This window comes from Scyliorhinus canicula, chromosome 10, assembly GCF_902713615.1.
Source record: "Scyliorhinus canicula chromosome 10, sScyCan1.1, whole genome shotgun sequence".
Taxonomy (NCBI): Eukaryota; Metazoa; Chordata; class Chondrichthyes; order Carcharhiniformes; family Scyliorhinidae; genus Scyliorhinus; species Scyliorhinus canicula.
In genome coordinates this window covers 171,269,011-171,389,810 of record NC_052155.1, presented here as the reverse complement: position 1 = coordinate 171,389,810, position 120,800 = coordinate 171,269,011, and the positions used below count along the sequence as shown (strand labels likewise).

Below are 120,800 nucleotides of genomic sequence, written 5' to 3'. Positions count from 1 at the left end.
CATTGAGGACCCGCCCTGTCTGAGGACCCCCCTCTGGTCAGCTAAGCTCAGGTACAGCACGCCCTACCCGGGGATTCCACTCAAATCTTACCCGTCGCGGCCCATACACAACTCATTCGGATATCTTATTTCTAAAGTTTGGTTTCATTTGTTTTGTTTGAGGTAGCCCTTCGGCTGCCACTCCGTATGCTATTTACATCCAGGAACATTGGGATGGTAAATCGCAAAACCTGCGAGACGGCTCGCAGTGGCACAGTTGTTACATGTCGTCTGGTCCTAAATTCGCTTTTGACAAAAAAAATGAGGGGAGTCACAGGGAGTGACTTGGCCATTCATTTAAGGGACAATTGGAATAAGAGGACAGATACACTAGCATTAAAGGTATTAAACGAATCATTGACAGATACTATGCTTGATCCCATAGCTTTCGGATGTTCAAAGGAGGGATCGGAGCAAGATCAGCAATACACGGGGACAGACGGAAGAGAAGAAAGAAGACGGCGATGAAGACCTATATGTTTTTAATTATTGTTTTTGTATTTTTGCGCCCGAACGCGAACCTTTTTTCCCCTATGACCCCCACCATTAATGTTTCCCAAACACCAACTACTCAAAGCCCAGTAATGAACGGCGATGACCAGACCTGGTGCACAAAATTTATGAATTGGTACTCCCTATCATATGTTATAGAATCACTTTTGGCGATAGCAGTTCTCTGCATCCTAGTACAGACACTTAGGTTAAGAAAATGGAGAAGGAGAGCCTCCCGCTCTCGCGCCTCGACCATATACAGAGTACAATCCACTATTTTCCGCTTCCACCAGTCCCCCCAACCCCTTGATGTGTAATGAATGATTTAATTTTTGAATTGATGTATTGTAATATTCTGAGCTCGACTGCCGAGCCAGAAATGGAATGTAACGATAATGTTTTAAGGATAGGAAGTTAGAATGTTTAAATGTGTAAGGGAGTGTAGTTTATAAAGGATAGTTAGAGGTTCCCTAGTAATGCATGTCCCCTTTGACATAGCGCCAACCAGAGACTGTTAGATAAAAATTTTGTGCCATAATTGAGGAAAGTGTAGAGGCCATGGGACTCGCTGAGATCAGGGAACACAAAGACACCGAACTTGGGTGATCCTTCATGATTTCTCATGAGGATCACAAGGAGGGAGTGTAGCCACCTGGGGTGGCCACTGCCCAACACAAAATGGAAGGTTACAAAGAATGCAGGGAAAATGGACATGTTGCAAAACTAATGAGGCGATACCGGGCGATTCCCAGGTACAATGGAGACAAGTTAACTCAAATCGATACATTGAATAGAAGGCCAGATTTCTCGGCGCCAAGAGAAGTCCAAAACAATAAGTCCCAAGAACCACCCAGTGATCGAGGGACTGCCCCGTTATTGGGGAATTCAAATAAATCGATTGGGAAGAGACCCAATCGATTGCAAGTGTACAGAGGGTCCACCCAGGTGGGCGCGAGACCCTGGGAGAGGTATAAGACAGAGACCCCCGACCCCAGCTCTCTCTCTCTGCCAGCCTCTCCTTGACCAGCCAGCCCTCCCAGCAGAACACCGTTGCAGCAGAAGAACCTTGAGAAGGAGAGGCCTGGACAGCAGCCGCCATCACGTAAGTGTCATACAACGCACGCTACGAGAGTAGACACTCCTGACCCCCTTTAGTCCATAACTACTGGAAGCCTGCGGACCCAGGACAAAGCTAGAGGCCGTTCCCTTATCCGGCAGTCCCCTTATCCAGATAAGTATTGGCCTGTTAGTGGTAGGATTAGCCTAGTCTTATAGTTTTATATGCATGATTAGTAGATTACTGTATTATAATAAACGTGGCTTGTTTGAACTTACTAACTGATGTATGGAGTTATTGGTCTGAACTTGAACTTGAAACTTGTGGCGGTATCTTGACGATACCTGGCGACTCCACAGCTAAGGAATGAAACAGAGCCAAATTGAGTGTAAAGCACACTCGCCCAGAACGAGCAACACCTGCCCCTGAAGTTATGGATTGATCATGAGTGGAAGAGGCATCCTGTTGGCCTCTGCAAATAAGGCAGCTGTAGGACATGTTCAAATCCCATATCACTGCTGAGATCTGAGGGGTCGGCAAAGAAATAATACCCAAATTGCAATTATGCCAGTGGTGTTGACATCCATAGTTCAACCTGCAGATGTGAGCCTCAGCAAGCCATTCCAGAATCATGTTCACACTAAATGGAGTAGGTGGATGGGTGATGAAGAAAAAAACCTTCACAGAGTGGAAATATGCTTGTGTGGTTTTGTCATCAAGTTATGGGATGCTATTGATGCACAAACTATCAGATCATTCAGAAAATGAGGAATATCCAGCTCCGCAGATGTAGAGAAAGATGAGATGTTGTGGAGGGATCGAAAGTGCCACGTCCGATCCAGAGTGACGCCCTTATGCTGACACCACAGCCAAAGTTACCCAGAATGAATTTGACAAACGCTTTGCATCGGACGCTGAAAGCAATGATTCGGACGGTTTTTTAAAGGTTTCGATTATGGTTGGAGGTATGATTGCAGAATTAATTAATTCAATAAAATGTGTCACATTGATTTAATTTGAATTACCAGTGTTAGTGTCTCACATTTCAAAATGGTGTGCGTCTGCGCCTACACCTACGGTTCATATTATATATTCAACGTATATGTTGACCCCAATTTTGGAAGGGTTTTCAGGATTCAATGGTTGACTTCTACATCACAGTCTCTGGTGTTGCCTATATGCCAGTCAGTCAGAGGTCACTTTTGGGTGGAGGCTGTATATCCATAAAATAATATGAAGATACCACAAAATATAAAAGTGCCCTTACAGCACATGCTAGTTCATGGCATAAAGCTGAGACAACACAGTCTTGACCAATAAGAAATTAGGTATTAATAGCTGACGTTCCTGAAGTGTTAGTTATAAACAGTGCCTCCATGTGCTTCAATAGTGATGCCATAACCGTGGTGATTTTATGCGCTTTTTACTTTTCATTTTGAAGTGTATAATCTTATAAAATCAATAAAGTAAGCAAAAACGACACGGGCGAGAGCCCTTGGGGGGGCACTGCAACTGAAACAAAATGTCAAAGTAAACTTAACTAACTAAACCAAAATATTATTCCTGGGGGTGATGATGCACCTCAGTTACCATTTTTTTTTCTTTTAATTTAGATTACCCAATTATTTTTTCCAATTAAGGGGCAATTTAGAGTGGCCAATCTACCTATCCTGCACATCTTTGGGTTGTGGGGGTGAAACCCACACGGGGAGAATGTGCAAACTCCACATGGACAGTGACCCAGAGCCGGGATCGAACCTGGGACCTCAGTGCCGTGAGGCAGCTGTGCTAACCACTAGGCCACCGTGCTGCCCTGCACTTCAGCTACCATGGCACACATCGGTCGCGGAAGGCCTGAAGTGTGCCAGTGGACACCCTCTTTCTCGCCAACGACACCCAAACACAAATGTAGCCGCGGTGGAAGGGCAGTCGGGCCAAGCCTCCTTCGTGCAGGCTTTTTCTGTTGTAAACTATTAAATATAGGTTGTCAAAACGTTTTGTTTCACAACGCTGCCGAACAAAGGAAAAAGAAAAGTACAGCACAGGAACAGGCCCTCCAAGCCTCTGCCGATCATGATGCCCGAACTAAAAAAAAGCCTTTTGCCCTTACTCGGTTCATATCCCTCAAAACAAAAAGTGCCCTCGCCCCTATTGCTAACCTCTGTGCTTCACTCGTGCCAATTTAACTGGTGTCTACCTTTCTACCTACGTTTTTCGTCCCGGCTACTTTGCTGTGCTCCTACCCTTTGTGTTCCTGGATTCAGTTTAAAAAATATGGGTCACCCTAGTTTATATCTAACCTGCTCCATACTCTTATAATTTGAAATATGTATTATATCACACTCTGTCCTCATGTAAACAGGCCAAATAGTACTTGGTCGAGGGTGTATAATACGAATGACCTCCTTCGCCAACACGGCTCCAACTGTAGCATCAGGGCCACCTCCTGAACCTGTACCCAGATGTATAGGTAGCTCCACCCCTTCAGATTGGCATTGAACAGTAGCAGCCAGCGCCTACGCCCAATTCTCTCATTTGGGTGGCACTTTGATTTTGCATTCGACTAAGTTGGAGGGCATCAGTGTTACATTTGTGAAGTACGAATCCAAACACCTATTAATATATTTTGAACACTATTTCTCCTTCGTGCAGGCTTTTACTGTTGTAAAGTTTGGATTTTCCTTAGATATTCTCTATAGTGGTGCGAATCACTCCAATAAGCAGAGTTATGTCCGTTGAGATGTGTGCCAGCATTGGCAAATATTTATCTCATAGATGATGTGAAAGAATAGAACTCCCTCAATCCTAATGTGCACTTCTCCAATCTTTCCAAAAGTGAAAAAGACTGGAGGCAAGGCCAGATATGAACCAGCAAATTACTGTATTTCAGACAGCGAGTGAACATACAGACAAAACAAATTCTGCTTTGGCAACTTGCATTGCATTTCTTCCCTTCCTGACTCACTTGCCTTTGCATTAAACTTCGATTTTTAAAATTTTTTTAAAATAAATTTAGAGTACCCAATTAATTTTTTCCAATTTAGCATGGCCAATCTACCTATCCTGCACATCTTTGGGTTGGGGGGCGAAACCCACGCAAACACGGGGAGAATGTGCAAACTCCACACGGACAGTGACCCAGAGCCAGGATCGAATCTGGGAACACGGCGCCGAAGGCAGCAGGGCTAATCCACTGCGCCACCCTGCTGCCATGCATTAAACTTTGATGAGAGCGAATTTGATTTTCTTCCAGCTCTAAGGTTATGACTCACACCTCAAAGTTTCCAATTTAAAACATGACTGTACCTCAGCATAATCTTTCTCTTGGTTTTATTAATGTTGACCACACAGAACAATGGCCCTCATGAACAGAACTGTCCTCGTCGCAAATTGCATGAATAGCTGGTGACCGTCTGAGATAACAATTTTCTTATCATCCAGGTTATTTTGGCTGTTGGACCTGGGATAATGTGAAAGAGCCTGCAAAAAACAGTCAGGGAACAGCCATTCTGGTCCATCAAACTTGTGTCTTGAAGCAGCAGGATCAGGTACCCTCTACCTAGCAGCAGCATGTGATATCCAGCAACAGGCCCAGAAATGATAAAAGCCCAAGGCTAATTGGAGGAAATGTGGAAAGTTCCACTCCAAGCTTTGGATGTTTGAGACCTAGTTCAGAGTCCCACACTTGCAACGCTTAAATTACCACAAGCTGCTGAGATCTCTGCTGGCGTTGGCACCAGTTAACCACAGCCTGGCTCCGAAGTGCTTTGGACTGGGCAAGCAGACATTCTATCACCTTGGAGAATCTCAGGGAGAAAGACAAGCAAGATAAGCCACAGGATTTTCAGGATAGAATACTTTCTAAACAGAATGAGATGCAGATATATTGGACGGGATTCTCTCAGCCCAGGACGGGTGCGAATTGCGCAACGCCGCCCTGACGCCAGTCCGCCGATTCTCTGGAGAGCGGAGGATCGGCGCCATTGGCACCGGGGCGGCCCCTCCCCCTGGCAGTTCTCCGCCCGGAATGGCCGTAGGAAAAATCCGAGTCCCGCCGGTGCCGTCCACGTATGGTCTTACCCAGCGAGACCTCGGCATCCATCCATCCAGGGTCAGCCTGGTGGAGGGGGGGGAGGGTGGGTCCAACCCCAGGGGGGGGCCTCCGCTGTGACTTGGCCCAAGACTGGGCCTACCAATCGGCCGGCCGGCTTCTCGGGCTGGGGGTCTCTTTTGTTCCAGGCCGGCCCCCGTAGGCCTACGTCACGTTGCATCGGGGCCAGAGCGGAGAAGGGAGCCACTGCTCTTGCTCGCAATCGCATTGGTCCCACTGCGCATGCGCACATTGGTGCCGTTCGCACAGCGCATGTGCAGACCCACGGCACCCATTTGACACCGACATCAGCAGCTGGAGTGCCGTGGGTCGCTCCAGTGCCCTACTAGCCCCCTGTAGGGGGCAGCATGGTAGCACAAGTGATTAGCACTGTGGCTTCACAGTGTTCGATTCCCAGGGTCCCAGGTTCGATTCCCCGCTGGGTCACTGTCTGTGTGGAGTCTGCATGGTCTCCCCGTGTCTGCGTGGGTTTCCTCCAGGTGCTCCAGTTTCCTCCCACAGTCCAAAGACATGCAGGTTAGGTGGATTGGCCATGATCAATTGCCCTTAGTGTCCAAAAAGTTTAGGAGGGGTTATTGGGTTACGGGGATAGGGTGGAAGTGAGGGTTTAAGTGGGTTGGTGCAGACTCGATGGGTCAAATAGCCTCCTTCTGCACTCTATGTTCTATGTTCTAGAATCGCTGCTCCTGGGGGCACGTTGATGCTGTCGGGAAACGCGACGGCGTTTACGACAGCGTCAACACTTAGCCTCAGGATCAAAGAATCCCGCCTATTGTGTGCAAAATGTGCCCCAGCGATACTGAGCCAACCAAGTTAGCAAAGGGAATATTGAGGTTAATACTCAAACATTAAATGTAGCTTTGTAAAGGACATTAATAGTGTACCGCATAGACTATCTAAAGTAATGCATGGAAGGGAACTAGTTATGGAGGAAGGGCTTGAGACACTATTTACAATGGAGCAGAGAAGGCCAAGAGATTTAATGATGCAGGGTCATTGATTTTAAATTACCAGCAAGAGAACTTGAGAGGTAATGGGAATTTTCTGTACACAAAATAATGAATGGCTCAAAAAGAGGCCATTACATCTTTTCATGGAAAACCAGGTAGATATTTGAGGCAAAGGAAGATACAAGGCCAGAGGGAGATTCGGGAGCAAAGTCCTGAGCACGAGAGGCTGAATGTCTTTCTTCCTTGTCTTATGGTTCTGCAGATTTCTAGCAATGCAGTAACAGCTTATATCAAAGCTCTCCACTTCTTCAACAAACTCAGGTGAAAGTTCCAAGCTCTTATTCTTTATAAAACGGGTGTTTTTGCAGTATTGGCAGATTCCCTGCTGGTGCATTCACTCAAGGTGATTGGCAGCCACCTTTGTCCCAAAGCACATGCAATATGTTAGAAATTAGCAGAGAGCCCTACAATCAGAGCCCAGCCCTCCTGACGTTATGTACTTCAACCTTCAAGTATGTCCATTCTGGTGTCAGTACAACTGCAAGTTGTTTGTTCGACAAAGTGCAATAAAAGTGTATAGAGAAGGGAAACTGTTGTTTCTGTGTTCTCCTGAGGGTATTGCAAGTCATACTTCTGTTTCTGACCATTTACTAAGTGATAATACGTGTAACAATGGAGACACGTACTTTGACTTATCTGATAAACAAAATAGCTTCTTCCTCGTTTTTTATCAGATCTGGCTGACTGCATTAACTCTATGCACCACCTATATACAGGCCCCACAGGATATCAAGTCATCCACAGTAAATGGGGATATTTACCCACACACCTGCTTTCCAAGCTTTTTTTTTCTTATAACTCCTTGCGGTTTTCTGTAGTGGTTGCTAAACTTCAAATGTTCCAAAACCTCCCTTCCACTTAAATGGTAAACAACTCATTTTAAGGAAGCATGACCACCAGATTTCCCATCCTTTACCCAGTCTGGCTGGCTGGGCTTTCTCCATCCATTTTTCGCGTGCAAACAGCCGACTGGAAAGAAAAAGAGTGCCTTGCAAAATTGAGAAGTTTACAATTTAGTTAAATGGAAGTTTGTAACTTGGAAAGAGGCCGCTAGCAAATGTTGCATTTTCCAGCTCTCGGATAAAACAATGCAAAATTAATTAAAATGCCTTTCTCTCTCGCTTTCCACTACACCGATTTAGCAAAAGGGAATGATGGAATCCCAAACAGTTTGCAGACGTTCTCAATTACTGTATCTTATTTTGGGGCTGCTGCAATGATAGATGCTCCAGTGGATCTGGCAGTCCAACTTAATTAATTAATTACCTGGGTTCGGTGAATACCCCAGCTCCATTGATCATTGTATAATCAGATTTGAAAAGCATAAAATACAAAAAAATATATGGATGCTGGATATCCAAAATAAAAAGAGAAAGTGTTGGTGCTAACTCACATCATCAGCATCGTTGGAGAGGAGCCAAATTTTATGGACAAGAGGGAGGCCGAATCTAAACAACACTAATTTATCTTCTCACTACCTATCCATAAACAGAAAGATGTTTAATGTGTTTCCCCCTTTACAAGTGGTGGTGTATTTCCTCAACCTCCTTGGTTCTGGGGAGATCAAATTTCTATTAGCCCCACAGCAAACTCGAGATAGGGTGAACTCAAAGGGTTGGTTTATTTTCACATGGTCAATACATGGGAGGAGGGTCATACAGTAAAAGGGTGATCGAGAAAATAAAGATTTACAGGGCAGAGGCCACAGAGAAAATAAATATTTTTTCACATGGGTTCCAGAGTCCAGAATCAAAGTCCAATGAGGTGCTCCTTCACGGAAATCGGCGAGCTGAAAAACCGATCCTGAATAATTCCATGATGAGATGGGCATGCAAAGATGGGTCATTTTTGTCAGCAATGCTACAGTATCTCCAGCAGAAGCAGTGGAGATGGGGCCAGGTGTCCAACTTGGGCGAAAGCCCCTTGCCAGTGAGGCTGATAGTCAGGTGGTTAAAAAAGGAGATTGAGACTCTGCAGTTCAGCAAGACAATATTATTGGTTCCACGAAAGGCCCCTGTCACATGGCTCCCACCTCTCCCTACTGTCTTCGGCAAGGGATGTATATCCATCATCGAGGTCCCTGAGATTGTTGAATATTTCAACCATTAAGAATTGAAACGAAGATTGCGGGGCTCTATGTCTTAGCAGATGAACCGACTCCTGTTGGACCGCTGGCATTATGAAATGCAGATAGCTTTTGCATAGCTCTCTTTCAATTCGGTCTGTGCAGTCCATAATTAGTGACTCTTCAGGGATAACAGGGTGAGAGCTTCTCAAATACCACCAGGTAGCTTCTTTTGTTCAGGGTCATAGACAGACGTCCATTCTGCCATTTTAGGTCTTTGTCCAGTTTGAAATTTTCAGAGATAGCAATGAGCATAGCACTATATGTTTTATTTACAAGTTATATAGGGTGAGGACTTAGTACCTCGCACAAGATTACTTTTTGGGGACAAATGGTGTGCATTTGAAATGTTAATGTTTCTGTTCTCTCCACAGATGCTGACTAACCTGCTGAGTGTTTCCAGCTTTTTTTGTTTTCATCCCAACTAACACCAAGCAAAAAACCTAAAAGCTCCCAAAACAGAGACAGACTGTCGTTACTTTGACTTTGAAACTTTATCTTGGCCCCAGGAAAATATTAACAATGTGATATATTAAGGGTGACAAACAAGTACTCACATGTGACATTCAAAGACATTTTTCAAACCCTCGGCTTTCCAACTCTTTACCACAAATTCAGAGAATGGGGCTTGTTTTCTTCAAATGGCAGCAACAAAGGGGTCGAGCCTATTGAGAATTAAGTGGAAAGTGAAATTAGGAAATATAACTGAAGTAAGATGGATTTTAAAAGCTGCTTTAAGAAATGTGAAAATAACTTTTAATGATGTATAAGGAAGGGAGAGACATACCAAAACTAAGTTCTCAGCAGTTGAATAAGGAAGGCGGAAATAATTTAAAGAAATATACATTGAAGCCGGCCTCTTGGTGATTACTGATTAAGGATGTAAGTCTATTGGGGCAGCAGGGTGGCACAGTAATTAGCACTGCTGTCTCATGGCGCTGAGGGCCCGGGTTCGATCCTGGCCCTGGGTCACTCTCCGTGTTGCGTTTGCACATTCTCCCCATGTCTGCGTGGGTCTCACCCCCACAGCCCAAAATGTGCAGGGTAGGTGGATTGACCACGCTAAATTGCCCCCAAATTGGAAAAAAAAACATTTGGGTACTCTTAAAAAAAAAAGGGTGCAAGTATGAGAGCAAATTACTGCGGATGCTGGATTCAGAAACCAAAAGAGAAAATGCTGGAAAATCTCAGCAGGTCTGGTAGCATCTGTAAGAAGAGAAAAGAGCTAATGTTTCGAGTCCAGATGACCCTTTGTCAAAGGGAGTGAGTACCTGAGCTATGAAGAATAGAAGTCTTGTAGGGTCTGTTCTGAATGGGGTGGTGTTAAGAGAAATTTAATTGGCTTCAATGGCCAAATTTAGGGAGATCATCATTTAGGGTTGCACCATCTCATCATTATCCAGCAATGCCGACTACAATTGCATTTTGTGAACAGCAGGTGAGACTGGAATTGGGCTAGCTGTGAACAATCACCCTTTAGGTTAATGCACGGAAATAGCTACTTAGGTGCGGTAACAGAGATACCACTTAAGGAACTGTATCCCAGCAATGAATTTAAGATAGAGCAGAAAACTGTCAAGAAAAGGGAAAATAAAGCAAGGAAACCAAAATGAACACTTGAAGCCACACTATAGTTAACTGATAGCAGCAAATAGGAAGTTTAGAATCAGCAGGACTTACAAACAAATAAAACTGCATAGAAATCAGTCAGAAGTGTAAAGTGAACGCCAGAGTTCTGATAAAGGGAATTGAAAACAAGGATGAGGATTTTAATGGAGGCATTGGAGGTCAGGGAACACAGGAGTGATGGGTGAATGGGACTTGTTATGAGTTAGGATCCGAGCAGCAGGGCTGTTTGAGCTCAAGCATACAAAAGTGGGGAGTGCGGTTTCAGGTCTGACTGCATGAAAACATTGGAATAGGGGAGGCAGCTTCATTATAAAAGTGGAAGCTCTAATGGATGAAAAACAGACATAAATATGCCAATAGAAAGTAATAAACACTTTTAGATTTTTAATAAAGGGCAGCACGGTAGCACAGTGGTTAGCACTGTCGCTTCACAGCTCCAGGGTCCCAGGTTCGATTCCTGGCTTGGGTCGCTGTCTGTGTGGTCTGCACGTTCTCCCTGTGTCTGCGTGGGTTTCCTCCGGGTGCTCCGGTTTCCTCCCACAAGTCCCGAAAGACATGCTGTTAGGTAAATTGGACATTCTGAATTCTCCCTCAAAGTACCCGAACAGGCGCCGGAATGTGGCGACTTGGGGCTTTTCACAGTAACTTCATTGCAGTGTTAATGTCAGCCTACTTGTGACAATAAAGATTATTATTATTATTATGTAAGTATTTTATAAAAGTTACTGTTTTACAAACACACACGTATGTCTGGTAGGATAAAGCCTCCCTTTTCCTCACAATCAGGTCCTTTCCACTTTTTCCAGATCAATACTATTCACTCTACCTCGGTACACGTGACAATAAATCAAATCCAACCTGATTCAGATCCAGCAAATTAACTTGCAAAACAATTGGATTTTGGAATACTAAAGGCAGCAATATTCTGAACTAGATGATTTCCTTTGTGTGCAATATCAAACATTCCATTGCAATGTTATAACCACTATCGCAGTTTTTTTAAATGCTGGGTGCTCCGTTAATAACTCGGACCAGCCAAGGATTTTGGTACATGCTTTACATACACCATCATGTTCAGTTCATTGCTAGCTAAATTTAGCACAATGCACAAACTAATCTGAGGTGGGAGTTTGTTGTCATGATCAATTATTAGAGTCTGAGTCACACTGTAACCATTGTGCTGTGCAATAACATTTTGAAAAGGTAGCGGCTTTCAGAAGAGGGGGTCATTAATATTAACTATTCTACTCACTTTTACAAAATGAAATGAAAGCTATGGGCCACTGTATGTAGGTGGCTCTGGAGAAGGATCCATGCATTTTACATTGAAATATGAGAGCACATTGAAATTGAGCTTCAGTCATTGCCCTTAACTACGCAAATGCACATAAATATGCTTCGTCAGAAGCCACAAAATCAATTTTTAAAAATTAACCCTGACAAGTGTGAGGTTGTCCATTTTGGAAAGACAAATCTGAATGCGGAATACAGGGTTAATGGTAGGGTTCTTGGCAATGTGGAGGAGCAGAGAGATCTTGGGGTCTATGTTCATAGTTCTTTGAAAGTTGCCACTCAAGTGGATAGAGCTGTGAAGAAGGCCTATGGTGTGCTAGCGTTCATTAGCAGAGGGATTGAATTTAAGAGCCGTGAGGTGATGATGCAGCTGTACAAAACCTTGGTCAGGCCACATTTGGAGTACTGTGTGCAGTTCTGGTCACCTCATTTTAGGAAGGATGTGGAAGCTTTGGAAAAGGTGCAAAGGAGATTTACCAGGATGTTGCCTGGAATGGAGAGTAGGTCATACGAGGAAAGGTTGAGGGTGCTAGGCCTTTTCTCATTAGAACGGAGAAGGATGAGGGGCGACTTGATAGAGGTTTATAAGATGATCAGGGGAATAGATAGAGTAGACAGTCAGAGACTTTTTCCCCGGGTGGAACACACCATTACAAGGGGACATAAATTTAAGATAAATGGTGGAAGATATAGAGGGGATGTCAGAGGTAGGTTCTTTACCCAGAGAGTAGTGGGGGCATGGAATGCACTGCCTGTGGTAGTAGTTGAGTCGGAAAATTTATGGACCTTCAAGCGGCTATTGGATAGGTACTTGGATTAGGGTAGAATAAGGGAGTGTAGGTTAACTTCTTAAGGGCAGCACGGTAGCATTGTGGATAGCACAATTGCTTCACAGCTCCAGGGTCCCAAGTTCGATTTCGACTTGGGTCACTGTCTGTGTGGAGTCTGCACATCCTCCCCGTGACTGCGTGGGTTTCCTCCGGGTACTCCGGTTTCCTCCCACAGTCCAAAGATGTGCAGGTTGGGTGGATTGGCCATGAAAAATTGTCCAAAATTCTATGATTAACCTAGGACAAAAGTTCGGCGCAACATCGTGGGCCGAAGGGCCTGTTCTGTGCTGTATTTCTCTAATCTCTAATATTTAATTCCAAACACTATCAGTAACACACAACAACCAAATATAAACATGATTCTGATAGTTTGTCAATTTTCCCCCTTTTCTCCCCTAAACTACCCCAACACCCCTTTCCTCTCCAACTCCACTTCCCAATCCACTGAGGAAAAATAGATCTCCTCAAATAAGGACAGAAAGAGTCTCCATCTGACATAAAAACCCCTTTCCCGACCCCCTGAGAGTGTACTTGATCTTCTTCAATCTTAAAAATGCATACAATTCCCCCAGCCATGCTGAGACCCCTGGTAGCACTGCAGATCTCCAATTCAGGAAGGTTCACTGCCAGGCAACCAGAGAGGCAAAGGTCATGACAATGGCCCCCTTTCCCTCCAGTTGCTCTGGCAGATCTGAAACACCAAAAATCGCCACCAAACAGCACAGCAACATCCTCAGACAGAGTCTCGAAGTCGTCTGCCCAGAAACCCCTCCAACTTGGTGCACCCTTAAAACATATGAGCGTGGTTCGCTGGCCCCCTCCCACATCTCTCGCATACATCCTCCACTTCCGGGAAAAACCCACTCATACCGGCCCGAGTCATATGAGCCCTATGCACCACCTTGAACTGCACAAGGTTCATCCTTGCACAGGATGAGGTTGAATTCATCCAGTGCATTATTTCAATCCAGGTCCCCCCCACCCAAGCTTAATCCCCAGTTCCTCCTCCCATTCCCGATTTAACCCCTTCTCCGTCTTCACAAACCACCTATAAATATCCCCAATCCTCCATCCCCCCACCCCTCCACCTATAAATATCCCCAATCCTCCATCCCCCCACCCCTCCCACGAGCTCATCAGAGAGAATTTATCAATTTATTGAACAGCATATGCTTTGGCAGCTGAGGGAACGAGGGCAGATCCTTACGTGCAAAATCTCAGACTTGAAAATATCTAAATTCGCTCCCCCTTGGCAACTTGAACTTCTGCAATTCCTCTAGCCTCGCGAACTTTCCCTCTACCAATAGGCCCCCAACCTGCTCCAACCCTTCCCGATACCAACTCTTGTACATTGCATCCAACACTCCTGGTATTAACCTGTGGTTCCCACATATTGGGGTCAAAACGTCCTGGCTCAAAGAGCCGCCTCAACTGATTCCAAATGCTGAGAGATGAGACTGCTCGTGTACCCACCCGGAGAAAACAGGAGCGGGGCCATCGCCAGGGCCCCCACACCTCAGGCCTCTCCATCTGCACCCATTCTGACCACCTCCCCCCCACCAGCGTCTCACCTTCACGTTTGCCACCCAATAATAGTACAACAGGTTTGGGAGCGCCGACTACCACTCCCGCCGCCCTCTCTGCAAAAATGGTCCTCCGAAACATTGGCGCCTTGTCTGCCCAAACAAATTCCGAAATTAATTTATCCACCCTCTGGAAAAACACCATAGGTAGGAATATTGGAAGAGGCTGGAAAATAAATAAAAACCTCCACAAAATGTTCATCTTCGTGGTCTGTACCCTCCCCACTAGAGACAGCGGCAAGGCATCCCATCTCTTCAAATCCCCTTTGACCCCTCTACCAGATTGGTCAGGTTCCATTTATGCATTGTGGCCCAATCATGAGCCACTTGAATACCCAGATACCAAAACCGTATCCCGGCCACCTTGAATGGCAGGGCTCCCAGATTCGCACTCCTCGCCTGGGCATTCACCGGAAGTACCTCACTTTTCGCCACGTTCAATTTATACCCAGAAAGTGCACCAAACTTTCCAGAAAGCCCATTATTTTCCCCATGCACGTCAGCGGGTTTGAAACGTATAACAATAAATTATCCACATACAATGGCACCCTATGCTCCCTACCTCCCCTCGCAATATCCTTTCACTCTCTTGAAGCCCGCAATGCAATCGCCAAGGGTTCAATAGCCAACAACGAGCAACCGTGCCTTATTCCCCTATGCAACCTAAAATACCCTAAATTTCCACATTTGTCCCCACGCTCACTCTGGGGAATGTAAACAGCAACTGCACCCATGAAATAAACATCGGTCCAAATCCAACCCTTGTCAGGATCATGAACAGTTACCTCCATTCCACCCGGTCAAAGACCTTCTCCATATCCATTGATATGGCACTTTACCCCTTGACAGGGTCATTACCACATTCAACAGTCTCCGGATGTTGCTCGACAACTACATCCCTTAACAAAGGCCCATTTTCCACCTCCGGAAACACCAACACATCCAAAAACTGCCCCATATCTACGTCCTCCCCCCAGGGCTCAGATCTATACAGCCCCCGATAGAAGGAATCAAATATCTCATTGATTTTTTTTTCAGGCATAGTCACCAACCCTCCTCCTGCCTCTCTCACCTATGCAATCTCCCGTACAGCTGCCTGCCGCATCAACTGATGGACTAATAGTCAACAAGCTTTCTCCCCATATCCATACTGAACCCCCCTTGAGCGGCAAAGCTGACCCACCACTTTCCCTGTTGTAAACAGGTCAAATTACCCCTGAAGTTTCTTTCTTTCCGCCAACAGCTCCTTAGTCGGGGCCACCGAGTACCTCCAATTTACCTTTACAAAATTATCCACCAACCTCTGACTCTCCTCCCTCTCAACTTTATCCCTGTTGCCTTATAAGAAATAACCTCCCACTAGACCACTGCCTTCAATGCCTCCCAGAATGTGGAGGCGGAAAGCTCCCTGTTCTGATAAGGCTCCACATCGTTCTTTATCGCCAATGCCGCATTCTCACAGAATATTTTAATCTGCCAGGAGTGCTAAATCAAACCTCCACCCTGGTCTCTGCGCCCAGCCCATTTTGAACCCCACGTCCACATAATACTGCGCATGGTCCAAAATTACTATCCCCGCGTATGCTGTCCCCATGACCCCCGACAGCACCGACGCCCCCACACAAAAAATCAATATGGGAGTAACCCCGATTGTACATGGGAGAAGGAATGCTCCCTCTCTCCCGGATGTCTAAATCTCCATGGATCCACCCGCTCCACTCTGATCCATAACTACCCCAGCTCCTTTGCCATCCCCGACTTAACCATTGACTTGGGGCTAGACCTATCCACCCTAGGGTCCAAAAATTAAATTCCCCCCCCCCACCCCCATGATCAGCTGATGTGAATCCAAGTCCAGGATGGACGCTAATAGCTTCTTAACAAAGTCCACGTAATCCCAATTTTGCACATATACATTAACTAAGCCAACTGACGCCCCCGCCAGGACCCCACTGAGCATCACAACCCCCCCCCCCCCCCCCGGTCAAGTCCCGCACATCCCTGGCCACCACAAATGCCACTGTTTTACTAAACAGTATCGCAAACCCCCTCGACTTAGAGTCAAACCCTGAATGGGATGTCTGCCCTACCCATCCCTTGCTTAACCACGTCTGGTCCTTCACTCGCTGATATGTCCCCTGAAGGAAAAGCACCTCTGCCCTTAAACGTTTGAAGTGCGCTAACACCCACGACTGTTTAACTGGACTATTCAGATCTGTATCCTTACCAGGGGAACCAAACCCCCATCCACCCTACCCCAACATAAAACCAAGATTTGCAAAAGAGAAAAAAACAACATATCAATTACAAAACTTGTATATACATAAAAAGTCACAAAACAAAAAACAAATTCCCAACGGGCCTCACGGTAGCATGGTGGTTAGCATCAATGCTTCACAGCTCCAGGGTCCCAGGTTCGATTCCCGGCTGGGTCACTGTTTGTGTGGAGTCTGCACGTCCTCCCTGTGTGTACGTGGGTTTCCTCCGGGTGCTCCGGTTTCCTCCCACAGTCCAAAGATGTGCGGGTTAGGTGGATTGGCCATTCTAAATTGCCCGTAGTGTAAGGTTAATGGGGGGATTGTTGGAATACGGGTTACGTGGGTTTAAGTAGGGTGATCATTGCTCGGCACAACATCGAGGGCCGAAGGGCCTGTTCTGTGCTGTACTGTTCTATATCTATAACATTATCCCTCCCCCAACCCATGCTCCTTGAAATGATCTGCCTCCTCTGGCGTTGTAAAGTTACATTCCCTGCCCTTGAAAGTCACCCAACGTTTGGCAGGGTACAACATTCCAAACCGGGCCTTGCTCCGAAAGGGCGCCGCCTTGGCCTCCATTTGGCCAGGTCAGCACCAATGTCTTGGTAAATCCAGATCCGATTCCCCTCCCAGCTATAGTCTCGAGTTGCCTTCGCCCACCCCAAAATCTTCTCCCTCTCCTCAAATTGGGCATCCCCACAATCAGCACCCCTGGCTGATCCCCAGCTCTCGGCCTCTGTCGTAGCGGCTGATGGGCACAATCCGCCTCTGTGGCCTTCTCAAAGACTCGATCAGCTGCTCGAAAATCTCCAAAACGTAGCCTATGGCACTTAATCCCCCCCCCCCCCCCCCCCCATCCTCCAACATTTGTACATTCTGCTGCCTAGACCGATTCCCCTTGTCACCCACCTTCGCCCTCAGCATCGCCATCTCAGCCTCCAACAACATGATCCGGTCGCCATGGTCTGACACCGCCCTTTCCATCTCTTGTCATACTTTGTGCCTCCAGACACTTCTCCACCTGACCCAAAGTCCCATGAGGAGGGGCTACTGCTCCCTCAATCACCCTGGACTAGCTCTCCTACATCTCTTTACACTGTTGCCGAAACTCCCCCTTGATAAAGTCTATCAACTGCTCCACCAGCAATGTGGCAGACGATGATGACCCTTCCCCCTCCTCCATTTTCTCCATTAGTGCTGCCCCACGCGTGTGCTCCAACTCCTGAGCTAGGGTTATTACTGACTCTTGTCAAGTGTGATAACCCTCCAACATTCCACACTGCTGGAGAAACACCCTCCTCTCACTTCACACCTTCTGCACAAAAAACACCCATTAACTGGATAGAAAGAGCGAAAACCAACTCCACCAAGCAGGAGCCACCTTGTGTGTGACTGATCAGCTCATGGCCGCCACCGGAAGTGAAGCTATAATATCATAAATTACGCAAATAAAATTCCAAACGGACAACATGGCACAGAGAGGGAAACGCAGACCGAGGAGTGGATACACAAATGGGAAGAGGAGTTAGGAGGAGAGGTAGGGGATGGTCTCTGGGCGGATGCGTTGAGTAGAGTCAATGTGTCCACATCATTTGCCAGGCTCATCCTGATATAATTTAAGGTCGTTCACCGGGCTCACATGACAGTGGCCCGGATGAGCAGGTTCTTTAGGGTGGAAGACAGGTGTGCAAGGTGTGCGGGAGGCTCAGCGAACCATGTCCATATGTTCTGGGCATGCCTGAAGCTTCGGGGATTCTAGGATTAGGGGTTTGCGGATGTCATATCCAAGGTGTTAAAAACAAGGGTGGCACTGTGTCCAGAGGTGTCAATTTTCGGAGTGTCGGAAGACCCGGGAATCCAGGAGGAGAAAGACAGACATTCTGGCCTTTGCTTCCCTAGTAGCCTGGAGACGGATACTATTAGCTTGGAGGGACTCAAAGCCCCCGAAGTCAGAGACCTGGCTATCGGACATGGCTAGCTTTCTCTGTCAGGAGAAAATCAAGTTCACCTTGAGAGGGTCAATGTTAGGTTCACCCGGAGATGGCAACCGTTTACCGACTTCTGTCGAGAACATTAACTGTCAGCAAGGGTTGGGGGGGGGGGGGGGGGGGGGTGGTTAGTTAGATTAGTGTGTAAGAAAGATGGGACCTGTGAGGGAGGAAGACGGCTTTTGCACTATGTTTATATTTGTATGGACACTGTTTCTTCTGTTATTGTTACAAAATCACAAATACCTCAATAAAATGTTTTATAAAATAAACATGGCACGGAAAGAGTTTGCATTTTATTGGTAATGTGACAAATCAGTAAACAAACCATCATCTGAAGTTAAGCAACTCATCCTTTAAAGTGACGTTCTATAACAAAAAGTCAGATTATATTTAAAACACAATGTAAAAGGTAAAGTCGCCTTATTCCTAGATGACCATTGGCTGCTTTCCCCTTTGAGGGGCAAGAGCTGACTGGTGATGATTTAACCTGAGGATCACCACACTGCCTGCAAGGGGCAAGGTTGAGAAGGCGGGGCCTTTGTGAATAACATCAGCTGGTAGGGCCTCGCTTTGCATCACGAACCAACTGAGCTAAACCAGCCCCCACAAAAAACAAAATGTAGCAACTATTTTACATGTTGTAGTTACACTGGAGCAAACAGGGTGTTAAGGGTTTGTGTTACAGTCAAATTATAATTCAGTTATGTTAGTACTGCAGAGGCACACCTTTATTCATTTTTAAAAAAAATAATTTTTATTGAAAAATTTTGAATTTATACAACAATAATGCACCATAGTAAAATACCAAAAATAACAATAATATTAACAATCATAAACATTCGCCCCACCTCCATGAACAACACAGCATTTTAACATCAACGCAAATTAACACAATATAAAGTTACAGAATAGACACTACAATAAGGAACACCCCCCCCCCCCCCCCCCCCCCCCCGGGTTGCTGCTGCTATTGACCCAGTTACCTATCTTTGAGCCAGGAAGTCCAGAAAAGGCTGCCATCGTTTATAGAACCCTTGTATTGATCCTCTCAGGGCAAATTTGACCCGTTCCAATTTTATAAATCCCGCCATGTCACTGATCCAGGTCTCCACACTTGGGGGCCTTGCATCCTTCCACTGTAGCAGAATCCTTCGTCGGGCTACTAGGGATGCAAAGGCCAGGACACCGGCCTCTTTCGCCTCCTGCACTCCCGGCTCTACCGCAACTCCAAAAATCGCGAGTCCCCACCCTGGTTTGACCCTGGATCCAACCACCCTCGACACCGTCCCCGCCACCCCCTTCCAGAATTCTTCCAGTGCCGGGCATGCCCAGAACATATGGGCGTGGTTCGCTGGACTCCCCGAACATCTGGTGCACCTGTCCTCACCCCCAAAGAACCTACTCATCCTAGTCCCGGACACGTGGGCCCGGTGCAGCACCTTAAATTGGATGAGACTAAGCCTCGCACATGAGGAGGAAGAGTTGACTCTCTCCAAGGCATCCGCCCAAGTCCCGTCCTCTATCTGCTCCCCAAGTTCCTCCTCCCATTTAGCCTTCAGCTCCTCCACTGACGACTCCTCCACCTCCTGCATTACCTTATAGATGTCAGACACCTTCCCCTCTCTGACCCACACCCCCGAAAGCACTCTGTCCATCGTCCCCCGTGACGGCAGCAGAGGGAATCCCTCTACCTGTCGCCTAGCAAACGCCTTTACCTGCAAGTATCTGAACATGTTCCCTTGGGGAAGGCCAAATTTATCTTCCAGTTCCCACAGGCCCGCAAACCTCCCGCCAATAAACAGGTCCCTCAATTTGCTGATTCCCGCCCTTTGCCACCCCCTAAATCCCTCATCCTTGTTCCCCGGGATGAACCGATGGTTGCCACCCAGTGGAGCCTCCATCGAGCCCCCTGTTTCCCCCCGATGCCGTCTCCACTGTCCCCAGATTCTTAGGGTCACCGCCACCACCGGGCTCGTGGTAAACCTCTTAGAGGAGAGCGGCAACGGTGCCGTTACCATGGCACCCAGGCTCGTACCTCTACATGACGCCATCTCCATTCTTTTCCACGCCGCCCCTCCCCCCTCCATCACCCATTTACGCGCCATTGACACATTGGCTGCCCAATAGTACCCCAGAAGGTTGGGCAGCGCCAGCCCACCTCTATCCCTCCCTCGCTCCAGGAACACCCTCTTCACTCTCGGAGTCCCATGTGCCCACACAAAGCTCAAAATACTGCTAGTCACTCTCCTAAAGAAGGACCTGGGGATAAAGATGGGCAGGCACTGAAAGAGGAACAAGAACCTCGGAAGCACCGTCATTTTGACGGACTGTACCCTCCCCGCCAATGATAATGGCAGCATGTCCCACCTCTTGAACTCTTCCTCCATCTGATCTACAAGTCTGGTGAAGTTATGCTTGTGAAGAGTCCCCCAGTCTCTGGCCACCTGCACCCCCAGGTACCTAAAGCTCTCCCCTGCCCGCCTAAGCGGGAGCCTACCAATTCCTTCCTCCTGGTCTCCAGGGTGCACCACAAACACCTCGCTCTTGCCTAAATTTAATTTATAACCTGAAAAGATCCCAAACTCAGCTAGCAACTCCATCACTCCCGGCATCCCTCCCACCGGGTCCGCCACATACAGTAACAGATCATCGGCATACAACGACACCCTATATTCCTCTCCACCTCGCACCAAGCCTCTCCACCTCTCTGAACTCCTCAACACCATCGCCAGCGGCTCGATTGCCAGTGCAAACAACAAGGGGGACAGGGGGCAACCCTGCCTGGTCCCCCGGTAAAGCCGGAAGTACTCCGACCTCCTTCTATTCATGGCCACGCACGCCATTGGGGCCTCATATAGCAGCCTTACCCATCTAATGAACCCTTCACCAAATCCAAACCTCCCCAACACCTCCCATAGGTACCCCCACTCCACTCTATCGAAGGTCTTCTCCGCATCCAGTATCACTATCTATGCCTCCCCCTCAATCGCCGGCATCATGATGACATTCAACAATCTCCGCACATTCGTGTTCAGCTGCCTTCCCTTCACGAAACCTGTTTGGTCCTCGTGCACAACCCCTGGCACACAGTCCTCTATCCTGGTGGCCAGGATTTTTGCCAGGACCTTAGCATCCACGTTGAGGAGGGATATGGGCCTGTATGAACCACACTGCTGGGGGTCCTTGTCCCTCTTTAAAATTAACGAGATCAGCGCCCGCGACATCGTCGGGGGCAAAGTCCCCCCTTCCCACGCTTCGTTGAGTGTCCGCACCAGCAAGGAGCCCACTAGGTCCACAAACTTTTTATAAAATTCCACCGGGAACCCATCCGGCCCCAGTGCCTTCCCTGACTGCATCTGCCCGATCCCCTTAACTAGCTCCTCCAGCTCAATTGGCGCACCCAACCCCGCCACCTTCTCCTCCTGCACCTTCGGGAAAGAAAGCCCGTCAAGGAACCTCTCCATTCCCCTACTCACCCCCGTTGGCTCCGACCGGTACAGTTCCCCGTAAAAGTCCTTGAAGACCTCATTCACCTCTACCCCCTTCCGCACCACATTCCCACTCTTGTCTCTCACTCCAGCAATTTCCTTAGCCGCATCCTGCTTGCGGAGCTGATGAGCCAGCATCCTACTCACCTTTTCATCATGTTCGTACACTGCCCCTTGTGCCTTCCTCCATTGTGCCTCCGCCTTTCTAGTGGTCAGCAAATCAAATTCAGCCTGCAGGCTGCGCCTCTCCCCCAACAGTCCCTCCTCTGGTGACTCTGCATACCTCCTGTCCACCTCCAGCATCTTTCCCACCAGTCTATCCCTCTCACTCCTCTCGCTCCTCTCCCTGTGTGCCCGGATGGATATCAGCTCCCCATGAATCACTGCCTTCAGGGCTTCCCAGACCATCCCCACCTGAACCTCCCCCGTATCATTCACCTCGAGGTACCCCTCAATACTTGCCCGGACCCTCCTACACACCTCCTCCTCCGCCAACAACCCCACATCCAACCGCCACAACGGACGTTGGTCCCGCACCTCCCCCATCTCCAACTCTATCCAATGCGGAGCGTGGTCGGAGATTGCAATGGCCGAATACTCGGCCTCCTCCACTCTCGGAATCAGTCCCCTACTCACCACGAAGAAATCTATCCGAGAGTAGACCCTATGTACGTGGGAGAAGAAAGAGTACTCGCGTGCCCTCGGCCTCACAAACCTCCATGGATCCACCCCACCCATCTGATCCATAAACCCTCTCAGTACCTTGGCCGCCGCCGGCCTCCTACCCATCCTAGAGCTGGACCGATCCAGTGAAGGGTCCAACACCGTATTAAAGTCCCCCCCCATGATCAGACCTCCCGCCTCCAGATCCGGGACCCGTCCCAACATACGCCTCAAAAAGCCCGCATCGTCCCAATTTGGGGCATACACACTAGCCAGTACCACCTTCTCTCCTTGTAGCCTGCCCCTAACCATAACATACCTACCCCCCTTCTCCGCCACCACCTCCGATGCCTCAAACAACACATTTTTCCCCACCAGAATCGCCACTCCCCGGTTCTTCACATTCAACCCAGAGTGGAAAACCTGCCCCACCCATCCCTTCCTCAGGCAGACCTGGTCCGTCACCTTCAGGTGGGTCTCCTGAAGCATTGCCACATCTGCCCCTCCAGGTGAGCCAGTACCCTCGACCGCTTCACCGGCCCATTCAACCCTCTCGCATTCCAGGTGACCAACCGGATCAGAGGGCGTCCCGCCCCCCTCCCCCGTTGACTAGCCATAGCCCGTCGACTGCCCGCCCAATGGCCAGCACCCCCTGCCCGACCCAGTCCCCACAGCGACAACACCTCTCCTCTGTCCCCCCAGCCCCCACCAGCTCCTTCCTGACCCTACCAGCAGCAACCCGGTATTCCCCTTTCCCCCCCTCCCTTCCCCCCCAGGCTAGGAACCCTCCCAGCCGCGAACCGTCTCCATTGTACTTCCGTGGGTCAGTTAACTTCTGCTGACCCCGGAAACTCCCGCCAATAACCCGATCCCTCCCAAAGTGGGATCATCCCCCAATCTATCCCTCCTCCAGGCACCGCTCCAGCGCGGGGAAGAACCAGTTAAGGCCCCGCCTCCCCCGTCACCGTCTCCGCCCCCCAGCGCGGTAAACCAGAGGAAAGCCCGCCCTTTTGCACTGCCCCACCGCACCTTTCTGACGCAGCTCCCAAATAACAGCCCCATTCCATACCCCCACTCCGACATAGAATACAACAAACCCCCCCGACCCTCCCCGCAAGATACACAACTCAACCAATGCCCCACAGCAGAAAAAAACATAGCAGAACAACACCCCCATAAATAACCATATCAAAATTGCAAAAGTACAAAAAAAAACATAGCAACAGCAGAATCCAGCGCTAAGATATTACAACCGACCCCGCAACCCCAAACCCCTAGTTCAAGTCTAGTTTCTCCATCCGCACGAAGGCCCACGCCTCCTCCGGGGAATCGAAATAATAATGCCGGTCCGAATAAGTTACCCACAGGCGCGCGGGCTGCAACATTCCGAACTTTATCTTTTGCCTGTAAAGCACCTCCTTCGTCCGTTTAAATCCGGACCGCCGCTTAGCCACCTCCGCACTCCAATCCTGGTAGATCCGTACTACCCCATTCTCCCACTTCCTGCTCTTCACCTTCTTGGCCCATCGCAGCACACACTCCCGATCACTGAACCGGTGGAACCTCACCAGCACCGCACGCGGGGGTTCATTGTCCTTAGGCCTCCTGGCCAGTACTCTGTGTGATCCCTCCAGCTCCAAGGGCAGATGGAAAGACCCGGCCCCCACTAGCGAGTTCAGCATTATAGCCACATAGGTTGTCAGGTCCGACCCCTCCAGCCCCTCTGCAAGGCCCAAGATCCGCAGGTTTTTCCGCCTCATGCGGTGATCAAGCTCCTCGAAGCGTTCCTGCCACTTCTGTGGAGTGCCTTGTGCCCCTCTACCTTACTCACGAGGACCACGGCCTCCTCCTCTCGTTCAGTGGCCTGCGTCTGCAACTCCTTGATGGCAGCACCCTGGGTGGTCTGAATCTCCGACAGCCTTCTGTTTGTTTCCTGCAGAGAGCTCAGTACCTCAGCCTTGAAGTCTGTGAAGCAGCGCAGGAGAGCAGCTAGTTGCTCCTGGGCCCACTGCTTCCACTCCTCTGGAGCTCTGCCGGCGGCCATCTTGGATCCCTTCCCCCATTTTTTCTGGGGAGCTGCTGCTGCTTTTTCCCCCTTTCCACTCCGAGTTCGAGTCATGGACTGCGGGGAAAGTCGTTCAGCACACCTTCCCCCACCGGGAGACGTCGAAAAAATTCCGTTTTGGGCTCTAAAAAGAGCCGAAAAGTCCGTTTAAAACGGGAGCTCCCAAATGTGTGGCTTCCTACTTCATCACAGCCACCGGAAGTCGGCACACCTTTATTCATGACCTTTTGGGACACTTTGTACTCATTGATGCAAGTCAGTGCTCTGGTTATTTGATCCTCTTTTCAATTTCTCAGATCCTGTATTGTGTCTCGTGCCTCCAAGTCCAGTATTGCATGAATGAGACATTTGTCATAGCTCATCCTAAATTCTTCCACTAAACCCAACTTCAGAAAGAACTCTCCAGTGCATCAGTCCCTTTTGCCTTTTCCATTACTTTTCCCAGTTGATATTGCTAATTTACAGCCGATGAATGTTGTAAACTCTCATGAGATACTGAGGGCTGGAATCAGAATTCCTTCCAGCTGTTAGAATGTTTTTCCTCCCATCGGTATAGGTTGGATTAGAAAATTAGGTTCCAGAGATTAAAGTCCAGTGCTCTAACCCAGTTCACATTCCAGTTTTCTCTCACCTCGGCCTCTAATCACAAGCAGACCGTGCACAGTCCCATTACACAACATTACAACTGTTTTCTGTTGATAGATCAAACATCAAACCCCAGAAGGATAAGGATAAATATACAACATGTACTAATCTAAGATTAACAATTTGAAATACAAAACCAAAATTTTACTATACAACATCTTGAAAAGGATTCCTACTGAATAGTGTTCTTTTAATGGGTCAACTTTAAAACATTCACAAGTATTGAATACGGAAGCCTTCCATACATAAAGAACAAGGGAACAAGTCGAGATAGGATTGAGGCTCAAATTGCGTGTGCAGACATCATAACACTACTGTACAACACTTAGCTCCAGGTTCTAGGAAATACTGTTCAAATTAGTAACAGTATTTGAGTGAACACAATAAATACTGATGGTAAATATACTATCCTGGAAATCATTCAGAGATCAGGTCAATTGAGCATGTTAAAAAGAAAGAAGCCAGCTGATGCGTTGGGCAAGCTGGGTCTATGTGGACTGCGTTTGATGCAGTGCAGAGAGAGACAGGCTTCCAACACTTGAAGAGATGCAACATGATTTTATTGAACATCTAACCATAATAAATGCTTAACTGTGGGTTGACAGTATGCTGACTTGACTGGAGACCTGAGGCTAACCTGACCAGACTATCTTACTACCACATGGTGTTTGTACTAGCTGCTGCTCACGAGCTCTGACTGTCTCAGAGGCTGGATCCCGGGAGAGCGGGAAAACTGGTGCCCTCTGGCTTTATAGTGGTCGTGTCCTGTCTGGTGATTGGCTGCTGTGTTCTGTGTGTTCACTGGTCATCCTGTGTGTCAATCACTGCCTGTCTGTGCACCATCATATACCTGGATGCATATTATGACACCAGCCAACACTAAGAAACTGTTCTATACTTAATGGCACTTGTGTTTGTGATGTTTTTAGAATCAGTTAATGGTAGCTACTCTCAAAGTCCTCATAGATTAAATTTAGGACATTATATCCGTGATAAGAAGATTTACATTGATAAAGTATTAGTTGACATATTTCTGAGTTTGATCACATTTTTGATCATCCTGGCAAGAAGTTAAAGATCTCCTTCAATTATCCAAGGAGCCCTTGCTCTGGGTTAATGAAACTGTTAATGTATTTTGAAACTGATAATGTAACAAAGAAGCAAGCTAACTCCCAGATAGCTTATAAGCGTTGGAGCTGAATGGGATATCAACAGTCCAATTCTCTATTGTGGAACTGAAATGAGGAGGTTAAAGATTCATCTGATGCCCTTTAACTCACATTCTTTATATAGTTTCCTGCTTTCTTAAATACTATACCCATGATGCACAATTTCACTGCACAACTCATAGCTCCAGATTTATATCAGACACAAATCAAATTAAACAGTACATGAAGTTGCTGCAGTACAAAGCAGGAAATTATACCAGGTTTTAGTTTCCCACAGGTCCCTTTTTCCTTTCTGGGTCACCTTAACCGAATAGTAAGCTTTGTGGATGGCTCCACACCCTCAGATTTACAAGCACACAATTTATTATATCATCATGGTGCAAGTGTGGAGTCTTTCTATAGCTACTTTGGTAGCGACAGATACAGTCAATTTTGGGGGAAGTAGAAGTTCTCAGAATGAGAGCAAAAATTTTTAATATTGTCTTTTCTGAAATGTCAACTGTTCTGTCAGCTAGCTAATACCAATCTTCTTCCAGTGACACACACTGTTACTGCAAACAGATCTTTCCCAATGCCTTCAGTAATCAGACACTATGTTCTCCAAGCTGATTGCAACATTCTTCCTCATGGGGAGCACCAGAAAGGCAATGTGCCTGAGCCAGCATCCAGCTCTCAGTTTACGTGTTCTGCATGCCTCCTACTCTAAAGTAATTTTCACAATCAATCAAGACAGGGTGTTTTATCCCACCCATCCAGAAGAATAAAGAATGACACACCTGCATCTGTCCTAGTGTCTTCCCACAGGGTGCAATCTTAATCTGCTCTTTTAAGTAGATGAGTGGAAAGTCTGCTGGAGGTGGTTTTTCATCATATATGGACATAAGGCTCCAATGGTGTCATTAGGTCCCGACTATAGTCGTAGGCACTGAAGGTGTCACCCAGGCCAATTATATGGCTATATGAACTGGGAACAAAAGGTGTTCAGAAAGAGCGGTGTTTTGTTTTCCTCCATGTGTTTCAGGGGAGGACGAAGAAAACTTTGGGCCTCCTCTACTCCAGGCTTCCCTCCTCTGATATTGATATTCATCCGACTCCCATACCGTTCATTTACTGAAATGGGAGTCTGTTCCTTCGCATCCCTGCTGGTACCTGCTGCTGCACAAAATATCACTCCTGGCCACCAGGCAGCTAATAGTTTATTTGGATGGAACATTGATTGGGCCGGTGCAGATGCAGCCCAGGAAACTCCAGACTTTGTGCAGTTAGCTATCTGCTTTGACCCCAATCTGGACACCAGCTAAAGCAATGTGACTTGGAATCACACTTTTCTTGGCTTTAATTTCCCACATAAAGAAATTGGGTTCCACCACTTACATCTCATTACCATGATGTTTTTCTTCGTTCTTAAACCACTGCAGTTCATGTAGTGAAGGAGCTAACATGTTATTGCATATGGACCGCTAGGATTTTGACATAAAGGCAATAATCTGTCTCAGCGTGAAGTATTGTTCTGTTTACCTCCATCCTTTTCTAAAGATGTTCCTTGTAGTCTTCCGTCCAAGTGTCCTTCCATCAGCAACCTTACTTGGCATATTTAGAGAAAGGAATAGGGAGCTGTGTAACTACATTTTCAGTTCAATGGCACAGTAAAAGGTGTAGACGGGAGCAGTTATTTGTAAAGGGTCATTGTTAGATTATGTAAGTGGGTAAAACAAAGGCAGATTGAGTTTAATGTGGGGCCATGAAAGGTACTCCACTTTGGACCGACCAAAAGTAGATCAGAGTGTTTTCTAAAAAAAAAAATGAGAAGCTAAAAACTGTTCTAACATTGATGCCATAGCTGAACCCAAAATGGCTTTCCAATTACATAACTGCACCATCACTAAGACTATCCCCTTGCACCTTTGGAATACCTTCTGATTCCACCCCAACACCTTCATTGGAAAACAGGTCAAGCGGCATCTCAATATCAATGTTCCTGTCTTGTTTTCAAGTTGATTTGTAGCCTTGCCCCATCTCTATCTCTGTAATCTCTTTCAGCCCTACACTCCCGACTGAGCCCAGATATTTGAGCTCCACAAATTCTGGTCTATTCAGCATTCCTGACTTTAATAACACCATCTTTGGCATCCATGTCTTCAGCTTCTAGGCCTGAGTTGGTGTAACTCTTTTCCTAAAGCTCTCTACCTCTCTTCCTTCTTTAACTTGCTCCTTAAAACCTATCTCTTTGGCCCCCTGGGTTACTATCTCATTATGGACTGGTTTAGCTCACTGGGCTAAATCGCTGGCTTTTAAAGCAGACCAAGCAGGCCAGCAGCACGGTTCGATTCCCGTACCAGCCTCCCGGACAGGCGCCGGAATGTGGCGACTAGGGGCTTTTCACAGTAACTTAATTGAAGCCTACTCGTGACAATGAGCGATTTTCATTTTCATGTGGCTTGTTGTCGAATTTTGCTCCAAAATGCTTCTCAGGTGCAGGAAAATACAAGCTGCCAATTTGCACGTATCTTGGATAACAATCCAGAGATTACTAACTGTAACGTTCTGCATTTTAATTTTGACCCCATCTCAACTCTCCTAGCATAACCTCATTCCTAGTTCTACCTAGGAGTTTGTTCCTACATGAAGCATGACAATTAGATCCTCCCCCACCTACTCCAAGTTCTTGTTCCGCTGCAAAGGGATACCTTTAACTCTGGCAGGACGCAACACAACCTTTGGAACCCTTGGTCATGATTGCGGAGAACAGTATCTATCCTGAATATACTGTCCCCTACAACATACTGTTTTGCTCCCCCAACTTGAATGGCCCCCTGTATCTAGTGCCATGGTCAATTTGCTTATCTACCAGCAGTCACGGCTCTCATCACACAGGGAACGATAACCATGAATGTGTTGGATAGGGACAAAGGTACATCTTAACACCAACCATTTTACCAAGCTTTCAGTCATCGTCCTATTTTCTTATGTGGCCTGAGGTCAAATTTTGTCTGATAATACTCCTGTAAAGGGTTTTGGAGGGTGATTTTATACATTAAAAGCACTATATAGCCACAAACTGTTGAAAATCAAAATACTACGAATGCTGGAAAAGTGAAATCAAAACAAAAAATGCTGTAAATACTTAGGCACATTTGTAGAGAGGAAAATAGTTTACATTTCAGGTGGATGACCTTTTGTTGGAAATGGAAAAACTTCGAGAGAATAACAGGTTTTAAGCAAACAGAGTGGTGGAAGTCAGGGAGGCGAGAACAAACAAAAGGGAAGGTGTGTGATAGAATGGAAGGCAGGTGAGATTAAATGACAAAAGGGATGTTTTTGGCAAAAGGTGATGTCGCGAAACAGAAAGATTTAAGATTCAAGTGCAAATTCACAAACAGCTAGTGGTCAAAAATAATTAAAACAGCTAACAAAAGGGATGACACGTGGCACAATGGTTAGCATTGCTGCTTATGGCGCTGAGGACCCGGGTTTGAATCCCGGCCCTGGGTCACTGTCCGAGTGGAGTTTGCACATTCTTCCTGTGTCTGCGTGGGTTTCGCTCCCACAACCCAAAGATGTGCAGGTTAGGTGGATTGGCCATGCTAAATTGCCCCTTAATTGGAAAAAAAATAATTGGGCACTCTAAATTTAAAAAAAAAAATAGCTAACAAAATATTCACCTTTACCTCAAGAGGATTGGAGCACATGTTGGTGGAAGTTGTGCTACTATCATGCAGAGTTCCAGTAAGACCCAGTCTGGAGTACTGTATTCAGTTCTGGACACCGCATGTCAGGAAGGATATACCGACCTTGGAAGGGATGCAGCCCAGATTCACCAAAATTATAAAGGGGTTAAGTTTATAGGGACAGTTTGCATGGCTAGCCTTGTATTTCCATTAACATTAAGGGGTGATTTCATAGGCTCGACAGAAATAAATTATTTCCTCCAGCGGGACAGGCCAGACAGGGTAGCATAATCTTAAATCCATGCTATTCAGGCATGAGATCACGAAGGACCATTTCACACAAAGAGTAATGGAAAGTTGGAATTTTCTTCTCCAAAACGTTGTTGAGGCGTGATCCATTAAAAATTTCAAAACTGACATTGAATATCTTTACCTCACAAAATCTATCAGTGTTTCAGAATTAAGTTATGTACATGGAATTGAGATACAAACCATCCATGATTTAACTCAGGGGGGTCCCAAATTGGGTTCCCCGGAAGCCTCCCAGGGATTCAGGGCCAGTATGAGTTTTGTGCTGTTTGAGCGGGAAACTGAATGAAACTTCAACTGTATCTATCAGGGTGACAGCAGAGCAAAGGTGAGAGCAGAGCCTGCGGGGGTGGGGGAGGTGACAGAGCCTTCAAGTGGTGGGGGAGTCTGCAGGGGTAGGGGGGATTCGAGCCTCGGAGTGTGAAATTAGTGTGTCTCTGTGTGAGAGAGATGAGTGTGTCTTTGTGAGAGTTGAGTAAGTGTGCATGAGAGAGAAATGAGTGTGTATCTGTGTATGAGATGTTGAGTGTGGGTGTGAGAGATGAATATGTGTGAGAGATATGTGTGAGCAAGAGAGATGAGTGGAGTGTATGTGAAAGACGAGTGTACATGTGGATGTGAGAGATGAGTTACATGTGCGTATGAGAGATGAGTGTGTGAGAGATGAGTGTGAGTAAGATGGTGTTGACTGTGTGTATGTGAGAGAGGTGAGTGTGTATATGTGGGAGGTGAGTGTGTTTGAGTGTGAGTGAGAGTGTTGTGTGTGTATGTAAGAGAGTTGTGAGTGTATATGTGAGAGATAGAGAGATGAGTGTGTGTGAAAATCCAGCATTCCAGCAGCACTCTCTCCATTTGATCCAACGGAGCAGAAACACTATTAAAAATGACAGAGATAAGACCCAAATATGTTTGTTTTAATAAGAGAACATTTTAATTATAGTAAATGTATGCATATAAGAAATAAAAATAACACATAAATTCATTTTTTGGTTTGGCTCTTCAAAACAATAAGAATGTTTCTCAGGAGTTCCTTCTGTACTCTTGGGAGGTCAAAATAGTTGCACGGCTAGAAAAGTTTGGGAAAGACTGATATAATTGAATGGTAGAACAGGCTTGAGGAGTGTTAAACTCTACTTCTATGGCTATGTTCCTTCCTATGGTTACACTGAACAGACTAGATCTGTACAAGTGTTATATTCTAAACTTAAATTAAGTAGTTGTGATTAGAAACTGTGTCCCACTTTATTCTCTTGAATATGAATCAATATGGCAGCATTAATTCTTCAAGCAATGCCCATTGCTTCCAATAACTTGGAGAAAATGTGCTGAAAGTAGAATCTCTTCAGTAAGTGGAGTAATACTTTTCTTTGTTTTATAGGTGGAAAGGGTGCCTACAGTAAACCTCAAAAGCCTTAGACAAATTTAAAATAAATTTACCTGATAAATCGGGATACTGGTGGCCAACCAGGTCCAGACAGGACACAGCCTGTGGGGCAGGTCACACTTGTTCCCCACATTACTTCTACGGCTTCGTCCACACCCTTGAGAAGAAACACGATGTGTCCATCAGTTCTGCATTGTGTATAGAATCATAGAATTCACAATGCAGATGGCCATTCGGCCCATCGAGTCTGAACCGGCCCTTTGAAAGAGCACCCCACTTACGTCCACACCTCCAGCCTATCCCCGTAACCCAACCTAATCCTTTTGGAAACTAAGGGCAATTTACCATGGCCAATCCACCTAACCTGCCCATCTTTGGACTGTGGGAGGAAACCGGGACACCTGGAGGAAACCCACACAGACACGAAAGAACATGCAGACTCTGCACAGGCAGTGACCAAAGCCAGGAATCGAACCTGGTACCCTGGAGCTGTGAAGCAACAGTGCTAACCATTGTGTTACTGTGCTACCCATGTAGTGGATACAGGGAATAAGATTATTTACATTGCTAAATTAGGGCAGCATGGTAGCACAGTGGTTAGCATAATTGCTTCATAGCTCCAGGGTCCCAGGTTCGATTCTTGGCTTGGGTCACTGTCTGTGTGGAGTCTGCATGTTCTCCCTGTGTGTGCGTGGGTTTCCTCCGGGTGCTCTGGTTTCCTCCCACAGTCCAAAGATGTGCAGGTTAGGTGGATTGGCTATGCTAAATTGTCCTTAGTATTGGGTGGGGTTACTGGGTTATAGGGTGGAGGTGTGGTGCTCTTTCGAAGAGCTGGTGCAGACTCGATGGACCGAATGTCTTTCCCTTTTTAAAATAGGGGCTACTTTTATTAGATGTATTTTATTTGGATTAGTGACATTTGTCCTTAAGGGTTAACAGAAAAGGCATGTCACTTAAATTGTTTCAAAAACTATCAAACTTCAGTGCCCTTATTCAGGAGTATTCATTATTAGGCAAAACGTGCTTTGAAAAGCCCTTTATTAAAATCCAAGTTCGCAGATTTCACATAGGGCAAGCCGACAACAAAAAACCTGAGTGGTACTGGTCATCTGGACTTTGAGAGTAGGGCTACCAGGTCTTGAGGTTCCTAAGCAGCAACATCGATAATATACTGAACCACACAAAAGCAGTCTGCAATATCTACAAGTGGAGATCCCCTCGTGTTCTCTCAACTCTCCATACCTCGCGCACATCCAGCCATTCACGAAGATGCACAGATAGACGGGGCGACCCAGTTTGGAGACAGAGGAATTATAGCAGTCTTAAACATTAAGGCAGCAGTCAGCTGTCGAAGAAAAAAAAGTGCTGTTAAACCATTGCTTCCCAAGGCGCTGTTTGGTCGCGCGAATTGGGCCGGTGTGCATAAATATAGAAAGTTGTGTTGAGGGCCAAATCCAAATAAAATAGTAGCAAATGTCAATTATAATGATTGATTGTAAATGGCTGAAGTTTTAAAAGTGGCGACCCACATACAAAAATTACCCCAAGGGTCGTTTAATCTAACTCGGTATTCTGCATAGAATTATTAACCCAAGAACTAGTTGGGAAACTAAACAGAATCCCCCCCATAGATTTGGAGAAGACATGTTTGGAGTTCACCCTGCTCAACCCCCCCCCCAACAAAAAAAGTTGAGGACAACGGGGCTCAGGCGCGGCCCGGCCTTCCAGCGGTTGTTGTGGTAACCAGGACCTGGAGGATGGGGGGGGCGGGGCGGAGGGGGCGGGGCCATCAGCATCCGGGTCCCGAACCGAAGCTATAAAAGCGCGCGCCGGCCGGACGACTGCTCCTTTTTCTGTACTGTCTGCTGCTGGAGCTGGATCTTATGTGAATCGCGGCTTCCACTTTCGAACGGGACCAGTTTTTTATGGCCAAGAGCGGCCGTCGTCTTTCTCTTACACGTCCCCCTATTACTTTTTAAAAATTCCGCCTAAAAAGAAAAGACGCTTTACCAAATCCTTTGGGCCGTTATCTCACGTGAGTGCATTTTATTATTTCTTCCTCTCGGCGGGCGTCGAGTTGCTGGGAGGGGGGGGTGCCATGATGTTGCTGTAAACCGCCCATTCAATCAGACGGACGCTAGTTGTGATTAGAAACGCCTCGCGTTGCGAACAGATGAACCCGCGAGTGGGTTCGACGCCCAAGAGGGTGTTTGAGGGGCGATCAGGCGGTGTTGTTTGGGGAAGATTCGCGCGTGTGTATGTGTAGACAGCTGGTGGTGCTGGTCCGGCCTTCTCTTCCCCCCCCTCAGCTGGAAGGCGGACTCGGGCTATCCCACCGGGCCCCGCGGCGAAGCCCGGTCCCTCCCCCGCCGCCCTCCGATTGGCGGAATGGGCAGCGGTCGTCTCGCTTCTGTGTGGTCGGGGCGGCTGTCAATCAATCGACGTCGTGCCGTAGTGACGTCTGACCCAATGTTGAATGGAAGTGACGGTTGAGGACGGGCGTTTATTCAAAATTTTGCCCAAAAAAAAAGCACTGTGGTGGGGTGGGGGTGTTTGGAAAATGTATGTATGTTTGGCGGCGCAACGCTCACAACATTGACCCAGTACACCGGATTAGAAGCAATGGCGCATTCCCCCGCCCTGTTGGAACTCTTAAACATGGGGCGCTTTTGGATCGGGGGGAACGTCCCGTTCAAAATGGGGGCCCCCTGCCCGTCTTTTCGCCTTTCTATTCACCCTATCATCCAGCGGCGCTGTCAGCAAAGGTGCTCGGCGATGGCCGCCGGTAGCTGTGACGGCACCTGTTCGCCCGACTTGGGGGGGAAAGGAGGCCATTGAGAGTCTGGACGGCTCCACTCTCTCTCCCAGCGCCTCAGCGAGAGTGGAGCCGCCAGGCTTATTGAAGACCAGGCCAGATAATAAAAAATGGGAGGACATCTGGGGAATGGGCAAGGAAGAGAAACCAGTAACATGTGGAAGCGGATTGGATTCGAGAGCCGTGTGACGCCCGTTTCTCTCCGCCCCCCCCCCCCCCCCGCTGAGCTTGCCCACCACTTTGTGTGTGTTTTATTACAGAATCCATCCTTGCAATCCCCCCCCCCCCCCCCAATAAAAGAAACCCCCAATAACTGGAAACTTTGACGTGCTTCCAAAATGAATGGTGGAAAGTTGGAGGCGTGATTGCCCTCTCTCTCTCTGATATCTTTCCTACTCCGGTTTTGTTTGTTTTGGCCACAAGAAACTTTCCAAGGATCGCCGCCAGCTTTCATCTGGTTGGTTGGGGGGGGGGGGGGGGCAGCAGTTCATTTCCACCTCCGCCGCCTGTCAACTTTTGAATTCCCAATTTTTCCATCCATATATATATATTTGGAAGTCAAACTTGTTCACCCAGCCGGTCCCTGGCTTTCACTCCGCGGGTGGTATCAAACGCAACAGCCGCACTCCCGTTAAACAGCCCCTTCCTAGAAATAAAAATAACTTTCGGCTCCAGTGAGCCGAAACAAAAACCACATTCAGCAGCTTAATTGTGTTTTGTTTGGATTGCTCCTCTCCGCCCATCCGTTTCTTACTTTTTTTCGAATAAAAAAGGCGCGCCGGGCCGAGGAGAAAGTGGAAGGTGTGCTTTTTGGTGGTGGTGGGGGGGTTGCCGGCTAGTATTGTTTTTAAATAGTCGGTGGTGGCAATGTTCCGGTTGGGGCCGGCACCGGCCGGATTGATGCTATTGTTGCGTGTGTACAATAGCGCCGGCTGCGCCTGTGGTAATAAATGGAGAGTGAAGCGGGGGGGGAAAGAGAGACAGCTGGACCCGGGCATGCAGGAGTGTGCAGACAGCAATTCAGACCATCCAATTACTGCTGATTTTACACATTGTTAAGGAGTGAAGTCGGTCAGAGATTTCGTAAATGTTTCAGGTAGCCTTGTGTGCTCTTGTTTGAAGGTCGAGAGATGTAACTTTTTCTGCTGCATTGATTGGGGGGGGGGGGGGCGTCATGTTTGTTTACAAACCACCCTCTTGAAATTTCTACAGTTAGAACCCTTCGGGGTAGAATGGATTGACTCTGGTCACTGTTAATAATAATCCTTATTATTGTCACAAGTAGGCTTACATTAACTTTGCAATGCCGTTACTGTGAAAAGCCCCTAGCCGCCACACTCCGGCGCCTGTTCGGGTACACTGAGGGAGAATCCAGAATGCCCAATTCACCCAACAAGCGTGTCTTCTGGGACTTGTGCGAGGAAACAGACACAGGGAGAACATGCAGACTCTGCACAGACACTGACCCAAGCCGGGAATCAAACCAGGGTCCCTGGTGCTGTGAAGCAACAGTTCTAACCGCTGCTGTCGTATCCCCTATAATAAAACCTGCAGAAGTTACAATAAATGTCCATTTCCCCTCCATTTTGCATGGAAGATGTCAGTTGGATTTGATTTGGGTTTATTGTCACATGTACTGAAGTACGGTGTAAAGTATTGTTCTGTGTACAGTTCAGACAGATTGTTCTATACATGAAAAACATAGGACATATGATAGATACACAATGTAAATACACAGACACAGTCATTGGGTGAAGCATTCGGAGTGTAGAGCAGATGTGTGGAGACATCAGTTCAGTCCATAAGAGTTATTCCGGATTCTAGTAACAGCAAGGAAGAAGCTGTTTTTGAATCGGTTAGTGAGTGTTCTCAGACTTTTGTATCTCCTTCCCAATTGAAGAGAAAATAACCTGGGTGGGAGGTGTCTTTTATTATGCTGCCCGCTTTCCCAACACAGCGGGAGGTGTAGACTAAGTCAATGGATGGGTTTGTGTGATGAACTGGGCTGTGTTCACAAATTACCTTCAGTAGTGTGTTTAGTATGAATAAGTAACAAGTGAAGAGGTTTAGTCAAGATTGTTGCAATATGTACTCATTTCACAACTATTTAATTCGCGTAATTAAACCTACTTTGTAGGTTTGTGATTATTCAACCAAGTTACCAACAGCGATAAAGTTGAACCTTTCCATCTGGTGAAATTGTAGATATCCTGGGTCACCAACACCTAACCTGAGACACGAGGAGCAGCTCAAAAAAAGACAAACCTCTAAATCCTGCTCAGAAAGTTTCTCTGCAGCATGCTTTATCCTTGAGTGAATTTTGTGGTGCAGCAAATAGGCATGAACTGTGCTTCGAAGTGCACATTTAGAGTGGTACAGTGTTTAGCACTGCTGCCTCACAGTGCCAGGGATCTGAGTTCAATTCCAACCTTGGGTGAGTCTGTGTGGAGTTTGCACATTCTCCCCTTGTCTGCGTGGGTTTCCTCTGGGTGCTCCGGTTCCCTTCCACAGTCCAAAGATGTGAAGGTTCGGTGATTGGCAATACTAGATCAATAGATGTGCAAATTACATGGGATTACAGGGAAAATACAAGGGTCGGGGGCTCACTCATGTGCTGTTTCAGATAGTCAGTGCAAACTCAGTGGGCCAAAGGGCCTCCTGCACTTTAGGAATTCTGTGGTTCTATAATGTCCACCCTGATGTTCCAGGTGATTGGAAGCACTGACTCCCTCTTGTCCTGTTTACATATAATTGCAAACAGCTCAGAGAAAGGCTGATAATTGGGGTTTTATTACCTTGACTGTATAATATTTGGATTGTTTTGAATTATTTTCTCTACTTTATCACTGGGAATGTATGTGGGCACAGCAAATAAACCTTTAAAAGAGATTTCTCGTGCTTAGGAGCCTGATATTTCGAAACCTGGCTTTTCATTTAAAATTAAGCTTACTCTAAAATGGTCTGGTCCAAGTGCTGGCAATGGTAATTCAATAAATGTCATCTGGTGAGCAAATTAAATATTCTGAAAATGTCCTTGGAACTGTGATAATACTCAAAGCTGTACATATTGGCTGTGCAATATGTGGAGAAGTTTTTGTGCTATCTAATACAATAACCGCTGCTTAAGTAGCATGTTTATACAGACAAACCGGTGGTTGCATGAGCCAATTTTTACCTTTTTATGGACTCGAGAGTTTCCACTTGATCCAACAGTCAACTGCATTATTAGAATGGCTAAGTGTTGCATCTGAATGGAACAAAGGCCAGGGTGTGCTGGAGGGTTGCCCAACAGCATAGTCAGTTGTGATACTCCCTTGATTGTTGTCCATAACTGTTCATGGCATATAGCATTTCAGTCAGCAGTGAGATTCAGCTGTTTACTGACACAAAAATAGATGCCTGTCTTTTGCTTGACACTAATTTTAGTTTTCCCCTGCCATCATGCCTCCTTTCATTGTTCCCCTTCTTGGGCACTCTGCCGGCTCCACATCTAAATCCCCACCTCAATACTTCTCGTTGAGCTTCCTGTTCTTGCACTGCTGTCTCAGGTTTGATGATCTTGCGTGGTTCCACAATTCATCTGAGTGTCACCATCCTTCAAAGGACCTGGCGAGGCACTCGTTATGCTCTCCTCAGACAAAGCATCCCAACTTCTCTTTTTGACCTACCTCTCACTGCGGGTGAGTGAACAGAGACATATGGAAGTACAGAGGGGCCAGTCAGTGCATGGCCTGTGCGTGGGCTTCCAGCCCATCACAACCTTGTTGCAGATGATTATATCAACAGCATAGCCTGGATACAACCTTTGTAATGCCACCTTCCCTTTTTATTGAATCCTTGCTGCCTGGCTGTAGCTTCCACAACTTTGTCATTCTACAGTGGTGACTGTATAATCTCCATCAACAAATCTCATCGAGTTCTCTGCCCGTACTCACCTTCGCCACCATTGGAATTCTCGCCACTTGTTGTGAAATTTAAAAAAAAAATTAGTGTACCCAATTCATTTTTTTTACAATTAAGGGCAATTTAACATGGCCAATTCACATACCCTGCTCATCTTTGGGTTGTATGGGGTGAGAGCCACGCAGACGCGTGGAGAATGCGTGAACTCTGCGGCCGGAATCGAACCCAGGACCTTGGCGCCTTGAGGCAGCAGTGATAGCCACTGTGTTGCCTTCAGTACTCTTTTCAGAGTGATCATCACTGCTTTCCTCTGTGCCTCAACACTATTTGACCCATCACGTTAACCATCTTCCTTTTTAATCATTGTCCTTTCTTTATCTATCCCTAATAAGCTTCCGCACGGTTGTTTGGTAAAACATCTGGAGTTGTGAATGGCTGTACATGCCCAAACCATGATTTGCAAATGATGGTGTTTCGATGTACCTTTGCCCTTGTTCTTTCCAGGTTGTAGAGGTCAAGGTTTTGGGAGGTGTTGCTGAAGATAACTTGGTGAGTTTCTGCAGTCTATTCCATAAAAAGGATACACTGCAGCCTGAGGCTTTCATTAACACTGCAATGAAGTTACTGTGTAAATCCCCTAGTCGTCCCACTCCAGCACCCGTTTGGATACACTGAAGGAGATTCCAGAATGCCCATTTCACCTAACAAGCACGTCTTTCGGGACTTCTGGGAGGAAAACGGAGCACCCGGTGGAAACCCACGCAGACACTGGGAGCACATGCAGACTCCGCACAGCCAGCGACCCAAGCCGGGAGTAAAACCCGGGTCCCTGGCACTATGAAGCAACAGCGCTAACAACTGTGCTACTGTGCCGCCCCTAATGAATAATGGAATGGGCTTGTGAGGCTGAATTGCCTAATCCTACTCTTGGTTCTTATGTTCTTATGCTGTTGTAGAGGATGGACTTGATCAAGTGAACTGCTGTGCATTGGATGATGTTTGTTTTCTTGAGTGTTATTGCAGCTGTCAGGGTATTCTGCCACAATTCTGACCTTGCAGCCTCTGAACTGATCTAGTAGCCACCACATTTGTGATTTTCTTTTTTGTGTGGTCAGTAACAGCTGCCAAGATGAAGTTGGTGGAAGATTTTGTGGTCATGCCATTGAATGCCATGGCAAAGTAATTGGGAATGCCACTGTGAACCTCATTATTATTTAGGATTTCTCTATACATACATGGACTGTTTCATTATCTGAGGAACAAATAGATCTGAGCACTGGAATTATCAGTAAACAATTCTCACTTAACTGCAACGATACCCAAAAACTGAGGTGATTTGCCTCCAACAACCACTGCCAATCATCCTTTATGCTAAATATCACGCCAGCCACCAATACTCCCTTATCACCATTGATTAAAGTATTTGTGACTGGCGCAGTGGCCTCACTTTTGAATTTAAGTCTTGCCAATATTTAGATTAAGGCTGTAATGGTATCTAAACTGAATAGTCCTGACAGGACCGAAAGTGAGTTGATAGCAGCACTGATGACCCCTTCCACCATTTTGAGAGTAGGCTCATGGAATGTAGGGATTACAATTGACCAATTAACCTTGGGAGAATGTTATGCTCGAAACAGTAATGGTCTAGCTTTTCATGGTGGATCATATATGAACCATTTTATATATTATTGAGTAGATGTCAATATTGTTGGTGTACTGGAACAGCATAGGTCTTCAGGACTGTAATCAGAATGTTATTGGGACCTGTAGCCTTGGCTGTCGCACAGGGTGAATCGAATTGGCTGAAGACTGCCATCTTTGATGGCGAGGACATCAGGAGGATGTTGAGAAAGAATATTCGTTAAGCTCGGCACTTTTAGCTGAAGATGGTGGCAAGCACTCCACTTTGTTGCACAGATGTGCTGAACCTTGGCATCATTGCGGATGGGAATGTTCATTTAGTCTCCACCAGGCAGTTGATTTATTTACGCACCATCGGGTTAGCACCTCATTTTCAGGCATACCTAATCCTGCTCCTGGTGTGCTCTTATACACTTCTCATTGAACCAGAATTTGTCATTTTGTTTGGCGATGGAAGAGTGAGGGGCCATGAGATGACATTGTAATTTAATAAAGTACTGTTAAAGGCCCTCTGCCTCAGATGTGCAGTTTTGACTGGTACATTTGTTCTTAATCTGTAGTATTTAACAAAAAGATTGAATCTTACAAGATAGGAGAAGATGATACTGCCTGCTGTCTGTGCCAGTTCTTTGAAAAAAAGTTATTCAGTTTGATTCCTTGCTCCAAACTTTGCCTATAATCCTCCAAATTAACCCACTTCAAGTATACTTTCCGTTGCCTTTTGAAAATTCCTCAGGAAAATTATTGCACTTCATTTTCAGGTAGTGTGTTAAAGATTTTCTTTAACCCTCTGGAAACATAATTCTCATTTTCCCTCTTGTTTTGCCAAGGAAACTATTTTTCCTTATTCTAACAAAACCCTTCAAAATTTTCGTACTTCCTTAGTAGCCCCTTAACATTCTCTGTCTAAAATGAATAATCCCAGTTTCTCAATCTCTTCACATAGCTGAGGTGCTTCATTTGTATATCACCCCACTAAATCATTGGTATTCAATAGCCTGTATACAAAATCAAGTATCTCATTTGCTTTCAAAACTGGCATGTCAACTTGCTCAGTCAGCTTCAAAGATTTGTGAATATGTATCTCATCCCTGCCTCAACCTCTCTGGCTGTGCACCCCTTTGAGAATAGTTCAATTTAAGATTATTCCTTTAGATTATTCCATATTCCTTCCAGGACATATCACGCCACATTGATCTGGATTAAGTTGCATCTACCATGTGTGCTCATTTCACTAGTCTGTGTCTTCCATGAAATTTGCTATTCTGTTTGTTTATTCCATTGCCAATTTTTGTATCATCTGTAAACTTTGAAATTGTCAACTTTATACCCAGACCCAGGTTATTTATTTCAATTTTTGTTCTTGTACTGCCCCTTGTATCAATCTGAGGGATTTCACTGAATGTTTTTTTCCCAATTTGAAAACTATCACTAAACACTACTCGCTACTTCTATCCCGTGGCCAATTGTGTTTCCTTAGGTGGGGGGGGTGTCCTGATTGCTGATGAGACTTGCGTTGGTTACAGTCAACAGATTTTATTGTCTGTCTTCAGGCTCTGAGATTAGCTCTTGGAACCTGTACATTGAACTCCACTACATGGGAAACACAAACCTGTACCGATCCAAATGTAGGAATCACTGTCATCAAGTAATCTCAACATTTAAGGAAGGAAGGTGGTCAGGTCTAGACAGGAGAGATGAGCAGGCTGCAAACCTGTGCCTTCACTCTAACCCTAACCCTCCAATGGTGACTTCAGGTGTAAATATTTGCAATCTAATCTGACTGAATTTGACTTTGCGAACTGCTGTGGTGGTATTTAAATTGTCTGGATTATTGGACAAGGCTTCTGCATTACTAATCCAGTCGCATGACCACAACGCTAACGAAAGATACCAAATTGATAATTTAGTGAATAAACCATAAGCCTTTAATAGATAATAAAGAAATGTCTGATTTGTTTATCGTAGAATTTACAGTGCAGAAGGAGGCCATTCAGTCCATCAAGTCTGCACTGGCCCTTGGAAAGAGCACCTCCACCCTATCCCCACAACCCAGTAACCCCACCTAACCTTTTGAACACTGGGGCAATTTAGCATGATCAATCAATCCACGCAGACAAGGGTGAGAAAATGCAAATTCCACACAGACAGTAACCCGAGGCCAGAATTGAATCCCGGTCCCTGGAGCTGTGACGCAGCAGTGCTAACCACTCTGCCACCGTGCTGCACTTTTAAATGATGATTTTGTATCTCCGTTCATTGTTGAGGAAGAGGACAAGATAGCACGGGTACAAAGGAACCTAAAAAGTAGCAACGATTTTGGTAATAGTAATTGAGAGAATAATAGGACTCAGGATTCCTTCCCCTGGTTTTTAAGAAAAAGTAGACCAAGAAGTTGCAGATTAGTTTTTAAAATCAATTTAGAGTACTCAATTCATTTTTTCCAATAAGGGGAAAATTAGTGTGGGCGAAACCCACGCAAACACTGGGAGAATGTGCAAACTCCACACGGACAGTGAGCTGGCGCCAGGAGGAAGCAGTGCTAACCACTGTGCTGCCCTGCAGATTTGTTTGTCAGCATTTTACGAAGTGTTCTAGATTATGGGATAGTTCCTTTTGATTGGAAACCTCAAATTACATAGAAAATAAGAGCAGTAAGTCATTCAGCTCTTTGAGCTTGCTCAGTTATTCAATATGATCATAGTAAACTGTTCCTGCTTTCCCCACCATATCCTTTGATCCATTTAGCCCGAAGAGCTATATCTAACTCCTTGAACCCATGCAATCTTTTGGCCTCAACTGCATCCTGTGGTGCTGAATTCCACAGGCGTACCACTTCCTGGGTGAAGAAATTTCTCCTAATCTTAGTTCTAAAAGGTTTACCCTGTATCCTTATGACCCCTGGTTTTGGATACCTCTACCATCGGGAACATCCTCCCTGAATCTACTCTGTCTAGTCCTGTTGGAATTTGAGATTTCTGTGAGATCCCCCTGAACTCCAACGAATATAATCCTAACCAATTCAATCTCTCCTCTCACATCAGTCCCGCCATCCCAGGAATCAGTCTGGCATACCACCTCTGCACTCCGTGTATATCAAGAACACCCTTTCTCAGAAAAGGAGACCAAAACTTTGCAAAGTAGTCCAGGTGCAGCCTCCCCAAGGCCCAATATATTTGCAGTAAGATATTTCTGCTTGAATCCTCTCTCGATGAAGGCCATTTGTCTTTATTATCAACTGCATGCTTTCCTTCAGCGATTGTGGTACGAGGAGACTCTGGTCTCGAGGTACATTCCCCTTGATTGATCACCATTCAGATAATCTGCCTTCCTGTTTTTACTTCCAGAATGTATACCCACATTATTCTGCCATGCATTTGGCCGCTCACTCAGCTTGTCCAAATCACACTGAAGTGGCTCTGCATCCTTCTCACAGCTTGCCCTCCCAAGCCAGCTTTGAGCTTTGTATCATCTGCAAATTTGGAGGCATTACATTGTTTCCTCATCTAAATCATTAATATATATTGTGAATAGCTGGGGTCCCAGCACCAATCACTGCAGGGCCCCACTAGTCATTGCCTGCCATTTGGAAAAAGAACATGACCTAGGAGCAGAAGCAGGCAATTCAGCCCCTTGAGCCTTCTCCACCATTCAATACGATCATGGCTGATCTCTCTTTTGACCTCAATTCCTCTTTCTTGCCTGTTCTTCATAACTCTTCAACTCATTACTAATTTTTAAAATGTCTATCTCCTCAATTTGCTCAATGTCCTGCCATTCACTGCACTCTGGCATAGTGAATTCCACAGATTCACAACTATTTGCGAGAGGTAATTTCTCCTCATCTGTTTTATTAAATCTTCTACCCCTTATCCTAAAACTATGACTTTTTGGTCCAGATTGCCCCCACAAGAGGAAGCATCTGCTCTACATCTACTTTGTCAATACCTTTTATCAATTTGTATTTCTCAATTAGATCTCTCATTCTTCTAAACTCTAGATTAAACTGCTCAATCACTCTCTTCATAAGACAGACCCCATATCTCTGGAATCAATCTAGTGAACCGCCTCTTAACTGCCTCCAATGCAACCACATCACTTCTCAAATATGGGTGCCAAAACTGTACACAGTACTCCAGGTGCGCTCTCACTAATGCCTTGTGCAGTTACAGCAGGTAATATGGAAGACAAATGGAATTTTGGCCTTTATACCTAAAAGAATAGAGTATAAAAGTAGAGAAGTGCTGCTGCAACTGCATACTAATTTTTCGTGATTCATGCCCAAGGGCACCCAGACCCCTCTACATTAAAGCACTCTGAGGTTTCCCTCCGTTTAGATAATTAAGTTGCATTTCCATTTCTCCAAGCACAATGGATAACCTCACAATTGTCCACATTGAATTCCTTTTGCAAAAATTTTGCCCACTGACCTAACCTATCTATATCCATTTGTAAATTTCTAATTCCCTCATTGCAATTTACTGTCTCACCTATAGAATAGAACAGTACAGCACAGAACAGGCCCTTCAGCCCTCAATGTTGTGCCGAGCCATGATCACCCTACTCAAACCCACGTATCCACCCTATACCCGTAACCCAACAAACCCCCCCCCCCCCCCCCCCCCCCCCCCCCCCCCACCTTTTATTAGGACACTACGGGCAATTTAGCATGGCCAATCCACCTAACCTGCACATCTTTGGACTGTGGGAGGAAACCGGAGCACCCAGAAGAAACCCACGCACACAGGGGAGGACGTGCAGACTCCACACAGACAGTGACCCAGCTGGGAATCGAACCTGGGACCCTGGAGCTGTGAAGCATTTATGCTAACCACCATGCTACCCTGCTGCCCTTATTCTTAGTGTAATCTGCAATTTGGCTCTAGTACGTTATATCCCTATGTCCAAGTCATTAATATATATTGTAAATAGTTGGTACCCGAGGACCGAATCATGTGGCACCACATTATTTACATCTTGCCTATTGCATCACAGCCCCGAGGACCCGGGTTCGATCCCAGCCCCAGGTCACTGTCCGTGTGGAATTTATATACTCTCCCCGTGTCTGCGTTTGTCTCACCCCAAAACACCCAAGATGTGCAGGGTAGGTGAATTGGCCATGCTAAATTGTCCCGTAATTGGAAATAAAGTTGGCATTTAAATTTATTTCTAAAAAGTTGCATTTTGCCAAGCAGAAAATGACGCCCGGCTCTGTTGATTAGCCAGTCTTCTATCCAAGCTAATAAATTACCTCTAATCCCATGTGTATTAGCTTTCTGTGTGGCACCTTATCAAATGCCTTCTGGAAGTCCAGATATACTACATCTACAGGATCCCCATTTTCCAATTGGCTTGTTACATCTTTGAAGAACTCCAGCAAATTGTCAATGACTTCATGAGCAGCACAGTGGTTAGCACTTGCCAGGAACCAGGGTTTGATTCCCACTTGGGTCACTGCGGAGTCTGCACGTTTTCCCCGTGACTGCGTGGGTTTCTCTGGGTGCTCTGGATTCCTCTAGCAAGTCCCGAAAGATGTGCTTGTTGGGTGAATTGGACATTCTGAATTCTCACTCCATGTACCCGAACAGGCGCTGGAATGTGGTGACTAGGGGATTTTCAGAGTAAATTAATTGCATTGTTAATGTAAGCCTACTTGTGACAGTAATAAAGATTATTATTATTTGCCCTTCATAAAACCATGCTGACTGACTCTGATGGATTACGTTTTGACTTTCTAGATGAACTGTTATTAATTCGGGTTTGAACAGTTTCCCAATAAGATCAAGAGTTTAATAGGCCATTCAGCCTATCGAGTCTCCTCCGCCATTCAATCATGGCTGATATATTTCTCATCCCATTCTCCTATCTTCTCCCCATAATCCCTGATTCCCCCTATTAATCAAGAACCTATATATCTGTCTTAAAGACACTCAGTGATTTGGCCTCCACAGTCTTCTGCGGCAAAGCGTTCCACAGATTCACCACCCTCCGGCTGAAGAAATTCCTCCTCATCTCAGTTTTAAAGGATCGTCCCTTCAGTCTGAGGCTGTTCCCTCTGGTTCTAGTTTTTCCGAGAACATCCTCCGCGTCTACTCTATCTAGACCTCTCGGTATCCTGTAAGTTTCAATAAGATTCCCCCCCCCCACCACCCTTCTAAACTCCATCGAGTGCAGACCCAGAGTCCTCAACCGTTCCTCGTATGACATGCTCTTCATTCCCAGGATCATTCTTGTGAACCTCTGCTGGATCCTTTCCAAGACCAGCACATCCTTAGATATGGAGCCCAAACTGTTCTTAATACTTCAAATGGGGTCTGGCCAGAAGTGCATACAGCCTCAGAAGTACACCCCTGCTCTTGTATTCCAGCCCGCTTGACATGAATGCTAACATTGCTTTTGCCTTCCTAACTGCTGACTGAACCTGCACATTAACCGTAAGAGAATCTTGAACTAGGCTGCTAGGCCCTTTGTGCTTCTGATTTCTTAAGCCTTTTCCAATTTAGAATGTCTATGTCTGCATTCTTCCTATCAAAGTGCATAACCCCACACTTTTCCACATTGTATTCCATCTCCCACTTCTTTACCCACTCTCCTAACCTGTCTAAGTCCATCTCAGCCCCCTTGCTTTCCTCACTGCTGCCTGTCCCCCTGCATATCTTTGTACCATCTGCTAACTTAGCAACAGTACCCTCAGTTCCTTCTTCCAGATCATTAACACACATTGTGAAAAGTGGTGGTCTAAACACCGACCCCTGAGGCACACCACTGGCACTGGCTGCCATCCTGAAAAAGGCCTTTTTATCCCCACACTCTGCCTTTTGCTAGCCAGCCAATCCTCTCTCCATGCCTGTATTTAACAGCCTCCTATACGAAACCTTGTCAAAGGCCTGGAAATCTAAATAGATCTTGTCCACTGGTCCTCCTTTGTCTAAATTCCTTGTTACCACCTCAAAGAATTCCAAAGATTTGTCAGACATGGCCTCCCCTTGATGAAGTCGTGCTGACTCAGTCCTATTTTCTCATGTACTTCCAAGTACTCCACAGTCTCATCTTTAATAATGGACTCAAAAATGTTACCAATAAGAAGTCAGGCTAACCAGCTATAATTTCCCATCTTCTGCCTCCCTCCCTTAAACAGGGGTGTTACATTAGCCACTTTCCAGTCCTTTGGGACCCTTCCTGCCTCCAGTGATTCCTGAAAGATCACCACTAATGCCTCCACAATCTCCTCCGCTAATCTCCTTTAGAACCCTGGTCCTTTCAGTTTCCCCAGAACCTTCTCCTTCGTGATGGCCACTAGACTCACCTTTGCCCTCTGATTCTTCTGAAGTTCTGGTATCCTACTGGTGTCTTCCACCATGAAGACTGATGCAAAGTAACTATTCAGTTCTTCTGCCATTTCTTTGTTTCCTATTACTACCTCTCCAGCCTCATTTTCCAGTGGTCTATTGTCTATTCTTGCCTCTCTATGCTATCTTTTATATTACTAGCTAGCTTACACTCTTTCATCTTCTCCCCCTCTTAATGCTTTCTTAGTTATCCTCTGCTCACTTTTAAAGGCTTCCCACTAATCCTCGCCACCTTGTATTCTTTTTCTTTTATGTTGTCGTTGAGTTCCCTTGTCAGCCATGAATGCCTGGTCATCCCCTTAGCACAGTGTTCTTCAAACTTTTTTTCCGGGGACCCATTTTTACCAACCTTTGCGACCCACGCCGGCCGACCTGGGCGACCCACCATTTTCACTTGCCTTGTTTGCTGCTGACAAAAATGGAGGAAATGGTTTTGGGTCCCTTTGGCCCTCGTACACGCTCCTCCAATGGAACCTGTTGGATGAAGGTGAAGCCTTCTGGTGTCGGAAAGTAGGGAGTCTCCATCTGTCCATAGTTCTGAATTTTTCTCCTGTAAAGTTTCATCAAATAACCCCCCCCCCCCCCCCCCCCCCCCCCGGAATTTGTTAAATAAATAAATAAATAAAATAAATGAATAAAGCCCCCCAACTTGTAAAAAAAATAAAAAAAATAAATTTTTAAACCCCCCCCCCCCCCCCCCCCCCCCCCCCCCCAAATTTGTAACCAAAAAAAAAGAATAAAAACCACTACAGAACTTGGAAAACAAAAAGCTGCAACCGTTTTTTAAAAAATATAGCGGTTGCACTGCACATGCGTGCCTGATTTGCGCATGTGCACCGATCATCGTGCGTGCGCACTGCGGCCAAATTTTTTTTACATGTTCATGGAATGCGTATGCGGGCCGATTGTCGTGCACGCATGTGCAATGCAGCCAAATTTTTTTTTGACATGTTCCTGGCCGCCTGCAGCTGGCGTTATGAAAAGCCAGCTGCTGTGCAGGGACTTGCGCGATCGGGAGCACGCGGATAGCGGCTCGGCGACCCTCCAGACACCCACCGGGTTGCGCCCCCGACTTTGAAGAACACCTCCGTATCATGTTTCTTCCTCCTTGGGATGTATTTCTGTTGTGATTCCTGAATAACTGCCAAAAACCCCTGCCATTGATGCTCCACTGCCTTCCCTCCTTTACAGTAAACTCCCGCCAGCTCCTTCCTCGTGTCATTGTTGTTACCTTTATTTAATTGTAATACCATTACATCTGATTCTATTTCTTAGACATCGCACAAATTCCTTTTCTTGGGATCCACTACCAACCTGATTTTCCCAGTCCATCTGCATATATTATTGTAATAGTGCCTTTCCTATAATCCTTTTCTACCTCCTGATTTATTTTCTGCCCCACATTCTGGCTACTGCTATGGGGGCTGTACATAGCTCCCATCAGGGTCTTTTTTCCTTTGCGATTCCTCAACTCTACCCACACAGATTCTATGCCCTCTGATCCTATATTGCTTCTTGCTATCGATTTAATTTCAATCCTCACAAAAAATGCAACACCGCTCCTTCTGCCCATCTGTCATTTTGCTCGAGACATATACGTGGGTATTTGGATCTCAGCCATGATCCCCTTGCAGCCAAATCTCTTGTGATGCCCTCAACGTCATACTGGCCAGTTTCATTGTGCATAACAAAACTCATTTACTTTGTTCTGTATACTGTGTACGTTTAGGTACAATGACCTCAGTTCTGCATTGACCACCTCTTCTCCCTTTCTCTCTCTCTCTCTCTCTCTCTCTCTCTCTCTCTCTCTCTCTCTCTCTCTCTCTCTCTCTCTCTCTCTCTCTCTCTCTCTCTCTCTCTCTCTCTGTCTCTCTCTCTGTGTCTGTCTCTCTCTCTCTCTCTCTGTCTGTCTCTCTCTCTCTCTCTCTGTGTCTGTCTCTCTCTCTCTCTCTCTCTGTGTCTGTCTCTCTCTCTCTCTCTCTCTGTGTCTCTCTCTCTCTCTCTCTCTCTGTGTCTCTCTCTCTCTCTCTCTCTCTGTGTCTCTCTCTCTCTCTCTCTCTCTGTGTCTCTCTCTCTCTCTGTGTCTGTCTCTCTCACACACTCTTCTCCTCTCTCTCTCTCTCTCTCTCTCTCTCCTTCCCCCCCACCCCCACACACACACACAAACATACGCACACACACACACACACACACACACACACAGCCTTAGTTAAGCAATTCACCAGGACTCTGGTCCCAGCATGAGTCAAGTGAAGATTATCATGTTGGTTCCCCAGTACTGGTGCCAATGTCCCATGATTTCAAACCCATTTAACTCCTTAATCTTATTGATCCTATGCCAATTAGCTCATGGCTCGTAGTAATGCAGAGATTATTACCTTTTGGCTCTTTTCTATTTTAGCTCCTAACTGTTCATATTCCCTTTGGCAGAACTGATGGATGTTAAACTAATGGGTCTATAGTTTCCTACTTTCTGCCTCCCTCACTTTTTGAACAAGGGTGTTACATTAGCATTTTTGTAATCCCCTAGAATTGTTCCCACATCCACAGAATTTTGGAATATTAGAACAGATTGATCCATTGAGAGCATCACAAGGGGCTGGTTTAGCACTGTGCTAAATTGCTGGCTATGAAAGCAGGCCAGCAGCACGGTTCAATTCCCATACCAGCCTCCCCAAACAGGCACTGGAATGTGGCGACTAGGGGCTTTTCACAGTAACTTCATTTGAAGCCTACTTGTGACGATAAGCGATTTTCATTTTCATTTCATTCTCTCCACTGCCACTTCCTTTAAGTGAAAATGCTGCCGTTGGACTGGGGTGGGTGTAGTAAGAAGTCTTACAACACCAGGTTAAAGTCGCAACAGGTTTTTTCGAATCACTAGCTTTCGGAGCACAGCTCCTTCATCAGGTGTGTGAAGAGGTGGGTTCCACAAACACATAGAGACAAAATCAATGATGCAAGGAGATGCTTTGAATGCGAGTTTTTGCAGGAAATTAAGTCTTTACAGGTTCAGATGATTCGACCGGAGAGAGGAATAATCACAGGTTAAAGACGTGTGAATTGTCTCAAACCAGGACAATTGGTAGGATTTTGCAAGCCCTGGTCAGATGGTGGGGTTGAATGTAATGAGACATGAATTCAAGGCCCCGGTTGAGGCCGTACTCATGAGTGCGGAACTCGGCTATCAGTTTTTGCTTGGCAATTCAGTGTTGTCGCGCGTCCTGAAGGCCGCCATGGAGAACCCTTGCCCGATGATCAGAGGCTGAATGCTCTTGACTGCTGAAGTGTTCCCCAACTGGAAGGGAACATTCCTGTCTGGTGATTGTCGTGTGATGTCAGTTTATATGTTGTTGCAGCGTCTGCGTGGTCTCGCCAATGTACCTTTAAGACCCTGGGATGTAGGTCATCAGACCCCGAGGACTTGTCGACCTTCAATCCCAATAGTTTGTTCATACTTTTCCCCCTATTCCCTTTCTATTAACCTCTGCATTACCTGTTCCTATTGGGATGGTATTAGTGTCCTGCACCCAAGCAAAATATTGATTTAGTACCTCTGGTATCTAATCCAAAGCGCTTTTAATTTTATATGCTAATCTCTTATGTAGGACTTTGTCGAAAGCCTTCTGAAAGTCCAGATAAACCACATCCACTGGTTCCTGCTCATCAACTCTACTTGTTAGATTCTCAATGTATTCCAGTAGATTTGTCGAGTGTGATTTCCCTTTTGTAAGCCCGCACTGCCTCACTATTCAAAAAGGGAGAGAGAAATTGGGTAACTACAGACCTGTCGTTCTAACCACAATTGTGAGGAAGTTAAAAGGAATCCATCATCGGAGGCAGTGACTGTACATCTGGATAAGCAATAACTGATCACAATCAGCAGAGATTAGTGAAGCATAGGTCATGTCTGATTAATCTGGTTGAATTTCTTTTTAGATTATTTGCATGGTGAATAGCTGAGTCTCTGGATATTGTCGATATTTCCAGATGTTATTTGCACAATGTAGCACAAAAGATGATTGGAAAATGTGTGTGGAATTAAGAGGCAAAGAAACAGAAGGGAACCTTCTAGGGTCAGGCGTGATTGGTCATGTTCTCCAGTGATTCCTATGGGACCTGAGCTTCTGACCTTGTATATATTAATTACTTGTTTGTAGGAAGAAGAGGGCCTTATGTCCATGTTTGGGCATTACAAAGGTTCCCCTCCTACTGATATGGCTTGCATTTACAGTATATTCTGATTCCAATTCTCTTTTATGACTCAGCTGGATGATGCTATGCTGACGTTAAGATTGTAGGTGTATGACAGGGTGTGGCAAATAGTGCAGTTAGGTTATCTCAATGAAAGAAGCACCTATAATAAACTTGGCATCACAAATGTTGAAATATCTTGTTTCAAGTATTTTAATTTTTAATAGAATATCAAGCATCTGATTGAGTAGTTAGTTTGCTGAGTTTTTGTTGCTGATACATGCATAATAATTTAGATAACCTGTTTTTCATAAAATTCGTTATTTTTGCGCCATTCTAAAATGATTAATAACTGAGCTAAGAACAGCATAGCCCTAAACAGTTGTGTATTTAGCCATTGGAGATAGGAATGCAATTTTAATCGTGTGGATATTGCCTCCTGCAGATTCAAATCAAAGGAACATTGTGTCTCCAGTGTAGCAAAGAAATAAATCAGTTCATAAAGAAATTGTTTGATTTTGCTAACAGTGAAACTTTCTGATTGTTCCCTTTTATTCCTTCAGGGGATGAATGTGCTGCTACAAGGCCAGCGCTTATTGCCCATTCCTAATTGCCCTTCAAAAACTAGTGAGCTGCCTTTTAAAGTGCTGTTGTCCATGTAATGTAAGTGTATGCGTGGAGTTCAAGGATTATTACCCAGCAACAGTGAAGGAAATGGCTGTATAGTTCCAAGACATGGTGTGTGACTTGGAGAAGAATTGCAGGTGATGGTGTTCCCATGACCTTTTGCCTTTGCCCTTCTCTAGGATCAGGGTTTGGGTGACCCTGTTGATGAAATCTTGGTGATTGCTGAAGTGTACCTTGTGACTGATATACACTGCAACCACATTGTGATGGTGGAAGAAATAAATGTTTGGTGGTGGATCGGGTGTCAGTCAAGCAAGCTGCTTTGTCCTGGATGGTGTCGAGCTTCTTGAATGTTTTGGGCAAGTGGAGAGTATTCTGGCAATTGGAGAGTATTCCATCAGACGTCTGATTTTAGAACTTGCATTTGGTGGGAAGGTTTTGTGGAGGCAGGCAATGCACATAAGAGCATAAGAAATAGGAGCCCACAAGGCCACTCAGCCCCTTCAGTCTGTTCTGCAATTCAATAAGATGATGGCTGATCTACCTTTGTTACACCGTCTTATATCCCATGATCCCTTGAGTATGCAAAATCTGTTGCTCTGTCCAAATACTGGTGGAGAATTAGAAAGGTTTATAAAAAATGTTTTAATATAAATTTACAGTACCCAATTATTATTATTTTTTTCCAATTAAGGGGCAATGTAGCATGACCAGTCCACCTAACCTGCACATCTTTTGGGTTGTGGGGGAACAAAGGTTTATAAATCTTTAAGTGACGTATGTTTAAATGAAATCACCTCTTATTTTTCTAAACTCTAGGGAGCATATACCTCGTGTACTGAACATCTTTCATCCATAGCATAATTCCCCCTTTCCGGGAATCAGTCTCGTCAGTTGTGATGAGTGTAGGAATTTCTGATATATTGAATTATATGTATTTGGCGCAGTCCGGGATTAAATGCCTGGGTTATTGTGTGTGTGATTGCTGCAGTCATCTTTTTTAAAATCATGGGTTGCAAGACAGTTAGGCTTTTTGAGCCAGAGGTGCAATTAAAGCATTGTGAAAGTTTAGACTAATGGACTTTTTTCTTAATTAAGAAGGTTCCCTGCGGAGTAGTTAATTAGAACCATTATGTTCAGTTTAGTAAGATAATGTAGTTAATGGAAGGAGTCCGGGGTTGAAGCAGTCAGGTGTTGAGGTTCAGTTTTACTTTTTGGCTGGCAAGTAAGCTGAGAAGGTTTCTGAAGAAATACAGACAGACGATCTGCATTATTCTGACAGGATGTCAGGCGTGTTCTTTAAGCAGTCTCAAAAGATCTCTCTTTCTTAAAGTGGAGTATTCAAGACATCTCTATAGAGCAGGTTTTCTGGAGTGCTAACTATTTAAAAGTCGATTGGGACTGAGATGATTTTGGTGTTTGAGTGGTAATTAAGATGGAAGTTAAGGGTTATTGTGTCACTGTTCTTAATAATTTTTTATTAGTATATCATAATCCCTATTTTGTGTGAAATCACTTCTTTCCTCATAGTCTTACAGAATTAAAATAAAATATTGGGGTTTCTGTCAAGTATCCTAGCCACTGTTTGGGTCTGGTCCGCGATTGAAATCTTTGTTGCATCCGTTCTAAAACCAGGAGAGTAAATCCAGTTATGGTCACAGCATGGCCATACACCAGTTGCAGTAAGACTGCTTTATGATTGCACTCCAATCCCTTTTTAATAATGGCTTTCCAAATTGCTTGCTGTGCCTCATGTTAACTGCTTGTGATTTACATACAAGAATATCAAGGTTGTTCTGAATACTAACCTTTCCCAGCCTATTGTGAATGAAAAATTTCTGATTTTCCTACTGAAGTGAATACTTTTTATTCCATCTTTCATGCTTATGCTGCTCATTTAACTTATCTAAATCCTTTTGCAGCCTTTGAGTCTTCCACACAGTCTATGTCCCCATCAAACTTTAGATTGGCAGCAAACTAGAGTATTTCATACTCCATCCTCTTGTTGTTGTGGATTTAAAATAAAATAAATGTACCCAATTATTTTTTTCCAATTAAGGGGCAATTTAGTGTGGCCAATCCACCTACCCTGCGCATCCTTTGGATTGTGGGGGTGAAACCCACGCAAACACGGGGAGAATGCGCAAACTCCACACTGACAGTGACCCAGAGCTGGGATCGAACCTGGTACCTCGGTGCCGTGAGACAGCAGTGCTAACCACTGCGCCACCATGCTGCCCGTTTTTTGTAGATTATAAATAGCTGATGTCCAAGCACTTGGTCCCTCCAGCACCCCAATAGTTAACAGTCTGCATCTTGAAAATGACCTGTTTATTCCTCCTCTATTTTCTGTTCATTCACCAATCCTCAGTCCATGCTAATATTCCTGGAGGCCCAATTTTACAGAAGAATCTCTTGGGTGGAATCTTATTGAATGCTTCTTGAAAATCAAATTCACTACATCCATTGGTGCACCCTTATCTGGTTACAACTGCAAAAGTGATTTCCCTTTCATAAATCATATTATGATTTTCTTGGTGCCTTGTTATTATGTTCCTAATAGATTTAATATTGTGGACACAGTCAGTATTTATGTGGCTTGACTAGTTAAGTTTGTGGTCAATGTTGATGCCCAGGATGGTGGAGAATTCGACAATGGAAATATTTTTAAAAGTCATGGGGAGATTGTCAGACTGTCTTTTGTCATTTGCTGGAACCTGTGTGGCACAAGTTTCTTTCCACTTGTTATCCCAAGCTTGATGTTGTCCAGATTGGCTGCTTCTGAAGGAAACCGCTTGCGCTTAAGTAGCACCTTTCAAGATGTCTGTATAGAAACCAGAATTACCCTTTTTTAAAAGAGTGCTTTTCAGGCTATTTTATGTCCACCTGAACAAATGGGCCCTCTGTTTAATGTCTGACCAATAAAAGAGTTGCCTCCAATGGTGCAGCATTCCCACTATGATGCCTGGATTGTGGGCTCATGTCTCTACAGTAGCATTTGAACTTAACCTTACGACTGAGACAAGAGTGCTACCACTGACACATCATAGCTGACACATGTGGTTAGTGTGAATTCCTGTGCAGCTAAAATTTGCATTTGAGTTTCAATCTCACCAATTTGGATGGAATAAAAACAGATGCTAGAAATGCGCAGCTGGTTCATAAAATTATGTAAAGTATAAAAACACGTTTTGTTTCAAAAACGTTTGTTTCAATATAAATCGTTTGTCAGCAGTTTCCAACAACATTTTCTGATATTTCAATTTTTTTATTTCTCGAGTTCAAATGGACACATGGCTTCAGTGGAAATTATGCTTTTATCAACAAGAATCTCAATTCCCTATCTAAAATTTAGAATTGAGGGTTTTAACATGAGGGTTGTTTTATGAATGTCATCGTTTAGATCAGACTGAACACTTGAGACCAAACTTGGGTCATTAAAATATGCAGACTGCCAACATTGAAGGCTCTTAATTTCCAGTCATTTTGTAATCAATCAGTCATAGACTCTTTCTCGTGATGTGTGTCACTTGGTGTTTGCTGAATTGCTTTTCATTTTAATTGTAAATACTTAATTTAGCATGTACAAATTATGGTCTTGATTTTGAAGAGTTATATTAAAGCACAAGACTACATCTGATTTAGGAGGCAGATAGTTTCACATAGGCTAATTATGAATACCACAGACACGCAGATTCTAGAAAAGATAGTTTGCTGGTCACAGGACACAACTGGGCATAGTACAGTACTGTTACGTGGATTGCAGTAAAACTGTTACTTGAGAGGAATTGTGTAATCGTCCAAAATTGTAATAATGTGACACAAATATAATTAAGCTTCAGTGGTCTTTGTGATGGGAATGATTTTTCATTTGGTTAAGAGGATTGCGACATAACACGGTACAAGTAAGTATGTAAGCATGCTGTTCAATCAGCTAATGCATGGTAGAAGTGGTTTGGTTTCTAGTAAAATGCGTTTTTGTACTTTAGGCATTTTTGTGCGTGCGCTTGCAGTCGTGTAACCACAATATTTTCCACAAGTGTTCAGGATCAGAAGGAAGATACTTCCTTAATCTTGAAAGTTGATTGTTCTTGCAGACAGATAACACAAACTTCTAAACATTTTTCAATTGCTTAACATTTTATTAACCAAAGATTAACTTGGACTTTTATCATGGTAAAAACTTCATCCTAAAATGAATCAATTATTTGGAAGAGTTGCCCAGCTGAGCAAAGTGACAGGCCGTCAGCAGTAAAATGGGGAAAATAACTAAATGATAGGCAGTGAGAAGCCTGATCAGTACGATTACTTGCAAACTAATTGGTTAACTTATCTTGTACACTGCTATCCCGGTCAAATGAAAAGTAAAGCTTGCAGTTCTGTTATAGTGGTAGATCTATAAGTAGTGTCTGTTGCTGAATGTTCAGTAATAAATGGTGCACATGGCAAGCACAAAACATTAGTTATTTTATCCAGAACTTCAAGCATCAAATTAGCTAGTATCTTTTATTTTTTAATCCAATTAATAACGTGTTGAATGGTTACGATAGCTTTGTACTGTAATTTTAACTTCTGATCTGTTTTGTTAAACTTGTGTGTAGTGTCATTTTTCAACGCAATTTGAATACACATTTAGGAGTCTCTTTTGCAATCGGCATGAGTGATTCATACAATTGAGCATGGCTGATTCATTTATAGTAATATAGGAGAGTAGAGTGAGGATGAAGGGTAATTTTAAGAAGCATGCCATATTTATACCCAATTATTCCCAGGAAAGATGAAGCATTTGTTGAAAGTAAAGTTTTCTGTACTTAATAGTAGCAACTGTATGAAATTTTCTGCCATTTTTATGCTCCTTCTCAAATAAAACTTTCAGTATATAACTTATATTGTGTCGCCAAACATATTCAGATTGGGCTGAGACTACCTCAGTTAATTTTGTTCCAAGATGAAAAGGAGACAGTCTCTTGACTGCCCAAGGACGAATGGGCAATGAGTTAAACCACAATGCCACAAGAAACACCGAATAAGCCATTTTCAACGGTTTAACAAATTCTTCTGGAGCCAATCCATCTTTCTTTCTGTGTGAATTCAATGTTAAATTTTTAATATAAATTTGGCCTGACTCTATAGAATTCCACTGTGCAGCATAATGAATACAACAAGGAAATTAGTTGTTAGTTAATGACAAAGCAATGTGTCATTAGAAATAGGAGTAGGTCATTCAGATTTTTGAGCTTGATGGATCCAAGCTGCATCGCCGCTTATCATCCTTACTTCATTTGCCCTGGTACCCTTGCCTAACAAAAATCTTTTGATATTGGCCCAGCAGACACAGTTTTGCCCGCTGTGTGCCTCACTCTTGTTTGCTTAATTTTCTGCTCCCTTCTACATTACGATGGTACTTTTTAACGTCATATTATCTGCAAATATGCAAGTCTATCATTTCATCCAAGTCATTAATATAATGAACAATTCAGGCTTAAGTTCAAATGCCTGGAGAGACACCACTGGTCACATGACTGTCAGTAAGGTCAATATTCTGTAGTTTACGTTGCGGGTGTCAGCATCTGAATTTTCAAACTTTGCGAATAACACCAGGTAAGTAATCGGGAAGATAACTGCTTTCTTTTGCCAAAGCTGATTGAGCAAAAATTAGTGCCATTAGAATTAACGATCAGCCTAGTGACAGAGATACTTGTTTCCCAATTTGGCCAACCAACCAAAAATGAATCCGGGAGAAAAAAATTAAATATGAAGTATAACAATTCACTTTGTGCCCAGTCATTCCTTTTGTTTTTGATAAGGGGAATGATTAGAGCTTGCAACCTCTGTTAGGATACTGTTTTTGAACCGTGGGATGATTTATTTGGCAATTTCATTGTATTTATTGTTTGCATCGATGTTGACTCTTTTAAAATCATTTTTACAGGGCAGAATTCCTGTTTGGGTGTATAACAATTATCCAGAAGGTCTGGGAGTGACACTCTACCGAGAGCAGTTCGACTTTAACGCCGAGCCACCTTGGGACCCCAGCTGATAGTGGTGGTGTTCCATCTCCCGACTTGTCCATGTAAGGATAATTTGTTTGTTGGAATATATAGAAATAGTTGCTTTACTTATTTGCTACACTACAGGTATTACTGTTTTGATTGAATTTAGGATGCAAATTAATTTTGTAAAATATTTTTTCTGGTTGGTTTTTCTGGATCAGTAAATGAACTCCTGTAATTGATACCAAAAAATAGCTAGCTATAATAAATACTTAACGTGCAATTAGGGGCAGTGTTCAGAGTACTTCATAATGCATTCCTCTCAGCAAACTGGTTAAAATGGAGGAAATAATTAATCTTCAGAATAAATGAGTGGATTGTAATTTAGCACTTAAACTATATGCTGGTGACACCCAGCCCTACTTCACCACCACCTCTTTTAGTTCCTCCACTGTTGCTAAATTATCAAACTGCTTGTCAGGCATCCAGTACTGGATGAGCAGAAATTTCCTCCAATTGAGTATTAGGAAGGCTGAAGCTATTGTTTTTGATCACTGCTCCAGGCTCCATTCCCCTGGCAACAGTCTGATACTAAGCCATACTTGCAACATTGGTGTATTCGCCTTAAGGTGAGTTTTCAACTACATATCCACACTATCACTAAAACTGCTAATTTCCACCTCTAAAAATTGAGCACTACCTCAGCACATCTCTGTTGAAACCCGCATTCATGTCATTGTTACTCCTAAACTTAACAATTCCAATGCACGTTTGGCTGGTCTCTCTCGTTCTTTTCTCTAATCTTCAGGTCATCCAAAATTGCTGTCCATGTCCTTGCCCATACCAAGCCCCATTCGCCTATTACCCCTGTTTTTGTTAACCTACATTGACTTCTGGTCAAGCAGCTTGTTTTCAAATTCCTTCATGGCCTCTCATCCATCCCCAGGCTCTACAAGATAACTGCTTATTTAATTCTGACCCCTTGAGCACCTGATTTTAATCATTCCAATATTGATATGCCTTCAGTTGCCTAGTTTCTGGAATTCCCTCTACACCTCTCTGCCATGCCTCTTTCATGAAGACACTCCTAACATACTTTGATCAAGCTTTTGATTAACTGACCTAGTATCTTTGTGATTTCATAATCATGTTTTAGAATGAGACATTTTATATCCTTAAAAGATAAGTCACGATTATTCAATTGGTTTTAAAATAATTCAAACTTTGTTGCTAAAACAGGTTGTTTCTTTTTGGCCGATATAATGTCACTATAGTAATTTGCATGCGATTGGCCATCCTGTGGGAGGTGTAGCATCAGATTCCTTATTGAAATTGAAAATGGGATGTTTTTATGAGCAACTGAATTAGAAAGCACAAGACCAAGGGGTGTGGAGAAATGAGAGGACATATGATTAGGCAAACCAACTACGTTTGAGACTTGGACCAAATCAGAGTTTCAGACATAGTGAGAAGTGTACTCTAAATAGCCATTTTTAAATCTGTTGATCTACAGATAAAGAGACTGAATTACTATCTAATTAATTCTACATTTAGACTTTCCAGTCCTTGTAAGCTCTTGGTTTGAGGGCTGGAAAGACTTATTAATATGGCTTGGCATGCCAAAGACAAGAAGGCTGTTGGCGATCAAAAAAGGTGTGTATCCTCGCTGTACATTTCAAATGTGTGCTCATATATACAAATTGAGCCAATTTACTTTCTAGCATATCGCTGTAAACATGAAAATTCATCCTAAACCTTTGTATTTTTACAAAAGAAATTAAGTCAGTAAGTCACCAATTGTTAAAGACCTGCACTGGTATATGACCACCTTGTGCAGGGTAATGTCTCTGAACACTTGCAATATGGAGGGGAAGTTTACTGAGGGCAGTGGTTTTTGAGGAAGAAGGGAAGCTGTATTTGGTTGTTTTTAAATTGGGAATCAAGGCGATATGCTGGGAAGAACTGGACCGAGAGCAGGGGCACATTGGTTGAATAAATGGTCAGCACAGATATTAAGACTGTTTTTATAGGCATGCAAGGTGTACATGGGGCAGTGCAACACAGATTGCTGTGGTCAATGAAGCAATTTGAAAACCAGGATAAGAATGTTGGTGTCCATTTGCAAGGCATGGGGAATGTTAAATTTGAAGTTTGTGCAGGATTTAGATGAATGTGTCATTTAGGAGGTCTTGAGATGATAAATGTAGACTTTTGGCAGTCAAAGGTGAACAATTACTTTTAAAATTCGCAAGTGTATTTTTCAGCATTTTTAAAAAAAGTAGCCATTTTTTTGTTTGTCAAGGTAAATACTATTGATAGTGGTGAAGGAAATGTCATCAGGATTGTATAAGATGTGGAATAAGAACTTTTTGAAATGCGGAATTAAAAATGTGTCATGTCCTCGACCTCAAAATACATCTGTAGTAATATTTCTTTTTTCTGCATTAGCCATACACTTGATCTGTCTGAGAGCGTTTTCAATTTCATGCTAAATATTTTGATGTTGTGGGATCATGGCCAATAAGAATTGATCTGAGGCTGCTCAAACTCATCTTAGACCTTTACAATATTGCTGAAGTCTGGAAATCTTTTACTTAATTTAGATTTGGATTGCAAAGTTAAAAAAGGCAGATCGCCCATCTAAGACATCGCCTGCAAGAAAGGAAAATTGGTTTGTCTTTGTACTCTTGCTGTTTGAGGAGGTGCTGTAAACAGAATAATGGTAATGGTCAGAGCTGACGAGGGTGGCACAATTGGGCAGAAAGGAAGATGGCTTTGGCTTGACTGGAAGTAAAGATAAGAAACTGCTGCCAATGAGAAAGGAACACTAAACGCTTTGACATTAAGTACAGAGGAATATACACAACCAATTACTGAAGGCAATGTTGGACTCTGTCAAGAAAGTCAATGGAAAAATTTTAAAATAAGTTAATGAAGTTATTTGCATTGTAAGAGCTTGACATTAATACTAAATGAATGTTTTTTAAAAATGCACTATATGCAAGCATTCAATTGCAACACTAATACCCACTTCTATTCTTAACTATCAACTCCTAAATTGAGTTTTGTCTGAATTAATTCAACCTTAATTTTGTTTTGCTTTTGCCAGAGTAGTAATGAGCTTATTTATTTTTCCATATTTTGAAAATTTCCTCTGCACACCCAAAGATAAAACTGGATTACTGTAGGAAATATTGCTGGTGAATGCCAGACAGTTAAGCTGTATACCTACGAATCTGAACCAATATCTGGAAAATTGTAGTTTACAATGAGTTGGATTGTCAATTGCTAATTGTGAATATGTTGTTTTGTGTCAACTTGGGGCAGTTGTTGGCAGGAAATAAATGACACGTGCAAGACTTGATTTCTTTTGTAGACTTTGTAGAAAATGTTTAGGTGTAGCCACCTTGTTTGGTGAGGATACAAAATATTTTTGTAATATGAGACTGTTTTCTTTTTCAGTTTGTTGCATATTTTAAGAACCCCGAAATTGAAGGCTCTGTGAGAACCTTCACTTGGTGTTTGGTTTAGAGTGTTGGCTTTGTGGATCACAAAGATGAAAGGTTTTGTTGACCTTGAAGAGAGCTACCCCTTTGACCTTCTGGAAGAAAAAACTACACTTAATGATGTTATTGACAACCATATCCGTAAGCATACGCTTGAGGTAAGCATCTTTTATTGTACATAGTTTAATAATTTTAAGGATGAGAAAGATTCATGGAGGTTGATGCTAGGCTAATCTATGATAGCTACGTGGAGTAGCAATACTACACTGCAGTGCAAAATAATATTTAGATACACTCCCAATAGTTTGAATTTTGACATTCAATAGGAAATTGATTCTGGCCAGCTACAGTATGAATGTGTATGTTAGCAGGATATTAATGTTAAACCTGTTGCTGACCAAACTGGTCAAAATCTACCAGAGCACCATGCTCGAAAAATTATGAAAAGCCAATTGAAATTCATAGTTAGCAGACTACTTTGTTAATCCCATTTGCTTTTACACGGTCATTTAATGAGCTAATTTCAGCAGCTCAACAATATCCTCATTGGCAAATGCGCAGGTCAGACGAGGACAAGTCCAACACACATATCGTTTGCCAAGATCCAATAATGGTAAATAAACCCTTCAAATGGGCAGAACGGTGGTGCAATGGTTAGCACTGCTGCCTCACAGCATTGAGGACCCAGGTTCAATCACGGCCCTGGGTCACTGCCTGTGTGAAGTTTGCACATTCTTCCCGTGTTTATGTGGGTCTCACCCCACAACCTAAAGATGTGCAGGGTAGGTGAATTGGCCATGCTAAATTGCCCCTTAATTAAAGAATTGGGTACTCAAAATATAAAAACCTTCAAATATCACAGCTTTTTTTATTAATGCTGAGTTGTGCATTGTAGCCTAGCTACAAATCATTGTCATCTTAATCGCAGACATGTAGAGCTAAATTAACGAATGAAGCTCTTTCTAGTGCTACGATCTCCATGGCAAGAGAATCTCTCAATGTGGTAATCCATGAGCTGACCACTCTGTCAGTAGTGCACTGGAACAAATATCTACGAAAGATTAGTACTTGTCAAGACCATGTGGATAATTGCTACCTTCTGTGTTGCAAGCAACAACCATAATTATTTGTGCACTGAATTGAGAGCCTGCAAGACTGATTAACCACAAATCGCAATCTGTTTTCTCCCTGCTGCTCTAACCTGAGGATTTGAAAGAGACCGAGGAGAACTGTTGGTTTTCAGATTAGCAAAATGGAAAGGCAGGCAGCAGTACAAATCAGTGTGGAAAGGCGTATGGGGTAAACATTTTGGAAGGAAAAACCAGGAATAAAAATACTTAAACAAAAGGCTGTGAATGATTGCAGGCACCTAGAAGTTTAAATATATATGTCCCAGAAAGTGAATGCAGTTACAGAAATCTATAAACAAAAAGACAAACCGCATTTGTTATCACACACCAAAATGGAAGAAAAAAATTATTTGTAGTAAGCATTGGTCAGTCCACAATTAGTTTACTGTGTGAAGTTTTGCACGGCCCCAAATACTGCAATATTGAAGCCGAAAGAGTGCTTACAACATTGATTTATCAGGATAAAGCTGATGAGCAGAAACTGTAGTTATCGCACGACTTTAGATACTTCAGACTATTTTCACAGGAATGGAGCAGACTGAGGAAATGGCTTTCAAAATTGTACGCTTTTGAAGAGTGACGAGCCTAGGCTATTTTCTCTGGTTCAGGGGTCAATAACGAGTGAGAAGAGGTTGGAGGAAATGCCTTAATTCAATGGGTTGGCACATGGGATATTTTGCTACAGTGAGTCGGAAAGCAGAGATCAATGAAGCCTTTGATTAGGGCCCCTCCCTCTGGCCCTATCTAATCTTAATTTTTCTGCTCCTCTCCCCCACCCCAATCTGCCTCCTGAACTTGCTTTGCTCTGTTCGCTTGGTTCAAACCTGCTGACGGGGGTGCTGATATCTGGCGTACTGATTTCTACCTCAGGCTGAACGCCAACTCTCTGACACTTCCTCCTACCTCCCCATAGGCCATGACTATACCATCAAACATCAAGCCATTGTTTCAAGGGCTATCACTGACCTCATCGACTCTGGAGATCTTCCCTCCACAGCTTCCAACCTCATTGACCCCCAACCCCACACAACTTCTATATCCTTCCAAAATCTGCCAACAGGACTGCCCTGGTAAAACCATTGTAACAGTCTTTTCCTGCCTCACAAGAGCTCATTTCTTTCTATCTTGACTCCATTCTCTCTCCCTCTGTCCAGTCTCTTCCCACCTACATTTGTGATTCCTCTGATGTCCTACATCATATCAACAATTTCCAGTTCCCTGGCCCTTGCTACCTCCTCTTCACTCTGGATGTCCGATCCCTCTACACCTCCATCCCCCACCAGGAGGGCCTGAGGGCTACCCAGTTATTCTTTGCGCAGAGACCTGAACCACCTCATTCCAACACCACTCTCTTGCATCTGGCTGAGCTTGTTCTGTCACTCAACAATTCCTCCTTTAACATGCCCCACTTCCCGGAGATAAAAGGTCTGTATGCGTGCCTGTCCCAGTTATGCCTGCCTTTTTATGGGTTATGTGAAACATTTCATGTTTCAGTCCTATGCGGACCCGCTCTTACAACTTTGTTTCTATTACACGTATGACTCTATTGATGCCGCTTCATGCTCTCCTATGTCTGGACCTCAAAATAATTATGGATTTTTTTTTGGCTTCCAATTTCCACCCCTTTCTCACATTCGCATGGTCCACCTCCAACACTTCCCTTTGTTATGGGCCAGGGTTTAGAGAACCCCAAAGTGTATTATGAAGTTCATCTGACCCACAACTTTTAATAGATTGAGCACACGGCCCACTCTACAGGTGTGGTACAGCAGAAATGGAAAAGTATTTTTTAAAGCAAAACAATGTTTATTCTATGAACTCAAGTTAACCTTTTAAAAACATACAGTGAACATCTTGGCAACCATTAATTCAAATACAACCTCCAAAGAATACAACACTAAGTAATCCTTAATATCTCCTCAAGTCCTCAAGTATCCTCAGCACCTCTGGCATCCCCTCAGCCGGGTCTGCGACATACAGCAGCAGATCATCTGCATACAGCGACAACCGGTGACACACACACACACACACACACACACACACACACACACACACACACACACAATATCCCCCCACCAACTCTTCGAGTCCCTCAGCGCCATGGCCAGGGGCTCAATTGCTAACGCGAAGAGCAGGAGAGACAAGGGGCACCACTGCCTCGTCCCTCTGGAAAGCCGAAAGTCCTCTGACCACCTCCCATTCGTCACCACACTCACCACCGGGGAGCTGTACAGCAACCTCGCCCAGCTATTGAACCCCTCACCAAACCCAAACCTCCGCAACACCTCCCACAGGTAACTCCACTCCACCCTATCAAAAGCTTTCTCCGCATCCATGGACGCCACTATTTCTGACTCCCTAGCCACCGGTGCCATCATCATAACATTCAGGAGCCTCCGCACGTTGGCATTCAATTGTCTCCCCTTTACAAACCCCGTTTGGTCCTCATGGATCACCGTCGGGACCACATCCTCCACCCTCCTGGACAGCACCTTTACCAACAACTTGACAGCTACGTTAAGGAGCGAGATCGGCCTATAAGACCCACACTGAAGGGGGTCCTTGTCCCGCCTCAGGAGCAAAGAGATAATTGCCCTGGACATCGTCAGGGCCAGAGCCCCCCCCCCCGCCCCGCCCCACCTCATTCAGGGTCCTCACCAGCAATGGGCCCAGTAAATCTAAAATTTCTTGTAAAATTTCACCGGGAACCCGTCAGGCCCCGGCGCTTTCCCTGTCTGCATACTTCCCAACGCCTCCACCAGCTCCTCCAACTCAATTGGGGCACCCAAACCCTCCACCTGCTCGTCCCCTACTCTTGGGAACTCCAGCTTATCCAAAAAGCGGTCCATCCCGCCTGCTTGCCCGGGGGGTACCGTCCGGTACAGCCCCTCATAAAAGGATCTGAACACCCATTGATGTCCTTTCCACCCCGCACTAAGTTCCCACCTGCATCTGTAGCTCCCCCAATTTCTCTAGCTGCCTCCCACCTCTGGAGCTGGTGAGCCAACATCCGACTTGCCTTCTCCCCGTACTCATACACCGCCCCCTGTGCCCTCCTCCACTGCGCCTCCGCCTTACGGGTGGTTAAAATGTCAAACACCGCCTGGAGACTGCGCCTCTCCCTCAGAAGCCCCTCCTCAGGGGTGTCTGCATATCTCCTGTCCACCCTGACCATCTCCTCCACCAGCCTCTCCCTCTCGACTCTCTTTCCCCCCCCCCCCCCTCTCCCTGTGCGCCCGAATAGATATCAGCTCCCCTCTAACTACTGCCTTTAGCGCTTCCCAAACCATCCCAACCTGCACCTCCCTGTTGTCATTGGTTTCCAGATACCCCTCTATACCCCTACGGATCCGCCCGCACACTTCCTCCTCTGCCAAAAGCCCCACATCCAACCTCCACAGCGGCCACTGATCCTTCCCCTCCCCCAGCTCCTGGTCCACCAAATGTGGAGCATGATCAGAAATGGCTATCGCCGAATACTCCGCCCCCACCACTCTGGATCAGCGCCCTGCTAAGCATGAAAAAGTCAATCCGGGAGTACACCTTATGAACATGGGAGAAAAGGGAGAACTCCCAACCCCCTGGCTTCAAAAACCTCCAAGGGCCACCCCTCCCATCTGACCCTCAGCACCGAAGCCGCTGCCGGCCTCCTGCCCGTCCTAGACTTCGAGCGGTCCACAACCGGATCCAGCACCGTGTTAAAGCCCCCACCCAGAATCAATACCCCTGTCTCCAGGTCCGGGATCAGGCCCAGCATACGCCACATGAAGCCTGCATCATCCCAGTTGGGGGCATAAACATTAACCAAGACCACCCGCTCCCCCTGAGGTCTCCCACTCACCATCACATATCGACCTGCACTATCCGCCACCACTTTGGACGCGAAGAACGACAGGCTCTTACCCACCAAAATTGCCACCCCACGGTTCTTTGCATCAAGCCCCGAGTGAAACAACTGTCCCACCCAACTTTTTCTTAGCCTCACCTGATCCGTAACCCTGAGGTGCGTCTCTTGGAGCATAGCCACATCCGCTCCCAGCCCCCTCAAGTGATCCAAGACCCGGGATCGCTTCACCGGACCATTCAGCCCCCTCACGTTCTGTGTGACCAACAGAACCCGAGGGGTCGTCCCCTTCCCTCTACGCCGATCAGCCATAGCCCTTCCTCAACCCACGACGTGCCGAGGGAACCCCCCAAGCCCGCTCCCCACGGTGGCAAACCCCCCTCCCAACCCCCCCTTCACCATCCATTCCCTCAGTCCCCGCAGCAACAACCCGGCACCTCCCCCTCCCCCAAACCCCCCCCCCAAGCTAGGACCCTCCTAGCTGCGTTACCCCCAACATTATGCTTCCATGAGTCTGCTGACCCCGGCTACTCCTGCCATAACCACGACCCCCCCCCCCCCCCCCCCCCCCCCCCCCCCCCCCCCCCCCCCCGGATGCAACACAGCCACCAATCCCTCCCTTCCAGCGCGGGAAGAAAGCCCGCAATTTCAACCCGAGCCTCGACCCAACACGCGGGAAAAAGACGGACACATGACCCATCGGGACCCCAAACTACTCCCCAACCCACCAGTGGAATAAACAAAAAAAGCACCACAATAAATAACCAACAGCTCCAAAGAAACCCCGAAAGAACCCAAATAACCATAACTTAAACAGCGAAAACAAATGGGAAACAACCATCAGCAAACGCAGCCAATATAGGCGAAAGGATACCTAAGAGGGCAAAGCCTCCAAACAAAGTGCATTTCCCCTCAGTCCGAATCCAAGTTCTCAGCCTGGACAAAAGCCCAGGCCTCCGGAGAGTCAAAATAGAACTGGCGGTCCTTGTACGTGACCCAGAGGCAAGCCGGCTGTAGAAGGCCTAACTTCACCCCCTTCCTGTAGAGCACTCCCTTCGCACGATTGAAGCCAGCTCTTCTCCTCGCCACCTCCGCGCTCCAGTCCTGAAAAATCCGAACGTCCGTGTTCTCCCACCTGCTGCTCCTCTCCTTCGCCCACCTCAACACGCACTCCCGGTCAACCAAGCGGTGGAAACGGACCAGCACCACCCTGGGCGGTTCGCTGCAGCACTCGATGGGCGCCTTCCAGCTCCAGGGGACCACGAAACGACCCTGCACCCATCAGCGAATTTAACATTAGGACCACATAGGCCGTCAAATCCGAACCTTCCAGCCCCTCCGAGAGGCCCAAAATCTGTCGATTCTTCCGGTGGGAGCGGTTCTCCATCTCCTCCATCCTCGCCTGCCATTTCTTGTGCAGTGCCTCGTGCGACTCCACTTTCCCTGCCAGGCCCAAAAGCTCATCCTCATTCTCTGAGGCCTTGTGCCGCAGCTCCCGAATCTCCACGGCCTGAGCCGTCGAGTCGCCACCAGCTTGTCCAGTGAGGCCTTAAACGGCTCCAAAATCTCGGCTTTGAGCTCCTTGAAGGAGCGCTAAAGCAGCTCCTGCTGCTCCCGCGCCCACTGCTGCCACGCTGCTGCTGCTTCCCTGCCTGCCGCCATCTTGCTTTTTCTGCCTCTTGCCTTTCTCTGTGGTAATGCCGACTTTTGGACCGCTCCACTGCGAGTCCAGTCCATCCACCGGCCGCTGGGCACTCTGGCTGTGTTTCCCTCCAGGGGAAAGTCGAAACAGCGCCGGTAGGCCTGAAATTCGGGCAGCACGGTGGCCTAGTGGTTAGCACAACCGCCTCACAGCGATGAGGTCCCAGGTTCGATCCCGGCTCTGGGTCACTGTCCGTGTGGAGTTTGCACATTCTCCCCGTGTCTGCATGGGTTTCGCCCCCACAACCCAAAAAATGTGCAGAGTAGGTGGATTGGCCATGCCAAATTGCCCCTTAATTGGAAAAAATAATTGGGTAATCTAAATTTATTAAAAAAAAGAGCCTGAAATTCCAAAAAAAGCGGGAGCTGCCGAATGTGCGGCTTAGCTCCGCATTGCCGCCACCGGAAGTCAGCGTCTTGTTGTCATGCCCACGTGTCTGTCCTTAGCCTGCAGTAGTGCTCCAGTGAAACGTAATACAAATTGGAGGAGCAGAACCTCGTCTTCCGATTTTACACATTACAGCCCTTGGGCTCAACATTGTGTTCAACAACTTTAGACTGTGGTCTTTCTCCTCCATCGTGACCCTTTTGTCACAATGTAAAACCATCCCCTCATTAGGCCACCTGTCACTTGTTCTTTATTTTTACTTTCACTAAGCACGTACCTCCTTCTCCCATTAACACTTGTGATACCTTTATGCCATTACTAGAAGCTCTGTAGCCCTTCACACTGCTATTAATGCTCCCTCTGTGTTGTGACCTACACATCTTTGTTGCAATCCCACCTATCACTGACCTACTCTCCTCCATCTGCTCCACCCCCTCTTATACAGCATTTAAACTATCACATTTATCCCATTCTCCTGTGGGTGGCCTGGTAGCACAAGTGGATAGTACTGTGGCATCACAGCGCCAGGGTCCCAGGTTCAATTCCCTGCTGGGTCACTGTGCGGCGTCTGCACGTTCTCCCCGTGTCTGCTTGGGTTTCCGGTGCTCCGGTTTCCTCCCACAGTCCAAAGACGTGCAGGTTAGGTGGATTGGCCATGTTAAATTGCCCTTATTGTGCAAAAAGGTTAGGAGGGGTTAGTGGGTCACAGGGATAGGGTGGAAGTGAGGGTTTAAGTGAGTTGGTGCAGACTCGATGGGCCGAATGGCCTCCTTCTGCACTGCATGTTCTGTGTTCTCTTCTGTGGGTGGCCCTCCTCCCCATTCTGTGAAGAGGCTTTTGAATTTGTTCCATGTCCGTGGAATCACTCCTCGGACTCATTTCACTTTCTTTTCCAGCCTCAGGAATTCGGCCAGATCAGAGAGCCACACTGGGGCAGGACCAGAGCTTGTGGGTGTGGTTAGTTGGGGCCCACTGACACCGTTCGCATTTGTCCTCTGGACAATGTAGTGGCATACTGATTTGATACGTTTAGATTGCTCCGTTGCTGCATTTGTGAGAGCCTTTCCATGAAGAATGATGTTTCTGGAACCTGCATTTATATTACCCATCAAATTATTAATCAACAGTTTAACGGTAATGTTTAATTACCTAGCAAACAATTGCAAATTTTTAAAGGTATATTTGTATTACTTCTAAGTTTCACATTTAAAATATATTTGTGTACGTTGTAATTGTTAAATTCACAAGCAAATTTGAACGTAATTTGATTTTTGAATCAACGGGCCATGCGCAATATTAGTTGTACTTATTAGTTGAGAAGATTTGCATTGTTCCAATTTTCTATTCCGAGTTTTCTGTCCATTTTTAAACGGGCTTTTCATTCCTGTTGATTTGTTTTCTTTCCTCCCTTTCCATTGGTGGAAGAATAAATATTGGGGGCCTCCATTCTTTGTGCATTATTAATAGACGGAAAATTGGGAGCACCATAAATCTTACACCGTGACCTCCTCCAGTCTCTGACTTGTACTTCTGTTGAGTGACATTCTATACTTTGAGCAGCGGCTGCTCTTTTAAGACTTCTAACTGGAGTAACTTTAATGTGTAAACTTCCTCTTCTCTCTGAATATACATGTGCTATTTAACTACATGGAGGATCACAATTTATCAGCATCCCATTCTTATCTGCATTCATAGAATTGAATGGATGCCATTCAACTTCGAGTCCCTGTCAGCTCTTATTGCGAACTCATTAAGTTGGCTAGTTCCACTCCCAAATTTTCTCTAACTTCGCAAATTATTTTCCTTTGTGCAGTTGTTTACAAATGGTTGCCTGTAGCACCATGTCAGCCAGCTGAAACGAACTAAGTCAGCAGTTTGGCAATCAAATCTATCTGGGTCTTTCTGTTTACAGTTGAGCTGCATGTTACACCGATCAGTTGATCAGAGTTTTATTTCTGTAGTCACTGTTATGAACAGTCATTGTGAAGAGTAATGTTTCAGGTTCTAAAGCCAGGTTAGTGTATAGTTCTTTCTCATTTTAATTAGGAACTAATGTTTTTCTAATTTCTCAATTATAGCAAACTGAAAGGAATGCCTTCTTTGTTGCTGATCTTGGGAATGTTGTAAAGAAGAACATTCGCTGGAAGAATGTGATGACACATGTGAAACCATTTTACACTGTTAAGTGTAACAGCAGTCAATCAGTAATTGAAGTTCTGGCAGCTCTTGGAACCGGTTTTGCTTGTGCAAACAAGGTGACAATTGCTATAGTTTATATTTATATTTCTCTTGCATTGATTTTGGGAAAATTTGCATTCCACAGTTTTGTAAATTTTTAACTCCTATAATGAAGAGATTTGGCAAATATAGGCTCATATGTTTGAAAACTTGTGTATTTCCTCATGCAGAATGAAATAACTCTTGTGCAAAGCTTGGGTGTAACATCTGAAAATATTATCTACACAAACCCTTGCAAACAAGTATCCCAGATTAAGTATGCAGCCAAAAAGGGAATAAATGTCATGAGCTGTGATAACAATGCTGAACTTCTGAAGATTGCACGTAACCATCGCAGTGCCAAGTAAGTGTGTAAAACAAACCAAACTTTGTGGTATAGATTGTTTAACAATATTCTTTTCCTCCATTGTGGTGCTGCAGTTGAACAGTACATTCCATTGCTCAAGTTAAATGTAATCTGTTAGATTTGAACCAAACGTTGGATAGTAACTTGTTATTTTAAACCAAGGGCTTCCTTTGAGTATGGGCATGAATGGATCTATTTGTTGAGAGGCAGTGTCACTAGAAGATATCTCCTTATTCTTCTCTAGAATTATGATTTAAAGTGAAAAGACAAAGCCTAGCAAACAATTTATTTTAAATTGGACCGTCTAAACATTTGCCATGCGTGTACTTGCATGGTTTGTTTGTAGAGGTATTTCATTTCTTGGTCAGTATTTTACACAAATGGATAGTAAGTTATTTTGTAAGAAAATAATTGCCCCCAAATCATGTTTCTGCTTCTAAAGTCAGAGATTTGCTACCTGTAGGAGTGATAATTTCACCTTTTATAGAGCACGATAGGATTCCCAACAGTAGCTTGTGCTAAACCCAAGCCACCTTGATATTCTGGTCTGAAATTTAGCAGTGGGAGACAAAAGTGGTTGTTAGAAATTACTGTAATGCTTCGCCTCTGTGGTAAAATATTTATACCTTGCGTAAATACAAATGTTAATTGGGTAGATTGACCAGCCAGTTAATGTTCATGAAAGAAAGACGGAAGAGTGAACCAGTTACCACACGAAGATAGTTTTGAATGGAAATGTAATTTACGCCATAGAGATTATATTTTAGTCTTTACCAGGATGTTAGCTTTCTTTCATGGTTAGTAGTCACTGTTAATGATGTCTAGTGCCTGAATTGGCAGAACCTGAACCACTTTGTGAAATACAGAAGCAAAACACTGCAGATACATGAACACAAAATGTTGGAAATATTCAGCAGGTCAGGCAGCATCTGTAGAGGGCGAAACAGTTAATCTTTTAAATCAATTATCTTTTATAGTGCGAGAAAAATTTAGAAATGTTAATGAGTTTTTTAGCAAGAATGGAGATGGGGAAAGTAGAGTAGGATAGCGAGCCTGCTCCTCCATTCAATATGACCATGCTGAACTTTGGCTTCAGCTCCAAGATCCCACTGGCTCCCCAAATCCCTTGATTTCCTGAGTCACCAAAAATCCCAGCCTTAAATGTATTCAACGATGACGCATCCGCCACCCTATGGGGTAGCGAATAATAATAATCTTTATTATTGTCACAAATAGGCTTACATTAACACTGCAATGAAATTACTGTGAAAATCTAGTCACCACATTCCGGCGCCTGTTCTGGTGGACAGAAGGAGAATTCAGAATGTCCAAGTTACCTAATAGTGTTTTTTTGGGATTTGTGGGAGGAAACCAGAACAGGAAACCCACGCAGACACTGGGAGAATGTACGGACTCCGCTCAGACCGTGACCCAAGCCGGGAATCGAACCTGGGTCCCTGGCACTCTGAAGTCACAGTGCTAACCACTGTGCTGCTGTGCCGCCCATGACCATGCTGTGAATATCTGAGACCATGCCCTCGTGTTCTAGATTCCTTATTCAGGGAAACTATCTGTGTGACCCACCCTGCCAAGTTCAAAACTCCAGAAAAATAGACCTAATTTGCGTAACCTTTCATTGGACGACTCTCTAATCCAAGGAACCATCTAGTGAACCTTCTCTATGCCGCCTCCAATACAAGCATGTCCTTCCTTAAACATGAAGATCAAAACTGCTCAGTTTTACACGTTTCTCCAAAGCTGTGTCCAATTTCAGCAAGATTTTTAAAATTTTGTCCTCAAATCCTTTTGCAATAAAGGTCAACACGATAACACACTGGTTAGCACAGTTGCTTCACAGCTCCATGGTCCCAGGTTCGATTACCGGCTTGGGTTACTGTCTGTGCGGAGTCTGCAGGTTCTCCCAGTGTCTGTGTGGGATTCCTCCAGGTGCTCCGGTTTCCTCCCACCATCCAAAAGATGTGCAGGTTAGGTGGATTGGCTATGCCAAGTTGCCCTTTGTGTCTGTCCAAAAAGGTTAGGTGGGAATACTTGGTAGCGGGAATGGGTTGAAAGTGTGGGTTTAAGTGGGGTGCTCTTTCCAAGGGACAGTGCACACTTAATGGGCTGAATGGCCTCCTGCTTTGTAAATGTTATCATTTTGCCGCCTTTCCTGTTAGACGGTCTGCAAGCAGCTGTCTCACTCAAACCTCTAAGTCCAGAACTACTTTTGTATGGCTTAATAGGTGGTAGTTTTACCCAATAAGTAACTTGAGCATGTTTTCCTTGTTTAACGAACTGCGCACATTTGCGTAGTGTGACCCATTGATGTAATGTTGGAGGGAATGTTAGATTATAATGATCTTGCGTTCTATTTGGTTTGGCTACATTTATGTCGAAAAGTGATTTCCGTACCTGAAAGTTCTGTGAATAATTGGGGCAGTACCATGGTGGCGAAGTTAATCAGTGAATTGAGTATGAAGCCATTGATAATTTGGAATATGAACTGATGTGCAGTACGCAGTGGAGCCATTGTCTCTGAATCTTCCTGGAAAGTTCAGAATCATGGCAGGTATCAAAACCAGCACTGTTCGTTGCATGAATGAGTTCTCCAAGCAATTTGTATGGTGTAAAATTGATATAATCACTCCAGCAAAAGGGAAGTTGTCAGTTATTTCATAGTAATTGAGCTTCTGCAACCCCACCTTTTTGCCTTTGTTCTTAAGAAGGGGAAGGAAACTGCTTCTCTACCCACTCTTCCACTTCCCCCGCCCCCAATATGGTTATTCCTTTTCAGAAAATAACGGCCAATATCATGATTTTGTCTGCTAACTTACTATCTCTGCTGACAGTATTCCAGCCTGTTACACTAAAATATGTGACTGGGTATTACACAAACCTCTTGTGCAGGCTTTGGAATGCCATAAACTATTCTTCTGAGCCAACACTTGGCAACAGCACATAGATGTTGAGCGATTATCCACACTGTCCATATATATCAAACTGGAAAGACTGTCAATATTCTTTGGGCCGGGTATGAAACTGATTTAGCTTAGACTAGGTTTTACCTGTAACTTAGTCTTCAAAAATGGATGCTAGCCAGTGCATCTGTAAAAGTGAAAAGTCTCCTCCTCAAATTTGGAATTACTTCAGTTTTAACTTAGATTTAATTTAGATTTTATTAAAATTTCTAAATTTCCTCTGACTGCAGTTTGTTTCTAATAATAGACAGGAATAATAGGTAGGAATCCCCTGAAGCTACCTTGCTCTCTAACTGCTTTTCCATTTTGGGTACTGGTGAGTAAGATGATTCCTCGGAGAATTGTACAAAAAGCCACATCTGTGGCCACAGGGGTGGCTCAGCTGCACAGGAAAGGAGGAGGAAGAGTGGAAGTGCTGTAGTGGTGGAGGATTCCATAGGGGTGCAGAGTAGCATTTCTGCAGTCGTTGATGTGACTGCAGGATGATCCCTAGTGCCAGGATCAAGAATGTCACTGAGAAGCTGCAGAACATTCTTTTGGAGGAGGGTGAATAGCCAGAGTCATGGTCCACCCAGGACCATTTGTCATAGGGAGGAAAAGTGATGAAGTCCTGAAAGATTTTGGGGAGTTGGGTGGGGAATTAAAAAGCAGGATCTCCAAGATAATCCAAGAATTGCTCCCAGTGCTGCATTCTCGTGAGCATAAAAATAGGGAGATTAAGCAGTTTAACATGTGACTGGAGAAATGGAGTAGGAGAGAGGGCTTCAGATTTGAGGTATTGGGACCTATATAAGGAGGACAGGTTGCACCTTAACAGGGCTGGGGCTGTTTGAGAGGGTTTAAACTAGATTGGAAGGGGGTGGGAACCCGAGTGGAAAAGAGAAAAACTGGCAGTGGGAAATAAAGAAGTATTAACTGAGGATGTATCCAAGAGTAGCATCAATGTAAATGGAATACGTGGAGAGTTTGGTAGAATCCAAGTAGGCAACAATAAGTGACTAGATGGATGGGGTGGGTATAAGGGGGGGAAAAGTAAAAAGCCTAAATCAGTGTGGTTAATTGTGGACTAGGTTGCCGAATGGAATTATGATATTGCAATAACAAAGACATGCCTCAACTAAGGGCCTGACTCAGCATTAAATATTCCTGGGTGCGAGGTGCTTGGGAGAGACAGGAAAAGAAGAAAACGGCAGGTGCAGTGGCAGTATTGATTAAAGATAGCATTACAGTACTGGAGAGAATATTCAGAGAGGTCAAGGATTGAATTTCTGGCTTGAGGTAAAGAATGAAAAAGATGCAATGATGTTGATTGGTGTACTTTATAAACCACCAACTAGTGAAAGGGATGTAGGGAAACAAATTTGCAGAAAAATGACGAGGTGTGAAAGACTTGAGTATCCAGGGGGATTTCAGTTATCCAAATATAGACTGGGATAGGATTGTGCAAAGGGACAAGAGGGGTGAGATTTCCTGGGAAGTGTTCGAGATAATTTTCTGGTTCAATGAGAGAACAGGCACTGTTGAACTTTGTTCTAGGGAATGAGTTGGTCGAAGACTGCATCTGAGTCAAATGGCTGACCAGTGGGCTACCTTCAAAGAAGAAGTATTGCAGGTAATGTCAAGTATATTCAGGCAGCACGGCAGCACAGTGGTTAGCACAGTTGCTTCACAGCTCCAGGGTCCCAAGTTCGATTCCTAGCTTGGGTCACTGCCTGTGTGGGAGTTTGCACATTCTCCCCGTGTCTGTGTGGGTTTCCTCCATGTGCTCTGGATTCCTCCCACAATCCAAAGATGTGCAGGTTAGGTAAATTGTCCTTGGTGTCTAAAAAGATTAGGTGGATTATGGGGATAGAGTGGAGGTGTGGTCTTAAGCAGGGTGCTCTTTCTAAGAGCTGGTGCCGACTCGATGGGCCGAATGGCCTCCTTCTGCACTGTAAATTCTATGATTCTTTTGAAGAGATATGGTGGGACAAATAAATAATAATCTTTATTGTCACAGGTAGGCTTACATTAATACTGTAATGAAGTTACTGTGAAAATCCCCGAGTCACCACATTCTGGCGCTTGTTCGGGCACACGGAGAATTCAGAATGTCCAATTTGCTTAACAAGCATGTCTTTCGGGACTTGTGGGAGGAAACTGGAGGAAACCCACGCAGACACGGATAATGTGCAGACTCTGTTCTGGACACCGCATGTCAGGAAAGATGTGCTGACCTTGGAAGGGATGCAGCACAGATTCATCAAAATTATAAAGGGGTTAAGTTATAGGGACAGTTTGCATCGCTAGCCTTGCATTTCCATTAATGTTAAGGGATAATCTAATTATAATCTTTATTGTCACAAATAGGCTTACATTAACACTGCAATTAAGTTATTGTGAAAATCCCCTCGCAAATCTCTTCTGCACTCTTTCTAGTTTAACAATATTCTTCCTATAATAGGGTGACCAGAACTGAACACCGTATTCACAGTGGTTAGCACAGTTGCTTCACAGCTCCAGGGTCCCAGGTTTGATTCCCGACTTGGGTAACTGTCTGTGCAAAGTCTGCACGTTTTCTCCATGCCTGCGTGGGTTTCTTCTGGGTTCTCTGGTTTCCTCCCACAGTCCAAGCTAGGTGCATTGGCCATGCTAAATTGTCCTTGGTATCCAAAAAGGTTAGGTGGGTTATGGGATAGGGTGGAGGTGTGGTCTTAAGTAGGGTGCTCTTTCCAAGGGCCTGTGCAGACTCGATGGGCCTAATGGCCTCCTTCTGCACTGTAAATTCTATGATTCCTTGTGTGGCCTTACCAATGTCTTGTACAACTTCAACAAGAAGCCCCGAATCCTGCATTCAATATTCTGAGCAATAAAATCTGGCATGCAGAATGCCTTCTTCACCACCCTGTCCACTTGCGACTCCATATTCAAGCAGCTATGAACCTGTACCCCTGGATCTCTTTGTTCTGTAACTCTCTCCAACTCCCTACCATTAACTGAGTAGGTCCTGCCCTGATTAGATCTACCAAAATGTATCACCTCTCATTTATCCAAACTAAACTCCATCTGCCATTCACTGGCCCAATTGGTCAAGATCCTGTTGCAATCTTGTATAACTTTCTTCACTATCCACTATGCCGCCAATCACCTGCAAACTTACTAACCATGCCTCCTGCATTCTCATCCAAATCATTAATACAAATGACAGTGGGCCCAGCACCAATCCCTAAGGCACACCGCTGGTCACAGGCCTCCTGGATTCCACGAGATTTAACCCTTTGCAACAGCCTACCATGCAGTACATTGTCAAAGGCCTTGCTAAAGTCCATGTAGACGACGTTGACTGCACTGCCCTGATCTACCTTCTTCGTTATCCCTTCAAAAAAACTCAATCAAATTGGTGAGACATGACTTTCCCCTTGCAAAACCATGCTGACTTTTCCTAAATTATCCCTTGCCTGTCTAAATGCCTGGAGATACTATCCCTCAGAATACTTCTAGCAATTTACCCACTACAGAAGTAAGGCTAACCGGTCTGTAGTTCCTTTGCCTTATCTGCCAAGACAATCTCCTGTCTCCTTTTTGCCCACCTGATTTCTCTCTTAACTCTACTCCAACAAGCCCTGTAGTCTTCAAGGGATCCACTTGATCCCAACTGCCACTTCATGTCATATGCCGCCTCCTTCCTTTTGACCATGGCCTCAATATCCCGTGTCATACCAGCCTTACCCTTCACTCTTAAGAAGAACGTACTCACCCTGAACCTTAGTTAACACCCTTTTGATAGACTCCCACTTACCAGCTGTCCCCTTGCCTGCAATTAGGCACCCTCAATTAACTTTGGTCTTGCCCCAATTTAGAATTTTAACTTTTGGGCCAGAACTATCATTCTCCATCGCTATCTTAAAACTAATGGAATTATGGTCACTGGTCCCAAAGTGATCCCTCACGAACACTTCCGTCACCTGCCCTTCCTTATTCACCAAGAGGAGGTTATGTTTTGCCACCTCTCTCTATTCGGGCCATCCACATGTCGAATGAGAAATTCTTCTGAATACACGGCAGTGTTAATGTAAACCTACTTTTTTAAATTTAGAGTACTCGATTCATTTTTCCAATTAAGGGGCAATTTAGCATGGCCAATCCACCGACCCTGCACATCTTTGGGTTGTGTGGGTGAAACCCACACAGACGTGTGTCGAATGTGCAAGCTCCACACGGACAGTGATCTGAGGCCGGGATCAAACGTGGGTCCTCGGTGCTGAGGGAGCAGTGCTAACCACTGCGCAATTGTGCTGCTGCAAAGCTCTCAAAGAGATATGGTACCAGGAGTGGGTGAGATGGATCAAAAAGTATGAAGGGAATTTTAAGTGGAAATTGCAGAGATATTAGTGATAATCTTCCAGTCTTCCTTTACACTGGTGCTGCCAGAGGACTGGAGAATTGTGGATGGTGTACCCTTGTTCAAAAAGGAGTGCAAGGATAAAACTTGACCACTACAGACCAGTTGGATTGACTTCAGTGATAGAAAACTATATTCAATGGTCGCTTAGACAAATGCAGGATAATTAAGGAAAGCAGCATGGATTCATTAAGGGAAAATCATGTTTAACTTGCTGGAGTTTTTTGAGGAGGAGCATGCGGGTTGATAAGGGCAACACTGTTGATGCGTATATAGATTTTCAAAAGGCGTTTGATACAGTCCCACACAACAGACTTGAGCAAATTCTAGCTCATGGGATAAAAGAGAAAGTTGGCATTTAAGAAACTTCTGAGTAACAGGAAACAATAGTGATAAATGGTTGTATTTAGATTGGAGGAAGGTTTGTAGTGTTAAGTGTTGGGACTCTTGCTTTCCCTGATCTGTATTAATGACTTAGGATGTGGTGTTAAGGCCATGATTGAAAAATTTGCAGATGATCCTAATTGGAAACTTAGTCAACTGTAATGAAGATAGTCTTGAACTTCAGAAGAACATAGACATGTTGGTGGATTTATTGGGCAGATAAGTAGCAGATGAAGTTCAATGCAGAGAATCGTTAAGTCATTCATTTTGGTAGGGGGAATATGGAGAGACAATATAAAATAAAGGCAGAAGCTCCAAAGGAGGTGCAGGAACAGAGGGTCTTTGGTGTGTGTGTACATAAGTCATTGAAGATTACAGGGCATGTTGAGAGAGCAGTTAATAAAGCTTATAGTATCTGAGGCTTTATTAAAAGGGGCATTGAGTACAATAGTAAAGAGGCCATGTTTAATTTTTAGAAGATGTTAATTAGACCTTATCTGAAGTACATACTTAAAGAATGATGTGGAGAGAGTACAGAGGAAATTCCCCTGAATGATTCCAGGGGTAAAAAACTATAGCCAAGAGGATAGATTGGAGAAATTGGGTCTGTTTTCCTTGGGGGCGGGGGGGAAAGACGGCTGAGAAGGGACTTGATAGAGGTATTCATGATCCTGAGGGGCATGAACAGGGTAAATCGTGAGAAAGATTCCCACTCGGGAGAGCAGAAGGAACTGGAGGGTACAAATTCAAAATAATTGGCAAAAGGAGTTGAAGTGATGTGAGGAAACATTTTTTCACCCACCCAAAGGGTGGTTGGAGTCCGGAACTAGCTTACTGTGAGGATGTTGGAGGCAGGTTGAGGTTTAAAAAAACTGAATTGGATTGTTATCTGAAAAGAAATAATGTGCAAGGTCACAGGGATAAGGCAGGGTGGTGGGGCTAAGTAGGATGCTCTTTCAGAGAGCCAGTGCAGACTCAATGGGCCAAATGGTCACCCACACTAAACTTTATGTGAATCGTAGAGCTTAAAATAAATTGCAAACATTTTCTTGGTCAGTGATATTCATTCTTTAAATACTATCTATTTCTCTGCTCATCCTCCTTTATGACATTCCTTAAAGCCTATCATTTGTCCAAGCTTTTTCTCAACTGTCCCACCATCTCCTTTGTGGCTCAGTGTCACGTTTTGTCTAATGTTCTCATGAAGCCCCTTGGGACATGTCACTGTGTGTTTAAGGCATTATACAAATAAAAAGTTGCTGGTGCAGTGCATGATCTGCTTTTATGAACGTTTTATTATGTATACCATAAGAATTTTTATCCAACAGAAATGCAAAGATGAAAGGATGTTCATCCCTCAAATGACAATAAATAACAGCAAATTACTGCGGATGCTGGAATCTGAAACGAAAGAGAAAATGCTGGAAAATCTCAGCAAGTCTGGCAGCATCTGTAGGGAGAGAAAAGATCTAATGTTTAGAGTCTGATGACTCTTTGTAAAAGCTTATCCTTCAGATTGAGATCAATTTTTTTTCCTGATATCCCCAGCTCACCCAAACCACTGGGTTAAATAGAGTGCTGAAAATAGAGATTGGCCTGTTGAACCTGCAATTTTTTTCAAAAGATGGCATGTACCTCGGTTCACAACTTCTCTGAAACCACAGACAAACAGAAAACAAAGTCACCATTTGAATCTTAGCACAGTCTTGCTGTTTATCACTTTTCTTGTTACTATAAGCCTTTATTGAATTGATACAATAGCTTGGGTGCCAGTAAGTAGCCATTATCTGTGTTGTAGAGTCTAGATTCTGTTGTTGAGATTATACAGTTGGACAGGCTGGTCTTTGTGTTCAGTATTTGGATGTTAGCTGTTCATTATGAAAATAATCCAAATGAAGAAAATATTGTAAATATTTTACTATTAAATCACAATTTTCAAAGATGATTTGACCCTCACAAAAACATACACTCCAGGAAACCCCTGGTGCAAGCTTTGTACTGAGCAGGGGTTACATCCATTTTTGGGTGTTTCTTATTGGATGGGTAATCAATCATGAAATGTGAAGTATTGCTAAATTAAAAGAATGGGAACCATTATAGTTTGAGCACACCTTTTCCAATTAAATTACCATTGGTATCATGTATGTGGTATGCCCCTGTAATACTTTGTTAATTCACCTTCCCATAAATTCTGTATTTTTAATGAAGACCTGTGTACTCCTAGTTGATCATTTAAAACAGCTGCTTAAATTAAAAGAAAATCCAAAATAGTGTTTGTTTTAATGCCATTTAAAAACTACAGTTTGTCACAACATTCCAGATATGATTTAGTTTTTTAAAAAAGTACTTTTTTAACATTTTATTTTTACAATCTTCTGCAATTTTGTTCTCTAACTTTGTTGTCACAAGAATCACGTCTTCTCTAGAAATAATAACAGTGGCGAAAATTCCATGCTTTGCTGACGACCAAGTTCTATTGCATGACCACCAATGGGAAACGTTTGAAATTACATTTGCAACTGGGCATATGCCTAAAATGCTATGTTAGCCACAGACATGCTTAAATCTTTAATACTATTGCTGCATTCTTTAGGTGGGGGGGGGGGGGGGGGGGGGGGGTGCATGCAAAGGAATTAAAGGAAGAAAAAAGTCTGTGGCTCAGAAATTGGATTTAATTTGCTTGTTTTTCCGGCAGAAATTGACATTGAAAGTGCCACTGCAGCTTGCTTGTGTTCTTCTGTGCCAGAAGAGCGCTCTATTCCAAATTGGTTGGAGCACCCCAGAATCACGTGCTTGAAACTAGAGTGCAGCCCATTGCATGAGAGAGCTGAATGTTAATTTCAGGTCCTTTAGGAAGCTGATCAGAATACACCAGGCTCAGTTTTGTCCAGTGAAAGCGGCCTAACCATCAATCCTTAACGGATCACTGGTGGCTGTCATCAAAAAGGTAGACAAAAGTACTTTTGCCACCTGAATATGAAGCCAGGGGAGCAGGAATCTGATTTTCTGACATTTTAGGGTTTTTTTGAGTATTTTGATTGCACCCCTTTGATTGCACTCCTGGAGATTGAAGTTAATCATATTAATGCTACTCTGTCTGCTTTGATACCCAAAACTGGCTGTGCTGTGAAGTTCTGTAGTTTCACTGGATGTCCTTGACACTTCTTAGTAAAACTATTTGTAACTGTGGCCTGTTCGTGGCAGATAAATGTTTCAGAATTGGATAGTGAGTTGCTAGGTAATACTGAAAACCTAATGTGCATTGTAATATTGTAAAATAATTATACTTCCAGAGCCAGCACAAACCATCATGGGTGAGAAGTGATCTGTCAAATTTTCTGTTGGACGTTATATTTTTGCTGAAACTTTCGAAGTGCGTACAATTAAAGTAAAAAAGAAACAACTTGCTTTCCTCTCCTGAAGGTATTCCTTGTGCTGAGATACAGTTCTAGAAGTGAGGTACTGGAGGTCTTATTAACACCCATTCTGCATGCGGAACCTGTGCAATCTCCATTGGCATGCTGTTCTGCCATCGGTGGGAAATCCGGAGACTTCAGTCATGTCCACATTAGGTATTCATAAAAATCTCACTTTCCACCAGCTGTGTAGGTAGTTGTTAGGAGTGGTGGAACATTCCCTGCCCTGCCAAAACTGAACTAGATGACTTGTGACATTTCAGCTGAGATCAGCAGGAGGAGGTTTTAAGTGTTGGGGGGGGGGGGGGGGGGGGGGGGCGGTTGGGGGGGAAGAGAGGGGGAGTAATTAGGTCAGCAAAAATGTTACAGTATTAACAAGAAAGTGTTTGTCTTGGTCGCCAGAAACAGTTGTCCTCTGCATACATTTTTTTTACTGAAATAATTGTGTCTAACTGAATGACTTAAATGTGCCAGTGTTATTAAATGGTCTTTTGTTACAGCACCTAGTCAACTCTATTGATGAAACAATTGAGTCTTGGTTTGCTGCATTTTTCTCCCCCTCATGTCCTTTACAACATATGTAGCTACACATCTAGGCCCTAATCACCAGTTTTCTCTCCTGTGCAGGATTTTCTTTTTATTTAGGTTCACATTCCGAGCTTGGAAGTGGGAGCTTCTGCCACCATAATCTTCATGCTGCTACTGACGGTCTTCAAGCTGCACATGTGATGATGATGTAAACCAACTGTGCCCCAATCATCTTCCTCTTTTAGGCTCTTGGTAGACATTGCAACTGCTGATTCATGTGAAGAAAATGAGATGAGTCTGAAGTTTGGAGCTACTTTGAAGGACTGCAAACATCTGTTGGAATCTGCAAAAGAACTAGGGGTTCAGGTGGTTGGTGTCAGGTGAGCAGCATCATTATTTTTCTCATTCAATAATATCAAATTTGGATGGAATGCCATGAAACTAGCAAATGTGATATGTTTCCGTATTGAAAGCGACTTATTGAAAGTACCATTACAAATTGGAACAGAAATGCATGATTGACTTTTATAATCGTGCAAGTTGCCCATTGGTGCAATTTTAGCATTTAGCTGAGATACAGATTCCAGGTGGTTCCCCACCCCCTACCACCACCACCGAACATTAAGTATCCAGTGCACTTTTGGGCAATTCAAATCTGAGAAATTTGTTAGAGAAGGGATGTACAAGTGGTGACTCTAGGCTCCTGTTGAATTGTTTTGAGGCTCTTTTTCTGTTCTCTGCTCCAAAGTAACTCCTGATCCTGGGGGATGAGAAAGGTTGCTCACCAATTGATCACAAACTGCTTTTTCCAGTAACGTGAAAAGGCTTGAAGCTTCCAAATTTATTTGTTTCACAGGACTGGGGAATCTGAATTTGTAAACATTGGGATCTCCTGTGTATGTGGGTTGGCTTTTGTGTTCAGGCATTTTTGTTTTGTGTTTATGCAGCTCCCCCTGTTGGGATTTACTTTTCTGCGGAAGAAATTCTTGTATTTCTATGTAAAGGACATTGTACTATTGTCTACCCACACTAGTCTTTCTATAAAAGATTGGATACCCTGCTGTTGAAAACAGAAAACTTGGTCTTATGACCATGACTTCACTCAGAAGTAATGTAGCTTGAGATTGGAAAATACAGAGTGGAAGCCAAATGATTGCCCACACAAATGGAAATGGTGTTCTCCTTGGCACACTTTAAAAAAAACTGCTCGGGTTCTAGTTTGAGAATAGAAAATGAAGAACCAGTATCACTGATTTGGTATATGACCACATTTTGGCTAAATAGAAAAAGGCTAAAGTGTGTGGAGAAAGCATAGATTCCACGTTATATCATAATTATTTAGAACACTCAGTTTTGCTTCTTATGGTCCACAGAAAACATGTAATTTAAACTTCGTTTTCTGTGCAGTTCTGTTCTAAAAATGTAATAGTGGAGATTTCTATAGACAAATTGCTGGAACTTTGGTCTAATTTAAATCTTTTGTCTTGTGTTAGAAAGTTGTCTTTTGCGTATATATTAAATGAGATGCACTTTACTTGTGTTTTTCCACAATATAATTTATTGGGTGGATGGGCATTTGTTGAGATAGTTGCACTTAATTATCTGACCATTAGAGAATTAATTACACATTAATAATGTTGTCAAATGCCATATAATTGTATTCTTTAAAACCTAAAAGTTTTGTGACAAGTGTGCCCTCCATATAAGTAGTATAAAATCCAGGGTGGAAGATTATGCCAGCACTAATGTGCAATCAATTGGGCATGAACTTTGGGTAACTTGATTGCACATGCTGTTCGGAGGAAAAAAAACAACTTTAGAAATGGTCCCTAAAGGTAACTAAATTGTTCGAGTGATTCAACTAGCTAGTAACATTTTGTTTGGAATTTTACATTGGAATCCTTTGCCACTTGAGTCCATATTAAAGCAATTATTTATATATTTTAGTTTTTTGTGGTCTATTTTTAGAGATAATAGACTTTTACAGTCCAAAAGAAGGCCATTCAGCATATAATGCCTAAACTGACTCTTTGAAAGAGCTATACAATTAGTCTCACTCCTCTGCTCTTTGCCAATAATTCTGCAATTACTTTTCCTTTTATGTATCCAATTCCTGTTTGAAAATTACTGCTGAGGCTGCTTTCACCACCAGTACATTTTCAATCATAAGATAAAATCCTCATCTCCCCATTGGTCTTTTGCCTGTTGCCTTACTCCAAGAATCCGATAGGTATGAGTAGACAATTTGTCTGTTGAATCTGTTTCCCCATTCAATGATCTTGGGCTTCAACATCACTTTCCTGCCCACTTCCAATATCCCTCAATTCCTTGGGAGACCAAAAAGCCGGCTTTCCTAGTCTTAAATATATTAAATGATGGAGCATCCACCATAACTCTTTAGAGAAGAGATTTCCAAAGATCCACAACACTTTGAGCGAACAAATTATTTTCTCCTAATCTCATCCCCTTATCCTGAGACTGCGCTCAATGTTCTTGATTTCCCAGCCAAGAGACAACCCCTCCATATCTACCATAATAAGCCAATTCATATAGATGTCTCTTTGAGATCACCTCTCATTCCTATAATTTCCAGAGACTATTGGCCCAACTTACTCAGCCTCTTATAGGACAAGTTTGTCATTCCAAGGACCAATCTAGTGAACCTTTGTCCTGTCTCCAATGCAAATATATTCTTCCTTAAATATGAAGAGCAAAACAGCACACCGTGTTCTAGGTGTAGTGTAACCAAAGCCTTGTACAATTGTAGCTAAACATTATATTCCTGTACTCTTGCAATAATGCCTACTTGCCATCTCTCTTCCTAATTACTTCCTATACCTGCATTCTAACTTTGTTCCTCAAATCCCCCAGAATAGCAACATTTTTGTATATTTGTACTTTATTTTTTAAAAATCTGCTTTACTCTTCCTGCAACCAAAGTGAATAGCCTCACACTTCCCCACATTATCTCCATCTGCCATCTTGTTTGCTAGTTACTTAATCTGTCTGTATCTCCTTGCAATCTCTATTCCTCACAGCTTACATTTCTACCTAGCTTTATAGTGTCAGGGAACTCTGATATTACTCTGTCTCTTTGTATAAATCTTTAAATTGCAACTAGCTGAGCCCCAGCACTGAACCTCCGGCACTTCACTGGCATAAACGTAAGTACTTAAATTCCCTATTTAAACCTACTTTTTGTCTCCCTTATTTGTGTCCTCCGGTTACTGGCTTGCCCATCAGCGAAAACAGTTTCTCCTTATTTACTCTTAAAATCCATCCACATTTTTAACACTTCCCGTTATATCGCCCTCTAATTTCCATTGCTCTGAATAATTCCCACTTGTTTGTGTAAATATAGCTTCAAAACACATAGACAACATACAGAAAGTCGTTTTTAATTCAGAGTGCCTTTCTCTTTGCATTGACCCCCATTCCACAATGTGCTGAAGACGGAAACGGTTATGGAACCTAGTATGGTACGGGAAGTTAGAATCATGAAAAGGACATTCAGAGCTTGAATAATTGCTCCGGTTGTTTGTATAGAGTCTCGTACACCACAGTCTAAAGTTGTAGCAGTTGAACCATTGCAGAAAATCCAAACTTCACTGTTCATAGACTAGAAAAATAAGGGACCTGTAAACATAGCTCCCAATCAACATTAATAACTTATCTAACAATTAATCGTAGCTGTCACATTAGCACACCCATGTTAAAATGGTACGCTGTAAGGTTTTGTCGATTCTAGAGGCTTGCTTACATAATATTTGGTATCAAGGGATACGGTTTCAAAGTTGCACAGTCCCACAGCAACCCAAAAATTCTTGTGCAGGTTATGTACAAGTTAGCATCTTTAAATTAACTGTGCTTGTGAGGCAGTATCAAAAAAATAAAGGGGCCACACAATTAAAGAAATTGCCCAACACTCCAATATAAATTAGAGGAACATTGCTGAATACCAATATAATTTTTATGTAGATGGCTTATGCTCTGGGATTTCGGTACCTTGTTACTAGCAATGACAGTTATAGTGTGTCTGTTCTAATCGCTTAATTATTGGAGAGGTGGCACAGTGGCTAGCACTGCTGTCTCACTGCGCCGAGGACCCTAGTTCGATCACAGCCCCGGGTCATTGTCCGTGTGGAGTTTGCACATTATCCCCGTCTCTGCGTGGGTCTCATCCCCACACCCAAAGATGTGCAGGGTAGATGGATTGGCCATGATAAATTGCCTCTTAATTGGAAGAAAAATAATTGGGTACTCTAAATTTCTTTTTAAAAACGTAATTACTGGAGGGAATTGCTGCAAATATTAAACATTAGGTGTCAATATTTGCTTTATCCGCCTGGCACATGGCTCTAATTTTGTCCTCTTTGCCACGTGATTCCAAAATAGCTAAATTGTACCTGCAGTCTGCCAATCAAATTAGCTGACTGTAGATGTTTTTACAATGGGATTAACCACAATTATTGAAGATTAATAAATTATGTTGAATTTCATGGTAAGTTTTACCAATGTGTAAGCTGATGAATGAGAAAACTAAGTTGTAATTCTGTGAATACATTATAAGATATGGATATGATTTAAGTATAGTAAAGGTTTGCTTGCAAAATCTTATTGGCTACTCTATGATTATCTCTAATATTAGTATTTAACCTTTTTTTTGTAAACCTCTTTCCCAGGTTTCATATTCCAAGCTCAAACAGTAATATGGAGGCATATTTACATGCTTTGGCAGATGCTCGATGTGTCTTTGATATGGCTGTAAGTATCTTGGTGGTTAAATGAAATCATGTGATTTATTGTAATAACACTGAAACTAGAATTTGTTTGCATCAGAATACATAAATTATCCAATAGAGGGTGCTGCTCTCAAATGGATTCCTGTGGGTTTATTGAATTTAGCAATTGTCAGTTGTGCATTAATGGATCATCTGATATTAAAGTACCTGTCAGTTATTACATTGCTCATATTAAGTAAAATAGCAGGCATATCTTGCCATGTGTTGGGATCTCTGCTTTTAGCAACTAAGCATTTGTTTTGATAAGTTTCACTCCTGTTCGTCACAACTTGAGCCAAATCAATTCATGATGATGTAAATGACTCCTAAACAACCCATGTTAAAACATACCTTTCAGTTTTTATTGTGACAAAAGATTTGTTCAACGCCTTTTTTTCACCATTTTTAACTTGGTGATGGTTCCTCCGTGTATGCCATTTTACAGGAAAATGCAAGGTAATGTTTCAAAGCAACAAAATTCCTGATTTCTGCTGTTCTGTTACAGGCAGAGTTTGGTTTCAACATGAATCTGCTTGACATTGGAGCTGGATTTTCTGGAACAGATGGGGAATTACAGCTTGAAAAGGTACGGAAGATGCTTTGTTCTAATTTATATCAAGTAGAGAGTAAAATATTCAATGTATCACATCAAAGAATAATAAGGACGTGGGGAATTGCCCAATGATGTGAATCTCTACTTTTGTGATAAAGTGGTAAACACAGGAGAGAATGCACTCGGAGCTGCTGTTGCATACTTAATGGATGGTTGTAGAGTTTCATTGGCAAAGGTCTGGCAATAGGTTGTCTCTTCTCCATGTCTTCCCACCAAATGTTCATCTGGAGGTTTATGATTTCTCAATAGGAAAGATTCATAAGCTACTAACAAAATAACCTGACCATATTTGAAATCACTCCTATTGTTTTCACTACATGCGGATAATGGTGAGTTTGTTCTTAATTTAGAATAGAATCACTGAAGTGCAGAAGGAGTTTGTTCTTAAATTAGAATAGAATTACTACAGTGCAGAAGGAGGCCATTTGACCCATGGAGTCTGCACCGACTCTCCGTAAGAGCACCCCACCTGGGCCCACTCCCCCCACCCTATCCCAGTAACCCCATCTACCCTTTTGGAAACTAAGGGACAATTTAGCATGGCCAATCCACTTAACCTGCACATTTTAGGACTGTAGGAGGAAACCAGAGCAGCCGGAGGAAACCCATGCAGACATGGAGAGGATGTGCAAACTCCACACAGGCAGTTACCCAAGGTCAGAATCAAACCTGGGTCCCTGCCACTGAGGCAGCAGTGCTAACCACTGTGCCGCCCTGCCACCCATTGGGCTACCCGTTCCAGGTACACTTCTATTTTACAAGTTTAAAAAGTGTTGCTTTCTATGTGATACAAATATATGAATGTGATTGGTATTTTAGTAATTAATTTCTCTTCCATTCTAGGTTTGTGATACCATTAATCCACTGCTTGACATTTACTTCCCTTCTGAAAGCGGCATTAAAATCATTGCTGAACCTGGTAGCTACTATGTGAATTCTGCATTCACTCTTGCAGTTAACATTGTAGCTAAAAAAGCTGTTGCAAGAGATTCACAGGATCAGTCCGAAGGTAATTCCAAATATTCACATTGACTTTCACTATTGGTTGAATATTATGCTCTTGATGTTCATGTGATGGCTATTTATAGGATATTTATATTGATAGCCCAATAATTGTGTCCACGGCAAAGTTTTTGTTTAGTTTGAAGTGCCTTTGGTTCCTTATAGTTGTAAAATAAAATTATATCTCTCCTTCCACTTTGAACTGATGACGTAAATAATTTTCTAGATCAGATGTAACAAGTAGAATCCTTTGTATTCTTGCCCAGTAATGTACTTTATTATCAACCTTAAAGGAATAACCCTTGGTTCGGTTCCATTGCCCTCATCTCTACCCTACATATATATTGTGGTTTCTGTGAATGAAAGTGCTACGTTATATGGTGGTTTATTCCATGGATGTTTGACTCATTTGGAACTGGATTGGCTGCTGACGGTGGCCATTTTGCTCATTTGATCTTTGCAAGTAAACCTACAATTTATTTCTTGAAGGCAATCCAATTAAGCACTCCGGGAACCATAATTCCTGGCCTCCTTCTAGAATTCTCCTATTGTCATATCATTTACGGATATCCCTGGGATTAACCTATTTTTGCCCCATGTAATATCTTGCATATCTTTAAAGTTTCTGGTACATTTCAAGGCTGGTGAGTTTTTCTAGCCTTACCTTTAACGTTAATCTTCCATAAAATTCTTCAATTGCTTGACAGACTGTCATTCCATTCCATGAGTCTGGGCTGAATTTGTCAATCCATACATTTTCAATCCACTGAACATTTTTATAATTCTAATTTTACTAAATTCTATTTAATGCTTATTCTCTGAAAGCAAGCTGACTATTATAAACAGCCCAATGCTGATGAGGGGCATCCCTGCTGCAAAGGCATCACACGTAGTATAAATTAAAGCGTGGGATGATATTTCTAGGATTGTGAGGTGGAACCAATTAGACAGCTCTTTCAAAAGAGCCGGAACAAGCAAGATGGGCTGAATGGCCATCTTCTGTGCTGCAGGACTTTATAAACCGGAATTAACAGCAACTGAATTCTAACAAGTAATGATTCCCTTATCACTTACAGTGGTCGTGTCCTCCGTGAATGGTGAACCATTCTTCGTATATTACATAAGTGATGGTGTTTATGGCTCCTTTGCAAACAATTTGTATGGAAATGTGAATGCCATTCCAATTCTTCACAAGGTAAGATTATTATTGTATGACAAGCTTTAGGGAAAGAAACTCTAAGTTCAGAATTTGTTTAGTGTAGTTGAGTATTTGCATCAAGGGGAAGTGTTATTTTCGCATGTCAACCTAACAGAACCTGAACTGATAATGGGGTCAGTTGTTACTACGTTAAAACCTCCAGAAGTTGTGTTTTATTCCTTAGGCAAGTTATCATGCTTTGGGGATTGGAAAATTAACACCAGCCATCATCTCAGTTTTTCAGAAAACTAAAAATAATACTTTTACAGATTACTGCTTAATTGAAATCTGAGAATATATAAATAATTATATGGTTGCTTTTCCCTATGTGAATGCAGCTGAGAAGCATTTTGATTTATTTCCTTTCTTCCTTTAGAAACCTAATTCAGGAGAGCCTGTGTTTGCCAGCAGCCTGTGGGGACCATCCTGTGATGGGCTTGATCAAGTTGTGGAACACTGTCTCCTCCCTGAACTAAGTGTTGGTGATTGGGTCATCTTTGAAAACATGGGAGCATACACATTGGAGCAGTCTGCTTTTAGTGAGTTCCAGAGGCTACCAGTTTACTGTGTGATGTCAATCAGTGATTGGTAAGTAACCCAAAATATAGTTTTTAAGTATGAAGAAAATACAATGGCTTGTATAACAAATTATATTTTATAACTAAATACGATTATAATCTAAAATTTGGTGGTATTCCATTTATTCAGATGAGTGAAAGTTAAAAAGCTTTAATAGCATGCCTTTTTTTTCAGCAATACTCAATGTTGGCTTCATTAATAACCAGCTGATTTGGCAAAAGTAGGTGAAATGTTAGATGGATGTCTTTTGTATGTTCGCCTTTAATTGATTTTTTTTTTGTCTCAGGTATTGGATGCAGGAAGTTGGTTTGACCGTGGAAACATCTGTGAAGAACTTCTCTTGTGCGCCTTCTTGTTTTCAGCTGAGCCAAGAGGAAGGCTTTCCAACTGCGAGTTTGTCTGGCATCAGTGCTTAAGTTACTGAATTTTGCAGTTCTGTTCAATCGCATGTCTGGTTGACATTCCAAAATGGAAGAAAACCAGTGGAACAATCCTGCTTTGTTTTTTTTTTGTTAAATTTTAACTCGAGCACTTGAATTAGTTAATCGGGACCAGGCAAAAATCAGCTAGAATAACTACAAGTGGTCATGTGGAAAAATTAACATTTTAACCATCTGAAATGAAGCCTGCGAGTTGATGTAACTTTTTATTTTCTCTTTCTCCCTCCCCGCCCCACCCCTACCTCCCCCCACAAACCAACAATAAAATATGCAACAAAATGGATGACTTGGACGAGGTGGAAACCTATCACTGGGTTCCCTGCTTAAACAGTTTACATGTTCACAATTTTTATACAGATATTCTTATTATAGATGTCTTGAGGTTTTTTTTGCCCATTTAACAGAATAACCAGAGCAATTTGACTTGATGTGTAAAATGTTTAGGATGTGTAAAATATGTGCTTTGTTCTGTAGTTAATAAATGTAAAATTGCAGCAAACTTTATATGATCTATTGTCCCCGTTTTGATTTCCAATAAAATTATATAGCTTCATTTTGGCTTTTTACATTAATTGAGCATCACATTGAAAACAAAATGCAGAACAGACTGAAGCTTGTTAGAGATGAGACATTAGAGTTACAGTTACACCTACCATTCAATGCAAAATATGTTTCTATGCAAGGTATTACCTGAAATTTGAATCGTGTCAGTTGCTTTTTATGAATATTGCTAATTAGCTCCTGCAGACTGTATCAATGTAGCTGGTTTCACTTTTAGTTACCACACATTTTTAATAAACGTTTAAAAACTCAATCAGGTAAACTTCCAAACAATCTTGAAAGGAAGAAAATACAAGTTGGCTAACCCACCCTGCTTGCACAAACTACTTGCAGTGATTAAAGCACCATATCAGATCAAAATATCTCAAAAGCAGTCTATTTTTGGAGACAAAAGAGGTTACTTCCGGTTACTTTATCTGAAACTTTACTTGAATTGCAGTATTTAAAAGCTATAATTTCCATGGCTGCTTTATCGTGAAATTAATTGTTCTGTTCTTCATGTGCACAACCATTAAGTAGGCTGCGGGCAATGACGAATTGACCCTATAAATCTCAGCCTCAATACGCCATAAATTTCTGTCCTTCACCCACACTAGAAATCTACAGCCACTTGATTTAAATGATCAAGATCTGAACCCTTGTGCAAAAATTCTACGCTTGGCTATGCAGTAAAGAAAAAGTTGAAGCACCAAAACCATACCTCAACCCCAGGCCTGACCTGTTTATTGCAATCAAGCAGATTCTTAAGGCTGGAACACTTGAACTGCTCAGCATATAAAGAACAAAAAAATTGGACTTTTGAGGAAAATGTCAGACCGCATCTTGTACAGCACTGCATTACCCAAATTGGCAAAGAGATAAGAGAACAGGCTCTTTGAAAACTTTTAAGCCATGAGTTTTGCAATTTGGGCTGGCTTCCAATACACTGCAGCAAAAGGCAGCTTTCATAGGAAAGGCTGTACCTTCTATAATCGGAACCTTAAAACCAAACGGTACTTAGCATGTGGATTGAGCATGCTGCTGGGCAGGTAATTCTCCCATTATTGTCAATTTAGTTTTTGGAATAGTACTCATCAGTTCAGAAGACATAATATCAACTATTAGGGCAACAAGGATGAGCAATAAATGTTGGCCGAACCAGCGATGCCCACATCCCGTAAATTAATTAAAAAATAGTACATTTTGCAACCAGCTATATTTCTTTACAGAGCTTGAAATAATGTACTCTGAAGCAAATGGGTAAGGTCAGTGAAAATAGTATTGACTGTTAAAGGAATTATTGAAGTGAACACAGTTCTTCCTATCCCTGTGCTGTCTCATTGTAACTAATTTCCAGCAGTCAATCCTGATCAGCTTTGTAAGAAGATGATTTGCAAACTAATCTTGGGCAATGAGCCGTTAGTCTAATCTGCAATAATCGCAGGAATTGATCTGGTACAGCACCGGTTCCAACAACGGATCGACACTGTTAATAACGTTTTGTCACCTTCAAAAATGTTTGACCGTTCACATACGTTTAAGACAATCCACTATGCCTTTATTACTTGACCTGCAAAGAGTGAAGCTGGTTTGTACCAGACAAGACCACGCTTTTGAACCGTGCCTTATAAAACATAATAATCATGAACAGTTGTAGAACACAGGGACACTGAAATGCATCAGTTAACTAGCACTACAGGTGACGTAGTGGTAAGTACTGCTGCCTTGCAGCGTGAGGAACCCGGGTTAGATTCTGGCCATGGGTGACTGCACATCGTACCTGTGTCTGTGGGTTTCCTCTGGTTTCTTCCCACGCAGGTTAGGTGGATTGGCCATTATCAATGTGGGATTTGTAGAGGGCAGCACGGTGGTGCAGTGGTTAGCATTGCTGCCTCACGCGCCAAGGTCCCATGTTTGATCCCGGCTCTGGGTCACTGTGTGGAGTTTGCACATTCTCCCCGTGTTTACGTGGGTTTTGCCCCCACAACCCGAAGATGTGCACGGTAGGTGGATTGGTCATGCTAAATTGCCCCTTAATTGGATACTCTAAAATTATTATTTTTAAATGTGGGATTTGTGGGGGGGGGGGGGTGGGCTCGGTAGATTGCTCTTTTGGAGGGTTGCTGCAGACTTGATGGGCCATATAGCCCAAAGTAATAGTATGCTGCTTGGCTTTGAAATCAAATGTGAGAACTAGTGTCAGAGGAAGACAGCCAGCCACAGTAAATTTTGCAATAATTCGGTCCTGTAGTGGAGCCTCACTTGGTAAGGTGAAAATTGGAGAATTGCGCACAGTAATCAGCGTTTCATTTTGCAATGATTTTTGGGAGTGCTGTGTATAATGTGTGTTGTCTTTTCTCACACCTGTGCAGCCTTCACAACTCTGTCAGGAATGAGATCCAACAAAAAAATAAACTATCCAACGCTTCCAAGAATATGGATATATACTTGGACTTCAGAACAATCAAATTTCATTCTCCTAAATGTATTATGCAGCTGTAACATTTTGTACCCCTGTGCTTGATCTGTCTGATCATGTATAATTTGGTTGACATACCATATGCTCCTTCAGGGCAAGAGGAAGTGTTGTAACTGGTTGTTGTACTGGATGAAGTGTAGTTCAGCCATTCCTGAGCCACTCTTACAACTCCATCATATAGCACATCATGATTATTTGGAGATATTTCTAGGGCTTCAAAGCAGGATGCTCTCTATCCTGATAGAGCAATAGTCCTGTTGAAATCCTATTTGTACCTTTATGGAGCCTTTCACCTTGAATTTTATTTCTTGAATGCCGTGCTCAATCATTAGCAATGACACAAGAAGGCAATTCTTGGGCGCAGTGGTAGTACTGCAGCCTCACGGCTCCCAGGTTTGATCCCGGCTCTGGGTCACTGTCCGTGTGGAGTTTGCACATTCTCCCTGTGTTTGCATGAGTTTTGCCCCCGCAACCCAAAAGATGTGCAGGGTAGGTGAACTGACCATGCTAAATTGCCCCTTAATTGGAAAAATGAATTTTTTAAAAAATATATATTTTTATTCTCCATTTTCACCCAAATTTACACCCACCAATAATAAGCAATAATCAGCAACAGATATGTCAATCCCCATAACAATAACAACGATCCCATCCTCACCAACTGCCAAACATCAGCCCGCATGTTTACAGCTCTAAATTTATAAACAAAAAAGGCAATTCTGTATGCTCAAGATTTATTAAGACCATAGGATATAGGAGCAGAATTAGGCCATTCAGCCCATCAATTCTGCTCCACCATTCGAACATGGTTGATACATTTCTCATCCCCAATCTCCTGCATTCCCCCCCGTAACCTATGATCGCTTTACTAAGCAAGAACCTATCTATCTGTCTTAAAGGCGCAGCTTTCTGCGGCAATTAGTTCCACCAATTCACTGCCCTCTGGCTGAAGAAATTCTTCCTCATCTAAGGGAAGAAATTCCTACTCAACTAAGAGGAGAAACACAGTGAAGTAATGATGGAAATTTTGGCTGGTACAAATAAATGCACTGTAAATTTTACTAGTGTCACGTAAATTGGATATTAATGACCTTTCAGTTAAAGCATTTAATTGCTGAAAGTTGCCCATCTATGCTCATGTGGTTTATGAAGTAACTAAAAGAGAAAAGCTCTCATGTTGGTGTCGCCTACAGGCAAAATAATGAAGTCCTTTGCACTGCCAAGCAATATTGTCGGTGGCTAATTCGATGGTTGACATCTAAGATGGCTTGAAAGGAGCCTGTAACAGAAGTTGAATGCAGCCGTACCTTTCACCATTGCCTGGCAAAACTAGCCAGGTTGTGAACAAGGCTCGGAGATCGCTTTGCAAAGTTTTGAGACTACCTGATGAAACGCAGTAGATGGGTGATCTTCAGACCTGAGCAGTAACTGTGACATTGGCTGTACATGCGAATACGAGCGGTAAAAGATTGTTAATCCCTCCTCTTTATGTTCTTCATCCTCAAGCTCCCTGAAGGCAAGAGGAATTACTGAAGGCTTGACTGTCTTATTTTGCATCGGCTATTTCTGGGCAGAGGTCAGCTCGCTGGAACAGTCGAGATAGATGCAAAAAAGTGAGCAAACAAAAACAACCTAAAATAAAACCAATGGAAGTTCAAGATAGGCAGCAAAAATATAAATGCTTTTTGCAAAATGTATCCAACCAGCATGGATCAGAAAGCTCATTCCGCTTCGCTCAGCAAGAAATACAAAAGTAGCCTGTTTTGTAAGGCACACAGCAATGACATCATGCTGGTGCACTGAGCCAACAGGAAATGGGCAGGAAAGTACCTCCCTCACTAAATTGTTTTTTGAAACTTTTACTGAAACCCATGCACTTCAGCAGCATAAGCTATTACTGCTTTCCAGACAAAATAATAAGCAGAACACTCGTTTTTCTGGTGCTTCAATTCCGTGCCCCAATTTCCACCTCCCCTTGTATTAATGACAGTGCTTGAGAGCAAAGGTTCTCTCACAATTTCGAACAAAACAGCTCTATGATCCTTCATGTCTTCCCTCTCATTTGCTAAGACTTCTGTAGTCAGTATTGTTACTGAAATATTGACAAGAACAGCATCTGTGGTTTCTTGCACTACATCTGTGAGCAATGCCTAACTGGTGTCTCATTGCCTGTGGGGAACTTTTGGACTAAGTTTCACGTGGTCAGCAGTTATACTAGGAGAAGTGTGCTGTTCTCTCAGCTAGCAGACTCAATAGCTAGAGGCTTGTATCCTTCCCTTAAGCAGGCAGAACACGTCAGACACAGATTAATCACTATTATGCTGTACTGACAGATTGGCTTATTCAACTTCCTTTCTGCCCCTCAAGCTAATTGAAGTAGTCATAGATAGAAACAGTACAGTGCAGACGGAGGCCATTCGGCCCATTTGAAAAATAACAATCTGACCTAATGCTCCCAGCTCTTGGTCCATAGTCCTGTAGGTTACACCCCTCAGGCGCATGCCCAGTGTTTGGTTAGGGGTTTTGCCCCCACCAATATTTCAGGCAGTGTGTTCCAGACCACACCCTGGGGCTGAAAAGATTTCCCCTTAACTCTCTTACTCTGCCAATTAACTTACATCCACACTCCATGCTTATTGCTATTTGCTAAGGGAAATGGTTCCATCCTGCCCATTCTATCTGGGCCCCTCATAATTTTATGTACCTCTATTTAACCTCCTTTCAGTTCCAAAGAAAGCAATGCCAACCTGTCCAAAGCAAAAGTACCGAGGATGCTGGAAATCTGAAATAAAGGTAGAAAATGCTAGAACTATTCAGCAGGTCAGAGGGCATGTGTGAAACCCAGGAACCGTTTTGCCGTTTAATCTCTCCGCCTCTATCAGAGATCTTACTTTGTGACCCCTTCTTTCACCCCTTTCATTAGCTCGAAATCTATTCAATTTGCAAATTTTCTTGGTTCTGATGACGGATCACAGACCTGAAACGTTAAACTCTGTTTTTCTCTCCACAGGTGTTGCCTGACCTGCCAGATAGTTCCAGCAGGATTTTAACCTAACCTATCCAATCTTTCTTCGTGCCTTAACATTCTCCATTCTTCCAACTTTGCACCCTCTCTGGTGCAATCATAGCCTTCCAGTAATGTGGTGGTCAGAATTGTACTCTAGCGGGTGTCCAGATAGTGTTTTAACAGTTTTATACAGTTCTAGCATGAACTTCTTATTTTCTATGCCTTGACTAACAAAACAAAAAATCATGAATGTCTTCTCAACCACCTTGTCTACCTGTCCTGTTAACGTCTGTGATCAGTAAACATACTTACCAAGCTCCCTCTGGCTTTGAAAGTAGGCCAGCAGCACGGTTCGATTCCCATAACAGCCTTCCCGAACAGGCGCCGGAATGTGGCGACTAGGGGCTTTTCACAGTAACTTCATTTGAAGCCTACTCGTGAGGATAAGCGATTTTCATTTCATTCTTACACTTCCCTCGTTTTGTTTGCCCTCTCTAACGGAATCCCATTTTGCCACTTTTCTTTCCCCTTAAGAAGTCCATTGGTATGTTCCTGCAGTCTATATCCCTCTTCCTCACTCTCAACTATGCAGCCAATTGTTGTATCATCTGCAAACTTCTGAATTATTTCCCCAACATTTAAGTCTAAATCATTGATAAATACCACAAAAAGCAACGGTCATAATCATAGACGTCTACAGCACAGAAAAGGCCCTTTTCTGCACCAGTCAAAACAACTAGTACTGGGCCCTGCAGAGTCCTTCTGGAAACCGTCCTCCAGCCACAAAAAGACTCACTGTTACTCTTTACTCCAGCCACCGGGCCAATTTCAGATCCATCTTGCCCTTGGTTTCACTGAGCTTTTACTTTTCTGACCATTATATCAAATGTCTAGCTAAAATCCAAATACACTACATCAAATGCTTCCTCCCATGAACTCTCACTGTTATTGCAAAACATTTCAATCAAATTAGTAAAATAAGGCCTCCCATAATAAATTCATGCTGCCCGTCCTTGATCAGAACCATGCCTCTCTAAGTGACAATGTACGCTGTGCTCAGAATTCTTTCCAATAATTTGCCCACCACTGAGGTTAGATTGACTGGCAGGTTCTGCATTTACTCAATCTGTTTCTCTCTTTTTAAACAGTACAGTATTAGTGGTCCTCTTGCCTATCAGCATCTGAAGCAAGAGAGGATTAAAAATGTCCTTTTTTTTTTAAATGTGGAGAGAGTTAAGGGGTGGCTGAGGGAACCGGAGGCGGACTGGGTCCAAATGGAGGAGGCCTCCTGTACGGGGTGTCTCTCGGAGCACTGGCCACACCATCCCCGGTCCCACCACACGCATGCGCACGCACACACACACACACACACACACACACACCAGGAGCCCGGTGGTAGTGGCAACACTAAGGATATGGAACCAGTTCAGGCGCCATTTTAAGCTTGGTGAGATGTTCATAGCGGCCCCCATCAGCAACAACCATTGGTTTACTCCAGCGAGGAGAGACACTACATTTTGGATGTGGAGAGAGGACAGAGGGACACTGAGTATAGAGGTTATGTACGTGGACGATAGACTGGCGACTCTGGGGGAGCTCTCAGAGAGGCCCCAACTCCCAGTGATGGAACCATCAATTCACGAGACACGTGCTTCAAGATATGAACAGTGGTTTTAATCTACTTACTACAGAGCCAGACTGTTACCCGTTGAACTCTCGATGAACTGCAGGCTGGCTCTGGACACGGTTATTTATACAGCAGTCTAGGGGGAGGAGTCGTGGGCGGAGCCAAGGGTGGAGCCCTGTACAAACTCCTGAGCATTCCCAGAGCTACTCCCCCTAGTGGTCGGATAACGCTACTGCGCTTACGATGGTATTGGTAAATACAGTGTGAATTACTATGTTACATTCACCACATTCACCCCCTGCAAAAAAATCAAGTCCGGCGGGGGTGGTGGTCTACAAAGTAAGTCTGTCCGGTGGTCGAACTGTCCGCTATGATCTGCGGAGCACCAGGGTTGCAGCTTCTTGCGGTGGCTGGATGGGTGTTGTGTGCTGGGTACAATGGCGGACTCCAGGGAGGGTTGTGTCCGAGCTTCATACTCTTCTGGTTCGACCGGGGACTGGGGGCGCTGGGGGCTGGCCGGCGCGGGTGCACGGAACTGGTGGAGCGAGCTTGTGGGCTCGGGAGCACGAGGGGGCGGCAGCATAGGGTGTAGGATGAGGGGTCCTACTGTGGGGGTAGAGGGGGCGCTGGATCCGGCGGGTGCCAGATCCCGGAGGGATACTGTGTTCTGGCGGCCGTCAGGGAACTTGACGAAGGCGTACTGGGAGTTGGAGTTGAGCAGGCGCATCTTCTCAACAAGGGGGTCGGTTTTGTGCGCCCTGACGTGTTTCCTCAGGAGTACTGGGCCCGGTGTCCTCAGCCATGCCGGAAGTGAGACCCCTGTGGTAGTGTCCCTGTAAAAAATGAAGAGCCTCTTGTGAGGGGTCTGATTGGTCGCTGTGCATAAGAGGGACCTAATAGCGTGGAGCGCTTCTGGGAGGACTTCCTGCCACTGGGAGACTTGGAGCTTTCTAGACCAGAGGGTCAGTAGGACGGTCTTCCAGACCGTCGCATTCTCCCTCTCCACCTGCCCGTTCCCCCTGGTGTTGTAGCTGGTAGTCCTGCTCGAGGCAATGCCCTTGTCGAGCAGGTACGTCGCTCATGAAGGACGAACCCCGGTCGCTGTGTACGTAGCTGGGGAAACCAAACAGGGTGAAGATACTATGCAGGGCCCTAATGACTGTGTGGGAGGTCATGTCGGGGCACGGGATAACAAATGGGAAACGGGAGAACTCACCTACGACGTTTAGAAAGTAAACGTTCTTGTTAGTTGAGGGGAGTGGCCCTTTAAAAACAATCGCGAGGCGTTCAAAGGGCCTAGAAGCCTTGACCAGGTGGGCCCTGTCTGGTCTATAGAAGTGCGGTTTTCACTCCACACAGATCAGGCAGTCCCTGGTGACCACTTTTACCTCCTTGTTGGAGAAAGGCAGGTTTCGGGCTCTGATGTAGTGGGCGAGCCGGGTGACCCCCGGGTGGCAGAGGTCGTTGTGGATGACTTTCAGTCGGTCAATCTGCGCGCTGGCGCATGTCCCGCGGGATAGGGCACCCGGAGGCTCGTTGAGCTTCCCGGGTCGATACTTAATATCGTAATTATAGGTGGAGAGTTCGATCCTCCACCTCAGAATTTTAGCGTTTTTTATTTTGCCCCTTTGCGAGTTATCAAACATAAAGGCAACCGATCTTTGGTCAGTGATGAGGGTGAACCTCCTATCTGCGAGGTAGTGCCTCCAGTAACGAATAGCCTCCACAATGGCTTGTGCTTCTTTCTCGACTGAGGAGTGTCGGAGTTCTGATGCGGAGAGGGTTCGGGAGAAAAATGCGACTGGTCTCCCTGCCTGATTTAGTGTGGCTGCTAGAGCGGCCTCTGAGGCATCGCTCTCAACCTGAAAGGGGGTGGATTCATCCACCGCCCGCATGGCCGCTTTGGCGATGTCCTCCTTGATGCAGTTGAAGGCCTGACGGGCCTCAGCTGACAGGGGAAATAGTGTGGCCTTAAAGAGTGGGCGGGCTTTGTCTGCATATTGAGGGACCCACTGGGCGTAGTAGGAGAAGAAGCCCAAGCACCGTTTGAGGGCCTTGGGGCAATGGGGGAGGGGGAGTTCTAAGAGGGGGCGCATACGGTCCGGGTCTGGGCCCAGGACTCCGTTTTCCACGACGTAGCCGAGGATGGCCAGTCTGTTTGTGCGGAAAACGCATTTCTCTTTGTTGTAGGTGATGTTTAATTTCTGTGCCGTCTGGAAAAAACGGTGGAGGTTGGCGTCGTGGTCCTGCTGGTCATAGCCGCAGATGGTGACATTGTCAAAGTACGGAAACGTGGCCCGCAGCCCGTACTGGTCCACCATTCGGTCCATTGCTCGTTGGAACACCGAGACCCCATTAGTGACGCCGAAGGGAACCCGGAGGAAATGGAAGAGGCGGCCATCGGCCTCGAATGCAGTGTAGTGGCGGTCCTCTGGGCGGATTGGGAGCTGGTGGTATGCAGACTTCAGATACACCGTGGAAAAGAGCTGATACTGGGCGATCTGATTTACCATGTCTGCAATCCTGGGGAGGGGATACGCGTCGAGGAGCGTAAATCTATTTACGGTCTGACTATAGTCGACAACCATGCGGAATTGTTCCCCGGTCTTAACGACCACCACCTGAGCTCTCCAGGGACTATTGCTGGCCTCTATAATCCCCTCACTGAGAAGCCTTCGGACCTCTGATTTGATAAATACCCTATCCTGCAGGTTATACCGCCTGCTACGAGTGGCTACGGGTTTACAGTCCTTTGTGAGATTGGCGAAGAGAGGAGGGGGGGAGATTCGCAGCGTATTGAGGCTGCAGATAGTGAGTGGGGGCAGGGGCCCGCCGAAGCTGAGGGTGAGGCTCTTAAGGTTACACTGAAAATCTAGGCCTAATAAGAGTGGCGCGCAGAGGTTGGGCAAAATGTAGAGTTGAAATTTTGAGTAGCTAGGGCCTCGGATTGTGAGAGTCGCGGCGGTGCACCCCTGGATCTGAACAGAATGGGAGCCTGAAGCGAGCGAGATAGTTTGCCGCACGGGGAAAACGGGGAGTGAACAGCATCTTACCGGGTCTGGGTGTATGAAGCTCTCAGTGCTCCCGGAGTCGAAAAGGCATGGTGTGTTGCACCCGTTGATTTGGACCTCTGCCATCGAAGTTTGCAGATGCTTCGGGCGTGATTGATCCAGGGTGACTGCGCCGAGTTGCGGGCCGCGTGACGAGCGCCCGGGGAGATCGTACTCTTCCGATGAGTTGTCCGAGCGTGGAGATGCAGGTCGGGCCTGTGGATCGCACGTGGCGGGCAGCGAGGAAGATGGCGTCCAAGATGGCGGCCCCCATGAGTCACACATGGCCGGCCGCGTGGTGGTTTGCCAAGCTGGTGGCCCCCATGGATCGCACGTGGCGGAAGGGGGCGGGGCATAGGCCGCAGCGTTTCGGGCCCCGCGGGCCTGCGGGTGTGGGGAGCGATTACTTTGTGCCGCTGGAGAGTTGGAAGCTGCGGCCCTTTTTGAGGGGCACACTCTCGCGTAGTGGCCTTTCCGCCCACAGCTGCTGCAGGTCTCGTCGCAGGTGCTGATTCTGGCCGCAGAAATGGCAGGCTGGAGCAGCATAGTGGCTGGCTGGGGCAGCATAGTGGCTGGAGCAGCATAGTGGCTGGCTGGAGCAGCATAGTGGCTGGAGCAGCATAATGCTGGAGCAGCATAGTGGCTGGCTGGGGCAGCATGGTGGCTGGGGCAGCATAATGCTGGAGCAGCATAGTGGCTGGCTGGGGCAGCATGGTGGCTGGAGCAGCATAGTGGCTGGCTGGGGCAGCATGGTGGCTGGAGCAGCATAGTGGCTGGCTGGAGCAGCATAGTGGCTGGGCGGCCGCGAGGCACAGGCCTGGGGGAGTTGCTGGTCGGGGCCCATGATTGGGTCGCGGGGTCCACAGGGAATGAGGTGAGGCTGCGGAAGGAGACCTCATTCATGGTAGCAATTTCCGCAGCTGTTTCTAAGTCTTGGACCCCCTTTTCCAGCAGTCGTTGGCGCACATAATTAGACCTGAGGCCCGCTACAAAAACATCGCGTACAGCAAGTTCTCTATGTTCAGCCGCGGTAACCGCTTGATAGTTACAGTCATTCGATAGATTATTGAGCGGTCTTAAAAATTCGGCAAGTGATTCTGTAGGCCGCTGGCGGCGAGTCGTGAACACATGGCATGCGTAAACTTCGTTAATGGGCCTTACATACATCTTATCGAGTATTGCTAGCGCTGCAGTATATGAACCGGCCGAGTTTAGTTGCGTTAAGATTCTGTGGCTCACCCTCGCATGCAGTAGACTTAACTTCTGTTCCTCTGTTGTTTCGGCTGTGCTCGCTTCTGCCAGGTAGGCCTTAAAGCACCGCAGCCAGTGGGAGAAGATTTCTTTTGCCTCTGCATCCTGTGGGTCGAGTTCCAGGCGTCCAGGCTTGAGGGCTGATTCCATGATCGATCCTGACTGTTCTTAAGTAGATTAAATTGATGGAACCATCAATTCACGAGACACGTGCTTTAAGATATGAACAGTGGTTTTAATCTACTTACTACAGAGCCAGCCTGTTACCCGTTGAATTCTCGATGAACTGCAGGCTGGCTCTGGACACGGTTATTTATACAGCAGTCTAGGGGGAGGAATCGTGGGCGGAGCCAAGGGTGGAGTCCTGTACAAACTCCTGAGCATTCCCAGAGCTACACCCCCTAGTGGTCGGATAACGCTACTGCGCTTACAATGGTATTGGTAAATACAGTGTGAATTCCTAAGTTACATTCACCACACTCAGGTACCTACAGCTCCGTGACTTTCTCTGCAAGGAGACGAAAACATTTCCCCAGAGACCAGGCACACAATCCTGGATGCAATGGTTAGGGGCAACAGATGTGGCATCATCTATGGACGACTCATAGAAAAGGTCAGGGCCCCACTGAACTCCCACCTGCTGCTTTACATTCTCAAGGCCACCCTTTCTTCTCCTGCATTGTTCTGGCCCCTATCCCACAATTCAGTTAGTTCATGGCTGTTCTGTATCTCAACTACATCCATCCAGTTTGCTTTGTAATCCTTACCCTTGCCGACTAAAATGTCTATCAGTTATCAAAGATATTTTTACCCATTCCCAATGATCTACATGACTCCAAAATGGTACAATAGTATTTTATTAAATTCTGAGCACTTCCAGCTGCTTCAGCGGGGCTTACAGTCCAGAGCAAGAATTATATCAGCCGTTCTGCGTTGGGTGGAGATCATGCCCACTTGGTTGGAGGCTTGAAGGAAACATCCTATTACTTCGGGTTGCTTTCTGTTTGTAGGCCAAACTCACCTGGGGTATCCTCTTGTGATGTGCCTACACCCTCGTTCTCTTCCAGGGTCAGCCCTTGCCCCGCCTTGGTGACTATACAGTCTATAATTCCACATGGTCTTTCTTTTGTGCTACTTTTGAGAGAGGCTATAACAGTTGACATTGACAGAGGTGTCTGTCGACTCACTGGGATTTCTCAACATGTTGTAGTGTCCAACGAAGGACCAGGTACCTTCCAGTCAAAGGGTAAAGTGTCAGCTCACCTCAACTCTAATGTTCTTGGCAAGGGGTTAGGTTCGGGTGTTGTGGTAGCACAGCACCGTTAAGGGACAAGCCCTTGGGGTCCACATGACCGGCTTGGTGCCTATCGCATGGGAGTGCGCAAACCCCAGCCAATGGGGGTCTCTGGGGGCTGGGTCATGGGCAGAATGCACCAGGAGCCAGAGAGTGAAGACCTGATAATGATTCTGTGTCTGCACATATATCACTTTTATTTGCACCAATAAACCCTTGTTCGGTTATACTGGAAGTCTCACTAGTACTGCCTCGAGCGACATTGACAACGAGTATAAACCGGGTCGATTGCAAGTCCTCAGTAGTTAAGAACTCGGGTAAAGGAGAAGCCTCCATAATGAACAGAGAAATCGAACAGTGTCAACGGCATCATAAAACAGTGAGTGAAAAATGGCCATGATTGGGAAGTTTGACCCATTCGACCAGGAGACTGGAGCCAGTATATTGAGCGGCTCCATTACTTTTTTTTTACAGCAAATTAAATAACGGGGGAGGATAAACAGAAGGTTTATGGGCTCCAGATCTACAGCCTCTTAAGGAATTTGACGTCCCCTGAGGCTCCCAACATAAACTAATTTGACCATTTGGTGACGCTTGTGAAGGAACACTTCAACCCCAGACCCTCTATCATACTACAGTAATACATGTTTGATTTGACTGTCAGAGTCCCAGGAGAGTTGATGTCCGCCTTTGTTTCCAGACTCCTCAAAATGGCCGAGCATTGTCAGTTCGCCACAGCACTCAACAGCATGCTGCGTGACCGTTTAGTCTGCGGTATTAACAACACAAGTTTCAAAAGAAGCTTCTGGCTGAAATGAATATTGCCATAGACAAGGTGATCAAAGTCGCTCAGGCAACTGAGAGGGCCACGTCAGAGCTTCAAAGCGTGCAAGAGGGCGAGGTGAACCAGCTGTGGGGCGGTCAGTCTGTGAGGTGCGCAGCCAGGTAGACAGGCACAGAGGAGGTTCAGCCACAACCCCAGGAACAGGATCATAGTCAGTGGGCAGGAAAGAAAATAGGCCATCAGCCCAGAAATCGAGATGATTGCTATCGATGTGGGGGAGATCACCCGCAAGAAGCTTGCCACTGCAGAGAGTTTATTTGTTCTCGCTACAATAGGAAGGGCCGTACCCAGGCACGCTGCCTCACCAGGCAGCGTGTGCCAAATCACAAAGTACAAGTCATGACTCCAGTGAACAAAGTGAAGGGGAATTCAGATGAAGAACTGAAAACATACAGATCAAACATGGTGGAAGTGAGCAAATCAGCCCCAACTGAGATAGTGTTCACAAAAAATCGAAGACCTCTAAAGATGGCGGTCGACACCGGGGCATTGGCAAACAAATGTTCAACTATCTTCGAAAAGGAGTTCAGTCTTTGAACCTAAGTAGCACAATGGTCAAGTTGGCCACATAGACAGGGGGAACTCTGAACTTTCTGGGGCCTACCACTATGTTAGCCTGGTATCAGCAACAGGATGTTCAGCTACCTACGATCATTGTCAAGGGACATCGGCCAAGTCTCACTGGACGAGATTGGCTGTGCCGAATCAAGTTGAACTAAAACCTTGGACAGCGTTTTCCAGCAAGTAAATATAAAGACGTATTCCAGAATGCGTTGGGTTAAATAAGGAGAGTAAAAGTCAAGATCTCCATCAACCCTGATTCCACACCGAAGTTCTTCAGGGTGAAACCCGTCCCTTATGCCTTACAGTAAAAAGTGGGAGCCGAACTTAAACGCCTGAAAGAATTGGGAATTATCAGATCCATACAGTTTTCTTGTTGGGCAGCCCCCATCGTCCCTGTGCTAAAGCCGAACCGCTCAATTAGAATATACAGGGATTACAAATTTAAGATAAATCAGGCAACTCAAGTCGACAAATACCCAAATTTCACAAATTGAGGACCTTTATGCCAAGTTTGCGGGGGACCTCACGTACACCAAACTCAATCTCAATCAAGCCCATTTACAGTTAGAACTATATGAAGATTTTCAAATGTTTGCGACCATTAACATGAGTAAAAGCCTGTTTCAATACACCAGATTATCCTTTGGCATCTCCTCGGTCTGTGTGATGTTCCAGCGCACAATGGAGAATCTGCTCCAGGGCATCCCCAAGGTTGTGATCTACCTGGATGATGTTCGAATATCAGGAACAGCACATGACGAGCTCCTAACAAGCATAAAAGTGGTTCTGGGAAGAGTCGGAGATGTGGGAATCTGATTGATGCGCGAGAAGTGTACTTTTCAAACCAGTGAGGTCACTTACCTCGAGTTCAAAGTGAGATCGAAAAGTCTACACCAATTCGAAGACAAGGTGAGAGCCACAAGAGAAGTCCCTAAGAATGTGGCTGAATTAAAGTCCTTCCTGTGGGTGGTAAACCATTATGGTCAGTTTATCCCCAACCTAGCAATGACGTTAGTGACACTACATTTGTTCTTAAGAAAATCCCAGCATTGGCATTGAAGGAACCAGGAGCAGGCCTCCCAGCACGTCAAACAGGACTTACAGTCATCGGGTCTATTGGTTCACCTTGACCCAGGTCAACCTGTGATGCACCGTGATATGGAATAGGGGTGGTCTTGTCTCATACAATGGAGGATGGCTTAGAGAGGCCAATTGCCTTCGCCTCCAGAACTCTTTCCAATGCCAAGTGGAAATATGCACAGATCGAGAAAGAAGGCCTTGCTGTAATCTACAGTGTCAGGAAATTTCAGCAATATGTCTATTGCCACTGCTTCACAATAATTACTGACCGCAAGCCTCTGGTGGGGCTCCTCTGTGAAGATAAGCCGATATCTCCAATCACCTCTGCCAGGGTAAAACGGTGGGCCTTGTTGCTGGCGGCCTACGGTTACATCATTCAGCAGAGGCCAGGCACACAAATTTAAAATGCTGGTGGGCTGAATCATCTCCCACTTCCAAAGACCCCGGCACCACCACCTGAGACTCAAGAAATCACCCTGGCTCTAAACCTTCTTGACACTTTGCCAGCATCATCAGGTCATTTAAAGAACTGGACGCTATGCAACTCTGTCCTGTCCAAAGTGAAGCGCATGATCCTAACCAGGTGGCACCATGATAACTCTGACCAGTGAAGGCCTTACCTCACTCGCAGAGACAAACTCAGTTGCAAGGATGGAGTCGTACTCTGCGGGTCCCGAGTGGTGGTACTACCCCCAGCAAGAGAGTTACTGGTGCAGGAATGGCACAATGCCCATCCGGGACAACAAAAATGAAAATGCTAGCTCAAAGCTATCTTTGGAGGCCCAGCTTAGATAAGGATATTGAACACAAAGTACGCCAGTGCGACCCCTGCCAGATGTTGCCACCCACACCAACCTCCACCCATTGGAATGGCCTGGTCAGCTGTGGTCCATGTGGACTTCACAGGCCCCTTTTTGGGCAGAATGTTCCTCATCTTGGTTGACGCCCACTGAAAGTGGTTGAATGTCCAATTAGAGGTCTGCGGAGGATATTTGCTACCCATGGCCTCCCTGAAATAATAATGTCTGACAACGGCACTGCATTGACTGGAGGTGAGTTTTGGTAAACAAATGGCATTCGCCGTACTAGAACAGCTGCCTATCACCCTGCCTCAAACAGGTTGTAGAGAGAGACGTGCAGGCGTTCAAAGCAGCCATGAAGAAGCAGTCCAGCAGACCACTGTTCCTTCGGTTGGCCAACTTTCTTCTATCATATAACATGAACCCCCCCCCCACCCCCCCCCCCCCCACCACCACGCCACCACAGGTGTCGCATCAACGGAATTACTTCAGGGCCGTCATCTCCGCACCCGACTGGACTTACTTTCCCCAAATTTGGCGGAGAGGGTGGAGGCAGGGCAGGCCTCCCAGAGGAAACAGCGTGTTTTTTTGTACAGGGGAGAAAGGTCATTTCATGTGGGCGACCTGGTCCTCGTCAGGAACTTTGCCTCAGGCCCACTTTGGCTACCAGGCAGGATGGAATCAAAGTCAGGCCCAGTCTTGTACGTGGCGGATTTGAACGGCAGGGCAATGCGGAAGCACATTGACCATGTAAGAAGCCTGCGGGACCACAACCCCAATCTCGGAACAGCTGGAGCCAGCAGGCAGCACCAAAGAACAAAGTAACTTACAGCACTAGGAACAGGCCCTTTGGCCCTCCAAGCCCGTGCCGACCATGTTGCCCGTCTAAACTAAAATCTTCTACAATTCTGGGGTCCGTAGCCCTCTATTCCCATCCTATTCATGTATTTGTCAAGATGCCCCTTAAATGTCACTATTGTCCCTGTTTCCACCACCTCCTCCAGCAGCGAGTTCCAGGCACCCACTACCCTCTGTGTAAAAAAACTTGCCTCGTACATCTCTAAACCTTGCCCCTCGCACCTTAAACCTGTGCCCCCTAGTAATTGATCCCTCTACCCTGGGAAAAAGTATCTGACTATCCACTATGTCTATGCTCCTTATAATTTTGTAGACCTCTATCAGGTCGCCCCTCAACCTCTGCCATTCCAGTGAGAACAAACCGAGTTTATTCAACCTCTCATCATAGCTATCACCAGTGCCCCCATGGTGGAGCCAGAACAGATGGGATGTAGAAGTTCTGGGAAGGCCCTCTCGATGACTCAGGAGGGAGCTGGAGTAGGGAATGGCACTGTAATAGTGGTCGAATCTCAGAGACAGCTTTCCACGGATGACAATGTTGCCACCTCAGAGTTGGAGGAGCCAGTATGGGGACTAAGAATCATAGAATTCATAGAATTTACAGTGCAGAAGGAGGCCATTCGGCCCATCAAGTCTGCACTGACCCTTGGAAAGAGCACCCCACATAAGCTCATGCCTCCACCCTATCCGCCTAACCCAGTAACTCCACCTACCCTATTTGGACACTAAGGGGCAATTTATCATGGACAATCCGCCTAACCCGCACATCTTTGGGCTGTGGGAGGAAACCGGAGCACCCGGAGGAAACCCACGCACACACGGGGAGACTGCGCAGACTCCGCACAGACAGTGACCCAAGCCGGAATCGAACCTGGGACCCTGGAGCTGTGAAGCACTGTGCTAACCACTGTGCTACCGTGCTGCCCTAGGTGGTCTATGAGACCCAGAAACATTTCCGACAGATTGACATTGTGATCAACTGTTATCGACTCTCTCCCCTTGTGTTTCTCAACCTCTTTATTGTATATAGTAACTCTTCATAACCTGTTCTGTAAATAAGTTTTTGAGGGAATTAAGGGGGGAGGGATTTGGTAGCGTGGACCCTTTAAGGAGGGAGCCCTAGCTGTCCACATGACCGGCCCAGGGCCAATCGCATGGGAGCACACGACCTCCGACCAATGGGGAAAAAGTGTTTGAGGGGACTTGACCGGCCTTCAAGAGGTCATACCCCTCTGGGTGATCAATCATTGTCCCCAATGTCAGAAAGGGGGCTGCTTCCCATCTTATCACTTTCTGCTTTTCTCAAAGCTCAAGTCAGGGCCTGTTATCTCATATTCCTGATCTGGATTCAGCCCTGTGCTTGATTGGTCTCAGGCTAATAGTTCTGAGGATACTATTATCTGTTGAGACAATTACTTATCTCGTGACTGCGTTGGAGAACTCTTTAATGTAGCTATGGTTGCTGCTAAGTTAATAATCTCACATTTTGTGAATTGCTTTGAGGGCAGAATACTTTGTTGACCTAATAGTTTTTCAAAGCTTGGCAGGTTTTCGGTTAAATGGTGTCAAGAATGCTTTTTCAGGTTCATTACTGTATTAAACACAGATAATGCTGGATAAACTCAGCAGGTCTGGCAGCATCTGTGGAAAAAGAAACAAGAGTTAAAATTTCACATCAAAAATGACTCTTCTGGGCAGCACGGTGGCACAGTGGGTTAGCCCTGCAGCCTCACGGCGCCGAGGTCCCAGGTTTGATACCGGCTCTGGGTCACTGTGTGGAGTTTGCATATTCTCCCCGTGTTTGTGTGGGTTTCGCCCTCACAACCCAAAAGATGTGCGGAGTAGGTGGATTGAACACGCTAAATTGCCCCTTAATTGGAAAAAATGAATTGGGTACTCTAAATTTATAAAAATAAATGACTCTTCTTAATTAACTAACCTCGACAGTTTTTTTGCGGGGATGGAGGTATAGTCTTCTGAATTTCTACTTCTCTTTGTGTGAAGTCGTTCTTTACAGAGATTTACGTAGAATTTAGTCTAGAAGGAGGCCATTCTGCCCATCGAGTCTGCACCGGCCCTTGGAAAGAGCACCCTACTTAAGCCCACATCTCCACACTATCCCTGTAACCCTTTTGGGGCACTAAGTGCAATTTATCATGGCTAATCCACCTAACCTGCACATCTTTGGACTGTGGGAGGAAACCGGAGCACCCGGAGGAAACCCACGCACACAAGGGGAGGATGTGCAGACTCCGCACAGACAGTGACCCAAGTTGGAATCGAACCTGGGACCCTGGAGCTGTGAAGCAATTGCGCTATCCACTATGCTACGGTGCTGCCCCCGTGTGGCGCGTGAGCAATGGATGGCTGCCAGTGAGAAGCTAAATGTGCTATTTTGGCAAATTGAGCTGGTGTTACAACTGGTTCAACTCAGTTGGCATGACAGCTGGTTGTGATGCAGAGCGAGGCCCGCAGTGTGGGTTCAATTCCTGTACTAGCTGAGATCTTGCCCCTTGCCTGAGGTGTGGTGACCATCAGGTTAAATCACCGCCTCCCGGCCCGGGGTCACTGCCCGTGTGGAGCTTGCACATTCTCCCTGCGTCTTTGGGTACTCTAAATGTATTTTTAAAAAGGTTAAATCACCACCAGTCAGCTGACTCCTCAAAGAGGAAAGGGGCCTACGGTCATCTGGGGCCATGGTGATGATAAAAATTCACATCCGATGTCTTCATCCCAATGGATATGTTGAAACGAGTAATCAAAAGGAATAGGGAGCTCTTGGCATAAAAGGACAGATCACGGGAGATTGGTCATGAGTCAAACGTCTATCAACTGACTGGACATTGTGTGAATATATGGGAGGCGACAGAGTGTAAGAAAGGTACCAGGCAGAGTGCAGAAGCCAATACGCGGAGACTTGTCAATTCCTTTCCCTCCCCTAGTTTCCTAATTCATTAGTTCTGATGAAATAGAGACAGCTTACTCTTGAAGAAATATATATATTTATGGTGATATGCATCACTGTAAATACACAAGGGGTTAATGTAAATACACGTAGACCAGATAGACACTAGAGGGAGCACCAGAGACATGACACACAGACATTCAACCAGTAGGCCAGTAAGATAGGACACGACCAACGGGCATTCACGATACACACAGAGGTGACACTACCACAGGAGGGCATTACACCAACCCATATAAAAGGACACAGCGCACATGCTCAGCCTCTTTCCAGTGGAGACACTCAGTGAGTACACAGGGTTGATTTGAAACACATCACACCCACCACGTGGATTGTAGCAGTCTGGTTCATCAGTCTGAGTAGCTATAGCAGAATTAACAGGAGAGTCGAATCCAAGTAGGAGAATTGTTAACAGTTTAATAAATGTGTTAAAGCTATCTCCAAGTCTGAACCTTCCTTTGTCAGAGTGCACATCAAGGAAGCAGCTTATGCTACGTCAAGAGCATAACAAAACAATATTTTTTAAAAAAATGTAATATAAATTTGGAGTACCCAATTATTTTTTTCCAATTAAGGGGCAATTTAGCATGGCCAATCCACTGACCCTGCACATCTTTGGGTTGTGGGGGCAAAATCAATGCAAACACGGGGAGAATGTGCAAACTCCACATGGACAAAGGGTCACCTGGACTCGAAGCGTTAGCTCTTTTCTCTCCCTACAGATGCCGCCAGACCAGCTGAGATTTTCCAGCATTTTCTTTTTGGTTTCAGATTCCAGCATCCGCAGTAATTTGCTTTTATTTAGTTCAGTTAATAGATTGCCCGCACACTTTGAGAGTCTGCACAGCCAGACTCACTTTGTGGAACACTTCTGCTGCTCGTTGGTGACCTCCAGTTAAAGCATTGTTCGTAACCTCTATTTTTGGCCTTATCATTATCTTAGCGTACCAACTGCAGCTCATCGATCACTCCTGATCTACATTAGTTCCCGGTCGCTCAAGCCTCCCGTTTAAAATTCTCATCCTAGTGTTTAAATCCCCTCTCGCTCCCCCTCCATCTATGCAACCGCATATGGTCCTAAAGTCCCCGTTGTTCCCCCACTACTCTGAAGCTCTCTGATTCAGGTCTCTCTGCTTCACTCCTTCCTTTACTGCGCCATTAACAGCTATGACTTCATCTGCCCCATCCTACAGTCTGGAAATCCCTGCCTGACCTCTTTGCCTCTCCACCTTCTTTAAAGACCTCAAAACCCATCTCTTTTTGACCCAGCTCCAGTTACCCGCCCTAATGGATCAGCCACGATGGTATTAAATGGTGGAGTAGGCGTGATGAGCCGTGTGGTTTACTCCTGCTGCTAATGACTCCATCATTGACTCAGGATCCATTTACTTCTAACTACACCCGTGAAGCACTGAGGTACATCCTTTCTTGTTAAAAGCACAATATTGATGCATGTTGGCGTTTTTCCCAGATAATTTTGGATTGGCTCCATTGGGCTACCATTTTGATCCCCCAACCTTCTTCCAATTTTCTTATTTTCTGCCCCCTTCCCTTCCATGGCTCAAATCTCACTCTCTCCTTATAATGCCGGATTTTGATCATTTGAAACGGCAGGAAGCCGGGAGCCTAAGTGATCTAATTGAAGTTTGTTTAAACTGGTAAATTGTTTTGTTTCCTATCCCCCTCAAGGAGACAGGGCAAGGTCCAGCTCAATGCGCACATCTGTGCGAATTCCCACAATGGCACCGTGTTACAAACATTTCCGGACACTGGGTGGAGCTTCTCATACGCCTTCACCTGGCTACCATGTTGTATTTTTTTAAAGATATTTTTATTCTCCTCCTTTTTCACATTTTCTCCCAAATTTACACCCACCAATAATAATCAGTAACAAATATGTCAATCCCCATATCAATAACAACAATCCCATCCTCCCACCAAACATTAGCCCCTATGTTCACATCAACAAATGGCAAAAAGGATTCAGGAATCACCCATAGTCACCATTAACACACACAGTCCCCCCCCCCCCCCCCCCCCCCCCCCGCCCCCTGCGCTCAACGTTCACACACATCTTCTATTCCTTCAAAGAATCGACTCATCCTCACCCTCATGAGGTGTGCTCTATATACCAACTTCAGCTGTATCAGCCCCAACCTCGCGCATAAGATGGAGGCGTTCACTCTCCGGAGCACCTCACACCAGAACCCCTCCTCAGTATCCTCTCCCAACTCTTCGTCCCACTTGGCTTTGATCCCTTTTCAGTGGTGCCTTCTCCTCTTCCAAAATAGCTGCGTAAACCGCCGACACTACCCCCTTCTCCAGCCCCCCCTGTCGTCAGCACCTCCTTCAGCAATGTGGAGGCTGGGAACCTCTGTATCTCCTTTCTGGCAAATTCTCGAACCTGCATGTATCTAAACATTTTCCCTTGCTCCAGCCCATACTTTGCTCCCAGCTCCTTCAATCCTGCAAACCGACCCCCAAGAAACAAATCTTTTAGTGTCTTAATCCCCTTCTCCTCCCATTTCCGAAAATTTCCATCCCACTTCTCTGGCTCAAATCTGTGGTTCCCCTGAATCGGCATTTCCCTTGACCCTGCCCCCAACCCGAAGTGTTGGCGAAACTGCCTCCAAAACCATATTGTTGCATACATATAGTGGCATGAATGCTCCAATTCTAAGCTGTAAATGTGCCTTATCACATTGAACGCGTGACTGCATCTTCCCAATCATAGATCATGGTACAGTACAGCACAGAAAAGGGCCAATCAGCTCATTCTGCCTGTGCTAGCTCTTTGATAGAGCAGACCACAAAAAATAGTGCCACCTCTCTGCTCTTTTTACTCAGCCCTCTGTATTTTCTTTCCTTTTCAATTATTTGTACAATTCCGTTTTGAAAATTCCTACTAAATCCACTTCCCTCCACGCTTCCAGGCAATGTATTCCAGATAAATGGCAAATTATAGTGTTAAAGGGGCGACACGGTAGTGCAGTGGTTAGTACAGCTGCCTCACGGCGCTAAGGTCCCAGGTTCAATCCCGGCTCTGGGTCACTGACCGTGTGGAGTTTGCACATTCTCCTCATGTTTGCGTGGGTTTCGCCCCCACAACCCAAAGATGTGCAGGTTAGGCGGATTGGCCACGCTAAATTGCCCTTTAATTGGAAAAAAAAATTGGGTATTCTAAATTTATACGAACAAAACAATTGCTTTGTTAAAAAGGGAATACTCATTGTCAGTATTAGCTTTCTCAAAAACAACCTTTTGATAAGAGCTTGCACACATGCTATTTTCCCTGTATAAATGAATGAGAGCAGTCTAGCTTATTCTTAATGTGATAAATGGGTCCCAAAGGCAGCACGGTGGCGCAGTGGTTAGCACTGCTGCCTCACGGCGTAGAGGTCCCAGGTTCGATCCCAGCTCTGGGTCACTGTCCGTGTGGAGTTTGCACATTCTCCCCGTGTTTGCGGGTTTCGCCCCCACAGCCCAAAGATGTGCAGGGTGGATGGATTGGCCACGCTAAATTGCCCCTTAATCCCCTCTTCTCATTATATCATGATCTAACGTTTGGGGATTTCCGATGCCAGGAGAGTGGAAGACGGTGTTTAAATCAATGGGGAAAATTACAGATAATGGTTCATTGTTGTTTTTCTTTTGCACACGCTCCATAGGTTCAATTTTAACTTGGCGGCGGCAGGTGGACGTGTATCCTGGAAGTTAAAGAAACACAAAATGGGGCAGCACGGTGGCCTAGTGGTTAGCACAACCGCCTCACAGCGCTGAGGTCCCAGGTTCGATCCCGGCTCTGGGTCACTGTCCGTGTGGAGTTTGCACATTCTCCCCGTGTCTGCGTGGGTTTCGCCCCAAAAAATGTGCAGAGTAGGTGGATTGGCCACGCTAAATTGCCCCTTAATTGGAAAAAATAATTGGGTAATCTAAATTTATAAAAAAAAAGAAACACAAAATGGCAACATAGAACATAGAAAAATACAGCACAGAACGCCCTTCGGCCCACAATGTTGTGCCGAACTTTTGTCCTAAATTAAGAACAAATTAATCTACACCCCATCATTCTACCGTAATCCATTTACCTGTCCAATAGTCGCTTGAAGATCCCTAATGTTGGTAGTGATGCACAATCAATGGACACGAAACGTAGATAAAGTCCAAACGAAAGGCTTTAATACGCAAGAAGTGGACTCGGCAGCGGACGTACAGAAGAATGGCTGACTGCCGGGGAACGGGTTCTTATACCCCACCTCCTAGGCGGAGCTACCTTCCTCTCAGCCAATCGGCTGAGAGGCACATGACATACCTGGGCCAATGGGCAGCGAGTTCTCTGCACCAATGGCAGCTCACACTCCCAGGTACCGTAATACCCCTAGTCATACTACCACAGGTAGGAACCTACCAACTCCCGGATTTAACTGGAGTGCATTTGTGAACATGCAGGCAGCCTCTCCCAGGGGTGACTGGTCTGAGATTAACATGTGTTAAAGGCAATTGGCTGTATCATCAACCTTGGACTCCAGCTTTAACTGTCAGTATTTGAGTTGTCAGAAAATGGCCACGTTGGACAAGGCAAGAGGTCAAAGGGGATTGTGGGCCTGGTTAATGAGGCTGCTGAACTGCTGCATGGTTGCCTATGTAAAAGGTCATTGCTTGCAGAACCTGTTCTGGAAGTGTCTTTTCACTGCTTTGGGGGTGATTTTGAAGATCTGGAGGTTGTTCCCGCTATCTTGGGGTTTTTATTTGTCCCTATGATCTGCAATTCTCAGTTCTCAGCAGCATATGAGCTGCTCATTCAGCTCTACCTTAGATCTCAGATGAGGGACAAGAGAAGCAGCAGCTGTCTACTCTTTGGCCAACAGCAGGGAGCACCAACTCAGAGGAGGTGATTCCTCCAACACAGACGGCATTGGCAGAGGAGGGGCTTTCTGGATATCACTCCGCTCTGGTGCCTCAGAAAGCTCAGACTTTCACAGGAGGACATGGCTGACATTTGCAACTTCCAAGAACAAGTCTTCCTGCCAAGTGGTCGAGGTCATCACAGTCCTGAATTTCTTTGCCTCCTGCTCTTTCCAAGGATGTGCTGGTGACATCTGCAGGATTTCACAATCCGCTGCCCACAAGTGTATCTCTCAAATGCCCGATGGCTTCTTTGCCTTGTCCGCCACTTACATCCAATTTGCTATTGATGAAGTCAGCCAGTCAAAATTAGAAGGCACTGGGATTTGCTGTTCTGGCTGAATGCCCACAGGTACAAGAAGTCATAAGTTAGGATGTCCTCAGATCAGCCAGCCGTGTTTATCAACCAAAACTAACATCTGGATTGGGCCAGTTGTCTTATGAAGAAAGGTTGAACAGGCGAGGCTTGTTCTGGAGTTTAGAAGAGTAAGAGGCGACTTGATTGAAATACATCAGATCCTGAGGGGACTTGACAGGGTCAATGTGAAGAGGATGCTTCCTTTGGTGGGAGAATCTAGAACTAAGGGTCACTGTTTAAATATTTCTACAGCAGAGTTAGGTAGATTCTTTTTTTATTATTATTTTTTTATTTTAGTTTTGTAAATAAATTCAGAGTTCCCAATTTATTTTTAGCAATTAAGGGGCAATTTAGCGTGGCCAATCCTCCTAAACTGCGCATCTTTGGGTTGTGGGGGCGAAACCCACGCAAACACAGGGAGAATGTGCAAACTGATAGATTTTTGATTAACCAAGGGGATGAGTTGGTGGTAGGCGGGAATGTGCAGTTGAGGTTACAATAAAATCATCCGTGATCTCTGTGGTGATATATATATATATAGTTGTATGGATGTATAAGGTTGCACATTTAATTGTAGTTATGACCTCCGGCCAGCGGGTGGTGCCAGGCATGCATAATGTGTCTGGAGTGACCAGGCAGTTGGTAATAGGACGTACAATGGGATAGTCGCACTTAGAGTACCTCCCTAGGAATTCAAGTAACTTTGTTTGTTTATAAATCTGTTTGTTATCTTTCCACGTGTTTAACAATAAATCATCGTTCCAGTTGAACACATATATGTTCTGTGTGTATCTTCATCATCGGTGGAACCACATAACACAACAATCCCATTGAATGATGGAAAAGGCTCGAAGGGCCGAATGGCCTACTGCTGCTCCTAAATCATATGTTCATATGAAAGGGATTCCCCTTCAGCTAAAATGCAACGACTGAAAGGTTATCAAGATATCCAGAAAGCTGCCACAAGGCCTTCATTCTCCACCAGTCAACTCTCCAATTGAGGGCAGCACGGTGGCGCAACAGTTAGCACTGCTGACTCACGGCGCCGAGGTCCCAGGTTCGATCCCGGCTCTTGGTCACTGTCCGCGTGGAGTTTGCACATTCTCCCCGTGTTTGTGCGGGTTTCGCCCCCAGACCCCAAGGATGTGCAGGGTGTGGTGATGTGCATCACTGTAAATACACAAGGGGTTAATGTAAATACATGTAGACTAGCTAGATACTAGAGGGAGCACCAGAGACATGACACAGACACTCAACCAATAGAACAGTTAGATAGGACACGACCAATGGGCATTCACGATACACACAGAGGTGACACTACCACATGAGGGCATTACACCAACCAATATATAAAGGACACCACACACATGATCTTCCTCTTTCCAGTGGAGACAGTCAGTGAGTAGAGACACAGGGTTGATTCGATATCATTCCCACCACGTGGATTGTAGCAGACTGGTTAGTCAGTCTGAGTAGCTATAGAAGGATTAACAGTAGTGGTGAACCCGAGTAGGAGAATTGTAAATAGTTTAATAAACGTGTTGAAGTTATCTCCACATCTGAACCTTCCTTTGTTAAGTGCAACACAAGGAAGCCACTTATGCTACACCTAGAGCATAACAAGACACAGGGTAGGGTGATTGGCCGGGTTAAATTGCCTGTTAATTGGAAAAAATGAATTGGGTACTCTAAAAAAATGTTTAAACTCTCCAATTGAGATTTGCATATCCAAATGAGTCATTGGCTGGCTTTTTGGAGACTAGGGCTAACCTTGAAAGACTGCTGACACCCATGAGGGACTCTACAGGTGACGCAAAGGAAAAGTACAGCAGAAACCACTGGAACATGAGTGGACATTGAGGAGGCCGTCAGGATGTTGAAGATCTGATCCCGGTGCCTGGGCAGATCTGGGGATGTCCAGAATGATAATGATCTGCAATGTTTCCTTCTTAAGCTACACAGCCACGTGGACACACAGCAGCCCATACATTCCCGTACAAGCTGTACACAAATCATTCACCATGCATCCGCAACAGTGCACTAAAGGACGGGTACATTTAAACAAATTGTGCGAAAGTAACAGGGTAGTTGTTATGGGAGACTTTAACTTTCCAAATATTGACTGGAAAAGATATAGTTCGAGTACATTAGATGGGTCATTCTTTGTACAATGTGTGCAGGAGGGTTTCCTGACACAATATGTTGACAGGCCAACAAGAGGCGAGGCCACATTGGATTTGGTTTGGGTAATGAACCAGGCCAGGTGTTAGATCTGGAGGTAGGGGAGCACTTTGGAAACAGTGACCACAATTCGGTGACCTTTACGTTAGTGATGGAAAGGGATAAGTATACCCCGCAGGGCAAGAGTTATAGCTGGGGGAAGGGCAATTATGATGCCATTAGACATGACTTAGGATGTGTTGGTTGGAGAAGTAGGCTGCAAGGGTTGGGCACACTGGATATGTGGAGTTTGTTCAAGGAACAGCTATTGCATGTTCTTGATAAGTACGTACCAGTTAGGCAGGGAGGAAGGGGTCGAGCGAGGGAACCGTGGTTTACCAAAGAAGTGGAATCTCTTGTTAAGAGGAAGAAGGAGGCCTATGTAAAGATGAGGCGTGAAGTTTCAGTTGGGGCGCTTGATATTTACAAGGAAGCGAGGAAGGATCTAAAGAGAGAGCTGAGACGAGCAAGGAGGGGACATGAGAAGTCTTTGGCAGGTAGGATCAAGGAAAACCCAAAAGCTTTCTATAGGTATGTCAGGAATAAAAGAATTACTAGGGTAAGAGTAGGGCCAGTCAAGGACAGTGGTGGGAAGTTGTGTGTGGAGGCTGAGGAGATAAGCGAGATACTAAATGAATACTTTTCGTCAGTATTCACTCAAGAAAAAGATAATATTGTGGAGGAGAATGCTGAGACCCAGGCTATTAGAATAGATGGCATTGAGGTGCGTAGGGAAGAAGTGTTGGCAATTCTGGACAAGGTGAAAATAGATAAGTCCCCGGGGCCGGATGGGATTTATCCTAGGATTCTCTGGGAAGCCAGGGAAGAGATTGCTGAGCCTTTGGCTTTGATTTTTAGGTCATCATTGGCTACAGGAATAGTGCCAGAGGACTGGAGGATAGCAAATGTGGTCCCTTTGTTCAAGAAGGGGAGTAGAGATAACCCCGGTAACTATAGGCCGGTGAGCCTAACGTCTGTGGTGGGTAAAGTCTTGGAGAGGATTATAAAAGATACGATTTATAATCATCTAGATAGGAATAATATGATTAGGGACAGTCAGCATGGTTTTGTGAAGGGTAGGTCATGCCTCACAAACCTTATCGAGTTCTTTGAGAAGGTGACTGAACAGGTAGACGAGGGTAGAGCAGTTGATGTGGTGTATATGGATTTCAGT

At 44.8% G+C, this 120,800-nt stretch overlaps 1 protein-coding gene across 3 annotated transcripts; it reads left to right on the top strand.

Annotated features, from left to right (window-relative positions):
- Positions 1–33,632: 33,632 nt before the first annotated feature.
- On the top strand, positions 33,633–92,337 carry LOC119972777 (antizyme inhibitor 1-like). 3 transcript variants are annotated; one of them, XM_038810137.1, is made up of 13 exons: positions 33,633–33,844; positions 58,271–58,411; positions 58,895–58,960; positions 61,794–61,995; positions 70,979–71,155; positions 71,309–71,481; positions 83,417–83,551; positions 87,854–87,935; positions 88,458–88,538; positions 89,409–89,574; positions 90,644–90,762; positions 91,142–91,353; positions 91,631–92,337. In XM_038810137.1, exons 4-13 carry the CDS (start codon positions 61,888–61,890, stop codon positions 91,758–91,760), a joined length of 1,383 nt encoding a protein of 460 aa, XP_038666065.1. In that variant the 5' UTR covers positions 33,633–33,844; positions 58,271–58,411; positions 58,895–58,960; positions 61,794–61,887; the 3' UTR covers positions 91,761–92,337. The 3 variants fall into 3 exon arrangements, with proteins under 3 accessions (XP_038666065.1, XP_038666063.1, XP_038666064.1); XM_038810135.1 differs by lacking the exon at positions 58,895–58,960; XM_038810136.1 differs by lacking the exons at positions 33,633–33,844; positions 58,895–58,960 and adding an exon at positions 35,626–35,720.
- The last annotated feature ends 28,463 nt before the right edge of the window (positions 92,338–120,800 follow it).

Coding starts and splice junctions, on each gene's coding strand:
- LOC119972777 (XM_038810135.1), top strand. CDS start 61,888: ATGAAAGGTTTTGTTGACCTTGAAGAGAGCTACCCCTTTGACCTTCTG. Junction 61,996..70,978: donor TCCGTAAGCATACGCTTGAG/GTAAGCATCTTT, acceptor TCTCAATTATAG/CAAACTGAAAGGAATGCCTT. Junction 88,539..89,408: donor GGGAATTACAGCTTGAAAAG/GTACGGAAGATG, acceptor CTTCCATTCTAG/GTTTGTGATACCATTAATCC.